The sequence below is a fragment of the Lipophrys pholis genome (genome assembly GCF_963383615.2).
Source record: "Lipophrys pholis genome assembly, chromosome: 12".
NCBI classification, from domain to species: Eukaryota; Metazoa; Chordata; class Actinopteri; order Blenniiformes; family Blenniidae; genus Lipophrys; species Lipophrys pholis.
Window position 1 is genome coordinate 20535946 of NC_137641.1, and position 124990 is coordinate 20660935.

Consider the following 124990-nt stretch of genomic DNA (forward strand, 5'->3'; position numbering starts at 1 on the left):
TTGACCCTGCAGTGAACCATGTGTCGCCCTTTTGAGCAGTTATGGTGCAGGGGCCGCACTCTGGTCATGGTTAACTTGCCAGAGGAGAGGCTTATTCCAAAGTTACATCTATTCTGGTCAGAGCGACCTTCTCAAAGATGACACTGCGCTCCGCCATGTGACAAAGTAGTAAAGAAACGGTGTGCTAACTTAAGTGACTGTCGCTGAATGGCTTGAATCATTTTAATCATATGTCCTTTGCAATCATCAGCTAAAAACTCAATTACAGTTATTTTTAGTTTTATAACTTGTATAAAGCCGGCGTCCATCACTCAACACAGCTATTTATCTTCTGCTTCATTCAATGGTATTACTTTTAGATAAAGTAAATTATCGTAGCTCCAATGCCTAACTAAGATGGTTCAATATACTGAAATATTTCACGTTACTTTCCTGACTGCAATCTCCTGAAGCATCTGTAAAAAGTAAAATACTGAAATATTACCGGGTTGATAAATAAATATATACAACTGAACAGACTCAAATTTATATGATACCTTGATCAAAACAGCAGCTGCTGTCAGTGTAAAGGCTTCATTAATAATTTTAATCTGTTCAAAATTAAGTTTCTCACAAACATATTTAATGTTGCCAGTTATATCACAATGAATGCTGTATTTGTTTGCATTTCTCAAAACCTTTATTCAACACATAAAATGGTAAAATATTAGACTCTTGTACAGACAATAATTTAAATAAATATCAGGATTATTAAGTAATCCAAAAAGCAGTATAATCAAAGAAAGAGACCTAAGGCTCTTTAACATTTTTACGAAGTATTTTTTTTTTTTTCTCTTTTTTTCTCCATACCAGGGAAGGTTATGTTTAAATAAATGTGTGAATGAGTAAATGAGCAAACAGCAAACAGTTGATTATTTTCATTTGGCATCATCACAGTAACTAGTGAAAACTTGAAATTGTACAATCATTTCTGCAAAGTGCTTTGTGACAATATGCCTCACAAAAGAGTTGTATTATTGTCATTTGTGTTTGGACATGTCTTTCTCACGGAGGAGATGTTTAAAAACCCAAAGGCATCCTCACACCATCATCGGAAATAAATCTCTATGGCACTACGTCGGGATGCGTGATATGATTCTGGTAGATATTAAAATTGCTAATTTTACATTGCGCTGTATAACTGTTTAAATACTATGTTGGAAATAATACAAAACTAGCAGAACATAGCACAATGCAAATAAAGAAAATGAAAATAATCCAACTGGTGTGACAAGTAGTGCTGAGTAATCTCTCACCTACAAAATGAAAGTAAATCGACAGAAGAGTTTTGAACTTCTGTAAATCCAAAGGTTTGCTGGGTACAGTGGTAAGGCAGTCAGCGCAGCCAATAACATTTAAAAATTGTCGTGGTGAAAAAAGTTGCTACAAGAATGAGCTTCAATTCATTGTCTTGAAGGTTTGTTGTCGTTTTCACAGTGTGCATTGTTCCCACGTCCAGCATCCTTCCCGGTCTCACAGTCTGCTTCCATGTGAATCCACTGTTTCAGAGTTTTCAAAGCAAGCCGTCTTGCTCAAAGACAGAAGGGAGGAGGGAGAAGTCGAAGGGCACAAACTTAATACCGGTCCCATGGTAAAATTTGTTCTGGAACTCCACCCTGAGAAAAAAAAACAAAAACAAAAAAGAAAACAAGCAAAAATACTTCAATAAAGTTAAGCAGAAAGCTCAGAGTCTGATGCATAGATGAACTTGAAATTTCAAACAAGGCTTCACATTCAACTCAATGTGTTATTTAAAGTTGAAGGCTGACTCACCAGTGAAGTCGGAGTGCATGGAGGAACGCCGACAAGCCCTCCATGACGAGCAGGATGGACACGGTGAGAGCAGCAAACAGACCAAACACCGGCACCAGAAACACCACCCCGACTTTGGTGGTGATCCTGAAACCCAGGCGCATCACCATGCCCCACAACACCTCAGAGAGCTCTAGAGCCAAACGGAAACAAAGTGCAGAAAGAAACAGAGGCGCGTCAGGTGTGAACGAGTGCAAAGTAAACGGTGACAGGGAGGCAGAGGCTCGTCAGGGTGAACTTCTCCTCCTGACTGGACTTACGGGCGTGAGCCAGGCTGAGTGCCCAGAGACGCAGGTAGGACGCAGTGTTGGAAATGCAACCCAAGCAGTACTCTATAGTGTGAATGGCCTGGTACAGGGTGATGTCGGCCAAGTCGAACTGCAAAACAGTCATTTATAAGATATTGCAGTGATTCCATACAAATCAAACTATAAAATAACATAGTATGTACTGTTTTATTATAGCTAGAAGTATTTTGGCAAACACCTGTTTAGGTAAAGCTTCTCTGGTGGGTGTTTCATCTAATCCCTCTTCTTCATCGTCTTCGTAGGATGGTGCTGCAAAGTTGTCGTCCTCACTTACACGCCTCACCCTCTCATAACCCTGGAATGGCGCGTAAATAATAAAAAGTCAACCGCTCCCAGTTAAACCAACGTAAAAACAATAGTGGTGGATTTTGACCGGACTCACTCTGCGTCTGCGCAGGCCTTTTCCTCCACGGTACAGCCAGTACAAGTAGAAAGGTTTCCCCAACAGCAGCACGGGCACCGACAGCAGAGCGATCACAACCAAGAAAATCTGCAGCCCCATCTGTTAAAGCCAACACAACAAACACGAACTGTAAATGCAACCGCCTGGCATTTATATACAAGTCCACTGGCCGTCGTCAATACGGACCTGACCGGGATACAGGGGAGTGAGATCCTTCCCCTGCATGACAAACATGTTGATGAAGTGGATGAGGATGCTGGGAGCCTGACTGGAGTCCCGTGCACCAAATGCCAGCCACTTGTAGATGATCATGAAGACCAAGTAGCCGAAGAGACAAAGCAGGAAGAGCAGTTCAGGAAGAAATAGCAGATAGACATTAAATTTCTGTCGGAAGTGCCTGAAGGGAGAGGAAAAGAAAATATGGGAAGAAAACAAAAAAATGATAAGGGAGGGATAACTCAATAGTTCATGCCAACAGAAACTGGGTAGACACTAGTTGTGTTTATTTGGTGACTTTCTTTTCAATCTAAACTGGTTTATTTGGGACTGAGATACCAGATTTTATAGTTTACATGAACACTGAAGGAAATGATCAGATTGTTGTGTGGATTTTTATTCACCTCGAATATCTGTACAATGGATCAATCCCATATTGATCTGTACAATGACATTGGCTTATCTATGACATGCAAACATTATCCCCCACCCAATTTTGGTAAATTGAGCGGGTGTCCACACAGTTGGACTTATTGTGAACACATTGGGCAAGAAAAATAAAACCGAACTGCACAAGTTGAAACAATTATAGAAAATATTCCTGAAAAAAGCATTAACAAAATAGATTCCATCACATGGTCAAAAACATCAAACCTGAGAGAACTCAAGCAAATCACTGCATTTCAAAATGAAAAGGTTTCATCATCCTCAGTGATGAGGGTTCAGTTGCATGATTGAACTTTTTGCTCTAAATCCTGTTCGTGCTCCTTTTTTCCTCAGTGCAAATGTGAAATCGTCACACAGGCGACCATGTTTTTGTTGAGTTGGATTGATTTGATCTTGTTTGGGCTCAAAACTGTCATGTCTGGCAACCCTGCCCACACTGAGCTTTCAGTCCGCGTATATTGATTTGTCAACTCGGATAATCAAGCTGGCTGTGTTTCTCGAGGAACTGAAACATCAAAAAACATCTTCTTTGTTCCGAGTCCGATCAGGAAGAGACGAGCACACAGCATTTTATATTTATTTTTTTGACATGATGTGGCATCATTGTCTCCTGCATCAGTTGGCGGCTTTGCCACCTCCACTTCTTTTCAAAGCACATTGAGTGAAGTGTCACGTGGTGAATTACTTAATGGACAATTGCACAAAGTTTGCACAAAACTCCCACAGTGGGAAGCAGCCTGATAAGCTGTTTACATGGAATATGAGCATAAACAGGTTCTACCAACTCTTCTGATGTGAACCGAACTCCGATCAAATATGGGCCCTCTAATCCGACAGAATTGTAACCACAGCTAATGTTATTTGACTTAAGCAACATATAGAAAAAGTATAATAAATGTACTACTTGAGAGACAGACACAAAATAATTGGGTTATTGCAAAATATGGCAACATCATTTGTGGGTTATTAATTAAATAATGCAACTCATGAGCATTTCAGAGATGCTCTCTAAACCTTGTGGAAGATTTTGACTGAGATGCAAATCCAGGCCAAGAGGTCTATTCACTGATAAATAAAAGATCGTCCTGTCCTCATGTTTTGAATGCTTCTGCAAAGTCCAGCTGGACATGTCAGAATTCCAAATATGTACAATGTTAAATACTATACATCCAATCGAGAACATAGTCTGGTGAATATTCTATCTGTAAAGTATTTTCTACTTCCTATTGTCTGTTCTGATGATACTTTTCTTCTTTTCTTTCATGCACGTACCATATGTTTGAGTGTTTCATGTGTTTGAAACTTTTCTTGAGCCGCTGCTTCTACTACTGAGAGTTACGTCACCTTCATTACCTCCATTAGCGGTTATGATCGTTTGGTGAAATCTACCAAGCATATACCTATCCTTTAATCTATGATGAAATTGTATTTTTCACTTCATCTGCCAGTGTGATTATCGAAGTAGGATAGCTGTGACGCCCACTGGAAAGCAGATAACGGGCTTCTGCAAAAGCCTGTTCCTAAGTGATGTGACTATATGTGATGTCTGAGGTAACTTACAAGTGGTTGAAAACACTGAGCACAACTCCAAAGCTCATGTGGATGACCCCAATGATGACTGACATCTTCATTTTGTAGGAGTTGAGGAAGGACAGACGGTTCACAGCCATGTTCCATATCTGATGGAATATTTAAAAGCGGAAATGTTAAGAGAGCAAGCCATTCATGGTCCGTCCGTAATGTCTTGAGTGCATTTACTCACAGGATCGATGCCGAATGGGTACGGACCACTGAAAACACCACTGACGTTAGGGTCCAACGTGAGCAAAGCGTTGGCTTGGAGGGTTTTGTTTCTGCAACACGAAAAACACAAAGCCAAAACATTGAAGCTCTGCACGCACTGACGTACGGATAAACAAAAATAATGACCTGAATGTGTGTTTGCACTGATAACTCACGTCCACTGCTGACTTGCAAACATCGCCTTGATGCTCCAGCAAGAGCCAAATATATTTAGAGATTTGGAGAAGCAGTCATTGTAAATGAGTCCAGTGTAGATAGAAAAAAGTCCCATCATCAGGATGATGTAGCGTCCGTGGAAAAACGTCATCCATATCTGGGAGGAACAGAATCCCGGCTATCAGCTGAAGCTAATTAAAAGAAATCCAGCAATGGAAACAGGTGCTAAATCATTCCCACCTCATTACTGGAGCCTTTCTTCTTTTGGTTCTTTTCTGTCAGCACCATCCACAAGGCAAACAGACTCATTACCATCCCGTGGCCAAAGTCCCCAAACATCACAGCAAACAGAAAGGGGAAGGTGATGATGGTGTACGGGGCTGCCAATACAGAAACATAATGAGCATGTACTCCAGAACTTAAACTAAACAACAATGAAAAGAAACCATATGAGTTCTTACCCGGGCTCACTTCACGATAATCCCCCACCCCATACGCCTCCACAATGCTCTGAAAGCCCGATGTGAACTTGTTGGTTCTTAACAGGGTGGGTGGGGTGTCAGAGCTCGGGATGCGGTTCACAAAAGATGGGACAGTGGCATCACCTTTTCTCTGATGAAGGGAACACGTGAAAGAAAAGTTAATGACCAAGCTGACGCGGGGACAGAAGATAAATGGCACATGGTGACAAATCCATGTACTCCAACCCGATCCGAGCCGACTTGGAACTTTTGTTATGAAGCAAGACCACTGTGAGGACTATTCTATTCTATTCTGTTCTATTCTATTCTATTCTATTCTATTAGGGCTTTCATCATCATTGAACTCTATTCATAGACAAAATAATGACTTAGACAGCTTCACCATTTAATTTCAATTGCAACTATACAGCCGCTGAGATCAAGTAATTTCACGACAAAGAACCAAATGCAGTATGACTGTAGTGGTGTTTCTGATCGGAGCTCTTATTGTGAACACTAATTGGAGGTTATTTCGTCTCAGACAGACATACTGAACTTCATACTCACTGAGCCCTCTTCGAGTGCCCCCCTCAGGTTTGCCAGGTCGCTGACGGGACACCACACCTCAGCGATCAGACACTTGTTGGTGACGTCAAAGCTGCAGAGGTTGAGTATGTGATAAATGGCCTTCATCTTCTTCACCTGTAGAACCCAGGTGAAGGCCGACTCTGACGCCTTCTGCAGGACCTGCCTCAGGTAATCCTCCGTGCGATGAAGCACCTGAAGGAAACAAAAGCTCATTTACCCTGCGTGTACGAACATATTCTTGTGTGGGTCAGAAGGAATCACTCGTCACTACGTTATTAAGGTCTTGGATGCGCGTCTTCAAGCTGTCCAACACGTCTGCCCGCTCCTCGTCGTTTTCAGGGTGCGGATAAAGGTGGCAGTGGTAACTGATGACAACAAAGACAGATCAATTATTAGCAAGGGTGAATCTATAAGCTGAGGTGAGACTGAGTTATTATGTTTCTTACCAATCACATATTTTTTGAACTTTCTGTCCAATCTGGTCTCCCCAAAAGGAAATGAGAAACACCACACTTTTGCTTATCTCACCCTGAAAAAAAACAAACACCACATGTCAGATGAGGTTTTAAAAAAAAATTAAATTAAATTAATAAACATTATAATCTGCCTCGATTACAACTTTCATCATTGTTGGGTAATTTGTTGTTTGAGGGTCACATATCAATGCAAGCAATAGCTGTGAGGACAGGATCAGGGTACATCCTGCACAGGCCACTAGCTCATCACAGAACAAACACACACACATTAACAGCTTTCAGCAACCTGAAGTCACAAATTAACCCGACTTGCAAGTCTTTTTTCCATCTTGAAGGATGAACTCACAGTATCAAGATCAGCGAGGTTCTCGTCCACTTCTGCGTAGCTGAGGATGGTGTAACCTTTGCACACTCTCCACAACATGCGCTCAAAAGCTTCCACCTTCACCCGCTGGATCAGACCGGATATGAAACTATCCCCAGGAAAGATCAGACGAAGTATAAGTCGGACGCATTAAAAGGAGAGGAATCGCATCGCTGTGTGTTTGAGAGCTCACCCCAGCTTGGCTCCAAGTCTTTGCATCCCAGTACAGCCCGTGACTGAGTCGGTCTCCATGGTGGGGAACTCTTCATACTGGGGACCAAGAGCCTCATGCTAGTTATGAAAAGGAACATGTTACACTTCTGACAGCTGGCATGAAGCGTTCCTGGCAGGGTTCTCGCGCGCCAAGACGATAGGCTGTTACGATGCTGGGACGGCGACGTCTACTCTGTGTACTGTCTCTATACCATACACATGGCCACTGCAGCAGTCGCACTCTGCGCGAGTCAGGTGCTGTGTATGACAGCTGCGATGTGACCGAGTCATTAATTAAAGTCAGCACTAGCTTCGGCTCCGGCACCCAGGGAAATAAAACGCGTCAGCGGCAAGAAAACAAGACTGCTAGTGGTGAGGTGAGAGAAGGAGGCGTCTCGCCAAAGACTGCAAACAGAGTGGGAGGAGAAGACGCAGCGCATGACAGCTGATGTGAAAGCTGAGTGGAAACACACTCACCCTGGAGCGACTGTGTATGAAGCTCCGCGTGATCTTCAGCATGTGCGTGTACTCGGTGAGCTCCAGAAGGTTCCTCTGGAGCTTCTCTTTGTTTTTTGCCACTTCGCTGAGCTCCATCTCCAGCCGCTGCAGCTGCTCCTGAACACAAAATAGATCGATTTGTCAGTCTGACTTTGGCTCTCTGAAAGGGAAACAAACCGTAACCCTCGACTGCTAATGTTGAGCTTGGCCATGGTGGGGAAGTTTAAATCCATTTTCTCGCTCTAAAATAATTACGGAACAGAAAACAGCGGTTGTGGTGGGATTAAACTGATGTCTATATCTTGTGCTGCAGGTACGACATGTGTAGCTGGCCCCAGCATATGTCCAGTCTGAGAAACCCTGCATCTCGTCTGTCCTCAGTCCAGTCTGAAGAGGGCCTACTGATGGATAAACACAACAGAGGCTGGAGCTCTAAGAAATCTCAAATAAAATACGCATTGGGTAGTAAAGTGACTCGCTACTGCCACCTAAAGATGTAAAACAGCATCATATAATAATAATAATAATAATAATGACATACTGCATCTTTAAACCGAAAGACTTTACAAGTGAAAAAGTCCCATTTTCAGAAATGGTAGGAACACATCTGATGACATTTTGCACAGAAAAAAGTGTAATCAACACTTTTTGTTGGTTTATCTTTACCTTGACAGATACATAACCTTGTAAACGGAAAGATTCTCTACCTAAATTACTTAAATTATCCAGCTGTTGTTTCACAAATAGAATAGAATAGAATAGAATAGAATAGAATAGAATAGAATAGAATAGAAAAGAAAAGAAAAGAAAAGAAAAGACTAGAATAGAATAGAATAGAATAGAATAGAATAGAAAAGAATAGAATAGAAAAGAAAAGAATAGAAAAGAATAGAATAGAATAGAATAGAATAGAATAGAATAGAATAGAAAAGAAAAGAAAAGAAAAGAAAAGAATAGAATAGAATAGAAAAGAATAGAATAGAATAGAAAAGAAAAGAAAAGAAAAGAAAAGAAAAGAAAAGAAAAGAAAAGAAAAGAAAAGAAAAGAAAAGAAAAGAAAAGAATAGAATAGAATAGAATAGAATAGAATTGAATGACAATGAAAAAGCAACATTATTATTTTTTCTAATGAAGAATAAATAACGTGACAAATAATGACAAAACATGTTGCATTTGAAAATGAAGTTTTAATCTATACAGTGGCAATGATGATGTGTTAACAGTCTTAGTATTTAGTAATGGTGCCATGGTTACAAATTAATCAATTCATACATCTTTTGTTCAGTTACATTGTTGATGTATCTGACTATTTGTGCCTAAATTCTGAGCGAACAGGAAAACAAATTGTGTGAGCACACATATGGGATTTGGGGGGGAAATATAAATTAAGCGATCAAAAATCACGTCATGCATGCTCACGTTGGACTCTTGCACAACAACGTGTCACTCCTCTAAGAATAATGATGGCAGTGGTTGATGTGTGACAAGGGGAGAAAAGGCAGTGGAGGCGATATAAACATTACTCTGAACTTGTTGGTCAAAAGGAGGTAAGCCTCGGTGTTGTCCGCTCATTTTACGGTCAAGGTCACAATGAGTGGCTTTCAATAGCTTGGTTTTTTAATCACACAGCATCAATAAATATGTGGTGTTTTTTTCTGCGTCTAAAAAGAATACCTTCAATACCTTCGATAGTTTATCCTAAATTACTGCACAGAAGGACTTTTAATGCAAAGAAATGCATTACCCGTGAACAGTCACAAGGACCGGTCCGAATATTTTACCAACCGTCTATTAGAGCCGTGAGATGAGCAACTTGATGGGAAACATTCATTCATCAATTTGAGGCAAATCCGTTAGAAGCTCAGTAGGTGAGACAAAAAGACTAATCTCTCAATTAGGTGAGGAAGCAGCATAATTACAACTTTCTATTTTTCCGTCCTTTCATCCATCTTCTATCCTGCTTTCGAGGCGGGAGCTGATCCCGGCTCACTATGGCACAGAGGCAGGTGGCACCCTGGTGAAATGAAATGCTGCACCCTGATAACAACATATTATTTCACTCCGTGTAACGGTCGTACAGCTTCTACATGTCGGCAGTGCTCCACGGAAACAACAACAATAGCGCAGTGTTGCGAGGACAGACGTGGACAACAAGGAAGCAAAGACGACAAAACTACAATCACAATGAAACACTTACCATGATTTCAAGAACTTGTCTTGGGGGCGGAGCGAGTGGACTCTCATCCTCCTCTGGAATGGCTATCTTAGCCTTCTGGATCTCTCGCAGAAGGTAACCTGTCCACACAAATACTTTCTTTTAAGGCCATTTCAACGCAGGTGTCTAAAGCGAGCTGTGAACGCTAAAATCTCTACTGGGGCATTTGACAACAACAAAAAAAATTAGAATCAGCCATGTGAGTTCCTTATGACCCTGATGACTAAATGTACTCAGGATGCACCCACATGACCCTCCCCAGGTGCCTGCTTACCCAGAATCCTCTCCATCTCCTCACATCTCTTGATTTCGCTGACAAAGCGCCGTTGGAATGAGCTGACACTTGGGTTGAGCTGAAACAAGAGGAGCACCAGTCAAGGGCTGCAAGTTACTGCATCAGATAGATAGATAGATAGATAGATAGATAGATAGATAGATAGATAGATAGATAGATAGATAGATAGATAGATAGATAAATAGATAGATAGATAGGTGCACATCCTCCCTGCAACATGCATGCATAATCAGACAGATAATGGCTCGTGGAGATCAATCAGTTCATTCTTCTTCATTGCTTTAGAATTGCAACGTATCTAACTGGAAAGACATATTGGTGTTTGCTCACCACCACGAGCCTCCTGATACTTACATCTCGGAATTCGACCAGTCCCAGCTCTCCCAGCTGACTAATGCAGTCATATTCGGAGCCGGACTGCAGAAACAATTGTGCCAAGCACATCTCCTCACTCCGAAACACCATCTTTATCTGCCACACAGAGAGATCCTCCTCCTCCTCCTCCTCCTCCTCCTCCTCCTCCTCCTCCTCCTGCTTGTAATCTGTCTGTAGCCCGGGCTCCCGCACCTGCACAACGACCCTTTTCACTACAAACAAAAATAGGGCATCACAATGTCCAACCAAACTACCGCCCAGCCAATGAACTGCCCCCGGGGAGGATTTAATTATTGTCCCTTAATGTTGACGCTTTCCAGAAGGAGGTGGGGTGGGGGAGTTCGTCCTCATGCTGCTGGATGTGGGAGTCGCACCGGGCCGTTTCCCCCCGCCGGGTCGTCTGCTCAAACTAACGTGAAAACAAAGGCAGACGCCTCCCGATGCGCCCTTTGCACGAAGCGACGTGTGAGCGAGGCGTCATCCTGGAGGCGCGTTTTTACCTTCAGCACCTGTCCGCCGCACAACGACGACGCAGCGCCGGCGACACGCGAATAAACCCCCAAAACAACCGACGAATAAATGATCGACCCGCCGCGCAGACAAGCGTTATAAATAAGCCACGGTCACAGTAATAGGCTACGGCCTTTATTCGCTACGTCGCCCGGCAATTGACACAGTTTGCGTCTCCGGGTTGCCAGATATTGTCGCATCCCCGAGAATCACCGGATCTTGAGCGGAGAGACGCGTCACAGACGCGTCTCTTTTTGTAGAGTTGTTTTTCCCCCCTTCAGGTTTCCACTAGAAGGGAATACAAAACAGGATATTTTTTATACATAAAATGTAAGTTAAATATCCTGTCTAGAGAGAGAGCTCACACTTGGTTGAGCTTGGAGATACTTGAATGATAGAGTTTAATTACTGCTTTATAATTGTAATATATTCAATGTATGCCTCGTTTATTTGCATATACAATTCAGTTCAATAATATTTCACTACAGCCAAAGACACAAATTACTATCATTTTTCATGCCTATAATATTCTCTGTTCATGCAAACAATTGTAAAGTCTGGAATTTAAAAAGTTAAAACATTTTTTTAAATAAGGTCTCTTGTGTATACCAAATCTAAATATAACACAATAAAAAAAATTATTTTAAAGTTCATTAATGGATTCAGGTTTGTAAGGTGAAGACCTCAGACATGCAGTCACTGCAATATCTTACCTTCTGGAGAAATAAGTTGGTAACCTGTATATTCAGAAACCTTTCAAAACTGTGAAAATCTAAAATTCAATAAATCAATTAAACGTCATAATAGAAAGCAGCAGGGCTTGTCACTTCAGAGAAATCCAAATGTCTAGCAACCCACAATGAAGGCTGTCCCAGCAGTTGCATAGAAGACTAGAACTAAACAAAACTAAAAGCAAATACTTTTAAGTTTGGTTTTTAAAGTACTAAAGTAGCGGGATTATTGCAAAGCTTATTACTGGTTGAATGGGCCAGTTACATTTCTGTGTTGATTAGCATATCATATTACTTCAACATTAAGCAATCATGGTAAAAATGAAACCTGCAAAGTAATGCATTGGTTATTACAGTATTCACGAGATTGTTAAATAACTTTGAGAAAGCCATAACTCAAATATTTCCGTCAAGTGTATTAGCTTTTTACTGTTTTGTTGATTATTTCAGTTTAACTTCTCACTTTTGTAGTTTTGCTTGTGCATGGCGGAGGTGCGTGTCTTCTTCTACAGGGGGTTATGTGACGAATCTGGCAACCGCCGCATCTTCTTATATTCTGTTGCACCGCTGAAAGCGGCCCGACCATCTGCCTCCTTTATTCCAAAAGGTTTAGAGTTATTTTTAAATTCTGACGTTTGCAGTAAAACAAGAGGAAATATTTAAGATGAAAAATAAAATGCGTTTGAAAATGTATTACAACACACCCATAAATCCCATGTTGCTACTGAAAATCCAGACACCATGACAGGACATTCTCAAAGTGTGAGGCAGGCGTTCGGGTCTTTTGTGTTAACGTCAGGAATATCGTCCTCAATCCATCTCCAACTTCAATACTCTAAAACTCTGAAATCATCAGTTTTATTTCTACACATAAATCAGACAGCGTGTGATGATTAAAAACAGCTTTTAGAACGGTGGCGCACATCTGAGTGAAGCTGCTCATGCATTGGAAAGAGAGGCTGTGACACATTAGTGGGAACTCTGAAGTTTCTAGAAATGTGACACGTGTAACTCCATCTTCTGGTGTGTAAAGGCTTAGCAGCTCAGTGCAGGTTAGTCAGCTCATTTCTAGACAGTCTGCCGATTTCTTCTTCTCCAAACACGCCTGGTACCAGTGATGTGTAGTGGTACGCATTGGTTAACAGGTAGTGTGCTTCCATTTGTAGAACACCAAAAACAGGGCTTCAACAAATTGTGATCAGCTCTAATACATCAAAACGTAATAGTGTCAGTGTCAAATGCTCTCACTAAATGCAGCCGAAGCTTAAAACAATTAGTTCCCTGAACGTTAAAGCAAGGATCTAGAGAAAGCTGAAGCACAGTCATAATATTCAACTGCGACTAGCTGGTATCCACCTAGTCAGGTCATTTAATGAGCATTTTCTTACTATTTAAGGTCAAGTCATTAACAACAACAACAAAAAACCTGTTTAATGACTATTCAGGTCATGTATGTTTATGGCTTCTATCTTTGTTTTACAGAGGGAAGTTTATGTATATATATTTTGGGACTGATTTACAGTTTATGCTTACTGGCTGTAAAAAAACCAGATTTATACCATGTTCTCTTATTGTATTGCAATTTTCCAGTTTTGTTCGTTAAAGTCAATTTTTGACTTTCACTTAAGATTTGAACTTTTACTGACCATCACATTTAGTCGACTCATGATTTTCATTCATCGTTCCAACCGTACAAAACACTGAGTTCACAACTGAAATCAACTTTGCGTTTAATAATTTTAATGAACACACAGAGTAGCGGTCAGCACGTTGATGCTGGTGTAAAATTCCAACCACTTGAGGGCCAATGTGAGGAAAGTGGGCTTCAAAAGTAGGTTGTTCACGAGACAGAGGTTACGAACATGTTTCAGAGGACGATCTGAGGGATTGTGGTCGGCCAGTGAACATGGCGCCCCCCCCCCTCTAAGTCCTCAGACTTTGTGCCAGTTTGTTGAGCTCCTGTGACAGAGCCGTGACTGTATCCAGAACCCGCTGCTTGTCCTCCTCCTCCAACCGAGCTTCACACCGTTGAGCAAATTTGTCGGGATGCCACAGGGCCTGCTGCTTCCGAAGCACTTTGCGAAACACCGCCACGTCCTTCCGATCGACGCCGTGCAGCATCACGTCGACCATCTCCTTCACCGTGCCTTGCGGAGCTGGCCACGGGATGTCGCTGTAGCTCAGCTTTGTGCCGTCGGCCGAGGAGCCGCCGTGAAAAGTGGCCGCGCACCTCTCGTCGTAACGACGCTTCTTCCCCAGACGGGTCTCTTCCTCTTTCCGCGCCGCCCGAGCCAGGTACGCTTCGTGCTCCCTGCGGAGCTTCTCCTGCAGCTCCTTGTTGCTCCGCTCTTCTTCTTCTCTCTCTTCCTTGGTCTTCCTCTTCTTCCATCCACTCGATGATGCAGCCAGTCTCTGAGCCTCTGCATGTTTTTTATCAAAGTACTCTTTCCTGATGCGATCAGCCCAGTCCCCGAAGTCTTGGTCGTCATCATCGACAGGGAGAAAGTCATCAGCTGTGGAAAAACAAACGCAGCAGTTAGCAGCAAATGAGAAAAGACTAAAGGCGGGAGACTTTAGGTGTCAGATTAAAGATAAGCAATTAATTGATTTTGGCCCAAAAATTCTGGTTTCATGTTGGGAAGTGAAACAGGCTCACAGACCAGCGATGTCATGGCCATGTGACCACTGAAAGCCTGACATTAATTTTCCATAACTTAATCAAAACACAATGGTGAAGAACTGCCAATAGCAGTGATGTAGCAAAATGAAGCAGAGTAAACGCCCCGTAAAAAGAGGGTTCAATCGCTCTTTGTAACAGCGCCACATAAACATTTAAACTTTATGTGACCTTGACTTTAAGAGCACATTGATAAAAGAGAGAGTGATGGTGCAGAGAAGCAGCACGTAGTTCGACAGGCAACATAAAGTGCTCAGGAAACACCAGTCAGAGGCCTCATAAACACGGCGCTCACTATGTCGTCATAGAAACATGATTAAATCGGTGTGAAGGCAGTTTGAAAGCCCCCTGAGTGAGATACAGCATTACAGAGTAGGTTAAATATTTACCATCATACACGCCAAAGGTTTCACAAAATTCATCCTCGCATTCATCGAACAGCTTCCCCAGCCACTCCTTCTCAGGATCCGTCTCACGTGGACGGCTCATTGCTTCTGTAGCCTGTGACGAGAATAAAATGACATGCAAATATCATGCGAAATACCAGCTGGAGGAGAGACTTGAAAGATTCAACAAGGTGGGCTGAACGGTTGACTAGTATGTGAGTCATGTGTGGCTCACAGTGTAGATCAGGTCTGTAGAACTTCGCTTCACATCTGCATAAAGCATCAGTAAAGATGTGGAAGCACATGTTTGAAATGTATAAAATGTAAATATCAAGTAGACATTGTCATCAGGACGATGAGCTTCCTCACAATCGTGTCGCTTCACCAAAAGACAACTACATGGATCAACTTTCTATTCGTAGTTTTGTCTGCACTGTTGTGGTTTGAGCAGGCGAACTTCAGCACTGCCCTGTTTACAGAAGGAGACAGTAATGTTTTTGTTGTTGTCATTATCAGGAGGGCTCCTTACAAAGAAATAATATAAACCTGACTACTTGAGAAGGAATACCTCGCCATCATGGGCACAGATCCCAATCAAACGCGTATTTAAAGCAGCTAAATTAGGAATCTATATGTAATACTAATGATTAACAAACAAGAAATCAACTGCATTATGATCGATTCACTCTACTGAGTGAGAGGCAGATGTGTTGATGGTTTGTTCAGGGTGTGTTTATACTTTTTATGACATGCGAGAGAAGAAGAGGTGTAATATCAGCATTATGATGATTGTTGTTGTTGTTTACCTTGGACTGTTTGATCCAGTTCAGCAGGTCTTGAGGAGTGACACCGGCTCTGTTTTCAGCAGTCAAAGCATCTGGACAGCTCCTCTTCAGAGGAACCACCAGGTCATCAAACGCTGAAACAACAAAAACGCCCCAAAGATTAAACACGACATAAACACCCAGCGGATTTATCAACGGGGCCCTCCTCACCCGTCTTCCCGTGTTTCAGGGCTCTGTTGGCAGCGACGTGCAGCGCCGTGTCTCCTCGGTGGTCCCGCTGCAGAACGTCGGCTCCATGGCGGAGCAGGAGCCGCAGGGCGGCGTCGTCTCCCAGGCCGCAGGCCAGGTGCAGCGGGCTCCTCTGCCTCTTCCCCTGGGAGAAGTTCACGTCCAGGTCCCGGTGCTTCCGCAGGTACGACTTCAGCTTCAACACGCTGCCCTCCTCGACGTATTTCCACACTCGCGTCTGTTTACGCGACAACATTCCCTAAGAAGAGAGGCTAGCCGTTAGCCAGTGCTAACAGGCCTGGGTGCGTGCTGAAATATGTCCGCCAGCAACAGTACACAACTCAAGAGTTCCGGAGACAAATCTGTTCCTATGCCTGCCGCTAGGTGTCATGATTGAATGCTTTTTTTTTGGTAGTTCATTCAGACTGGATTTGCTCTTCTATGCCTGGATTTATACTATACCTGTGGGTCAAAGCATAAACTTCAAAATATTACTTTTTCTCTATAAAGCTTGGAATGTTCTTGGGCCTAAATGCATCACTGAAAATACATACTAAAAATACATCACTGCAAATACATTACTGCAAATACATACTGAAAATACATCACTTGAAAAATATGAAACTTACACAACAATTAGGTCCTCAGGAAGGGGTTTACTTTGATGACATCTTTAACTGTCAGAGCTCTGCTCCTCTGTCTGCAGCATCTCCATGGCAACAGACGTTGATCTGTGACCCCCCCCCACACACACCAACAAAAAAAAAATAAAATTAAAAAAATCGCGGAAGAAGTAAAATAAAATCAAACAAATTAGGATAGTAATCTTTGCGCCTTGCCTCTGAGGCTGGCACAAGAATGACAAGATTCAGAACACAATCTCTGACAACTGATTCTGAGTGAACCAAGAATTGTGATTTTATCTGTAAGGATCAATAAAACAAATCAGTCATAAAGTCTTAAAGAAATCAAGGTGTCATTCAAGGGAGAATATTTTTTTTTCTGAGATGCCTCAACTGGACACAAACCCCATCCACAAATATCGCTTACTGAAACTTAACCCTTAGACTGACCCTGAACTCACTCTGTGCTATTAAAGTTAATGATTTATATTCTAAGGACTGACTTTTTGTTATCTCAAGGAAGTTGAGTTTCCACACTGTGACTGTGTAAACATCAGTGTGTTTGTACAAACAGATTTATGTCAAACACAAATACAAATAATACATGCAACCCCCCCCCCCCCACACACACACACACACACACACACACGCACACAAACACACAAGTCTATAACAACAGATGACAGTGACTCACTCTAAAATCATTGCATAATACACAATTATGGTTAACTGCAATGCGGCTTAAATGCCGATTTTTAGTTTATAGTCAACTTTAGATTACAATTTGACTGTCAGATATGAAAAGTATTTGCGCTTTAAATCTTTGAGAGTGCCGACTTTACATAATATTGAAATTAGTAAATATCCATTTGTTGTTGAATGACAGAAATTTTGCTATTAACTACATATTCTGAGATGTGGTGCTATGTAACTGGATAATCTGCCTATTTCTTGCAGTAAATAGCATATGAGCTTTTGCTACAAAGTTTTTATTAACAACATTTACAATAGCTCCAGTAATTCAACCTTGAGAACATCAGAGTTTCAGAGAACGATTGAGGAAAAACTGCTTGTATTTCTTGATAATTGCAGAGTGTCATTTGGGACCTTTTTACACTCTGGGGGGACCATATTGCAGGGAGTCGGTGTAAAGGAGGCCTGTAGTTTGTCTCCTTTTCTTTATTTGTTCAATGGTAATGGGTTTGTGCCCAGTGTAAAGCTTCTTTTTTTTCACTCTACAAAGTTCACTTATAAAGAAATACAATCAATTGATTTCATTAAAAGATAATTTCGTAATAATGTCCAAACCCTGGCTTTGGAGGAGTCTGTTGCAGGTTCTACTTGCAAATTAAACATCATCATACATCAATAAAAAATGTTTGCACTAAATGTTTTTTTTGTTTTTTTTTACCTGTAGCCCTCAAATTGATGCAGCTGAAGCTCTTAACCGGCTGAGTCCTGCTGTGGCTGACAGGGCCTCCATTTAGAGCCGAGAGAGGGAAAGATGCACAATGGGGAGGATAGAGTCGGGAATGAAGGGACACTTTGTGCCCGGCGAAGAGGATGATCTCCTCGAAGAGTCTCATAACCCAAGATCCGGAATCAACCGAAGCTTGGGCACTTCCGCTCTTTCGGAAACGACGTGTCTTCACTAACGATGGCCGTCTTGTTTGAATGCCTTTGATATGTCTGCCATGTCAGAAGGGACAGAGAGGCAGTGAGGGGACAGTGGGAGAGGGGGGAGACACATCGGAGTTGTTACTTCAGGTGTTTGAATCACATGCCACTATAAATATATTATAACATTTTACAGTATATTCTTATTAATATATTCTAGCATTTTGCTGTCCATTCTTATTTACTGTGTTTTTCTGTTGTCAAACACTTAAAAAAAAAAAAAAAAGATGACTTTTTACATCATTTGGGTGTTTCTTGACGTAATAATTGTAAAAGAAAATTTGAACCACGCACACAATGCCTTCCAAGACCTCAGGTAGACCCAGCGTCTCTGGCAGAGGGCAGAGATGCTGCTGAAAGGCAGGATATCCCCCTTCCTTGGCCACCTTCCATTCACTCTTCCTGCATGGCCTGCTGACTCCTATCCTGTCCGTCAGGTCTGTCACTCTCCTGGGACGAGTTCTGGAGGAGCGGGTGGCAGGAAGCCGAGGGTCCTCCAAGACTCTCGGGGGGTCAGCATCTCATCCTACCATGCATCGGCCAGAACAGGCTCCAGGTCCGGTCTGCAGGCCCCGCCGCTCAGCCCCTATTGTTAGGACGGAGCAAAAAGCGTGTGCACACTTCCTATGTCTATTTTCTGCCTGGCCTGGTTTATTGGGTTCTGATTTATAACAGTTGGACATGTGTTTGTAACATACAGTAGACCTGGCTACAAGCCTGGTCTAAAACAACACAATGACGCAGGCTATTAGTCACCCATTCATATGACAATGGATGAAAGAGGGTGGATAGCTCAACAGAAACTCTTAAAAACCCCATTTACATTTCACTGATAAGGAAATTGGCCCTGGGTTAGAGAAGGGTGGCAGTTAAACCTTTTCACACTGCATCACTGTGTGTTTTAACACATCACCTGAAAAGCCAGAGAAGATTTCCGTTAGTTTCAGTTGGCATGTCACTGGACTCATTGTGCAAATGTGACTGGCTGGTAAAAGCAACTACGAATCAAGCCAAAACCCCTTAACGCTTGACTCAGCAAAAATATATCTTGAAACAAACCCAAATATAATTAAAAGTATACTTAAAAAATGAAGTGGAATTATCAAATGTTGAGTGTTTCAATTGTTTTAATGAGCATATCATTGCCTTTGTTTTTCTGTTCAACCAGTCACCACCCTTAAAATCTTCGCCTTCCTCTGACATGACCAATGAGTTTATTTTTTAATGCTCAGTCTTTTCATTTTGTTTCCTTTTCTGTGGATGAAGTTGGTGGAGCTCCCCTCTCGCTGGACACCAAAAAAAAACCTGCAGTGTCCAGGTAATTTCGAAACATATTTAAAAAAAAAATTGCAACAGATTTTATTGCAAAACCTTTAACACGTATTTCTAACCTCACCCTCACTCAAAATGTCATTCCAAGAGTGCGGAAATCTGCCCATGTGCTGCTACCGTTAAAAGGAGGAGACCCTAACCCTACTCTACTCAACAATTACAGACCTATTTCCAACTTGTCTGCTTTGTCGAAGATCCTTGAAAGATTGGTCAGTAATTTATAGAAAGATTTCATGAATGCTAATAACATTATCTCCCGGTACCAGTCTGGCTCCTGACAACCACATTGTACCCTCACTGCATTCTTAAAGGTTGTCAGTGACATAATTAAGTAAATAAGAACATTTGTGCCATTCTCTTCATCGATCTTTCAAACGACTGCTCAATGTAAGGATGTCCCTGCAGGCAGCTGGTTGGTTTGAAACCTTTCTGAGTGAAGCCAATGTGTTAAATATAATAATATTGTCTCTGCTGTATTAAATGTCATATGAGGGGCCTCCCCAAGGTTCTGTCCTGGGTCCACTTATTTTGACTATTTATGTTAACAACCTGGGTCATAACATTCCACAAGCGCATCTTCATCATTATGCTGATGATTCTGTCATTTACTGCCACGGCGCAACCCTTGCTCAATCCCTTTAGTATCTGCAAGCTGCTTTTGATGCTGTACAACTACACCTGTGTGGCTGTGTTGATTGCCTCAAAAACCAAAATGATAGAAGCTCAATCTAGGTTTTTATTTTAGAAGACAAGTCGTGTTTTTCATAGGAGAAAGTTGGTTGAGGCGATGTTTATCGCGGTGCTTGACTGTGGTGATCTGCTGTTTACCCCCGCCGAATGCTTGCACTGCCTGGACACTGTGTACCATGATGGCTCTCTGAGGTTTGTCACAGTGTGCAAAGCTCTAACTCACCATGGTACCTTGAAAAAGAGATGTTGCAATCTCAACGGTTAAATATAGGTTAAAAAAAACCAACAAGAAAAACGAGATTATAGCTGTTAAAAGTAATGTAACAATGATCTTGAGATGTAAAACTGCATGAAAACCTTCGAAATGATAATTTGATCAATTTGTGTAAAAAATGTGTATATATTTAGACCTGATATTTACAGTCGTCTCGTGTTGTTAGAGCTGGGGAAAAAAAGAGGTGCTGTTGATAAGCAGATGACAGTGGCGTCTACGCAATGAAATTATAGATATGATTAGAAGTCTGAGTCTGGTAACTGCTGTTTTATGTGACTCTGCTGCAGAAATGCCTCATACAAGTACCGGTATTCAGCTTTAGGATCTGTCTGAGAGGGGGGAGAAAAAAAAATCCCAACTATACCGCTGAAAGTTGGTCTATTTGTTTTTGTTATTTGTTAGAAGGGAAAAGAAAGACTGTCTCTACCATCAGGATTCCTTCAGGCGAGTCTGCTTCCAGTGCAGACACGCTTAATTTTCACACTCAGTAATTACAGGAGTGAGGAAACATTTGTGTTTGTCATCTCAGACAAACACCCAGCTCAGCGGATGATCAAACGGAATAAATCACGTTTCTCTTGTGGCACTTTTGGCAAAGTTCACTATGTGAAATGTGTGTAACACGATCACGTAAGCCCCACGGTACTCAGAGACTCGTGAAAAGAATCCGTCCATCTGATCTTTCGCAGCTCGCTCTGGTTTTTGATGCTAACAGGTGGAGGATAATGTGACAAGTCGTCTTGTAAAAGCAAATAGCTCATGTGTGGGATTTCAAAATGTACTGTGTGCTGTTTCACCCAATGGCACATTTTGTTGTGCTGACCCTGGGAAGCATGGGGCCTGTTTCATGCAGTTTCCCTGGAGAAAGTTAGTAAAATCACTTTAGGACGGTCCCTCTTTTATTTAAAAAAAAACAACAACAACAACAAAAAAACAAAACGGGTTGTACAGTAAAATTCAAGCTCAGTTTGACAGAGATTTTGTTTGCATATCTGCGTTTGCGCCCCGACTCAGATTAGATTAAGGAGATCCGAGACAGTGATGAAGGAGGCCAGATGAATGTGGCTGCAGCTGTTGCATTTTCTTTTTTCTTTTTTTTCTTATGCACCGACAAACGCCATGTCACCTGTTTGAACCTGAATTCACAGCTAAAAGTTTCTGTCAACAGAGAGTTCAATCCAGTCACATGTACCCAAAAAGTGGTCCCCTGATTCGGACCTTAACTGTAATTGATTAAGACTAAGCTACATTACAGGCATTACAATTGAGGCAGAAAGTCGACAGCCATTACAAATGAGTAACCGAGGATTAGTCCAATCCCTCTGTGTCCCCGCTGGTTCTCCTGCAAAAAAGCTCATTACGGTCCAAATGGGTTAATCAGTGAATTGTAATTTAAAGCTCAGCAGCCCGTGGTAGTGTTGACATGCTGAAAGCAATTATCACACCGTTGATCACATTAGATAACAATAGATTACATGAAGAAATAAAGAGGCTGGACTGAGGTGAAAAGTAAGAAAACAAATGTTTTGTAATTGTACTTGAGAGGAAAGTTTAAAGACTCATATAGAAGACTCTTATAGAAGACTCAATAGAGGCGTGTGAAAAGAATGGAATGTCATTTTAAAGGGTGACTTCTTTTTTTAGTTATTTTGATTCTCACACCGTGTAAACTATAAACTTTCATAAATTCTAATATAAAGAAGTTTGACTGTTTGATATAAATATGGGGAAGATTAATGTTTCCAGTTAATGCCTCTCCAACGTCAAATCTTATTTCAACCTTATAGAATTTAACAAAAAACACACAGGAAAGATCTTTACTGGGCATAACATTTCATTCATTGTGGGTGAAAAAGTGAAAATGACCCACCAAACGGAGCAGACACGAGATGGATAATTTGCTGATGGGAGAGTTAAATGTGAATCTTTGACAGGGAGAACAAAAAGTCACGTGGCTGAAACTGCACCAGAAGACTGAGCCGATCCAGAGTAGCATCACGCATCCCATTCATGGTTGGATGTAAGAGAAATGTTTTAAGATGTTGAAGTTATTTATATTTGCTGAACCAGAGATGAGCAACTTTAACCATTGGGAGGGCTGCAACACTCCATTCTTTACTACCAAGGGCCAAATTGGGACTTCTCATTCAGGAAAAGTTGATCCCAAGTTTAATTCAGCCCTGCGGTTACAGAGTTTTTACATGTGAAACAGTGTTTGCATGTGGTTACAATGACTTCAATGTTCTCATAAACTATGAACCAACAATGTTTCACTGAGCATGGAGGGTCACGTTGAGCCTGCGGGCTGCTGGTTGTATCTATTCATTGTAGGCCATAAACACTTAAAAAGATGAAGGCTTTTGCAAATAAAAAGGTGACGTGAAATGCAAATTGTAATTTTCTGTTTCATTCCTACCTCCTTTCTTAAACTTACATGAACAAAAACAACTTTGAAAGGGGATTTTACTTGATTAAAAAAGAAATTGTAAGCGGTATTTCTTCTGACGTACCACTGTAATTTCCAATAATTACCACTGAAGGTTTTAGTATCTCTGGAACAGAATCATCCATTGCACATTTTTGTGCGAGAGAATGGAAAGTGAAGAAACAAACACGTTGGGAGAGGGAAACAGAAGTGGACCGTGCATTTCCTGCAGACATATGCTTTGATTTCGGCCCTGTCAAACACAATGGAAAGGAGACGGCCCCCTCGCAGCAACACACCAACAGGAAGAAGCATATTCACCAGACAGGAGAAAATACATTCCAGGGAGCCTTACTTAGCAGAGTGACACTGGACAGAGAAGAGCTTTTTTTGTTGTTTGCTTGTTTGTTTTTCAGAGCACCTTTTTTAATAGCAAATTATAGACATGAGTTCAAAAATAATGTGTATTCACAGAATGCTTGTCAGGAACAAATTCATTGATATTCTGACACACAAACGTAGTCCTTCACATGCAGATGTGCCAGGAGACTGTCAAAACAGTCACCTTTTAATTGGGTCTTTCACCAACCTGAAAACATTTGTCAGCTGCCATTTGTCTATCTGCTCTGTCTACACACACACACACACACACACACACACACACACACACACACACACACACACACACACACACACACACACACACACACACACACACACACACACACACACACACACCCACACACACACACAGTCTTATCTGACTCAAACACGTCTCGTTGACTGACACACCCATCCCGCAGATATAGCTCTTCTGTCTGGGGCACAGATACTACAGACTGATCCACGGAACACAATGATCTATTGGTAGATATCACACTCCACACTCAGGTGTTTACTAATAACAACAAGAGCAGCAGGGGCAAAAGCGTGACTGTTACATGTCACTGTGACTTCAGGACACAGTTTCAGAGTTCAAAGCTCAGTACTTTGCGTAAAAGTCCACTTGCAAACTGAGACAAACTTGTGAAAGTGTCTTTCTCCTTCCATAAGTTTATCCCTTTTTTTTCTTTTCTTTTTTTTTTTTACAAAAGTTTGTTTTAGGCTTGTTCCCTTGTTTTAGTTCAGTTCTGCCTTCCTGTCTCTGAAGGCTGGATTTTCAGCGAGTCCAAAACCACAAGTCTTCCCTAGCCAAGTGCCTACAGTCCACAGCATCAGAGAGGAGCAAAGGTGACACCCTGAATGTGACCGTAGATGATCTGTAAGCAAGCACCCACCGAGTTTTGATTTGCCTTGCATAGTTCTGCATTGTTCACCTCCTCCCCAGCATGCCTCTGGGCATCCTGGGTTGGTGTCACACCTTTGTAGCCGGAGACTGAGCCTCTGTCTTCTGTGTGGACAGGGAGTTGGCCGGGCTTTCCTGCAGGAACTTTTTCAGGTTGAGCAGGCACAGGCACTGGGATCTGAAGCGCAGGTCGAAGAAGGCGTAGAGGAAGGGGTTGAGGCAGCTGTTGATGTAGGCCAGGCAGGTCGCGTAGGGGTGAGCCAGCAGGAGGAAGCGCAGGAAGGCACAGGTAGCAGGGAAGAGGTCCAGGTAGGACAGGGCATCGGCGCTTTTCACCACATGGAACGGCATCCAGCAGGCAGCAAAAACTACCACCAGCGTTGTGATGATCTTCAGCAGCCTCCTCTTGCGCTGGTCCTCTTTGCGCAGAGTGTTGAAGTGGCGGGTAACAGTACAGCCGATGAAGCCGTAGCACACCATCATTGCCAAGAAGGGCAGGAGAAAGCCCAAAGTCGAGGAGGAGATGCTGAGGCCGGCGATCCACAGGTTCTCCTGTTCCTTATTTGTCACCACCAGGCTGAAGTCCATGGCGCAGGACGTGCGGTTGGTTTCTCCATCGTACTTGGTGGTGCGGAGGATGAGAGTTGGGGCAGCCAGCAGCCCAGACAGCAGCCAGATGGCCGTTAGCGAGCCGTGCATGTGGCCCCGGGTTCGCAGCTGGGTGCTGGACAGCGAGTGAACTATGGCCAGGTAGCGGTCGAAGCTCATGCAGGTGAGGCAGAAGACGCTGGCGTACATGTTGAGAAGGATCACGTAGCTGCTGATCTTACAAAGGGCCATTCCAAATGGCCAGTGGTAGCCCATGGCGGTGTAGACGGCCCACAGAGGCAGCGTTACCACGAAGGTGAGGTCAGCCAGGGCCAGATTGCCGATGTAGACATCGGCAGCTCGCCGCTTGCCCTGGGCTCTCCACACGGTGAAGATGACCACCCCATTTCCGGAGAGGCCAAGGATGAATATGAGCATGTAGAGCACCGGGATGACAGAGTATGACGGCGTCCACTCTGAATAGTCACACATGGTGGAGTTTTCTGTCTCTTCGTAGTCGTAGTACTCGTAAGGACCCACCGTTGGCTCCATCTCCAGTCTCGGTTTTCTCTTTCCAAAGATGAATAAAAGTCTTTGTACGGGGCAGATAGATCCACGATAGCTGACAGCAGTCGGAACTCTGTTGCTATGTGTGAAATCTGCCCTCGCTTATATACCCCCACCCGACTTGCACCCTCCCCTGACATCCCCTCCTTCTCAACTCCTCCTCCACTCCGCTCTGCTCTGCGTACACACCCACTCTACTTCCCATCCATTTGATAAGCACTTCTCTGTGACTTTAACCTGCATGATACTATAAGTTTTTCTTTTAATTTGGTTTCTTAAAACATTTCTTTCTTTCTTTCTTTCTTTTTTTTCACATTTTCTACTTGAACAGAAATCTTCGCTTTTTAACTTGCAACACTTACAGTTTGTTCACAGGATAAAAGTTCCTTGGATCTGCTGAAGAGTTACGTCTGGGCAAGATGACTCTAAATTTTAATATCAATGGGGAATCGTTTTGAAACTGGAGCACCCTTCAGGTGAACCTACATTTCTAGGTCTCTCCAGTCCTTCGCCTGGACACGCACCAACAAGTTAAATCCACAAAGTAAATATAAAATAAAAGATGTTTGCGTTTCATCATTTTCAAGGTATTTTTGACCTTTTTATCTGAAAGCCGATACAGCTTATAGAGCTTATACATCTTCATCTACAACCTTCATATGGTGTTTCGATTTTAAAAAAAGAAGCCAGAAGTGAAATAAAGCTCTTATTTTATTTAAACTTTTTAAATTAAGAAAATTTATTCAGACTTAATTTTGTTGTTGTTGTTGTTTTACAGTCACGCATTGGATCTTCTTGTCAATGTTATGTTAGAACAATAGACCTGAAGCAAAATTCACACCTTGTAAACTTTTTTTTTTTAATCAATTCCATTTCCAAAGCAAGTTCCTGGTTAAAAACGACAAACAAACAAACAAACAAACAAACAAACAAACAAACAAGAAGCAGATGATTTACTGAATTGTGTTTAATCAAGGGTAGAATTAAGTGGCCAAGAATTAAGTACAACAAAATACAACATTTGAAATAAAGTTCCTTGAATATCCTGGTGGCTATGAAAGCCTTAAATGTAACAAAAAACAAACAAACATCCAAACATGTTCTGCCAATAAAAGAAGAAAGAAAGATCCTAATTGGATGAAGTGGTGTAGAAGATGAATGTATGGTTCTGATAGGCTTACAATGTGACACCTCTGGTTATTTATATTGTTAAACTTATATTCTACCTCTTTTTGGTTTGTTTTTTTAATTAGTAATCTTCGGATCTACCAGAAGAGAAGAATCTCATGTTGAGTGGAGATTAAATCTAAATATCTCTATATCTCTATATCTCTATATCTCTATATCTCTATATCTCTATATCTCTATATTTATATCTAAATACTGTGAGCTTCCGACTGGCTGAGTGAGAAATGTCTGAGAGCTTGCAGCAGCAAATATCGCAGCATTAACCACAATATTTTTATCTACTAATGCAATCTGTGTTAAACGGGCATATAGAAAAGTGACCCTGCAGAAACGTGCCTGTACAACACGCTTTCCTTCAATTGCTTCTCAGTTTCCTCTGAAAACCTCAAAACTAAGTTCCTTATTTGACCACGAGATTAAGCTGTAATAACATTAAATATAATGACAGGAAACGTTTGATTCTTGACGTTTTATTATTAGCACATCCAATGTTTCTTCATAGTTATGATTTTAAGTTGGGATGTGTTTTTATGGTCCTTCAAAATACTAAATTGTCCCTCCTTTATACGTAACGATTAATCTCACGTCTTGCTGATTTTTAGCACAAATGGGGAGTTTATAAAGTGTCCAGCTTGTGTTAATCAAGTTGATATTCTAAACTTTAAAAGCTCTTAACTGGGGAAAAAAGGGAGGGGAACTCTTTTAAGACGTCTTCTGGTCTGCGTTTCTCATCTTCATTGTATTTTTCTGTCCCAGGTGGGACGTCTCAGTCTGCAGTCTGCTCCGTCTCTCAGCAAAGTGGCAGCCGTGGCGCCAGGGCACCGACCTTTAGACACAACTACTGTATCACTCAGCATTCATCCTCCACCCATCCCTTCCTCCACCGCTCGGACTCTGCCTCCTCCCTCCTTCTCCCAGTTCTCTGCTTTGGCCATCTCACCCATCCTCTGATTATCAAGATGAGGATTTATTCCCGTATCCTCTGCTGTCACCAACGTCATTTACCCTCAGGGAACCACTTGTTGTTGCCAGTTATTGTGATGTGAGCCGGCTGTATTTGTTCATCAAAACCCAAGTGATTGTGTGCCTCCATTCGAACGTCTTCTCGCTGCTGCAGGATGTTGGCCAGAACAGGAAAAAAAAGCAAAGTGGAGTGAACGAATGAATCAAAGCAAGTTTCCTATCTGTACTCTGGTGGCATAGTGATCTGTTTTTAGCCACATTTGTTGATGAGGATGTGAATAAAGCTGTCGTCCACCCACATTCCCAGAATCCACTTATCGTCATTTACGGATCAAGTTTCTCAAAAATGAAATGAGAGGAGTTGTTTTGCAAGGATGACCTCCGAGAGACAAAAGTCCCAAAACCTTTTATTTTTAGCTTTTAGGAGGGACAACTTCCGATTGGACTGAGCTAAGTCTTGTAGCAGAGCATCCATCCTTGCTACCAGCATACCAGAGCTCCTGTTCTCACAACATTCAGCTTGTTTTTCCTCTTGATTGCCCACCTGTGTCTCATATTGATTGTTGTTGGTGTTGTCTTCTCATGTGTGGCCTTCCGCTATAAACCACACACCATGAAGGCACCGTGACGTTCCTTTTATTTAACCACACTGAGGCATATCAGCGTTCATCCTTTCCCTTCGTTCAATTCAATCAACACAAACCACTGAATCACTGGCAGCATGGAGAAGAGTGTGTGGACGTTCCTCCGACGCTACACAAAGACATGGAGACACGTCACACAGTGCTGCAGTGTCAGTCCGTCTGCAGCGCTGCGCAGCATCACTTTGATCTTTTATCGTGACCTCGTGTGTTTGCGTCTTTATGAGTCTGGTTTGGTGACACTTGCACCACCAGTAGAGCATGAGGTGTGTGTTCTTGTTGTTTAGGTGTGTGTGTGTTTGCTGGTCGGGGTCTGACAGTTGTTTGATGTGTGTGTTAAGCTGTCAGACCACATGCACAGAGCAGCCCCGCCCCCCGTAGTGAGACAGCTGACTCCTGGATGCTTCACATGTGATCCGCTCTGACTCAGACCTGCGCACCGCTCAGAGAATTCGTTTCTTGTTATCACACGCCCGACAGAACACCTGAGAGCAGGTGGCAACCCAGAGGCGAATACTGAGCCATCAGCACCGCTGACATTACTCATCAAATCTGCAGTCTCATATTCAGGTTTAATTATCAGGATGTCGTCACAATCAACACTTCCAGGAGGCTGAAACCATCTGTTCACTCCTCCACTCCTCCCTGTCGGCGAGGTGAAGGAGGTGATTGACGCCAAGATGTCAAACACAAAAGCCAATACAAAGACCACTTTACTCACTTGTCTAAAAGTCTTGAACTGCGGATTTAGCACCACATACTCCGTACATACACACTCAAACAATATCACCCAAAACTTTACTTTCCGATATCGGTATTTTTGCAAAAACATTTTGTTTATTTAAAGAGATTGCAACACATTCTTCTGATATAGACTTACATCTACAGGAAAGGTCATAATCATTCCAATTCTATACATTATAATGATTCAGTGCTGAAAAAGGACTGTGTTTTCAATTTTATTTCTGCCCTTGATTCACAGTTGTATGTCATCATTTTGTCCACTTTGCCTTTCCTGCCATAGATAAAGAGTTTTATAAAGAAACGTGTGCAGGTCCTGCATGTTGTCCAGCTGATGGACCTTTTTTGTCGAAGGCCAGGAAGCAGCAGCCGTTCAGTCCCGTGTACATCACAGCAGTGCTCGGCCCTGATTCAGTTTAGCAAGATGTTTTCATGACTTTATGACCCTGATGACCCAGCGACACGACACTCAGTCAGACCTCAAGATCAGCAGCAGCTACTACTCGACATACTGTGAATTCCGAAAGAGTTTATGCATGGATTAAAAGTCTGGAATAAAAGATGTGTCAGCTTTCGTGGCCTGACATGCAGTTACACCAATTAAATCAAGTAGTTTTATCTTCTGAGTAGTAGTAGTACTCTGTCGAGACCATCACGTGTGAGGGGTCTAATTTCATTGACCGTCTGTGGGTCAGCTGACCGGAATTGCCTGTTGACAGAAACCTTCCTGCTTTCAGCGTGTTGTTGTCTCCTGCAGCCAAATGCTGTATTTTTCAAAAAGAAATATGAGTGCAGCAGAGGGAAATCCCTGACAGTTTGCACAAAAAGGTATAAATAACTGTTGCATGAACTCACTCAAGGTCAGTGGAGAAACCTACTTTGGGGTGGGGTGGGGTGGGGGGTGGGGGTCTCATCTTCTCTTATGGAAGGCCAGCCAAGAGTTTTAATTGGAACAAAACTGAGAGGCTCGTGTATCACCCGAGGCAGAAAGGTGACACCGTAATTTGTTTACTCTGGCAGGGAGATGTATCAGTGCTTGTATTTGCCTTCTGTCTGACACAGGATAAAGAGCGGTATGGTTTGTTTATTTGGTGACCTGCGCAAACTCCTGAGGTAGGAGGCAAAATATTTCTAAGATAAGGCAGATGTCTAGAGAGGATGGCAGTTATAAATCGGATCTGTGAGGGTGTTGTCTCTTGTAAATCAGATTTTTATTTACAAATGAAGGCAATGACTAAACTAATTACTGAAATCAACAGTCACATAACATATTCTAACCAAGAGCGGAGTGAAACAAAGCTCAAGAGGTACAATTTCTTTTCAAAATACTCCAAACTACTCACTAACTTCTAAGGTTGTCCATCTATCCATATTTAATAACATCAGAAACCCATCACACACACACACACAGAGGCAGACAATCTCACAATTTAAGGTTGCACATTCTCCAAAAGAGGAAATCTATTCTAAGTACGACGGCAGTAAAAGTGAAATGCACAAGTAATATGAGTCTCAATTTTCAAAAAGCAAAACGTAACCAACACACAAATTAACTGTGGGTGAAAGCTGTATGCATAAATGACAGGCTGCACACTGTTTAACACTGCAACTCTCAGGGAAGAATGGAAACGATAAAGGTTATCAAAAATGACCCATTTACTTTATTAGTCACTCATTTGCTGACATATTCGATTACATCACTTTCTGTTTTTCTTTTCTACATTTCCCAGATCTCTCAGATGTCTCTAAAAACACAAAATCACCCACGCCCTGTTGAAACATGCAGAAATACAAAGCAATGGTGGCTTTAAAGTGGGAAGTTTGGAGGATTTATTAATTGAAGAGTCAGTGGTTTTATGGATCTGAAGATGAGGAAGGAAACTCAACACATTCAGAAAATAACTCCAGATGTCCAGGACATTAAAACATGAAGCATTTGAGAAGATAAATGTCTAAAGTCTGTGTTATCCTGCAGTCTAAACACAAAAACTGCAGAAAAGTCTAAACCTACATGTCCCTCCTCCTGCAGGGAGCAAGGCGGGAAAACACTCTTCCTCTTCCTCTGTACTGCTACTGGATCCAATGGTGATTCCCCCCCCCCCCCCCCCCCCCCCCCCCAAAAAAAAAACTATGTGAAACAGTGATGTGTCAGAGAACAGTAGAACAGTCCAGGAACAGTGCGCTGCTGTGCTGCAGGATTTAGAAAGTGACTGAATATTTTAACTCCCACATGTAATGTGAACTTTTTTATAGAGCTTTATGGCTGTCCGAACTTCACAGAGTTTTTGGAAACACAAGCCCTCTGCTTGGTTTCAAGGTTGCAAAAGGCACACACACACACACACACACACACACACACACATACATGTGCACACACACTCGAAAGTGCACAAAACACACTACCGAGTTTGACATGTTCACACACTATGTAACAGCCATGACTACACTGGACGCAATACAATAAGCTATTGTAACCTCAAACCGAAGGTCCCGATGCACATGTGCTTTTGTCGTTAGTCTCAATTATATCAGGCTATGAGGTCACCTGCCTGTGTGTGTTACCACATAACATCCCTTACTTCTTCTCACTCACACATCCTATATTAATGGAACGTCTCCATTGTACGTTGCCTCATTTAATGTGTCAGTGCCCACAACAGAAAACATATGTTCCTTTATATTGCTTCAAATAAAAAGCTTATCGTTTGTTCCAAGTTTGCACATTGGAACTGTCGGTCGTAAAGAAGCAACACATCTGAGGGTTTCTAGCAGAAGCGACCACCGCATACTAGTTGATCCAGTAAAGAAAAGCAATCAAAGAATCACAGAAGAAAAATCATGAACGTCACATCAAATTCTCTTGACAACAGCAAATAAAAAAAACATTTCCTGATTTGACTAATTCTCTCTTTGAGCCTCAGAATAGTTACAAACCTGATCCTTTGTTCAAGATTGGCGCCGCTGTGGCTCGGTCAACAGAGTGGATTGTCTCTTAATCAGAAGGTTGTAGGTTCAAATCCCCACCTCCCCCTGTTCGTATGTTGAAGTGTCCTTGAGCAAGACACTGAACCCCAACCTGCTACCAATGGATGGATTGAGTGCCTTGCATGACAGCTGCCTCCATTGGTGTGTGTATGTGACCATGATTTGTAGTATTTAAAGTATTTTGAGGTTAAGTGAAATCCATTTATCATTTTATTAAGGTTAATTATTTTTTTTAAAGGGCCAGAAATCATAACTCGGGTTAGTATGGTTACCTAAGTTAAGCTGAGTTTAAACGTTGGTTGGAATAAATGATGGGTCACGCAGTGGTGTAGTGGGTAATACTCTCTCTTCATAGTAACAATAGCTCTGTTTGGGCTTGAAGGCTCTTTTGTACAAAGTTTTCTTCCACATTCCAAAACCATATGTTCAAGGTTAACTGGTGACTCTAAGTTGTGAGTGAGTGTGACTGTTTATCTCTCTGTGTTTGCTGTGCGATGGACTGATGGCCTGGCCTGGGTCAACCTCGTCAGCTGGGATCAGCTAAAGCCGCTGAACAACCCAACAAAATAAAAAAAGAGAACTCATCTCATGCAGTACTGAAAATGATCCACATTTTGTTTACAGCAGTTTTGATACTCGGTGTGTCAAAGGTCCGATGGTGACATGCAACGTGGTTTTAAATGAATAAAAGTCAGCTACACACGGCAGAGTGTCTTAATGTTTCTCTTAAGTGTTATTACAGACCGCCTGCGCTCTCAGCCCAGGCATGCCGCCTCTCTCCTGCACGCCTGCACCACCCACCACACCCCACCTCTGTGCATCCTCTCTGACGCCCCCCACCCCCCCCAGTTTCCTTGCCGGGGGGAAAGAGAGGACTTGATGGACAGGAAGAGAGGAGACAGTGGGGATGTGACACAACAATGGCAGGAAGTGACTTCAGATCAATACAGATTAGTACACAACCGCATCAACACTGCACGGCCGAGTGAACAAACATCCCCGGTGAAGAGATAAACATGCAACACAAACAGCGCCAAATGAACTTTACAAGGCACGTAGGACAACTTAACGCGACACTACAAGACATGGAGTGAGAGAAAACAGGACTGCAGTCACTGAAAACATAAACAACCAACAGATCAGTTAAAATGACTACTATCCTAGTTAAAATAGTGTTTTGGTATATAATTTACAACCAAATGACTCTACATTGAACAATAAAGACAGATTGCACTTCTGGATGACATTTCAGCCGCTACCAATAGTAGGAAACATTACTATTATTTAGGAAAATAACTTTTACCACAAAGAACTGCTGCTGCTGCTGCTGCTGTCAGTATTGTTATGGAGTTATGGAGAATTTCTCTCGGTATGTCAGCTTTATAGACTAATGATACGACATGATTTGACAGCTTTAGCATCAATATCTGGCCACAACAACAACACAGCTTAATAACACACTCAGCAAGTCAATATTTTGCCTGCCACTAGAGTCTTCTGCCTGAATGCAACTGATTCTTTGAAATAATTCCTGTCGGCTGGAATTATTTTCAAAGTTAATCGGCACAAAATAAAAAAAAAGATTGAAATACATGCAGACCGAAACACTAAGGCACATCAAGAGATTGTCAAACCTACAAAAGCGGCAGCACGTTGTGTAGAAGAGATCTTCAGTTAGAGAGAAGTTTGTTGAACAGTTCAAAGGTCACGACAGGGTCCCCCAAAAAAAGAAAACCTGATAGCTTTGGAGTCTGTTTAGTATGTAACCAGTAGCCGTGTTAACCTAACATGAAACACTTTGAAATGAAAAGGAAAAGACACAACATTGTGGGAAAATGGGTTCTATTATAGCTGGTTTCTTAGATAATGACAGTTTGACTCCAAAAGAAGTGAAAAGACTTAATCTCCCATTGAGAATACATGCTTTTCTATATTATTTTAACTGTGAGTTTGTTAAGTGAACTTATCTGCTTGATCTTTTATACTACACTGCTTTAGTCATTCAGCTGGGCCAGAAGTACCTTTTCATATCGCCTGAATTCTAAGCCGCATAAATCAGTCCCACAATGATTCATTTATCATTCAGCTGGTATTCTCCTGTAATGGAGGATTGGGGCATCCCCATCTGGAACCAACAGGTGTGAGTTATCTCTTTCCAGCTACAAATCATAACCCGGCAGTCAGAAGCTGATGCATCTGGGATTATTCGGGCTGGATGTGCAGCTACTGTTATCTTGAGCGCAGCCGTAACAGGGTACACACACGCTTCCTGTCCACTGCCCATTGACTGAGCATCTGTCTGACCCTCGACACCTTCCAGTCGGCTTCCTGCCCCGCACGTGCAGCTCTGCTACTTGAAACGATTCATCAAAGCTGTTTTTCAGAAACACTGGAGGGTCTAATTGTATATCGTGGGCAGGTTGATGTGCATCACGCCAGCTTTTGTTTTTTGTTGTTTACGTTTGACTAAGAAGGAGAATGGTCGTGTTTAACGTGAAGCATTCATCAGTGATTAGTGAATCCCTTTAGACGCATCAAATAAATAAACCATAAAATGTCTTTTCCCTCCATATCAACCCCCAATCCAATATAAATTAGCATTACTCTCCCATTAAAAAAAACCTTTTCCATAAAATCCTCAATAATTACGCAACTCTGGCTTGTCCTTGTAGTGTGTATCTGATCATTGACTCAAACTGTCACAAGCATTCATTTGAATGGAGAATTACATTAGGATTTACTTTTTTTTTTTAAGTGACTTTAGGCACACAAAAGTAGATTTTAGAATGCCTGTCTCATCCAGCTAACTCACAAACTCTAAAGTTATCGCAGGTGGAGTTCCTCAAGGAGCCGTCCTGGGTTTCTTGGATGTACTCTTTTTAGAGGCTATAATAGAGACGGATTATATTTATATGAGGCTCAATGTATTGATGAGTATATTGGGGTTGCAACCCAAGTTTCAAGCATTGGTAGTATTATTTTTGTATTTCAGTCCTGCTCTTGTCCTCCTATGATCTTCCACTGGCATGAACCAATCATCCACTGTTTTATCTCCCTACTTTCAGACTATTGAAAGAACTCTTGTTCTCCGTTTTAGATGCTGAAACATTCCAACACTTCTTTCTGTCACGTCTTTCTTTGACTGACTCGTCGTCTTTCGTCCTCCACGTGTTCCTCCATGTTGCAGTGACCTGCTGGCCCCTAATTAGTCCTCTGGGACTCTCGTGTCATCAGAAAAGGGCTCCTGCTGGTGCCCCAAAGTTCAAGACCTGATAATGACTTTTCTGACCTGGATCTGAGATTATGGAAAAGTATCTCTCTGAGGGGCGGGGCAAAGCTTTTTCCTGATAGACCTTTAATTTTGTCTGGTTTTACATCTTTAAATGGCTCTGAAGCACTTAGAAACATCCTTTCTCACAAGTTCAAAAGAAATAACGCCATATTTTCCAGGGTTGTCTTTATTTTCTCCACACATCTTGACTTCTACCCCTACATCGAATCACCCCATTGGGCAGAGGGTCTGACAAGGGATGGCAGGTGGTTATAAAGCTGCAGACCCTCAGTCCTTGTTACCAAAAAGCTTTAGAGGGGCTTTGCAGCTCATGAAGCCAGACTATAATCTCCCAGACGCTTCACACATATGGCCTTGTGAGATCATCCACCTCACTGTAATCGCCGGCCCCCATAAACAGCCCCCGGAGTAGAAAGAGTCATCACGTGTGGCATATCTGATTACACAAGCATATTACTTGAGTGCGCTGCAGATATGAAAACCAACCAGAAAGAAAGAGGTTAATTTTGTCTGCGAAGAGGAACTGAAATCATGCAGCGTATTTGAATCCATGTTCAGGAAGCAGAAATGTCCCCGATGTTTAATTCAGGGTCCACTTCTCTTTGCCATGTCTTATCTGGTGTGTCCATAGTCTAGAAATGAAATCCCTATTGCTACGGGAACTCTTCAAATAGTTTCTGTTTTGAAAACCTCATTTATGAAAAAGTTAAAACGCAGTCAGGAAAAGCTCTTTCAGTGAAGTCGTTTTATTTTATTTTAGTTTTTTTTTTTAAGGAACCGAGATACAGAATCCTTTTGGGTTGATTTTACATTAAAATGCAATTTAAGAAAGAAAATATACACACAATGGCACAGGTCAATATCAAAACAAACTGGAGGAGCATTTCGTGATTTATTATGTTAACTGGCAGCATGGCAGGGTATTCAAGTATTATAAGAGTAGGAGTATTTGAAAGAAGCAGAGGATTTCAGCTATAAAAAAAAAAAAAACGGCGACGCACTTACTCTGAAAATTGTGAAAGAGTTTTAGACAAGTGTTTCTCAGCGGCTCATCATGTACAACGCGTGATATCAACAAAATGTTCAGTAGCGAGTGGGTTCACTCATTCTGATTGGAGTTTGTGGACAATATGCAGGTGGTGGATCTCCACTGTACTTTAAAACTGGATTTCAGGATCTATGGTTCTGAACTCACGTTTTCATGAGTATGACTCATAAGATTGTTCTTAAAATGTAAGTTTGATTCATTGAGATGCTAAGAGGAACTTTTAGTTTCACGTGGGTAGCTTAAAATACTAGTTTCATTACAAGTTGGAATGAGGTTTTTCCCTGAAATCAAAAGTCTTATTAATAGGTATTACTAGAATAACTCGACCAACCCGAACCCTGAAGTACAAACTGTATCAGTTATGAGTTGTTGTCTCCTTAAACAACATTCAAGAAGAATTTAATGAACTCAGATTTGTGTGGAAACTAAGAAACAGAATCTGTAACTTAACATCTTTCATCTACCGGATTACAAACTAGTTTAGGATCCGCATGTTTTTCCAACAAACTATACATTTAGTTATTTTATTACCTTTATCTTAATAAAACTTTGACTTTATTTATTGGTTTTTTAATGTCTTTCCTAATCACTCTGTTAGAATGTATTTTGAATGTGAATGGCCTTGTGCCTGAATAGCCCTACAGAAATAAACCTTGCTCGCTCTGCTTTTATTCTGCAGGTCATGGATCATTTTGAGGCTGCACAGTTTTAGCACTATCACCTCTTGGTGAGAAAGTCCCTGGCTCATGTCCAGGTTCAGCTTGGGGTCCTTCCTGCGTGGAGATTTCACGTTGTTCTCAGGTTTTCTCCCACAGTCCCAAAAAAACATGCATTCGAGGCTAATTAGTGAATCTAAACTGCCCGTAAGGTGCGACTGTGATCGTGATTGTGACTGTCTTTCTCTGTTTGATGTGTTCGGGGATTAACGGATGGATTCTACAGAAAAGGGATTGGTTCTATTTATTCCTTTATAATACTTTTGATTACTTGCTTCAGTGTGTGTTGAACCATTGGGGGTCTTCAGTCAGTGAATTAACCTGCTGGTAATCGAGATAAAAAAAACGATTGTGACTTTCCACGGTGGTATAATCCCGCTTGATAAAACGACGTGTTGTGTTTCTGTGTCCGACGAGTCTTAAAAGCTCATGCACGGCATTTCTCCAACTGGACTTCCTGGATCAGGTTTCATCTTCTTGCCAGTGCATGTCGCGACACGTCTGCACCAACATAGCCCCATATGTTGTTGGTTGTTGTTTTTTAAAAACACTGTACTATTTTCAGTCTGAACAAGGGTTCAGTGGCAACTTGGCCTCTGTGAAATGGCATTTCTAAGATGGGCGGGAAATAAATGGTGCTTATATTTTCTCAAAATGACTTGCGCTGTTATTTAAAGGTTTTTTTTTGGGCTGCTTGGCATTTATCATTCTACAGCACTGGACGTTATATTATAAATTGGTAAAAACAAAATCTTGATTAATATGAATACAAATACATGTCAACATGTATACAATAGAGTTCATTCCTCACTTGATTTAACTCAGTAAAACTCCCAGATATTTTAGATTTCTTACACAAAAACTGAAATATAATTGTTCAATTCTACATAATTTTAGCTTAGACGTCTTGTAAATAAACAGGCCAGTATTTTAAAATATTACAGTATTTCGTAAGATCAGACATAGCTAATAATGATAATCACAATTAAAACGTCAAAACATTTCCCCTTTTTAAAGTGTGAATGTAGAATTGACTGATTGACCAACTTTCAAATGATTTTCTCTGTTTTCAATGCCCGTACACAAAATATCCTGACTATACCTTGATGTGCTCCCATACCATATCAAATCTCAGTGTTTGGTTTATGATCCAGGGTCAAAGCACAACTCCAGGTTGCTCTTTTCTCTTTTGTTTCCACTATTAACAATCACGATTACAACGTTTTCTCATTGGGCTTCTTAGTTGCAAGCTTCAAATCCCGGAAATGGTTTTATGACTGTGAAACTCTTTCATATGAAACTGAAGTTTGTTTTTTGTTTTTTTTTCTGATTTCGGCTGATTCCCAAGTAGACTTTGAGGTGACAGCATTTTTAATGCTTTGTGACAGTTCGCTTGTCACATTACTGTAATTATTATAATTTTTTATTTTTTTTTAAATAGAAGTAATATTTGCTGTAAGCAAATAAATTCATATATTGATACTTCAGGTCAGGGAAATTAAGCTGAAGTGAGTACTTATTGCTAATTTGGTTTATTTGCACCATTTCCAGTGTGGAGTGTAGATTTTTAAGTTTGGATTTTTTTTCTTCATTTAAATGTGTTCATTAGTTAATATTTTAGCAAAATCTTTCTGCAATGAGATATGAAAAACATAAGAAACGTCTGTGAAAAGGTAATTATGTCTGTTTCTGAAGTCATATACATACAACATCATAAAACTGAGTTCATGTAGAAAAAGAAGAAAAATTCTCTGATGTTTTGTTTTTCATGAATAATATGCTCAAATTATAAACAAACAAACAAACAAATCCTTGAATATTTCAGTTCGTGTAATACATCACAATGCCATTTGAACTTTTACAGATGCGCCGGTGTCCGTGGTATTTTCTATTTTTTTTTTTGAAAGTACCAAGATGTTGACGGACCTCACGCTGCCTCAATAAGCAGCTTTTATACCACAAATACTCGGAATTCAGCTCAGCTCTTTTGCGAGCGCGGTTATATGGGGGCACGTCTGGGTCACGTCTCCTCCTCCTCCCTCGGCAGATTAGCCATAAAGACAAGTTCTTCTATTACACCCTCTCCAGTCTGGACTCCAGTCTCGCCAGTGTCACCGAGCACGGCGCAGGGGGAAAGAGGGGCAGGTGGGGGATGCAGGGCAGGGCAGGGTGGGGCGGGGTGGGGCGGGGCGGGGCGGGGTGGGGTTGGCTCAAGAAGGGGGCGGACAGGCAGCCATTGTTTCGGGATCGCAAGAAGCCCACAAAGGAGATGATGAGTCAGGACAGAAATGCAAAATCCCAGTGATGGAAACCACCACAGTGACGGCTGCGAAGAAGCAGGAATTCTCTTTAATGACTTCCACCAAGTGGATTGTCATCAGTGTTCCCTCATCCAGGCCTCCCCGACTTAAATCCCCACAGTGTCGAGAACGCCGCCGGTCCCAGTGAATTAGAATGTAAAGGACAAGACTCCTGGCCGTCATGTTCTTGGGGCCGCAGCTGAATGTGGTTATAAAGGGGGGGAGGGGGGGGGGGGGTAAAAAAAAAAAGCAGGAAGAATAAGAAGGCCTGTATGTGCGGCGCAAGAAGCCTCCATTCAGGGAGCAAAGAGCGAGTGGCTGCGCGAGGCGCTCTGGACCGCGCTGTGGGAATTCAACCCATTTCAGATGCAAATTCCTCAAAGAGCTGAAAGAGCCGGAGAAACAGGTGTCCGAGGAAGTGTGCTGCTGCTGCTGCTGCTGCTGCTGCTGCTGCTGCGTGGGCGCAGGAGGCGGGTGTGAGGGTGCTGAATGATAACGCAGGGGGTGCGTTCAAACACCGTTTGTTCGGATCTGTCTCTGGGACACTTCTTTTTTTTTTTTTTTTTTTTTTCTCCCTCTTGTCTCGTTTTCTTTGTTTAATGGTAAAAACAGGGACAGTTCAGGGTGGGGAAAAATGATCTGCAAGTTCAAACTGTTTTAAGTTTTATTGATTTGAAAGCAATTTGTTAAAAAAAAAAAAAAAAAAGAAAGAAAGAAAAGAGACACCATTTAGATATGAGATGATTTGAAATGAAAATGAGAAAAACATGAAAATGGAGTACATCCACAAAACGAGTTGCACATTTACAAGCCCCGGACTGAATTCCTTTTAAAATCAACTCTTTGAATGTGTAGAAATATCTAAATGATGTGACAGGGTTACCATCAGACGTTTTCAAGGTGTGGGAGGATGAACCCCTCAGAGCTTCAAGCACATCAAATCTCTCCTTTTCCCTTTTTGGATTTTTCTTTTCTTTTTTTTTTCAGATGTTTAGAAAACAAGTTGGTACATTTGCACCATTAACCTGACTTTTAATAAACTCTCAGCCTTCTTGTGGTCGTTAGAATTTAGTAAGTCTCTCTATCGTCAGTGACTCTTCATCTCTATTACACAAATTCACTTTTTTGTTTTTATTAAAATTATTGAGAGTTTTACCATCTGGTTATATTATTTTTCACTTTTTTTTGAAAACTTAAAAAAAGAAAAGGCCTGACCCCCACAGCTCCACCCTTTGCTTTACATCTTTCTATTATTCAGACGAGTACTGAAACACTTTTTTTTCTTTAAATGCACCAACAAACAAAGAGAACCTGTACAATCCCTCATCCTTCAGACCCAAAGCTTCCCCCAACAGACACCCGGGTGATGATCCGTTTGGTCATGAGGTCAGAATTGTACCCCTAAACATCTAAAGCCTCAGAGGACACATGGCAAGTTAACAGAGCTCCCAACTTATACAGGATTAAACCGGCACCATAAAGAAACACCTCCGGTTTTATACCCACAACCGTTTCAGCGACATGATGAACGGTAACTTGTGCGACTGCTTGTAAAAAGCGTTTATTCCTAAACTGTAACTGTTGATTGGATTCGCTATATATGATTTCTTATTTGCAGCAAAGGTGATTAGATCAGTGTCCACACTCAAAGCTAATTCATACATACATTTGCTTTACTTCATGGTGAAAATGTAGATTTTATTTGTATCGTCACAAACTCCAGCTTTACCTACTTTTTCTTGAATTAAAAATGTTTTACGTCTGACATTAAAAAAACAAAAAACAAACCTTCTTTCACCGTGTCATTTAACATTTTATATCAAAAGATCCACAAACCTTTATATTATAGTACAAAAAAAAATCTATTTCATCATTCTTCAACATTTACCATATTTCAATCACATGTCCATAAATATAAACTCTCTTATACTGAAAACAGTCCAACACTGTAAGACGAGTCGACTGACTTAATTTCCTTGGATTTTACTTTAGGAGCATTATAAATCTTTGGCTTCGTGACACAAAACATCCCTGCACCTTTTTTTTTTTTTTTCCCTTCACGTGAGATCAGTCCATGGTGCTGCTTGATGTCAGGACGCCCCCTAGTGTTCAGGGAGCGCACAGACGAGTCTAAGGAGCGCAGAAGGTCGAGACTGTGAAGTCCAACTATTGAACCGTGTGTCTGCGAATGACAGAGAGCAGCAAAGCGGGACGACTACAAATCTCTGCGTTGGCAATGTACAGACTGATAGAAGCAAAAAGGACGACTATTTAAAAACAAAACAAAACAAAAAAGGCAAAGTGCTCTGAAAGAGATTTCATCGATTAGGACAAAATGTGACTTCATTCCAAACAAAGCAGGTGATAAAAGCACGACTTTCATTTTAAACATCTGTACTGACATGAGAGCCAAGTCGCTGCTAAAAATCTGAGTTTCCTTCTGTTTCTAAAAATATACTGTACAGCCACGATAAAAGCTTTTGGCTGTACTTTTTAGTGAATAAGGTAGAGAATGTAGCAGCACGTATTGTTACTTGACACTAAAAATGTGTTGAGTAAAAGTAAAGTAGGAGCTTCTGAGCAGGCTGCCTGGAGGGAAAGTGTTTAATACCGCACATTTTGATAATTCCTTTTAGATTCCACTTTTTTTGTTTTATTGATAGAATTTATGAAGGTTGCATTGAAGATAAAACTTTGAGAGTCAAAGTGAAATTATCAAGATAATAATAACAATGAGAAAAAAAAAATCTTACAGCTTTAATTCTTATTCCAATTTAATTTATGCTTGAATTATTGTCTTCAGCCCAGACATTCAAACCTTCTCCTCAAAATGTAGGTTCTTATCCTATAGATTGTATTTCATCCCTTAATGTGTCTCTGATGCGGCTTTATACTCCTGCAGTGAATAAAAATCTCAGCGGCTTCAGACACGTGAAGCCATTATAAACCTTTTATCTTGATCTGTGAGGCAAACTGTGACGAGCGTCACCCCAGACCGACGGCTGTATGGAGTGACGTGTTTGTAAACTCTGTGCTGCTACAGGTAGGTGTCAAGTTCTCCACTGTTCAGACTCTCTTTGGACTCCACCTTGTGTTTGAGGAGCGGCGAGCCGTCGACTTGGCCGCCGTGATCAGCTGGAGACTGGAGGCCGGCTTTCTTCAGGTGTGCACCTTTAGCACTGCTGCTCCCCGTGCCGTTCGCAGGATACCCCCCGCCGGCGTTCGGCACAAGAGGGGAGCCTACGATGATGGTGGGGTTCTGCCTCAGGTCTTGTCTGCTTGGCGGGTCGGCGGCCATGATGGCCTTGGCGCCGTGCATCCTGGGAGGAGACTTGCATTGCAGATCTCCGTGAGTCTCCTTCCAGCGGCGCAGCTGAGCGTAGTGTTCCTTCTCGATGTTTTTCTCTTGCACCGGCAACTCGATGACCTAAAGCAGAACAGTCTTTATCAGTCTCAATCCATGCAAGGGAATGTCTGGCTTCTCAATTCATCACAAGTTAAATATTTGCACACTGCGGTCGCTGCAGCCCGAGGAGGGCAAAGTTGAGGAGGAGTCCCGCGTGCAGAAAGTCCGCTGAGTGTGTAGCGGGTTCAGGGGCAAAGCAATAAAGATAACGGTACCTCGTGCACCAGGAAGGTTTCTTGCACAAACTGCGGCGATATCGCTCGGAGCCGCTCCATCGTCTCATAAGGACCGTGGCAGGTCTTCAGCTTCTCTTGAGATCCCAGCATGCATTTCAGGAGCACCAGGCCCACTCTGAAGATGATCTTCACTCCTGAGAAGAGCGGCACATCAGGCAACATGGCAGCAGTATCACAATACATGTTATTTCATGTTATATCACCATGTGGGTTTATTGAAAGTGAAACTCTGATGCTCTTGTGTCGTGTGGCTCCTCAACGGACATATTCTCTGTTAAATGGACTCATCATGGCAGAGCAAAGCCCTCCTGGCGTCTCTCTTTTGAAAGGACACAAAGCGAATTTGGAAATATGGTGGGCAGCGTCTCACCCTCACAGAGGAACATGTCCCAGACACGAAGCACTGACGCCCACGGCAGGGAGCGGGAGAAGGCACACATGAACCACTCCGTCATGTACATGATGGGCTCCACCTTGTGCTTCTTTAAATGTTGGTGGGCCGTGGGGGAGACACGTCGCAGCAGAGCATACAGGATCTCTCCATCGAGCTGGATCGCCTCCTGAGAGAGAGAGAGAGAGAGAGAGAGAGAGAGAGAGAGAGAGAGAGAGAGAGAGAGAGAGAACAGACTCTTTTGTATTTCTATAATCTGATTGTGTGATTATCTTGCAGCCTGGTCAACACCTCATCTTATTAGGCTTTCAGAGTATCAGTGTCAGAGACATGCGGGCCTCAGAGGTCAAGGACAGCCAGTTACCATGGATACCAGAAAGCTGAAAACATCCGAGGTTCAGATTCCATAAACTGACGACAAATGGCTTATAATTGTTCTGTTTGGCTTTTAGAATCATAAAGCACTTTGAATGCAGACGCATTGTCTTCCCTTTAGATAATGTTGTGTGCAGAGGACAGCATGTATACACACATACAGGAACACACACAAAGTCCTAAATGCTGAATGTGTAACGTTGCTCCAGTAAAGATGTTCAACAAGGCTTGACGTACCAGTCCTGCACTGTAGTATCCAGGAAGGTATTTTTCACACATCTGGACAAGAACCCAAAAAGCATCCTAGGACAAAGAAAGACAAAAGTAAATAAGGATGAATTTAAGGAAATATCCATCACAGCTAACAACATTTGGGATGTGTATCCACGCAGAACTCCAACAACTTGAATACATTGAGGGCTCTCTGGAGTCTGCATGTTCTTACTGCCCGCATGTGTGAAGAATGTGTCATGTGGTTGTACCTCAGCGGGCATATGCATCAAGAGAACAGCAGCAATAGGAGCCTGAGCTTGACAATATCCCTCTTCAGGACGATGCAGAGTGTACGCCTTCAGCACGCGAAACAGGTCCTGTTGTCTACATGTAAACAAATACAGAAAATAAGCGGCTTTTACAAACGCGTCAAAATCCTCAAACTCTGCTTTGAGAAGTGCTTACCCATGACCGCCTCTCGCTGCAAACATTTCGTGAAAGGGGAACTGTCGATGAAGGTCCCTCTCAATTATGTCAACCCATTTGGGATCCCCTGGCTGCTCGTCCAGTTCCTAAAACACAGCATTTATTCAATTACCTTAACATTACAGGAAGTGTTTTCAAATGATTTCCTCCATTCATGTAATGTCCGAAATCACAGGCCTTGTTATTCACATCATATCACACACGTAAAATGTACAGTTCACTGGGACCTGATGCACTCCAGTTACTGATGCTGTTTGTGATTCTTGACATGTCAGTTCGCAGAAAGAAAACAAAGTGTCAGTTTGTGGTTTCTAGGTGATGCTGGTCGACTTCAAACACAATACATACACCCACTTAAAGCACTACTGCTCACTACAGCTTACTAACTGAAATCAGATCAGAATCAACATACTTTTGAACAATTTTGTGTTTTTAATTGTTTAATATAATGTCACTATTTCCCTATTTTTTATGGTTTTTTTATTTTTTATTTATCTATGAGGACCACAACGGAAATAAGTTATTTATGACTTTTTTTTATGTCATCCTCTGGTTTTCTTTTTTACGTGTCATCAAGATGATTAATATATTTTTGTATGCACATGTAGAAAATCCAAATACCTATAAATTCATTCATTCAAATCGCTGTCTGCTTTTGCTTTATATTTGCATTTAAATCGTTTTAACTATCAATTGATGCTGCGAACAGAATTTTAATATGCACGTGATTTTTGCTTCTTCTATGTATTTTTGGTAAAGCACCTTGAAATATGTCATAAAGCAAGCCTTGTATTAGAAGTGTGTCAATATGTATGTGTGTGTGAAGCACATACTGTAGGTACGTAAGTAACAGGGACCATGAATCCTCACTGACCTGGAACTTGCCCTGGTTTTGCTCCCGTTTCACTTTGCCTCCCGTGAGGTAGAGCCAGGCCCGGCCGCGCAGGGATGGAGGAATCCCCTTCTGACAGCGATCTTTCACCTGTTACACAATACATAGTCAACAAGTGGCAGAATTCAAAAATTATAAGGGAAACTATTATGACATATTGTAATACTATGAAGATACAAAACATACCCGAGTCATCAAATTAGCATATTTGTCCGAATATCTAACAAGCTGATTTATAGATCTAAAAGTCTAATATTCATTGTTGTTCAGAGTTCTGCATAACTACAGCATCAGGTCCTCAGACACACGAGGAAATATGATGGGTATAACATTGCAGCCATCTGACTGAGCTGGTCAAACGTCTGAGATGAACTGTGACTGACTGAGCATGAAGGAGAGAGGACATGGCAGCTACAAGCTACATTTATATTTCGAGAAGACAAATGCATGTCTTCAATCAAACATTCATTTCATACGACACATGAGCCTTTGTCAAAAGGAGGTTTATGTCTATATGCAGACCATTAAAATGTGCTAGGAAGATTTCCAGCTCATGAACGGACCTTCTTGTGCTTCTTCGCCATCCACTTGTCCCAGTTGTTGAGCATCTCCAGCCATTTTGCCTCCCGCTGCCTCAGCACATCAATATGGACCTCTTCAGCTCTGTGGGAAGAGGAAACAAGGAAGTTGGTAAAAGTTTTGTGATTTTGTCGCTCCAATGTTCCCCGCGACTTCTTCCACTCATAACATGGGGGTTTTGGTCATGGGAGGGGGGCGGGACATTGGCTCATCCCTTCCTTGTACATGCAGGAAACCGACCCTCAGACAAAGCAGTGGAGCACTTTGCCATCCGCAGCAAAACACAAGGAAAACAGGAAGCGGAGGGAGAACTTTCCCCTAGTTCAGTTCTCTTCACCTCTTCCACAAAACACTAACTCACCTCACCACAGGGCTGCTGTCATTTTGACATACACATATATCCGATGCTCTTATAGTAGACATACACCTCGCTTACTTTACTGACACATTCAAACAGCAACATTTCTTCAAGAAAATAATGACCTTAATCTTATCTAATAATCTCACACAGCCTGAGAATGATGCTTTATATTGTGTCTTCAAAACAGAACTAAAACACAAGTGCCACACTTTTTCAAAATATCGATTCAATTCAGTTTCTCTTTAAAATACATTTTAATCCATTTTCATTTCACCAGGACACAGAAAACTAAAATAGAATGAGACAACTAATAGGAGGGCCCGCATTCACGAAGCTGGGAATCAGTAAATAAACAGTAACTAGAAGAGCTTAGTGACACAGAGGAAATTCAGGGATTTAGGAGGAGTCTGAGCGGTGGGTCTATCTATGGATTCCATTCAGAATAATAATAAAAAAAATATATCTGACGATAAATTTTGAGCTTTTTCTGAGTTGATATTTTTGTAGATCAATAAAGGAAATCAAACACAGAAGAATGTGGTTTCACTTTGTTTGGTGCCCGTTGATAAAGCCACAACACTGATAATCATTTTTTTCCTGCAAGACGGCTTTCTTTTATTGAAAGAAGGGAAAATGTACCGACTCTTCACTCAGCACAAAAGTAGACACTTGGATATTAAAAAGTGGAAGTACTGATTGAACATTTTAGACAAGTTAAAAGAAAAACACATGGCAAGACAGCTCTCTCTCTCTTCTTAACATTTCTGGTGAAAAATGAAATATTGAACTCTTGACTAATACACGATTTTCAGTCATGTGGCTCTCAGCTGTCCCTGTTACAAATTAACTCGGCACTGTTCGGCTGTGGTCAAGTCCCAACTCTATTAGTTTAAACAACAAGCACTGCCGGTGACGCAAAGAGCATGCTGTTGTAGTGGTTAGCACTCTCAAATGACAGCGATATTATTCCCAGTTGGAGTCCAGGCCTTGAGGACTTTCTGTGTGGAGTTTTCATGTTGACTCTGTGGATACAGTATATGGTAACTTTGACTCCCTCCCACAAGCCAAAAACATATGGGGATAAATGGCTCTAGAATTGACAGTAAGAGTGATCTATCAGGGGCTCGTTGGTTCAGTGGCAAGTGAGGTGAGCTGGAACTTGCAAGATCATGTGATTAAAAGATTATTCCATTTGTCTTTTTGAGCAAAACACTGTATTACGGTTGCTCCTGGGGAGCCAAAACATGTGTTGCATCAATAGGTTGTTAAAAAAACAAAAACAAAAATAATATTAGACAGATCGAGAATATAATTTTCTTTTCATTTACATTTGTGAAGATCTGATGTGCTTCACATCCTAAATTTATTGAAGCAATACAAGCTTGAAAGCTGCGACATATACCAGGTAAGACATTTGAAGCTACATCAAATCAGAGGCCACAGGTCTCGGTATCAAAGTAGATTTTGCAGGTCTCTCATCGTCTAAATTGTTGCTCCTCTGTTGAACCAAAGAGGAGTGTACTGCTCTTGGTAAACAGACAGTGACCCTGTGAGCTTCTATCCATCCATCCATCCATCCACTCTGTGGGGTACAGGAGGCGATCCCAGCTGAGAGGTAAGGCCATTCACACCCTGGACAAGCTGCCAGTCCATCACAGGGCAAACACAAAGAGACAAACACACCCACACACATACCTAAGAGCGATTTGGAGTCAACACTTCAAAACATGTGTTTGGACTGTGAGAGGAACTCCGGGAACCTGGAGGGGAAACCCACGCACAGGGAGAACATGTAACCTCCACCCAGACAAAAAAAACCCTCATGCCCAGGATTGAACCAGGTAACCTGATGAGGTGAAAGTGCCAACCACTACCACGATGTGGACTCGAAACAAGGTCAAGGGGTGACAAATGAAATCTGGGGGGGGGGGGGAATTCCTGAAGCAGACTGGTGGGGCAGTCTGGGTGAGATAAAGAACATTTTGTCTTCATATCTACACTCCTCAGTGTGAGGACATGCTACCACACACCCTGCTGAGCTGAAGTAAATCAGAGTGGTGATATAGGACACTTACCCGGCTGCGGAGGCCTGCTGGGCTCCTCCTGAGAACCCGTACTTGTCCACATGGTTCTCCTCGTCAATGGCACTGCCGTTCACCCCTGGGTCGGAACCGCCGCGTTCCCCATTATCTGTCAGCTTGTCCGTGCCGTCCCGCACGCCCAGTCCATTTCCCTGCTCGGTTTTGGCCATTTAACTAACATTTATGTTCGCATAAGCTGCCCCGACTAGCCCGCGTTCACATAACTTCCAAGTTAAAGCAGAAACCCGCTGCAGGGAGATTAACCGACTGTCAGCGCCGCGAGCTGCGGTGGCTGGGAGGATCTACACCCGAGCTGCTAACATGCTAATGCTAATAACACCTCACGCACTTTGTTTCCATTTGAAATGTCGTCGCGTGAGCCACATAACCAATGTCGGAGTCACACGATGAAAAAAAAATGCACTGGCTGGATAAAGCGATACAGAACAAAACAAAACGCCGAGACTTTGATAGACGTTGAAGCAGCGCGGCGGCGAACTCCGAAGTTAACCTGCTAGCATCACAGAGCTGTCAGCTGACACACACACTCACACTCTCCTATCAGCCTGAATCTCTGCTGTCAGCAGGAATGTAGGTTAGCTGCCTGCAACAAGGAAGAGAAGCTCCCTGGATCAGATTAGTAAACAAAACAACCTCCATGGCATCCTGCGAGTCTCCGCTGCCCCCTACCGGTGGGAATCACATGCTCACCTCCAGTCGCTACTGATGGGGTAGCTGCTGCTCTCTCATGTGAGTCCATTGAGAATCGTCTGTGTGGGGACAATTATAAATATGTTTTTGTTTAACTCAAATCCATCATCTGAAAGAAATGAATAACAACATACACATGTAAAAGTTTGGAAAATGTGCATATGTAGGCTCTCACTATTCACTGAAGCAAAGGGTGTCAAACGTAAGCAAGCACTAAGCAAATGGTCCACATTTCTAAGCAAACATTGATGTTTCTTTTTAAAGCAAATCTTGTAAGAGTAGCGGACACAACGAAGCACTGAGACCTGAGCTGAGATATCAGTGATGCTGCCATAAAAGGTATTGTAAAAATAATAGCATGCATAATGCAACAGCTATGCCAAGAATTTTTAATTTTTTGGACATTTCACTTTATTTAGCTTGAGAAGGTATAATCACAGGTTCCGTTGTCCGGCCTGTAAGATCCAGAGAAGGAGAGCGACCTTTGCCTCCAATGTTGTTCTCCTCCTGAACTCCAAGGGTTACAGTAACTTTAAAGTTTGTGCAATATTGTCTCATGTGCTATTTTACAATGTTGTTGTTAGATGCATTCTTACTTTTCCTTTACACTGTGCAATATCCTTCTGCAAATTGTGCTGGTTTTTTTAATGGTAATATACTTGCTGTTTTATATGGACAATACTGCCTTTGCAACCTCTGCAGCAACTACTCATACTATTACTTGGTAGCAGACCTACCACTAATATATAATTTGCTTTTGCCCACGCACCTTTTTTTAATTTGTTTTTCTTCCTCTTATTCAATGTGCGGATCTGTACCCACCTAATTGCCCCTTGGGGATACATTTTATTTATTTATTCTGATTAAAATTGACTTTGAGATTGTAGCCATTGTAATTGTTTTCTTTCACAAAAATATCAATGTTTACATCACATATACTCTGCACCACAACAAAGAAAACATTTTGAAGTTTAAATTTAAAGCTTGTGGCTCAATTCTATCGGTTTGAATGAAATTGGTTTGCATATGGCCCTTAAAGTAAAATGTCTTTGACACCACAAAATTTCTATTATTAAATATTCTATCATTATTCCAAAAAACAAAACATCATCCCACCAACAAATTTACATCTTGTTTACACATTTTCCAGACATACATATCAACCCATTCTTTATACAGGTGAGTGGGAACCATATAATCACAAACACATTTTAACTTACAATGAGACAAAAACAAAAGTAGAGTACTCCTGTCACTCCCCTCATTATTTTCATCCCCTTCTTCTTTAAATGGATCTTTTCATAAATGTATTGTACCATGATGGTGCTCAGCCTGCGGCAACTTTGAGGCATTATCGAAGTCCTGGTTGCTTTGGTAGTTGCCCAAGTTGTCAGGGATTTTCTTCAGCCGTTGCTCCTAACCTTGAGGGGTTGAACTGCTCTGCATTTGTCAAAATTACATTTGCACATTTCAAGGAAACCAGCACTTTATACAATCGACAGCAGACCTGGAAGACTGTCCTTTTGCTTTTGAATGCCGGTGAGAGTTGATAGTGTTTGACTTCACATTAGGAAACCTAATTAGTTATAATAACCCTGGAGTCAGAAAACCTGTTCTAAACGAATGACAGCAGGGCAAATACTCACTGGGTGTGGACACTTACCTTGAGGGAAGCTTCACTGCGAGGATGCAGACGACCAGAGGAACAGCCACAGCGGTGCCAAGCTTCTTCTTCCAGTCCACCCACTAACCCTCTCTTCTATTACGACTCAATAAGTTTCTACCTCGCTGCTTTTTTGATTAAAAACGAGTGTGCTTACACTTTCTACCATGCTTGGGACTATAATGAATTTGTCGCGATTTATTAAAAACTGTGCCAAAAGAGAAGAAAGTGTCAAATCGTACAAAGTCCCATGGGAAAACACATCTTTTAGGAATGTTTCAACACAAAACGCAAACAGCCACATGGCACCACAAATACACCCAAAACAAGTTTAGTATAAATACTAGATTCTTTATTTAAATATTGTACATATTTTTAAACATTATTTACATAAATTAGACCTGCATTATTACACTGTAGACAAAAGGTGGGGTCTTTCATTCGCTTGCTTGAAAGAGGACAATCATACCATCCAGACAGCAGAAGCACCTTTTAAGAATGGTTTCACCGGGGCGGACGATCGGGGCACACTTCATTTACATCAAACACCGGGCAACACGACGGAGACGAGACAAGCTTGCAATGACAGGAAAGGCCTCTGGATTACAGGTCTAGCTATTTAAGGCTGAATCTGTGCTCACTCTTCATAAGTTGAAACGTCACACTCCTGTACGGACTCCAGTTAGATCTCTTTAGTCAAATATAGAGCTATCTCTGCAAACATACGCGTTAAGAATCTTCTTCTTTTTTTCTTCTTTTTCTTTTTTTTTTTACAAAAATAAAGACAAGAACAAACTACCGGATTTAGAAATGAACGTTGCAAAATGAAAGTAGTAGCTGAAACAGAAACCATGTGAGAAGAAGAGTACAGAGTAAAATGTGACCACTGCAGAGGACAAGCTTTTACAACGGTTGCACTGCCGCGCGTAATAATTGTTTGATGATCATCATCATGGGAATATTGGTCTCTACCAACCCACGGGTGTCTTTACAGTGGGGCTAACAGAGCAAATCATACTCATGTATCGATATATGGCTTTCCTTCTTTGGTTTTCTTTCTTTCTTTCTTTTTTTTAACACAACCTCTTACACTCGTGCATAACCAGTCATGCATAACCACTTAAACCCTGGAGTTCGAAACAACTTTTGTTCTTAAAGGCATGAAAAATACATTTTAATGTCACTCTGAACATTTTCTACCGACACGTCTGGCCATTGAAACCTACAGTACTGCTGTGTGATGTTTTGTGTCAGCGTTGCATAATGATGCACGCACAGGAAAACATGTCTTTGGTGCAACACACACAAACTATAAGGACTCCTAACAAACTATGAAGGGGGGGGGGGGGCTTATCAATTGAACAGTGTTAGTGTCTGATTACTGTAATTTGGTGAAATCCGGCTCAGAAATCTTCACATACATCTCAGTCACAAAAAGCAAGCGCAAACATATTGGAAGAAGGAAGTAACAAACCGAGACGTTAAACATGAGTTTTGAACGCACAGCCAAAGCAGATTCAATTCATATTAAGATAGCTGGATCTCTCTGTCATCCATCGCACTCATTTGAGGGCAGCCGACGCTTCAGTCGGTAAACCTTTAAAATAAAAAACAATATTTAAAAAAATACATCTTTTCCTTTAGATTTATTCCTCCTGACCTATCATTGCAATAGTAAGCATTTCCAGATGCCGGTTTCAGCTTCGTGACATAAAGAGCATTTAATACACCACACACTCCCAAGGACAACGTCTCACACTTATGCCACATAGACAATCGCACATTTTTAACACTTTCCCGACCACACAACTGCTGAACAATCCCAGCAAACGTCGTTTTGTTCACGCCAGCGAGTGGAAGTGTGGAATTGATGAAACTCCCTCCCGAGATTATCATCTTTACAACAAAAATATATTTAAGAATGCAAGGATATATCCTCCGCGAAAGTAACGAAATGGCTCTTTTCTGTCACGTCCCAATGAGAAACAGAAAAGCCAGAGCGTGGCCCTAAAAACACAAAAATATTTACAACTTATCAGGAAGTGCGGCACTCTGAGCTCAGCGACAAAACCTGATTAACCTTCACATGAAAGTGTCAAATGGCATTATGGTTCCTTTTTCTTTTCTTTTTTTTTTTTAAATGGATTTCTTTGATCAGAACAAAGAACTTATGAGCTCTTCCCTTGTTCACATTCCAAAACCTAACTCTCCCCTTAAGTTTCCCAAAACACTTTACATCGCCAGTATTTCCAGCCTCATCTGTATGTCCACACACATTTACAACAAGGAACCATTTCAACAACAGAGAAGGATAGCCAGGTTTAGTAGTCGCTTCCATCGCTACTTTCTGAAGTATCCACACACATGGCTTACTCCCTATAAGAGGTTGGTTTTTCTTCTTCTTCTTTAACACACAGGCTGCTAGATGTCAAAAAACTGCCCTGGACTGCCTCTTTACCCAAGAAGCCCTGACACCACGCGATGAGACGTACGAGACCCAACGGCATCCGTCGGCCTCGCCATTCGCCCCTCAAAACCGTTCCATCACCGAAATAAAACAGCGGAAGAAAACCAAAATGCCACGCAGGTGGATGTCGGCCGCGACGTGATGAGGGGCGCGTGTGTGTTGCGTTAGTGGGCTTCCCCCGTCAGTCCACGGGACGCAAGTGCATTTAGGGAGGGCAGCAGGTGGAAGACTCAGGTAGAAGGGAGGATCAGCCCGGAGAGAAGTGCTCTCTCACTCACGTGCGCGCAACACACACACACACACACACACACACACACACACACACACACACACACACACACACACACACACACACACACACACACACACACACACACACACACACACACACACACACACACACACACACACACACACACACACACACACACACACACACACACACACACACACACACACACACACACACACACACACACACACACACACACACACACACACACACACACACACACACACACACACACACACACACACACACACACACACACACACACACACACACACACACACACACACACACACACACTCTCTCAGTCTGTATATTCAGCCACAATGGACAGCAGCACTGTGATATCATCTGGTTTCCCTCCTGCGGAGGAGAAAGAAAAAACAAACATCAAGTTGATGAAGCGTTCCAGTTTATAATAAACAGGTTACAACTGACATGACGGTACATCTGTATAATATCAAGTGTTTTTACCACATGCAGCAGAGATGCTGTTAAACTCCACCAACAACAATAAGTTATGTAGAGAGACGCCGTCGTCACAAACAACCTTCGTTTCGACTTTTGGCTCAGTGACTCTTGAACTCCTGGTATTTTTCTCAAAATGAAGAATAAACCAAAGTTGCCCTCCTGTGAGTATCTATAGATTTTGATTTACATATCTGTGTGATAATTTATCATTCACTTGAGTAAAATGAAAAATCCATTTAGGCTTTCATTTATCACATATTGTGGTGCAATGAGGAAAGTCATGGTTCGTCTTAAACTTTGTAACGCCATGGGGAAGCAAAAAATACAACCCAAAAATGTTACTTTGTGGGTTTAAATATTGTTAAACGTTACGCCCGTAGAGAGGAAATTGTTAAACCAACATTTGTTAAAAGAATTCTGAAGCCCCTCCCACTAAGTGAAGGAGAATCTGAACTTGAGCTGACGTTTAGCAAATTCAATAAGGCGTTTTAATTGAATGTCATCTGCGTTGCAAAAGAGCCGAGATACATCAAGGGATACCTGAAACTCTTCCTTACCTCTTACATTCAGGCCGTTGTCACAGGCAAACTGTGCAAAAGGGGACATATAATTGGGGTCATAGGCAAGATCATGAGCTTGCTTTGCAATGCTCTGTGCAGTCTGCAGGACGCTGTCATAGTTGGTGGTCTGGTGACAAAAAAAAAAAAAAAAGTCAAATTAAAACGTTGCCTTTATTAACCACATGTGTGATTAAGAGGACATCCAGTCACGATACCTTGAGTTTCTTCAGCTCCTGAAGAATCATGTAGTCCGGCATATTGTCAAAGAGACCGTCTGTTGCTGTCAAGATTATGTCACCGAGCTGCACGTCGAAAGAAGAGCTGTCAGCTGCTTCGGGACTGCAGCGGACGGGGAAAAGGAAAATGGTCATGTGACGGGTGAAACCAGAACACGGAGCACCTGAGCTGCTGGCAATGAGCCTCCGAACGGAGTTAGGCGGGTCTGAAGTCGGCCTGCCAAATCTTGTAGGTGGACATGACGCATGGTGTGGGTGTTTAATCTGACAGCTGAGTTGAAAACAGTCTGCCCTATTTGCCCTTGCCAGATGAAAGGAGGCCCGGTTGCTTCTGCTCAACGACTCAAGTTTTATTTGTTGGGTACCTTGAGTTTCCGCTGGGGAGTTTTTATTTTAGGACGACATACCAAAGAGCTATAACTGTACTTCAAAAATCACTGTTGACCTGTTAATCTTCTTCAAATGTGATTAACTCCAGACACCAAACAATGAGCCGGTCGGATTTAAACAAAATCCAGAAATAAATCTTGGCGCGTTCATCTGTTGTTAATCAAGTTGACACAAATATGATCTAGATTTCATCTTCTAGGTGATGTCAAGCCGGTATTAAAGTCACAGCTGTTTTTTTTTTATTATAATATTTAGGTTCACAATGTTCACTTTTTCAAAATCATAAATAGTCAATCAAAATAACAAGCCGCACACTTGATAAAGTCAGATTTTCCATGTAGGTGATAAAGTTATAGTAGTTAAGGTAGTTATAGCAGAGACCTGTTCCATGCAAACATACTGATGTTTATTACAACTGCTCTTTTTTCAAAGTGTAACATTCAGCTACTCACCTGTCGCTGAGCACCACGCCCTCGGCTCCGGGGGGAGCTATGGAGAGCTGGAAGGGCGTATTGAAATAGTGCTGCTGCTCGTCTGACCGATGCACCACCTCTCCCCCTCGCACTACAAGGAAGCCCGAGTCGCCAAGGTTACACGTGTGTAACTGGTGACTCCGTCGATCCAGAACCACGATGCAGGCTGTGCTGCTCCCTGAAGTAACACACACAACAAGGCTATGGACGCGCATACGGGACAGAGTATGGTCCAATATGAGGACAGAAGAAGGCATAATAATAATACAAGCTTGAGGATTGTGAAAAACCAAATTATAATAAATAAGCATGGATTGAGAAAAAGCACAGACCAGCTTTTTATGCGCGTCTTTCACGATGAAAAACTTTTGCACACGATTCACAAACGGCAAAACCAACAAGCAGCAGTGTGGTGTCACTTGTTTGCCCCAGATCCCCAGTGACTACAGCGAGCAACAGTCTGTAACCTTGAGTCTGGAAGGTCAAGTAGTGACCTTGTTTAAGCTTCCCAAAATAAAAGCAGGACCAGTCCGTGTCCTGACTAAATCGAGGGACATATGACCGTTGATGCGTGTTTGGCATCACCCGCCCTTTAAAATCTCATCAAAGTCCTGCAGTATCGGTTACAGCTGAATTTCTGACCTTTCGGACTGTGGTACGAGGCAAAACTTTCAGCCTGCATGAGAAAGAATTTACGTATCGCCACTAAGTCATAGAGTTTCAACCCGCAAAGCAGCGCAGAAACAAAACACAGCCTGTTGTGCTACAGCACTCACTGGGTTCCGTGTAAAAGGTAAAACTCACCCCTAAAAAAATTTGTGCTGAAGCTCTGCCTCATAAGGCATTTAAAACTGCTTTTATCTGTGGTATTACTGCTATCAATCTATTACTTCTGTCACTTTCAGTCTTTCGGGCACCTTATTTTTCAAGCTCAAAACACAAATGCGGTTTAAATCGAAGTAAGTTCAGACTTTCTCTCGACACAACGCCACCACTAACAGGCTGACTCATACTGCAGCTATGTTATTTATTTCTCCAAGTATGGTAGTTCAGCACCACTCACTCCACCACTGACTGTTAGTGCATTAAGTGGACTGATCGTTCGGTCTTGAGTGTACTCACCCAGCAGGGGAACTTTGTTCTGTAAGAGCTCGTAGTAGCCAGACGTAAGGATGCCCACGGGATTAGTGGGAGTGAAGCGTCCTTCTTTCACTAGCCGCTCACATGTCCTCATTAACGTGGCCGAGAACTGCGAGGGGTCGACGCCGTAGTCTCGCCAACCACCGACACCGTCTGCAACACCTGGTGGGAGAAAAGTGGTTAAGAATTTTTTTTTGTTCCTATCCACTGACAAAAGCCATCACTTTATGGATCAGTGTGCACTTGGGACTACTTGTGAGCTTTGGAAAAATAAATTAAATGGGGCAATCAAGACACTTTCTAAAAACTAACAGTGCAAATTACTGCTTAGAAACATTACATTCTTTCATTGCTCCAACTGCACCTACACAACAACACTGCACTTGCATTTCAATGGAGCCGGCATTGATTTTTAAAATGACTGTCTCCACTTTCAAATTTCCATCTGCCTCTCCAATGTGAGGGTTTGTGTGGAACAAATCACTTCCATAAAGACTTTGAAATATAGTACGATCATTATACGAGCATTGGTCTCAGGATGTGTACGGGTGATCTACTCATCCACTTTGCTCCTACTGTAGAAATGCTACCGGACAGGCTGTGTGAGTCACAGGCTGATGGCAACAGCTCTTTAGAAAATACCTTGTTGGAATAACCTCACTACATTCTGTAAAAGCACTTAAATGTTTTGTGTCGCCCTCTAATAGCACAATATTTAGCTTTTCTTGATATTCACAATGTAGTTGTGGTATGTAAGAAGAGCTGAGACACATCACAGCAATGTATTTCTTTAATACATAATAAATTGGACCAATAATGCTATAATGAATACTTGTTCAGCCACCTTTCAGGTTGGAACAATATGAAAGCAGAGGTTTCATAATAAGCCAGCCCTTCAATATAGTGGATTATTATTAGTGGCAACAATCTTTTAATAAAAAACTGGGACAAAGAAAACTGATCAGTCCTCAGACTTGGTGCGTTGTAATTCGCCAGAATGACACCAGATCACTTCAATTTGTATCCGCATTGTACAAAATGACAAAATCTACGTAAGGAGCAAAGTATAATAATACTTCTATAATAGTATAATAGTGAATAATCTCACATCTGAAGTTCAGAGGTTTTTGTCAAGACTAATGCAGTTTGATCATCAAAAGTATCCTCAAAAAAGACTTTTAGAAGACTCTGGATCTTTAATCTCAATCGCTTTTCACTCTCATCTAATCAATATTCCCTTTAAACGTCACGTGGAAACGTCAATATGAACGACTTCTTTCTTTCTGTTCCCACCAGAGATGGACATTACCTCAAGAGTAGAAACCGAAAATAAGTAAAACATTTGGGACTCCCCGGGATTTTCCATCCACGCCACAGGGAATGAGAATTATTCGCACAAAAACGAGCATCTGTTACAGCTCTCGGAGGAATTCACAAGACATGACAACCACGCAGTGTCTCCACGTGTGACACGTGAGGGGCCAAGGGGGGCTCGTTCACTGATGTCTGTTATTATTACCTCAAGATTAACACGCACCAACATTTCCGGCGGTGAATGGATTTAAAACTATAAAGCACACAGTGACGGGTGTCGAACCAGCTCCATGGTTAGTGTGTTTTATAAGTGTGCTTACCTCCTGCTGTCGAGACCGAGGACAAAGCAATTACTGCTAAACTAGCTATTGGTGCTAACAGCAATATGGCTGCCTCCATGCTCAACCATTCTGACCTTTGCAAGACATTGTAATGTTTAGTCCTGGATCTTCTTTGAAAGGGCTTTTTTTCTACAATGAACTCCTCCACCGAAGCCCGTTCATTCCCTCTAACTGTGTGTCGGATATGTTGCGTTAGCGACGAGTACGAGACAGTTGAGGCGCATCTAGGTGAAAGGTCATGCGGCGTTTCACCTCAAAAGTACCCGCTGGTGAGAAATAATCCGCCTTCATTCCGACGCGAGACGTTCGCCAGTGCTTCCTACGTGCCATAAAACGCCAGCACTAGTCTGGATTAACGAAATCCAGTTGACCGGACGGGTGCAGAATAGAAAAGTTGTAGTGTCGTGTGTGTGTTCGGGACGTGGGGTGGGGGTGGGGGGGGTGTTGTGTTTTCATGCGAGGGGTCGATGCACGTGTGGCATTAACCCGCTGAAGGTCACCCAGGCACACATCACATCTCACCGCGGGGTCCTTACCCAACACATCGGCGGACCTGTGCCGCGCGATGAAGCAGGCATCATCCCCGTAGCACATCCCTTTCTTGAGGATCCCCTTACGAAAGTCTTTTCCGTAGCCATAGCTGGCAGTGACCAGGCTGTAGTCCCGACCGTCCGTCTGAGAGAGTCCGCCCAGGACAGCCCTGGCTACCAGTCTGCCATAAGACAGTACGGATAACATTCCCTGGCGAGAAGAAACCCCGTTTTGCTTTGAGTCCGGACACGCTGCCCCCGGCCGCCGCCTCTCCAACCGGCTCGGCCACCTGCCTGCGAGGCTAAAGTCTTCGGATCGGGACCAGCGGGCTTTATCCGCCCATCCGCTCCGTACCGGCTCCGCTTCAGTAAAAGCAGGAACGTCGCCACAGCAGCCGCTGTAGAGCGCACGAGACGTCGCGGTGATGTCTTCGCGAGCTGTTCTATGGCTCAAGTGTGCAGATGTTAGACTCAGCTTCTCCGCGCGGCTCTCTCCGTCCCGACATGGTTGCAGGGAGCTGCGCGAGTACATACGGGTCTTCTGCCGTTTACAACCGGGCGTCACTGCCGACTGACGTCATTCAATGACGCAAAGACGTACGTCTCCATGGTCCCGCCCAGCTATCCCAAGGGCATGGAATTAGTTAAAATATTACAACTTAATCAAAACGGAATATTTTGTACGTTAAATGATATAATAATAATAATAATAATAATAATAATAATAATAATAATAATAATAATAATGTTTTTAATAAAATAATAATAATAAATAATCCTTAATATCTTGCTCAAAGTGGGGGTTTATCATTTTTGGTGATAAACTTCAGTGACCAGATCGAACCTGTTTTTCTTTTGTTGATGGAAAAAGCTAAAAAATTGCGTCAAAACTATATGTAATTAATTTAAAAAAGATATTTCTAAATAGCAGCCATAACGTTGTTGTATTGTGGATGTAAACCAAACAAATCGAACAATGTAGTTTTTGTCTGCATGTTAGGGAAATTCTATAGAATACAGTGAATCATATAATAATATAATATAACATGAAATACAATAAGTTATGAAAACATGTAAAGGTGCATGAAGGAAAAAATTCTTTCTTGACCTTCCATTATTTTAGTACAAATAACATTGTACCACCCATTCATCTCCAGTATGCACTGCCTTTCCATTTCATGGGCACACGGAGTAGATGACTATGAAAAGAGGGTGCATCCTCACAAAGAGAGACAGTCACAATCATTCAGGCATATGCACACACAGAGAACCCGCAAAGTCCACCCAGAGTGACCCTGAAGCACAATCCAGACCCATACTGCAACATTCCTGCATTGACAGATCTAACCTCAAGCCCACTATGCCACCCTAATTTAGACATTTATAAATGTGCACTAAAAACAATCAAGCGTCTTAAAAACCGCCGATGAATCACTGCTTCTGTCAATCCTCTTGCCTCATAGGTGAAATATAGAGATTTAAAAACTGAAGTTCTCTGCTGTCATCCATGATTTCTTCCACAATACCTTTTGTTTACTTTCTTTTTGATATTGGTTTCAAGAAATATTGCTTAAAATAATGATATTGTGTTATTTGTTCAGTTTTTTCCATCCACTTATGTTTCAATGATTACCTGAATCAGAAAAATATATGAAGAGAATGTTTTGAACATTTTCCACTGAAACGTTGCTTTAATATCGTCCTTGTCATTTTGGTGATATTACGTATTTGTACATTACAGATCCTCTTTATTAATTCATTTCACATGTGATTTTGTCACAACTTTTTCTTGAAAAATAGACACTCTGCACTTCATTATATGTTGAAATGTCTTTATTAAGTTCTGTTCAACATTGTATGTTTTTACGATCAGATACACTATTGATTAATACAATAATCAGAAATAATTGTTCCTCTTGATACTAAATTAATATCAACAAAAAAGAAAAGGGCCTCTATGCTCTTTAATTATGGTAGGGGGCGCTTGAAGACCGATCAGGGATTTGTCAGCAGCTGCTGGTTGTCTTGATTAAAGAGGGTGACGAATGTCGGGAAGAATTACGCTCACGAGTATTTCCGATAATGGAGCACTTTATTCTTTACTGGAGCGGCTTTATTTTTTACTGAACGCCAAAGCGAGGATCGCCCCGCCCCTTCATTTCCTTTGTGGGTGTTCCTGGAATAGCAAACAAGCGCATCCATTTGGAATAAACCATCTGTAGTTTCCACAGGCTCCGGACGACGGAGAGGCAGGCAGAGACAATCGACAGAATAAACGCTTCGGAGGCGCATTGTACACAAAGCTTACGGAGGACGTGGTAATTCAGGGTAAGGAAATTACCAGTTGGGTTTTATATCAACGACATTGGTGTATTTTAAGTGCTTCTCGGGCAAGGTCAAAGAGAAAAAGTAACGACGCAGACGGTTAGGGTGGCTCCGTTACATTGGCCTGTAACGCTAACGGCAGTGATGCAGTAGCAAGGGGTGCGCTGCGATTATATGTTGATACGCCCGACATCATCCATGTTGTTGTTATTGTTATTTTCCCATAGATTGCGAGATAATGATAATAATATAAACTCAGTGGGCTCAAATCAACGGACATGCCTCTCTCTCTATATATATATATAATATTTACCGCCCTTATGTTGCCTAAGAAGAGAATGAATGAATCATTTCTTTTTCAGTTTGATGCTTTGTGATTATTAACCTGCAGCACTTTTCTCTCCAGAGTCGAGATGAGGAGGTTAAGCGCAGTGGTTCTTGTGTCCCTCCTCATTATGTGTCTCATAAACTCTGGATCCTCCTGGGGTAAAAAAGGTAGCACTGGCAAGAAAACCTCATCAAGCACCAACAAAGGTAGTTCACACAAGCCATCCAGCTCTCCGGGAAACTACCCTCGGCAGCCACAGTCCCCTGCGAGAGACCCGTATCCAGCTGGTGGAAGTTACCCAAATCCGGGAAACACTAATCAAGGAGGATATCCGCGACAAAATCCGCCAAATTATCCAGGAGCAGGTAGTAACCCGCACCAGAATCCTCCTAGAGCCAATCCTGGAGGTTATCCGAACCAAAACCCGGGCGGGTATCCGAACCAAAACCCCGGCGGTTATCCAAACCGAAACCCGGGCGGTTATCCAAACCAAAACCCGGGCGGTTATCCTAACCAAAACCCGGGCGGTTATCCGAACCGAAACCCGGGTGGTTATCCGAACCAAAACCCGGGTGGTTATCCAAACCAAAACCCTGCCTTTCCACCTGGAGGTGGCTACCCCGTCAGAACTGGAAATACAGGACAGGGTTGGGGTGCACCTGCGGGTGGGTATCCAGGGGGATACCCTGGTGGAGGAGTTGGTGGTTACTCTAACTGGAACCCAAATAATAAGATCCTTAGTCCCCGTTTCGGTGGAGGAGGTTATGGACATGGTGGTCATGGAATGGGAGGGTCTCCTTTCTCCCAATCTGTGTCGAAAATGGGATACCAGCCCAAATCCTCAGGATTTGCCAAAAAAGCCATGCTGGCAGCAGGTGTTGGTGCCGTGGCTGGAATGGCTGTTGGATATGGACTGGGGCGCTTCCCTCGACCACATTTTACTTTCCGCAACCCTCAAGAAGAGTACTACTACAACAACTACATGTATCGCCGTTATGGTACCCAGTCCACCGATGAGAAAGACTATGGCCGCGATTATGTCTACAGGCTTCCACCGCGCGCTGAGTCCTATGAGAAATTCATGGATCGCTGTATGAACAGGACAGACCTCCTTAAAGATCAGCGCAGCAGCTCCACAGCCCCGAAGAGTGAAGGCGATAAAGAGGACGACGACACCGTGAGTATTGAGGAGATCGGCTACCCTGCCCTGATTGAGCAGATGAAGGCTCGACGCTGTGTAGAGGAATACATGGCCTACTCTGAGCGCTTTCTGCAGGAAAGGAAAGCCGAACAACAGAATCAGCCAAATCGCAGCAGTCCTGTGGGCTACGGGGTGATTCAGCTTTTCACTTCGCTCCTCATGCTGCTGTCCAGCATGCTCCTGCTTCAGTGAGGAAACATAATGGCAGTGCTTCCACCACACCCAAAAAGCCCTCTCCTGCATTGTTGCTGCACGTCCCACTTCCTGCTAATGTTTTATCTCCATAGCAGAAACCCTTCTTGTATACACAATATATTGTAATTATAGGAAAATATTGGGGTCTGTGTACTAACCAATGGCAGCAGTCTGGTTGAAATGTTGCAGTTTGCTCTCTCTGTTGTTTGCTGCACTTTATTTGAATTCCAATAATTACACATTTCAGATTATTTAGCACTCTCAAAATATATAAAAAAAAAAATTAAAAATTGAAGTAGGAAAAGGACAGTTTCAGTTGTAAGTTTTGTTTTTAAGGCTCCATCAAAGTTGAGTTTCTTAATTTTATTTTAGAAAAAGACATTGTTTGCCAGTGGGTAGTAATCAGTTATATGTAGGATCATAATGAAACAGCTGTAAACAATGATTTAAGGTCATCCTACATTTTGTAAACATTAGTTGAATTGTTGGAACTTAAGAACTAAGTTGTTTTGCATTTAGAGATAAAAACCACAATCAAAAGTTACACATGAGAATGACAGAAGTCAAAATGACATTGTTTTCAGTTAAAGAGAAGTCCTCCATTTGGCTCCGTGTGAAATCCTGGATTAAATGCAACGACCCTTGACACAGATTAAGTAACATGGACCCTTTAAAGATCAGCACATGATGTCGTCAGTGGCGTCGGTATCGCGTCTCCAGCTGTTGAGAACAACCAGTACTGAGGCAATACCATCTTATAATCTGCAATCTTTTGAACAGACGAGCTCGTCCGATCCAAGCCCTGGCTGTAGAGGGACTAACAGTGCAAGTGGAAACAGTGACGCTGGTTTAATGTGTCATTACAGGGTTGTTTTTCTGTCTTCTCATTTCCAGGCAACTTTAAAATTCTAGACTCACTAACTTGTCCAGGATGCTTAGTTTTAAATTAAGTCGGTATATTTCTGCAATTCCTTTTGCAGTGAGGTAGTGGCAGGTACAGCGTTGTACACTATGTAAATAGGTGGTTCTTATTGGTGTGTATTTCTCTGATATTCTGTACAAAAATGTGCTCTTTCTTGTTTTGGAGCTAGTTTCGATTGTAGGTTTACATGCATTTCCTTTATCATTCCTGATTTTATTGTGAGTTGTTTCACCTTATGCTTTGTCTTGGCATATTCTCAAATGCACTGTTCTAATAATAATATGTACATTTGCTTTGCTGACTGACCTATTGAAGTGATACAGTAAAAATACCCTGTTTAGTGATTGTATTTACAATTTTCCACAGTTATAGTCATAATATTCTCTTCAGTTTTTTTTTTGTCAGTCGTTTCTACATGTGTCTCCTTAATTCTCTCAGTAACACATTCTGCATCCGCTTTTGTTGTTTTTTTTTTTTTTTTTTTTTTTTGTTGCAAAACTCTTTTGCAAGTAAATTTTGGGATACAGTTTGTTAATGCCATTCAGGCAGTAGAATATCTGTAAAGTGCACTTATTTCCCCTGTAGGACTGGATATTCTGTATCTGTGTTATTGAGCTCATAATGGGAGTATAAATGTCTCCTGTTTCTGGTACAATGCTAACACTTTATGTTGTTCATAATTTGATATGACTGATATTTGCCATGAATGTTTCTGTGTTGAATAAAATATTGCACAAATATTTCTTTGCAATTAATAGTGTTGGGTTTAGACGTTTCAGGATACAAAATAGCAGTGATATTCAGAAAAAAAGGATTCCATGTTACTTATTGTTGTGGGTATTGTGGTTGTGATCATTATTTTAAATCTCCATGGCCGCAGACATTTATTTATATTTTGTGCCATAAGTTGTATTGATATTCATCAAGTGGTTGTATAATGTTTTGGTCAGTTGCTTTTGTTATCATGAATATTTTGTGGTTTTAGATGAGCTTAGACTCAGTCCAAGTACATCGGATCTAATTCAATATGCTTTTCCTCTCACTGCGGCCTACCGAGATGAATGAGAATTATACATAGATTGCCTTGAAAACAGTTCACACATACATTCACGGGCTTTTTCAGTGTGTTCTGATGTTTATGAGATGATTGACGTAAAAGAATTAATGACATTTACATGGATAGTGAAACAAATTCTTATTAAATCCCTCCTGTGATAAATTGTTATAGTCCGCCAAATGTGAGGATTTATAATTTTTCTTTAAAAACATTTTTGAGAAGAAATCATGATTAAAACACACATTTTTCAAAAAGATGACTACCTAACCCTAAATGTTATGCTTCTTTGCCTTGGAGCCTAAACAGCCATTATCAATTGGAGCGGCGTTGAACGGGTCCTCGCTCACCCACGCAGGTCGGAACCTGTCCCATGTTGAGGTTTTGTGCACGTACGCCTCACTACCTGTTACCAGCAGGTGGCGCTATGCCCAATGGTTGTATCTCTTGACAGTGATCAGATGTGGACTCTCGTGCTACACGTATGATAAGTAGCGCGTATGCTGATGAGCGTGGATGCTAACGTTAGCCCGTATGCTGACGAGCACGGATGCTAATGTTAGCCCGCGTGCGAATTAGCGCATGCACCGGTTGATGAAATCAGTCATCATATCAGATTCATACAAATATATCACTACCATTCACATATTTCATCATTTTGAAAAATAACTATAATGAGGTTTAAAGAAAAAAACAAAACAAACCGCTTCAATCCTGTAGTAAAAGACTCGTGTCAGACGAAGTCGTGTTTTGTACTCGATAATAAAGAGGCAGGGTGACTATCAGTTTAAAAAAGCTTTAATGTGCTTTGATGATTCTTTCAACCTCATTGGATTAAAAATCTTGGATCCAGGCTGCTGTCAGGAAAGGCACCACGTGACCAAGCGTGAGAAAGACGTTGGGCCCCGGTCCAGAGGCCGCCCCTTTAACAAACGCTCGCCACAGAGACTGGTTGTTGTTTCCTTGGCTTCCCCCGCGGTGAAGGTGTTGCTCTTGTTCTGAGGAGACAGTCTTGTGGCCGTAGTGATGATTCCCAGACACGTGCTTCGGCCTCCCGAGGAAGCCCAGGCCGTACCCTGTGCCCGTGCCCCCCAGCATACCAGCCGCTGCAGCTCCTGCCCACTTCAGGCCCTGCTTGGACAAACCTCCACCCCGAGAGGGAGGAGCTTTGTTGTCATCACCTTTACTGCGTCCCTTGAAGATGCCTCCTCGCTTGCTGTATGCGTACTGTGCACCCGGGCATAATGTTGCAATGAGCAACACCCAAACCCAAAAGGAGAGAAGCTTCTGCTGACCAGCCATTACAGTAGAGCTGAAAACACACACCACACAGTGAGATGCCCCCAAAAAGACTTTGAAAGAAGTAAAAGAGATGTTTGTTGGCAGAAATCCCAACTGGCATGAACGCTGTTGAATCAACAGCGCCCTGCATAACAAAAGTCACATGCTCACTGGCACCAACACAACAGACATCGAGAAAGATCCAGGCGCTCTGTCAACACAAGGATTAGCTGGGTATTGTGCGATGACAATTTTTTTCTTTCATGATTATGTTTGTTTTTCTAGGGTAGCAGTGGGTATTTCCAGAAGTGATTACAAAACGTACCGGGTATTATCGAAGTGCGAAGGCAGAAATGACCTTAGAGAACTTTAACTCAAGTGGATATGGTGATTAAAAAATATGCTTTTTTAAATTTTTTGTCTGAAGCACACTCCATCAAGTGTTAAAAACAAAACAAAATTAAAAACAATCTTTTTTTGATCAAATAACAGGACTTATTTACCTTTTCAATCAGGGAGTTTGTGACACTGGAGCGGCAGTCCGTTTTCAAACAGTGCAGCTGGGCAGCATTGTTGGTTTCCATTATTATTTCTATACTATGATCCAGGTAACCTGGTCAGCGTAGCTCCTCCCCCATACGAACCCTGCTCTGCTATTGGTTACTGATCGATAATACAGGAGAGTGGCCATGGTTTTTGCTGATGGTAGTGAGTCCTCTGCTGTTATTCAGCAAATGGAAAAGCCAATGAAACAACACATTTATGACTGTGCACATTCCAAACAGCTCCTATCTATGAGTTTGTTGCAGTTTTTTTTGTTATACATGTTTGGCTGCAGTGAAAATGGCTTCTTAATTTCAACCTGGAATTATTTGTTTTAGCAATGAAAATATGCAAACTTGGTGATTCAGAACAATAATTTTTTTTCTCTCCAATATTTGCTTATTATCCGTGTTCTCTTACGAGCTTACAAAGTAGGACCAAACTGTCTTTAATGCGGCCTCTTCCGTGTGTGGTCCAACGAACTCCACGCTTGTTTGATCTCCTCATCTATCGGCCGCTGCCTAAACAAATTCTTCTCGGCTACCTGATCTGCAGTCTTTTGGTCAGCCTCCGTGTTTCCGGACCAAACCAGATCACTGCCTTGACCCAAAGCTTCTCAATCGTGGGTCTCAAGAGTCGCAGACCAAAACATGTGAGTTAAGCAAACATTAACCCAGATTAGGATAATCCAACTGTAAACTGGTATTTCTCATTTGAGAATAATTCACAATGTTGCTGTGCATAATACGTGGTTACAAGAGCAAAACTTATTCTGAATAAGCATTGCTTTTTTACAACGGCCCCTGAAATGGCTGTGGGGTGAAAAATGGAGGCTGGATTCTAAACTCTTAAACTTTATATGTAAGAAATACCAGACAGTGGAGCGATAACAGGCAGCCTGTAGAAGAAGATACAAAACTGTTCCTAAAATGTGACCTTTCAAAAAGCACAAAATCCGGGAGCAATTATTCAAGCACTATTAAATATGAAGTTCTGCTTTGTGACGGGGGATTTCGAGGGTCCTCTTGAGAGTACATTTAGGACAACTGGGGCTCTGTTCATTTTAACTCATTGGGTGCCAAAAGCCAGGGAAACATCAAGCTCGATGCACGCAACATGTCACTCAAAATCTTTTATTGCTTCTTTTGCTGCTTCACAGTTACACAACACCAAACACAGAGTTACTTGTAAGACAGTTCAACTTGTATGCGGTAAATATCTATGTTTATTTCAGATTTGATTCTGCGCTGTGTGTCACACTGCTTTTTCACTGACCTCAGCCTTGTGTGTGGTCCCGGTGGGCACCGACACAGGAAACAGAGAAGGTTAAGAAATAAAGAAAAATCCATCTGGAAGCTGCAAACCGTCAAAGTGTCTGAGCTAAAGACATAACATTAAAGGATTTGGAATCATTACAGTAGTAGGCAATGGTCGATTTGTTTGAGTCTTTTAGCATGTTTTCCACAAACGCAGCATTGACCAAATATCATGATCATATAAAAATCCCCCAAAAAAAGCATTTAATATGCAGTGAAGAAAAGATTCTCATCTTTCCTAGTTTGTAATTGGTAAAAAAACAAACAAAAACAAACATTGCTTGTGCTCAGAGTGGTATGCATCACATGCTTTTTAATAACAGGCAAACTATCATGCTCATTTGGCAATGGCACTTTGTTTCTTTCTGGTGCTCAAACCCGTCATGCAAACGTTTCATCTTCAAGTGATGCAGTGCATCCTGTACTTAGTAGTTTGGCTCGATGGCAGTCTGCACTCTGCCACGATATACTGAAATGTGTCGAGTGAGCTGTGTGACCCAGTTTGTCTGTTGCGCGATGAGGGAACGTATTCAGGACCGAGCTCGGCGCTGGAAGCACTGCGCAGCATCACTGAGCCACATTTCTCCATTACAAAAAAAAACAAACTATATGACGTTCTCAAAAAGCTGCATGGACGCCATTATGTTCTCATCCTGTGGAGAAAATAACGAGAAGACAGGAGGAAATATGCAGTCAGCGCCCCCTTGTGTGTGTTATATAACCTGCAGGTTTAACGATGAACTCACCTTTTGGCAAGTCTCTATGAATTCATCGATGGTCACGACGCCGTCTCTGTTACGGTCCATTTTCTAACGAGCAAAATAGATGAATCGTTACTGACCACTTAAAGCTTCTATACACAATAGTAGACTTGCTTATTTCACCTCTTTGTTTTGCTGAAAAACACTCATCAAACAGGATCTTTTATCTTACATGTTCCCTCTGATGAAAAGACTTTGGAGGAGGGCTGACTTTTAGATGCTTTTATATCAGATTCAAGATTGATAGTGAAGGTGAAACCATTGGTTTTTTTTTTTAGTTATATTATATATTTAATAGTATTACGGGATTAAGTATAAGGAAGCACCAACAGGCGTCGTGAAGTGAAGGAACTCTCGAAAGCGATTAGATTATCAGATGTCTCATGTAGTTGAGTTTTACTTTTTGAGTCGAAATTGGATGAGATGAGAACTTCACAGGGCCTCAGTGTATTGGGTAAATAAGAAAAGGTGCAGTAACACTACACTATCTTCACTAGCAGTACTCTATACTGTCTATGTGAAAGTGCATCTTAAAAAAATGGTCTCATATATTTAATACAACTATGACAGGCATTTCAGTTGATATGATTAACAGTTGAAAAACATCTCGTCCTCTAGTTTGAGTATTTTATAGTACTGTGCCTTTAACTTTCATAACTCATGAGCAAAAACAGTGTATGTCTAATGAGTCTAACATCCGTGGAAGTATTACAGTTTAAACAAAACCGTGGGGCAAACGACTGATGATTGTGTTGTATTCTAATTTTTGGGGTACATCTGGAGAGGACATAGATCAAAACGTGTAGCTGTGGAAATTGAGCATACCTGGAAGAATTTCTCCACATGCTCATAAGGGGACTCATCTCGTACACTGGGGAAAGTATACCTGCCCATCATGTCATAAATGGACGTCATTATTGCCAACATTTCCTGCAGGTAAAAAAAAACAAAAAACACAGCAGACAGACTTACAGAAAACTTGCAATCAAATGCAACAGATTGAAATGCGTTCATTTTGTACGTGCCTCTTTTGTAATGTAGCCGTCCTTGTTGATATCGTAGAGATTAAATGCCCAGCGGAGTTTCTCTGTGACAGAGCCTCTAAGTAAGACAGATAGTCCTAACACAAAGTCCTGCGAAAGCAGTTCCGAGATTGTAATTTGGTTTTCTTGAAACGGAAATCAATAACAAACCCGCAGTCCTACTATACTCACCTCAAAGCGGATGGAGCCATTTCTGTCCAGATCAAATGCATTGAATAAGAAATGTGCATATGTGGTTGCATCTGAGGGCAAAGAGTTGAAACACAAGTTGGAATTTAGCACAAAACAGCTTTTGTTATTTGCTTTAAACGTGTGAAGCTTAACTGAGTTTCCAAACTAACAAGTGGCAGGATTACAGAGAAACAGCCACTGCACAGATAACAGATGTTTCTTCCACGCGTTTTTGGTTTGAATCATCAAGGATCATGTGGTACTTTACCTCCTTGAGGGAAGAACTGTGAGTAAATGGTCTTGAATGTTTCTTCATCCACGAGCCCGCTGGGACATTCCTGCCCAAATAAAAAACACAGCAAACACAGAAGCAGATGTTTCTGATCACAACAAATACTTGTAATCCACATACACTATACATGCAGATCTATTTAATCAGAGTTGTTTCTGCTACTGGATAAAGTATATTATATAAGTAATAACATTTTGGCTTGTCAATGACTCACCTATACAAAGTGCCAAATGAAGCCATATTTCATCCACATGCAGTATAAACAGGGACTGACGACAGTGCACAAATATGGCCACTAGGGGGTGCAAGTAGTGAAACATTGAGTTCAATAAATCCAGTTTGAGACTTTTTCAACGATGAATGCAATGTCATGTGTATATATAGTATCTGAACCATTTTGGAGAATGAGTTACAACTTATTGTTCTTACAGATAATGATGACTTTCAGTGAGGTTATAATGTAACCACAGGATGAAGTATCACAAACATCGACTTACTCTAACAAAGCGGTAGTTGCTTTTTAACCAGTGATTATTTTTTCCAAATACACAATTTCACTCAGACTTGAATACAATTTAAATAAGGTAATCTACAGGTACTGGCAAATGAAGCCATTACAGAGCACTCCCACAATTTGAGTTAATGTTCTTTTGATTCAAACGAACTTAATTTGTTTCACTGTTATATTTGTGAATATTTTACTTTCTACAGGTGAAATGATACAACATGTTTAGTAGTGATTCCTGCAGGTCTGATTGTCCTCTCCACCCTAATTGTTTCCACCTGTTCTTTTCTTTTTCTTTTTTTTTATCTTGTGTGTTGTTTGTCTTGTGCCAGTTTATCTTACCATGTGCACTACGGAAGTGACACGGTTCATGTAATGCACCTTGTCAGCAATGTAAAGCTTAATGCTTTAACCAAGTGAATAACTTTGATAATTTATGCAGCCTTTGACAACTGAGCATTTTTTTTTTTTAGCACAACTCATTATGTGCGTTGTTTCTGTCGCCGAGCCCTCATAAAACATTTGCGAGCTTTATTTTTAAAGTTTAAAACCTGCTGTGTTTACATCAGCTTGTGGTCGTCTTCTCCTTCGCTTTAATGGAGCTTTGCCTGCTTTAATGGCACATCACTGCCACTACGTGTCGATATGTATTACCCACTGCTGCAGCAGGCAGGAGTCTGTGTAAAGCGCCCATGTTAGTGCATACTTGTGCATGTATCGGTTGAGCGTAAACACTTAAAATAATACAGGCTCATCGGGGCAAAGCTGCACACGATGGCAATAATCAGGGCGTAATAAACTAAAAGTTCTTGTACTTGGATTGAAAAGAGATGAATGAATGTACATGAAGTGTTCCTCAAAACAGTTTGATAAACACTGATGTCACAGCATCTATGAATGGTTTGTACAACCTTCCTTTTACGTTGATGTTATGTTTCATATCCACCCAATCTTTTTCTTTCTGAGTCAACAAAAAGAGAGATGGCCGGCAGTGAGTGCTTGACCACCACCACCACCACATCAAATGTCTTTGGGATGAACTGAACGACCTTACTAATGCTCTTGTGATCGGGAGCAAAACCCTGCAGTAACGCTCGAGAACAGCCGGGGAGATCGAAAGCTGTTCTAACAACACATGGATGTCAATAATCTTGATATAAGATGATTAATAATTGCAATAAAAATATACAGATGCAATATTTGCACTTCTTTATTAATTCTTTTGGGGTGGCCATACAATTTGTTTTAATTTGTGGTGGTTACTATGAGTGACAGAAACGTAAATATTCTTTCTTCACATGTCTTATTTTTACTGCTTTTTAGTTTGATCGTTACAGAATCTGGAATTCCAATGTTCTACAATGTTATTTCTACTATGATTACTTTTGTCTCATTTCTTTCCAAATGTCACTCTGGCTGAAGTAAAAACATTTTCTGACTGATCATCTTAAAGTATTGTAATTTGCCACCAGCATCATCATTGTTTCGTTTGCTGTTTGGTCATGAAATTTGCGATGAGTTGATTTAATATCAGAATTAATAGCGGTTTGTGGCCTGAGCTTTTCTTTCTCAGTCAAGCTGCTCAGGTGTGAAATTATCTCAGTGTTTTTGCCTCGGTTCAATATGTTCACCCAACTTTGTAATATCCGTCTGTGGCAAATAGTCTTATTCTAGTTCACACTCAAACAGTCTGATTGAGTGAAGACGATCAGAACTGACGACTAAATTGAGGATTGAAAGATAAAGTTGAACTGCATCGTTGCAAAAAGCCATATTAGAAGTCATCCTTTCAAACAATATTCATTTGATAAGTTAACGCGATGAGGAGCTCCGCATGACCGATTGTCTTCATACGTTTTTGAAGCCCCTGTAAAGCGACTGCAGCTCCTTCCTGGTGAACTGGGTTTGGGCCTGGAGCTGTTCCAGGCCTTCAGGCTGGTGTCGCACCATGGAGAGTTCCATATCACCATCACAGCTGTCTGTCACAAGAAAGAAAACCAGGGGCCACGCGGGAGGAGGGGAGGAAGAAAGGAGGGAGGAAATAGTAGACAAAAAAGAAAAAGAAAAAAAAGTAAAGAAAGGGAGGAGTTGAAAATACTAGAAAATCATAGATTTAAAACAAAATAAATTCAAAATGCTTACCATCTTTATTAAAAAAAACCCCAATAATAATAATTTAAATGATAGTGGAAAGGTTGACAGAGGAAAGGTTGGACAAGGAAATGGGGGGGGGGGGGGGGGGAGACAAAACAGCGTAAGAAGGATGTACAGTATCAGACCAAAATCAGAGGAAAGGGAATTAAATAGGGTGAGAAAAGTGTCGGGATTGAGTCAAAATGAAATTGGGGAATATCATAGAAGTTATAGCAGGATTAGACGGTGCAAAGAAACGTGGGTAAAACGAAGGGTGCTCCGCCTAAATATAGTGACCAGTGCAGATCTGCAATTTGCTCCATAGTGAAGAAAAACATTCCGACTGTGGACATGTTGAAACGCTGTTTTCCATTCAAGTCTCCATATATTCACGGTAGAAATTAAAATTTGGAGCATTTGACATGAATTAGATGTCATAATGTCAGTTTTAAATCAGAATATATCTGGAGACACGCGAATAAATCCTATGAAACTGGAGAAATTAGCAGATTTGTTTGATTTTGGCTCATTTTAAAGCAGAATTTGACAAAGCCAATAAAAAAAAAGTAATAAATAAGATGGATTTCACACACAACATTCGACTTGAACTGAAAACACAGGCGTTGCTAATAATTACAGGACGATGCCATAAAACTGCTCAAATCCAACTGTATAACTAAAAAAAAGAGTTTTTAGTTGCACAGGTCTCAACATCCACAATGAGAAAATATTTCTCTGAGATTCAAGGACAAAATGTACAAGCTCAGTTTTAAAGTTTGCAGAATTTACGGAATAACTTCCAAAGGCAGGCGGGAAGAAATCAAACTGGAGATACTTACCATCTTTACAAGAATGTCACACAAAGAGGAAAATGGAAAAGAAAAAAAAGAGAGATTAAGAAAAGGTCATGAAAGAATGAGAGGGTGAGAGGGACGTTGTGGTAAAGTCGTTGTCTCAATCAAAGTTTTATGAACATTATGAAAGGTTTGTAAAGTTTCTAAAGTGGTTTAATCAAAGAGTTTGTGCATACCTTCTACGACAAGTGTGCCATTTTGTTACCTGCTCATTAGAGCTTTCCTTTAGATTCACCGAGCCCAATAACAAACATTTCCAACTTCACATCTCAGTGTCACTCGAGATAATTCTGAAAACTATCGACATCTTCGATTGACTTGTGCACCAGCAAATAACAATAGTGCATAACAACTATACTGCTGCAGTGCTACACGGTAAACACCAGAGTTTCATGCAGTAAAAGTTTTCATCTCTTTGATTTGTGTCTTACCTTCCAGTGACAGAGGCTCCCAAATCCCAAACTGTTTGAGCACCACAAAAAATAGTCCAATAAGAACAAGAATAGCCATTATTTCCATGCCATCCACCCCCATTGTCACCTTCGGGAAAAAAAAGTCTTACTTTTAATAAATCTATATTTTCTTAATGCTGAACTGATAACCGCGATGCAGCAGCTTATATCTGCAAACATCACGTGCTGCCTGTCGTCTCCGTCATCCGGCGGGCCCCTTGTCTTTATCAACACTATTGCACGAGCATCAGCAGTTACCTCTTGACCTAAACCACCAACCCGTTAGGAGAAACGCTATTAGGGTGACTGCAGAGCATCCTTCTTTAGGTGAACCAGTTCCAAGTCTGGCGTGCGATCAGGGAAACAACTACAAAACACAGAGACTGTCAAGTCCCCCAAATCATCCAAAGTGTTCTCCCCGTGCATACGATCCATCACTCTTAAAACTCAGCTACTTTCAGGTCCAGCTTCATTTTAGGATTGTCCTCACGGTGCCATCAGCTCGGCGCTCCACCTCCACTTACTCCATCTGCCGTGCGCGTCTCCATGCGTGCTTGAGGTTGGCGGTGGTGTGGTTGTGTGGGAGGGGAGTTGTTACTGAAGGAATTTCCTTACTAATGGCCTCTGACTGACAGTCTAAGCTGTCTTTATTTGCTCAGTCATTTCAAGGATGCAAAACTGTAAAACCAAGCATTGATCGGCATCTGCTGATGGCTGGGATATGAACTGCACTTAGAGTGAAGGAGCCTGCCCTGCCCTGCCCTGCCCTGTGTGGCGCTGCTTGTGTCTACCAGTGTTCGGCGATGCGCACACTTAATAACTCAAAGAGATTCACTCAAAGCTGGAAAACAATAGGAACACTGCAGCCATAAAAAAACAAAACAAAAGTGTTTTGTTTATGGTGTTGTTGTGAAGCTGCAGTAAATTAGATCTGCTGCTGCAGAAGTGCACTGCACACACGAGAAGTAAATACGACGGCCTGTACACATGCTCCACACGCACAAGTCCTGGCGCACACGTTTTTCACGAGTGTCAGTGCTGCTGAGTCTTTGCTTGGTTCTGCTGTTTCGGAGGTAGTGAAAGTAATGAAGAATGTGAGTTTAGTTCACAACTGATGAGTCGGCACAACATAATGGATTCAGTTTAAGCAGGAGGGGAAGGCGGAGAGTGAATCAATTGTTGAGTGGTAAAATATCAATCTATCCACCGGCGTAGTACGTAGACCAAATATGCATTCCCACAATAAGGGAGGGCTTATGAGGGGCGATGAGTCAAAAAAAAAAAAAGCCCAATGTACTCTGATAACATCATAATGAGTGTTTAAAGGCGTCGTTATAGTTCCAGATAAAGAAGGGGAAAAAGGTGCACGTAGGTTTGACTTGATGTCCTTGTGCAAAATGAAAAAAGCTCTATATCACAAAACAATAGTAGATTAACCAGAATGTAAGAGTGAATCTCTTCTTCTTTGTTTACTCTGAACAAAGGTCTAAAAAAACACTGACAATGAGGATGGAAGTTCTGTTTCGGTTGGAGGTTCTTAGTGCGAAGACACTTGCATCTCACATTTATTCACAAAACCACAAGAGCTGCGTTCATTAGATGAGATAAAGAAAAGCATGGTGAGAAAGAAAAGGGCAAATGAGGGACTGATATTACTGTGAAGGTTTTTCTTAAGCTTCCCAAAGATCACGGTTTCTTGCCATGGAACAAAAGTGGACTATCAAGTGTGTGTGTGTGGGTTTGTTTCACTTTCACCTGCAGCCAGCCGCACTGATATTTTGCGGTTTCCTACTCTTGGCGGTTGGGGTCATTTTTATTATGTCATTGTGGCAGAAATCAGGTAAGTGTCTTTGCTCAACAGGATTTTTAGTTTTTGAGAAAATGTCACGACGAAAAGAAACAAGTGGGAGATAAACTATTACAAGCTTGTCAAGACACATTTTTAGAAACCTGCAGTCATTTTAAGTGTAACATACACAGTTCAGCATTTGAATTTTTTGAATATTGTTTTTTAATTTTTTAATACATTTCCAAACATTCCAAAACAACTTTGATCATGCTGTCATTATGGGGTATTGTGTGTAGGAATCTGAGGAAATAAATGAATTGAATCCATTTGGAACGAGGCTGCAACACGACACAATGTGGAAAAAAAATGAACCACGGCGACGATTTTACTTCTAAATGATGTATAAAGGCGTATCTGATTTATACTTCAAGTTAAAGAGCTGGGTTTGACATACCTATGGATCCCGTCAGCTTATATCACCGAATGATGTAAAAAAACATCTTAAAGTCAAACATTCAAACACAAATTACCAGTGGATGGGCAACAACATGTTTTAATGCTGCTCATCTACCTACATGTTGAAAACATCAGATTCATATTGCGTATGATTATTTTTGATGTGACTTTTTAAAATGATGTCTTTGTATAATAAATGAAGATAATAATCAATAAAGAAGACAGGTGAATGGTGCTTTGATGAGAGGATGTTTGCTAAATTGCATCAGCAACAACAACAACTTGTGACCATAAATATAATTCTTTTGTGTATTTGGATTGTCATAATCACACATGCCCAGTTCATCCTGAGGAAGTGCACTTAACCTTTTTTGACTCAGCAGCATTAACATACAGATCAAAGTTGACAGGTTGTCCAAGTCATGAAAAGCTGAATTAGTTATCTCTTACATGCAAACGTGAATTTTTTCTTTTGTTGTTGATCTGCGGGCCAATTTTACTTTACAACACACTCTGCCATTATGCAAACACGCAAGATGTATGAGCTCATTTGGGAGCACGCCTGTCGTAAAAATAATGCAACATTATGTTGTTTAATGCACCTTAAGTGCTGATCTATCCCTGTTCTTCTATTAAATACCGACAAGAGTGAGGTGGCTTAAGCATGCAGAGTTGCAGACGGTGCAGGCATCAGTCTCACCATCAGGCTTTAATGAGTGCACTGAGAGCAGCATTACAGCTCCGAGACTGAGCTCATCCATCACAAACTGTCACTTCTCATCACACCAGTCTCCCTACAATCTCTCAATTGTTTTCACTTTTTTGGAAAGAATTTACATTTCAAGATAAAACGTCAACCAGAACGAGCCACAAAGTTTCTGAAATAGCAGCTGTTGCATTAACTGCCCGCAGTTAAAATAAAGGACTGACAATTATTATAACTACCTCCTCTTTTTTTATTGTTTCTCATCATATGCAGGCTGTTTATTTTTACAGCTGGCATAATGTGTTCGTAGAATCGCCAGCAGCATTCATGAGGAGGCCAACCCAGTGAATAACTCCCAATTATCAAATCTTATTAAATAATCCCAGCTGACTATGGTCAAGGCCTAAGATACATCCTGGACATGTCGCCAGTCCATCACAGGACAAACACAGAGAGACAGACAACCACACACAGTCACATTCACACTTCGGGGCAATTTAGTGTTTTTTGGACGGTGGGACCAAGCTGGAGGAGCCAGAGGAAAGACGGGGAGAACATGCAAACTACTCACAGAAAGGCCATGTATTTGAACCCATGACCTTCTCACTGTGAGATGAGAGCACTAACACTGTGCATCCCACTGCAACCTCCCCAGGTTTTATCCAATCAAACCCTACTATCTTCATCTCTCTCTCTCTCTCTCTCTCTCTCTCTCTCTCTCTCTCTCTCTCTCTCTCTCTCTCTCTCTCTCTCTCTCTCTCTCTCTCTCTCTCTTTCTTTTTGCATATACGTACTGTATTTGAGTGGACATGTCTGCAATGAATTAACTTTTTTCTGCACAAGGTTGTTTTGATATTAATTTCCATTTTTCCCAATTTGGAAACATTTTCTTTTTTCTATCATTTTTCAAAAGCTATTTTATCCAAGCTGTAAGAAAACCACATAAAACAAATGTTCAAATTGTGTATCCATCAGCCCATTTTCTGCACAACAGTCCAAGTGAAAATAATGTTAAATATAAACAGCAGATGACAGAGAGAATCCACAGAGAAAAGGTGCTAATTAAGTGTGACGCCTGTGAAAGAAAGAGCATGTATCCACATGACTAAAAGTGAGCCAGACAGCACTGACGGCAGAGCAGATTTAGCAGCTTCTTCCTCGAGTTTAGCCCGATTTAGAAGGAATGCTTGAAGTTGTAAAGGCAGAGTGAAAATATAAACTTTGAATACCTTCACATTGAATTGAAATTTTCTCATTTTGAAATATGTTTGCTGAGATGTAATTGATGAAAATGGGACGCCGAACTCACACCGTGTGTCAGTGAACGCAGGCCAGCGTCTACTGCAGACTGAAGGTGCTGCAGGACTCACTGTGAGGCTATAGCGTCGCTCCACCACCAGATAGTGCTGAAGGTGTAATGAAGCGAAGAAACCACGCTGCCTTGACAAATAACTCAATTTCAATGGTAAGAATTTGGTGGCTAAAACTATAGATACAGTATATTCATATTTACAATTGAAAAGTCCAGTTCACCCTTTGGTTGTTGAATTATTAATGGGCTCCACTCCTGCTACATGTGGAAAATGCTTTAATTGCTTGATTTTTTATTTTAGGCATAGAGAATTCTGTTTTTGTCCCTGAGGAAAACAGCTAGACAAACAGTAACCTACACAACAAAATAATGTGTGTAAAATAGATTCAAAATGACTTTCTTTGAAGAAAGAATGAAGACGTCATGTAAAACTGATCCGACACAGACATATTTGTCATTCATGTCATGTCATTCAAGGGCTGTGACATTATTTCAGATAGGGCACGGAAATACATAAAGAAGCAGTCAGTGGAAGATGTTTGTCTACTGTAAATAAAAACTACCAGTTCTGTGCATGTACGAGAGTGAAAATACAAGCGGTTGTTTTAGGAGTGAAAGCACCAGCAATTCATTGACTGATTAAATACTGAAGTGAAGTGAGGTCAGGTGAAGAGAGAGGTTTGAGCTGTAATACTGAAAAGTGAAGGCAGAATGGCAAGATAGAATTTTAAAAATAAATCTATAGAGCAGATGGGATTTTAAAATTCATGTATACTGCATGAGAGTGAGGGCATGCACTCCCACTACACATTAATCCTGCTGTCCTGCCACACACAATCATGCAGATATTCAATATAATCAATGGTTTGTTCAGGGAGTTTCCGTTGTGTTTTTCTTTTTCTTTTTCTTTTTCTTTTTGCCTCTACCTGGCCCTTGTTTAGTGGTGCTGGCGATGATCCACTTCACAAGACAGCACTTCATCAGTGATTTCCGCGAGAGCCGAGGTTTCTGCCACTTGGAGCCATCGGACTGGCCACTCGGGTTTGGATCTTTTCCATTGGCGTCGGGCATGAGGCCGCCGTCCACCACCTTCTCATCTGCCTGGGGAAGAAATAAAAGAGACATGGTCTTCAGAGTAATCAAAGAGAGGACGACACGACATGATTGTATGATGCTGTTAGCATTTTTAAAGCCAGACGCTCACAAAAAAGCAGTAATCTGAGTTAGAAACAAAACCAGAGATGCTCATTCTGCTTCCAAACACATTGGATAACATTTGAGTTAAAACATTGATGGTTTGTATTTGGACTCGGGGGGGAATTAACAGGGAAGTATCACTGTCATTCTCTTAAACACCATGCAGTATTTTAATCACAGGTAGAAAAAATACTGAAGAACAACTTCAGCTCCAGAGTTGAAATTCAACTCAACTGAAGCAAAGTTGTTAAAAATACTCAAGTCAAAGTATAAAGCGGTCTTCTGAGAAACTGCTCAAAGAATGTGTTATTATCTGCTCGTAATTCAAATAAATCTCTTGTACAAAACATCCATTTTCAAAAATTAGTTTCTAAATATAGTGACTGACAATAACACAATTATAAACAGTTGTAAAAGTAAGCATCACAATAAAGTCCCAAAAATGCAGATCAGAAATGTTGAATACCAGTTGAAAAGGATTTGGCATTGGCCTGATTATAAAAGTATCATCTTTGACATAGAAGGTGTAAAAATGTTTTTAATGTACGTGTAAAAGCGCTCAGTTGACTCTCCTTACTCACAGTATTGTGGACATTTGTGTTTCATCCCATCCAAATCATTGTAATAATAAAGTAAGTGAAACACAAAATAGCCGCACGTAATTCAACAGACAAACATGAAGATAATAAAATTTGCTCTGAAAAACAAACTTCAGCTTGTTCTCACATCAAGAATGAGGATTTCTCAATGCTGGTAAAATACACAGTGATACCGGAGAGGTGGATCTACATTCAGGACTTTAACACGTTTAAGAGAAAGCCAAGAGAGAGAATATATCGATTTCTCTGATATTCAATCACTTGTGATACAGTATGAAAACTAATATGGATTCTGTCTATGACAGCAGGTCTCAAGCAACCTCTTCTGCACATTTGACATTTTAACTTCGCAGTCGGGGAGCAGTTTAAACTGTACAGATCCTATTTAAATATCCCAAACATGCTGGTTTCTAAAAAGATGGAGAACAAATGAATCTTTCCAGAAACAAGAGCGCTGTAGGGAGAAGGGACAGACATCTTCTCTTCTTTACGGTTATTTCCACCGCCACATAATAGCTTCTCAGCTTACACCGAGACCCACAGACACACACAGTGTTTCTATATTTGGGTTCATACTAGAGTGATAAAATTGTTTCACTTTGTGTTTCTCTATCATAGATTTGACAGTGTTTTAAGAATACCTGTTTTGTTCTTCATTCAGATAACTCTTGTGTCTTTGTACGCAATTCTTTTGTTTGTACGGTCTCGGTTTTTCTATACATTCTTTTACACGTTCTAAAAAAAACCCTCCACATGTCAAAAAGGGTGAGCTGTTTGAGGGTAGTGAGAAATTGATGTCAGGAGTCCATAAAGAACCAAACCGTTCACTTCCCTCTGTGTCCGATTTGAATATGAAGAGATACCAAAGCACACGCAGCATCCAGAATGTCGCTCAATAATTCACACACCTTAAAACTGCATCAATAAATGATCCGAGTTGGCGACCACAGAGGTGAAAGATGACAAGCAAAACACTAAGAGTGATACTTGATGGAACATCCAAAACACAGAGCAACAATGAAACAAATAGACACACAAACATGTACAGCCATGATGCTCACATAGTCCCGGACAAAAACGCACAAATACAGTATTTTACTGCCAGAATTCTCATTCCATCAAGAAAACATTGAGATGCCCTCTGGAACAAAGCCCCAAGCATTGTGAGACAAACTGTGTGTTATCCTAGAAGGTTTTCTGCAACCACATGTTGAGAAACCGTCTTGTAAAGGATGAGGATGGAAGGGGGTTTGGGAATTTAACATCCAGAGTGTTGCATTATTAAAAGGAAAAGAATCCGCGTGTGCTTCTGGAGTGAGCAGCTTCCTGTCATCTTTTCAGTCGCCCTGAAACACTGTGGGCAACCGGCCTCCACTGTCCTCACATATGTCACCTTTGTCACGAACGCCAGCCCGCACGCACGCACGCACGCACGCACGCACGCACGCACGCACGCACGCACGCACGCATATTTTGTTTGTTTGATGAATGTGAAGAAGCCCAATATTAATATTTACTTATACCAGGTAGCGGTTTCATTTCATTTATGTCAAGTACTTGAAGTCAAAGTGGAAGCACAGACTGGACAGAACATTTTTAATTGCTGCCCCCAAAATGTGGAACAATCTGCCTTTACATGTATAGGTCTCTTCTTTGTCCACTTTGAAAAACAATCTTTAAACATTCTTTTATTCAATGGCTTTTGAACCAGCATGAGGTATTGATCTTATTTTTATCTGGTTTTAATTCATTGAATTGATTTTACTGTTTATATGTTGTTTGGGTTCATGTTTTTGTCTTTTTATTGCTGTTTTAGCTGCATTATATAGCTTTATCTCTGATGGTCTCATATGGTATGGTATGGTATGGTATGGTATGGTATGGTATGGTATGGTATGGTATGGTAAGTTGTAAGAAGGAGGATTTTTGCTTCACATTCAGCCAGGACACTGGATTACTTCACAGATGGAGACTTCAGATAGAAAGCATTGCATTGATATTTTTGACTCATCTATGCATCATCTATTCCATATTATCCAACGTGGGTCAGCAGCGGAGCTGGAATCCATCCCAGCCGACACAGTATAAGTGAAATTGGGGTCCACCGTGTAGAGGTCACCATCCCAGTGCTAATGCAGACACCTACACCCACTCACTTTATCACCTATAATCAATTTCGAGCCTCGAGTTCACGTCAAATGCATTTTTTCAAATTACACAGAAACAAAACAATCCTTGACTAAAATCAGGGATTTATCACTGGATGTTCAGACATGAATATTTTCTTGGAATAAGCCAAAACGAATAATAATAGTCATCATGATAACAATAATAATGAAGGATGGGACAATAAAATAAGTAAAAGACGTCTTGATATTCCACGTACAGCTTACTTTTTTAACATCTCTCTTAAATATTTATAAAATAACTACAATAATGTCTTAGTGTGGCAATATATTTGAACTATAAAACATATTTAAAAAAAAAATTTTTTTTTAAAAACAATAAAATTGTTGGGTTTTCTCTGTAAAAGTGCCTTGAAATGACTGTGTTGTATTTAGTGCTGCATAAATAAAGTTGAATTGAAATGAATTGAAAGCATGAAATGACTCTTGAAATTAGAAAAGAACCACGATGATAATGATAATAACAGCATTTTACAATTTGCACGGTGTCTAAAAGACTCTTTGATGGTATTAAGACTGTAAACTTTTTGAATTCAGGACCGACTGTGTGTTTTGTATTATTCAGTACAATCTCTTGAAGATAACCCTACCTCCACCCTACATATCCCTATATGCCTGTCGATAACAGGAATGCTCCACACAGTATTTACATAGTTTTTTTTTTTTCTTAGTTGTGAGACTTTGAGCTGTAAATAAATGATAAAGTAAGGTCAAAGTGAGTAAATCTGTACATCACAAGACATGTAGGAATATTGAAGTGATGATTCAGCTTGAATAATGTTAAAAAAAAATCTAATTAGCCAGACCTATATTTAAAGTCTAAAGTAATAAATGCATACTGTACCTGCATTGCGTCCGGATTTCAGTGGCTGGTTCGGAGAGAAACCGCTCTGCTCTGTGCGCTCCGACCACCAGACGACCCTCGGTGAGCTGCAGCGGCGCGCGCAAGGACGCACAAGACGCACTGAACCCACAGCGGCTATTTAAAGGAGGAGCAGAGCTTCTCACAGTCCCGCACTGTGCTGAGCGAAGGGCGAACAACACCAAACTAGAATCACTGCAGCTGGGATTCTCTGATGGACATGAAAGCAGCCGGCGATCTGCAGGAGCGAGTCGTGATGTGCAGTAGACAGGAAAGCGCTCGAGCGGCTCTCAACAAGTCGAGCAGGTGGATGAGAGGGAGTAACATGTGGATGCTTTGGTGGAGAAGCGTTATTAGAAATCATCAGACACTTTATAACCTGCAGAAACAACCCGAGCCCAAACGCAGACAGACACTAACAGTGAGACTCTCTGAGGAAATTAAAAAGGATTACAGTGATGTCTGAAGCTGCATCCGCCACTGATATAATAATAATACAAATAACAAGAGTATTATGTTTACAGTGCCTCATCACCAGACAATATATTCTGGCTTAAAAGTCTGCAAGGATTCTTCACTTTTACTTTAGTCACTTTGCTTTCAGGGAAGATTTATATGTTTTTTGGAGGCTGAATAAACAACTGTTAAAGGTTAGCACAACTATTATAAGTAATAAATGTGCTTACACAACTGATTGTAATTGTTTTTTTTTAAAGACTTTTATAAGCTATTGGAATCGAAATACATATTAAATATGAAAGTCCTAAATGGTTAATGCCTTAAACACGTTTTAAGTTGGGTTTTTTTACAAACTATTTGCACATACAATGATGGATGTCATTATGATTGTGCTCCAATGCCAGTGTGAATAATTTGGGAGTCGTCTTTCATCACATCCTCTCCTGATCCAACATTAAGCAAGTCTTTCACCTGTTTAACATCTTTGAAGTCAGTAGCACTTTGCCTCAGAATGAGGCTATGACATGACTCCATGCATTTGTTAATTTAATACTGCACCAAAATACCTCTTTGAGAAATCTCATAATCAAAACGATGCAACAAAACAACGAACAAGAACTAGTGGGACAAATCATGTTTCTCCACATATTGACTGATTTTAATATTCAAAGTCTTAACAACCAGGCCCTAATGACTCAGATTATCCCGGTAGAACAGTTTGTTCTGAGCTTGCTGCTTATTGGAAGTTCCTGGAGTTTGTAACAGGAAAATGGAAATGTAAAACAGCCTCTACTTGTCACATCAATCTCAAGACTGTAATATTTGCTAAAGTTTATAGTTACGTCCAGCTCAGGAAACATTGAACATTTTCTAAATGGGCTGCCATAGGTTGAGATGATCGGAAGTTTACTGTCTATTTCTGTCCTTTCCTTTTCTCCTTTACTGTCTCCTAACTACAAACCTCCCATGTCTGATTCTGGACTTGCTGGAGGGAAAAAATGAGTTAATCCTTTCCACTGTCACCTGCGCTCGCTCATATGGGGTTTTTCTTCATATTAAAAATTAATTGTCATGATATGAGCTAGCTGTATTGCATTTGGCACACATATAAATACAATTGAATTATTTTGAACCGACCTCTCTATGCCACGAAGGAGAATGTTGGTGCTTTAGTGGTCCACTAAAAGCCACAAGATTTTGCTGAATCACATTATTCATATTCTTTGTGACTGGTATGTCAAATTACAGTCTCTGCTCTCGGCACGCTTTGTACTCTGCCTCCTTTTCTACCCCCAGTTTCACATTAACTTGAAAGGTGAACGAATATGAGCAGAGGACGCTCCCAAAATATGCTTTGACATTGCGTCTGTGTCTGTTAAAGTGCCTCATTTCAGATTCAAGGAAACTCACGAGGAGGCAGCAGACTTTACTCTTGAGGGAGAGTTGAACTGAAAACAGGAAGCACAGATGAAGACAAACATTGAGAGAAAAATTTTGTTGATGGTTGGAAGGTCCATTCTTTTCAGTCATTTCATTTCATGGTGCAGTGTATTCATGGTAATTCTCTTACTTTAGTCGTCAGGAGTGAACGTAGAAATGAGGCCAAACTGAATACCACAGTATATGTTTTGCAGGTGTATAGCATTAAAGTAATTGATAAATTGAAGTGTGTTTTTTTTTATAGAACAAGTACACGATGTGGATACAAAGGCAAACTCTTCAAAACATGTTTGATATCTATTGAAAAGAATCTCCTCAACACGACAGTCCATCATCAGAGGACTGGAGAAATTCAGCATTTTCATAGCCTCTGTCCTTGTGGCTCTTATCTTCCCACAGGTTTGTCTCACTCCTGCAGACGTCCAAGTTATTTTTAGCCTCACAAGTTCCAGAGAGCCTCCAGTTTCCCTGGTGCCTTACACATGAGCTCCGGGTTTAATTGAGTGTGTGTGTGTGTGTGTGTGTGTGTGTGTGTGTGTGTGTGTGTGTGTGTGTGTGTGTGTGTGTGTGTGTGTGTGTGTGTGTGTGTGTGTGTGTGTGTGTGTGTGTGTGTGTGTGCGCGCGCGCGCAGGCACATATGAGTCTCCTTTATTTTCTCTTTTCTCATAAATGTTGCATTTGCCCCTTCGAATGCCACAAACACTCAAACGCATGGCTGAACACATTTATGCACGTATTCACACGTTGTCTCCAGCTGCACCACAGACATCCACTCTGACTTTCATCCTCTTCTTTAACGAGAAATGCATAGTTACCAACGTCTTGATGTGATATGGTCGGCGTTCAGGGAAAATCTGAGATGAGGCGGCTCAGTCTCTTGTTACTTGCAATTTCTTTGCAAGAAAGATGAAAATAATACATGCTGAGAATATTGCATACGGATAAGTCTATCTGGGACCTCAAGCATCGTTTGCACACAACAGTGCTGCTCATAAACCAGCAGTATTACAATATGATAAATATTTTATAAAAAAAACAAAAAAAAAAAAACAAGGTGTGATTTCTCTTTGGCACAAGCTTGGTTTTACTTTTTTGTCCATGCGGAAAGTCTAACTGTCTTTTCATGTGTCCAGAGAGGTATTTCCTGAAATACATATGGTCTTTAACCATCTGCCTCCTCTTTCCCTCGGCCTCCTACTTCCTTGGCTTCTCCTCAGTACAACCATCAACGTATTTCCATTGCTTTTACGCACAAAGCTGAAAGCACAGCTTTCATTTTTGACATTTACATTTCACATGCTGACGGCTCCTACTTTGGTAATCCCGCTCATATTAATTTAACTTCCTTTTTACAAAGAGAGTCACAGAATAAAAAACCCTCATTTACCCAAGGTGTACCCCTCCCTATAAAATATTGACCCACGAGACGTGCAGGATTCATAACGTAAAGGCATTTAAACATTTTAATTAACTCAACAATGATAATCCTTTCCCTGTGTTAATTAAGTACGTGCAGCCTTGAGCACCCCTGAAGATGCTGCCATGCTCATTTTTCTTCTGGACCAGCGAAGGTTACAGGTTAATTACACTGTGGTGCCATCGTTTGACTTGTTTTCCACACAGGCCGCGCTGAATGTGGAATAGAGGAAGATAAAAGTTTCATATTGTGCCATCTTCCTTCTCTTTCCAGTCATTGCACATCATAACTAATGCAACGCATACATCATATGTGACCTGATTTTTGTGAAGTACTGCATGGTACGTATATCATTGTGGTGCGCAGTATTTCATGTTGACGTACATACATGTGGATGTTTGTTGCTGTACAACAAAATGAAGAAGTCTGAGAACCATGGCGATAGCTTTAACTTTCGACAGAATTCATCATAAATTCATACGGTCCAATTCCAGCAGTTGGCTTCAGTAAAACAAACATTTTCAGTAACACATGTGAGTCGATAAATGAGATGAAAACATTCTCCTATATAAAAACAAAAAACACCTCTTCTTCTGTGATGTTTTTGGGAGTGTTTTGTTATTTGGGAAATGCAATGTTTTCAATCTTCCCAGCATCATAGAGAGACTGAGTTGCTAGTTCATGTGAATGTAAAGCCTTTTTAAAAATTCACAAGAAGTAGTATTAAGTGCACATTGACAATCTTTTTTTTTTTCCCGTTGAGGTGACATTTCAGCAACCATTGACCAATGAATTTATCAGTATCTTTGGGGCTTTTTTTGTGGAGTTTGCATGTTCTCTCAATATGTGGATCTTGGAAAGGGGCTCTGGCTTCTTCACACAGTCCAAACACCAGTATACTGACTGACGTAGTGGCTGTAGGTGTGAACGTGTGATAGGTGATTGACTCCATGTTTGCATCTTGATGGGCTGGTGAGTCATCAACTGTTACTCCCCACCTTTCATACAGCTTATTAATGATGGAACTCCCCGTGAAGCCGACAGAGGCATTGTTCAACATTCATCTGAGTTCTGTGCCGTGTTATAAAGCACAGGAGAGCTGATCTCATCTTACTATGGGCAAAGTGGGCAAAGACAAGGCCAATCCTGGTCAGGTCAATGGTTCAACACAGGTTAAACACCAAGAGAAAACACACTGATGTTCACACTGACGGGACATTTAAAGTCTCCAAATTGACTCTCAATGCATGTTTTTATAATGCTGGAGAAAAGCAGAGAACCCAGATCAACCCACGTATGCAAAGGGGGAACATGCAAACGCGACACAGAAAGGCCTTTAAGCCCGAGCCGGATCATCTCTTAGGAGAGCGCAAACCATGTTTGATTTTTAGTTTCAACACCAGATGGCACTACTGGATCTACTAAAGAAAGACCAGGCTTCCTGTTTACACATCCACAAGGCAAATAGGAAAAATAAAAAATAGTGAAATCTAAGTGTTTAGAGAACAGATCCCAAACAGAAGTGCACTTACATCAAGCAACTAATTTCTTTATTTTTTCATAAAGACTGTATGTGACCAACTGTTACTTAAGAACTTAATGACACAGTTTTCTTTGTCAAAATCAAAAATTAACCCAACACAAAGACGTTATCACAATATTGGCGCGTTCACTCATAACATCAAAACTGTAATCTAACATAGCTGGCAGCCTGTAGACTGTCTGCATTTCCAAAAATACATTTCCCCCTCTATCAGCAATGTCTTCTTCACAAGATCAAACCTTCTGAATTTACTCCTCCCACACCAGACGATGAGAAAAGTTCTCTCTTACTGACTGTCATCCAGCTGTGACTTTACTCCCCCGACGAGTGATTATAGTCTGGTCTGTGTTTAGTTTGCTGTGTTATCAGTCTGATGTAAGATCCTGTAATATCTTGCTATAGTTTAGAGCTCCTCTCAATTGCAGAATCTGTTTGCTGAACTGAAACCAGCAGAACAACATCGATAACAAGCTTGCTTGTGGAAATCAGCTCTATTCAACAGATGTTTCTGAGGCCCCGAGGGGCGAACGTCATGCTCACAGGATGCCTGTTGTATTTGTGTTGGTCGACAGCAGCACTCTCTTCCTGCAGGATGCCTTCTTTCTTTGTATAAGTCTCCTAATGGTCTTGTTTACATTTGAACTATTATAATTACTTATAGGACAGAGAGCCATAAAAAGGAGGAACAGTTGTGCCGGTCTCTCTGTCTCAAACACACTCATTCTAAGAAACGTGCACTTATACACCCACACAGTCACATCAAATGGATTTACATCTTTTTGCCGTTACCCTGCAGAAGATTAGGAGTTTAGTGAAGTAGGACTTTCTGTGCACGCTTCACTTAGCAAACATCCAAGAAAAGAATATCCATAGTCTGCCTTAGTTTCCTGAGTATGTGACGTCAGTCTGAGGGGAAAAGGGGGGCCACTGAGATCTCCTCACTATCTGATGTGGATGTGGGAGGCTGAGGCTGCTTCTGCACCACCCCTTTCATTTCTCCACAGTCAACAGGAAGACTGGAGGCCGAACAGAGCCGCAGCACTCTGCAGGAGAGGAAGGACACAGAGGTCCACCAGCACAGTCAGGACAAAGGAGAATAACAAAGGCAAAGGAATGAGTAAGAATCAGAAGGAAGTCAAGAAAATCCAAACGGCCTATCTGCAGAACCTGGAAAAGCTAAACCAGGGGATAAAGCCAGAGAAGAAAAGTTGGAAGCCAAAAGAAGGAGACTTTGCTGTGCAAACAGCAATGGACAAGCAACGGCAGCCTCCCATAGCTGGAGCAGCAGTGAAAAGCTCAGCTCACAGAATCAGTAGAGATCTGACCTGCTCCATCTGCTTGGATCTTTTCAAGCAGCCGGTGTCTCTGCCCTGCGATCACACCTTTTGTTACGTTTGCATTGAGGGTTACTGGGCTGGACCCCGGAACCCAGGACAGGGGGGCACTGGCTCCTGTCCTCAGTGCCGGAAGGTGTACCCTGGACAGAGCTACAGGCCCAACCGCATTGTTGCCAACATTGTGGAGAGCTACTGTCAGGGTCTGGAGGAGAGTGGGCCAGGAGCCTGCCTGGCAGATGTCGGGGTGGTGGAGAGGGCTCCAGCGCCCATCCCACGCTGCAGCAGACACCGAGAGGAGCTGAAGCTGTACTGTGAGGAGGACCAGGAGCTGGTGTGTCTGGTGTGCGGCGTGTCACAGGAGCACAGAAATCACACCATGGTGTGCGTTCAGGAGGCTGAACCTCAGTACAGGGTGAGTGAAGCTTTTAGCTTTGAAAACAATGATCAACCGGAAAAAATGAACCTGTTTTTCTGTTGTAAAGTGTGAACGGCAGTGTATGCAGTGATGTTATGTTTTGTCCTGACAGGCGTCACTTAACAGCTCGATGGATTCTTTAAAAGCGGAGCTGAATATTGCACTGCAGTACGACAGGGAAGCTGAAGATGAAGTTAAAAAACTCAAGGTGAGTGGAAACCAAATGTCACCGTGTAGATTCGATATTCAACCACAAATAAATGTCAGGGTTGAGGGATTAAAGACCCACAATGAGCCACAAAGTGACATTTCTCAACAGTCAAGAGTTGCGATTGAGCCTATCAATGCATACAAAATATAATCATTAGAAAAAGAAAATGAGTTCATATGACAGTGACATGATCTTATAGGTGGGGTTCAAATCCCAAATCAAACAAACTCTACAGTCTCAGTTGCAATCATGCTGTGCCTCTAAAACGGAACAGACAAATACTTTAGGGGTGATACAACGATACAAATAACAGAAAATAATATAATTAAAAACAGATTAACAGATTCAATACATCACGGCAAACTAAAACCTTACATATGAATGTAGTATAGAAATGCTGAAAAAGACGATGGCTGACATGACGCTGTTGCATCTTTCTTACCTACATGCCTCTCTCTCTCCCACCAAACTGTTCAACATGACCTGCTCCCGCATTTGTATAATAATAGAAGCTACTCCAGTAAAGTACCAGAGTCTATGTCATTATGTCTCCTTGAAATGTGTTGCATGTTGCTGCCAGTCACTGTGTCCTCTCCCGTCCACTCAGGAGCACACTGCTGATCTGAAGCAGCGGATTGAGGCGCAGTTCAGCGACCTGCACCAGTTCCTCTACCAGGAGGAGAAGCTCCTTCAGGTGAAGCTGAAGACGGAGGAGCGAAGAGAGCTCATTCGCCTCGATGAGCACAAGGCGCTGCTGTGCGTGGAGATCTCCCGTCTGCAGAGGGCCGTCCACGAGATAGAGGACAAACTGAAAGAGATCGACCCGTTCACTCTGCTCCGGGTAAATTCAGCCTACAGGAAATTCATAAAGTATACTTCATCTGGAAGTTATTACCGACGTGATGATTCAGCAGCGGGGATTAGGAGGAGAAATGCTGAGTTTGTGATTCATGTTGAAACTAGGAGAAAAAACAACGAGAAAAATTGTCTTGTACATCACTTTTGTAGCAGACACGAGTGTCTCTGCCAATATTTTGAGCAAGCTCCAATAACAACATCCAAGATTTCTCTGAGCAGGGTGTGACCATTCAGACTTTCCTGTTACATTTGCGCTCTGCTCGCAGTGGCTGTCACGCACTGATCATGTCACTATACATAAATCTCAAGAGCAAAGTCTCTCATATTGCTAAAAATACCAAAACTGCTGCTTATTTCTTTAACAAAGCACTTTTCCTCTCAATGGGCTCAGACAGGATGTAGGCCAGTGATCTCACTCGTTGATCTGAAGAATAAGGAGTTTAGTGCAGATACGGAGCAATGCTCTGGCCACGGCTTTGGGACTTTCCCCCAGCCACAGAGAGATCCCACAGGGTGGGATAGCATGAGCTCAGACGTTGATGTAATGTGGAAAATGCTTTCCCGTCTTTTAGACCCAACCAAACTAATCACCAATCTCTGTGTCTATGTGTGTGTGTGTGTGTGTGTGTGTGTGTGTGTGTGTGTGTGTGTCTCTTCCTGTGTTTATTCCTTACGGTCGTTACAGAGCATCAAAGTGCTGCTCCAGAGGTGAGTGACGGCAAAAGTCTTAGCCAATTTCATCTCAGAGGGTGTTTAGTTTTTGTTCTCTCCTTTTACCCTTCGTCTCTGCTTTGGTTGGCAGGCCCTCGCTGAAGTTCGAGAAACCCGTGTTTTCACCACCCAGTCTGTGCGAGGGTCGCTTTGCGGGGCCTCTGCAGTACAGAGTGTGGAAATCCATGAAAGGGAGCATTTATCCAGGTACTTGAAGTTACACTATGGCTTCTCAAATCATTGAACATTGAAACATTACAGCCCATCCTTAAACTCTTTCCCCTCTTTTCAGTTCCGGCGGCCATTACGTTTAACTCCAGCACGGCCAACCCGTGGCTCAGCCTGACCTCCTCCCTCACCTGCGTCCGCTACCAGACCTTCAACCACACCGTGGAGGACAACCCCCACAGGTTCAACGCTGCTCTGTCACTGCTCGGGAGCCAGGGCTTCACCCATGGCCGCCACTACTGGGAGATTGAAGTCTACAGCAGCACGGTGTGGACGGTGGGGGTGGCCCGGGAGTCAGTGCCCAGAAAGGGAGTCATCAAAGCCCTGCCCACAAACGGTTTCTGGACTCTCTCTCTATCCTATGGGATCCAGTACATGGCGGGCACATCCCCTCCCACCGTACTGTCGCTGGAAGATCAGCTGGCCAGAATCGGTGTGTATCTGGACTACAAGAGAGGACTGGTGTCCTTTTACAATGCAGAGAGCATGACGCACCTCTACACCTTCAGGGAGAACTTCACTGAAACGCTGTACCCCTACTTTAACTTGGGCTTCCTGGATAAAGTCCATGAAAATGAGCCACTCAAGGTTTTCCTACCAAAAATTTAACAGCTGTGAAAAAAAGGGTGAAATAACACAGTCAAAAGTTCTGAAAAATTGCAAAATCAATGTCAGAATATGAGAAGAAACATTTGTGCTTTAGCTTATACAGAAATATATACAACAGTAGAAATGTAAATGTGTAACATTCACCAATTATTTGTTTTTGTAGCTTGTAGAATGCATCTTAGATAACATGTTTAGAATGTCAGAATTCTGACTAACTCTGTAGACTGGATCTACAGCTTTTAACTCAGAGAAAAGGTGCAACAGTGAAAAACATGATTGTATGAGCTTCATATAATAAATGTCATTGTTATTTCTTACAGTTCATAGATCTTTCTTCTACATGAGTTTCTAATACTTTTGATAATTAGTTATTCTATACTCAGGTTATTATACCCTCAAACAAATGGGCATTTTGTGTTGTGATTGTTGACGTTAAAGGGCCACGTGAAGGTGGTTTTTGTTTATTTTTAAACCATATTAACTTACATATCAGGACTATTGTTTTTCATATAACTGGTCATAACATCTTCTGCTTGCTGTGTTTTAATGTAGAATCATTCAGGGTCATACAAAATGAGATCTATGCCAAATGCTATCCAGTGCCTCCAAATAAAAGTCACGTTTTAGTTAAAGGGTTTGTTAATTTCTTTCTCCACTGTGGACTCTTTACATAATGGTAGGTAAATTATGAAAGTGGCCCCCCTGTCCCTTATATGATGTTAGTATGTCATATCTGATTTGAAAGACGACTTAATGTACTCCAGCTGTTTCACTGAAATCTCTTGAAACTTTTATTGGCCGAGAGACAATATTTGGCAGCTTGTGCATTGCATCTCTTTAAATGTTCTTCTGCGCTAAAAGTTGTAAATTGAGGGAAACACTACTACTCAATAATGTATAGGACATGGAGGTCTGAAGACATTCAGAGAATTGTTTCTCTTGAAACTAGAAATGGTAAAATACAGTTTTTGTGATGAGTGTGACAGGGTGATCCAACATAGCAGCTGTTAAGAACGGTCCAGATGAAGAACTGTGGTGCTGATGTTAGTGGTTGGGAGAAAAAATGTGGAGAATTGTGATGCAAAAACAGTCCAGTTATGAATTCAGGAACAACTCATTGAACGGTATTCTGTTTGTTGTTTTTCATTATTATTAAGTGCATTTGACAGGTGATAAACTACATCAAACTGCGTTACATTCATTAAGCTTTCAGCTTCAGACACCAAAAAGTGACACAATGAATATTGTGACTGAAAAATATGGTCAGACTATATCACAATATATACATTTTATAGCTTGAAACATCACTAGAATGAGATTTGGTCACTACAGACTGTGTTTATACTTGAAGTATTTCAAACTAGTCCTTCAACAGCTACGTAATTTGAAAGAGTAAAGATGTAATTTCTGTGCATGGCTAACAGATGTCAACACAGAGAATGCAGGTTGGTATTTGTGGCGTCGGCCCATGCATTCACCCTACCGCCTGGAAATGGGTGTGACTGACCAAATGCTCGGGGTGAAGCATCCATTCGGGTTTTGGAAAAAATGTAGAGAGTCACTTGCTTGCGTGTAACGTGTCCTGGAACTTGGTGCTTGTGTAGCGGACATGAAAGCCTTTTTTGTTTATGCTGTCGTCTGAGTGAAACTTTAACACAACGGCATCTCCCGCTGAATAAACCTCCTCCGGAGCCTGAGGAAACAGACACAAACGTTGTTTTGAAACGTGATTTCATTTAAAGAAGCATTTTGGGGATGAAATCGGTGCTATGAAACCTACCCCAGATCCACAGTACCGTCCCAGCCTGGGAGACTTTGTGTCAGCCCCGTCGTACAGCTCTACGTAATCATATCCACAGTCTGCTTCCTCCTCGATCTCAAACACTTGGAAGATGATCTCTACGCCGTAACCCTTCTCAGCAGTGACCACCCACAGACAGTCGGAGCCTCCAGGGTAGTTGTTGTCTCCAAACTGGGCATGAGAGTACAGATCTTTGGTCTTGACCTCGGCTTTCAGGCTTCCTCCGCATTCTGGAAACCCACAACCACAAAATTAGAGGGTTAAAAAGAGAAACTCATAAAAGAGATGAAAGAATGTAGCTTAAGAGGCAAAATTGAAAACAAAGCTATTGTTTGAACGTTACATTTTTGGTATTCTATTCATTGCCATCCCATACTTGTGCTGTACTTGTCTACACTGTGCCATGCCCACCTGCTCTGTATGAAGCCTCGAACCCTCTCTTCTGCACGGAGTTGTCAGAGAAGAAACGTAGGAACATTTGGTTCCCACTGGAGATAGCGGGTGAAGGCTTTTTGGTACCACAAAACCGCCCGAGACTCTGTGCACGCACATCTTTACCGTCAAAGATCTCCAGATGGTCGTAAGCACACTCGAGGTGAGCCTCCATGTCGACTTCGTTAAAAATCTGCATTTTATATAAAAAAGAATCTTAAAAAATGTACCAGAGTGGACTGCTTTTCTCCTTCGTAACTGTGTCGTTACGTACCAGTTTGATTCGATGTCCAGGGGTTGTGAACAGAGTCCAGGTGCAGGCCTTCTTGCTGGGGTATTTATCGGGCCAGTTCGGGCTGCTGATGGTGCCCGACACACTATTCACCACATGTTCACAGCCCGCTGAAGGAAAAGAAAACAACACATGAATGTTGCGTCACTACACACTCACACAATTTCCCTTCTTTGCAGGTCTAATTGCCATCCATCTTCTAAACCACTTTATCCAACTTAGGGTTGTGAGTGCTGGAGTCAATCCCATATGACTATATGGGCGTAGACAGCGAAAAACCTAGACAGGTCGCCAGTCCATCATACACTCATATTCACATGTATGGGCTATTTAGAGAGGCACCAATTTACCTCAAACATAGGAGCAACCCAGAATACTTGTGCAAGTGGGTTGCTGTTTTAACATTTATTTCCTTGTGACCCACTGAAACCAGGCAGGTGACCCACTTTTGGGCCTCTGAGAATCACCAGTCCCGATCATTCTCAAATTGTGGTAGGGGTACGCAAGCGCCCTTGAGCCGTACATAGGGGAAACAATTTATTTCTTAAAGGAATCTGAAAATATCTAAATATATTTAAGTACAACAAAACTGAAAAATATTATCTTCTTTTTATTTTTCAAATGAAAACCAGCTGTTACTTTTCATGTCTTAGTTTGCTGTATTTATCCAAGGTGGGTGTTGGACCCTGTGTTAGGATGAGTTTAAATGCCTGTTATCATGTTATCATACTGCTTTGTACAGTGTAGATGTGGTATGCAAAAAAAAAAAAATCAATACGTAATTCTCATATGAGGAGTAAGGCAAGGCAAGGCAAATTTATTTGTAGAGCACCATTCAGACACAATGCAATTCACAGTGTGTATTCACTTTGGCTGGTCCAGAATTGGGGCATTCAAAACCAAACTTCTCTTCAGCACCAACAGGTATGTTTATCAAGGGTCACAGTATAGGCCCGAGGACTGCTGGACTGACCCTTGAACTCTCACAGATGAGTGGACATCAGTGGGTATACTGTACCTTCCTTGCAGTCGTGTTTATTGTCATGCAGCATGAAGCCGCTGCGACACTGACAGCTGTAGCTTCCAAAGGTGTTCACACACTCATGCTGGCAGCCTCCGTTCGCTTTGGAGCACTCGTCGATATCTGTTGAGACATTATGAGGATTTTCATGCAGATCATTAATATGCACGCTGCAAGATGTCAAAACAGGCTGAAATTAGTATCTTATATAGTTCTCATCTTGACTTTATGAGTGTAGAGCCAATACAATTATCAAATACAGTCGAGCAAATAGAGCAGACTATATCTGATATATTTCAGTCTGTGCAGCCCTTGTTCTTGCAGCAGGAACTGAACTGTTCTCATTGTTGTTCTGGTCTGATGGTTTCACTCTTCTCACTGCGTGGTGTCAGTAGACTTACTGTATGTAATGTTTCCTAAATGCATCAGTCACTCACCAGAAAAGAAGTGGGCCTTGAAGCCTTTTTTGGAGACAGTGTTATCCGATTTGAACTCAATCCTCATGTTGTTCTGCTGAGAGGTGATGACCTCCGGTTTCTCGGCCCCGCAGAACTTCCCATGAAGCTTTGAGTCGGAACTCAAACCACTGCGTACTTCCACATAATCATATTTGCACACCTGAGGGGGAAGCACACACACACACACCGACACACTGCAGCAATAAGAACGAGAAAGAAGGAGATTGGGAGTAGAAGTGGAATTGTTGTTACAAACAGAGCCTACATCGTTTCCTTCAGTTTCGAACACGTCGAACACCAGAGTGATGCGATACTGGATGGGAGCCACAAGCTGCCACACACAGTTCTTGTTGGGGGGGTATTCTTTGGGCCATCCGGGGGTGGTGAGGGAGCCGTTCAGCTTGGTGATAAATCCACCACAGGCAGCTGCTAGTGGGGGGGCAAAAGAAAACACCTATTTTAGTGGCAGAAATAAGACAGAAAGAAACCAGGATAAAATAACTTATATGAGGATTTTATGATTTACTGTTTGGCTTGATTGAGTTGTTGATTATTGCTTTAGATTTTGGGGGCTAAAGTCAGTTGATGGTGGAAAACAAAATGTTTCTCTTTTAGACCTTTTTAATGTTATTGGGAAAAAACTGTTTTGCATTGTGGTTATGAAAGTCAAAATAAAGATAAGTCTTTACCATATCTTAAACACTTTACAGATTGACTTTAATACTTTACAAACAGCCTGAAAATCAGTAAACCAGTTCATTTTCATGCACACAGTCTTTGTCATTGCTTGGATGAATCAATTTCCCTTTTGTCTGCTCAGAGTATTTGCAGCAGACGAGTGCTGCTCTCTTGTGGTGAAACACAGAATAGCCCATTGAACTGCACTATGAGAGTGATCCTTTTCTTAATATAGTCTACTTTAATGCAACAAAGGTCATGCAAGATTTTAATTGTTTCTCTATTTTTCTATGTGATGATTAAAATAAAAAAAACCTTTTAAAATGACTTCTGAGCTGATCCTGATTCTCCTGACTTGAATTGAATTAAACAAAGCAGAACTGTGACCTTGTGATCACTGTCCTATATGGGAAGGCGCATTGAAGAACTGATAAATCGTCAGTGTCAGCCTCCAGTTTACTGGATGAACTGCTGATTTATTCTTCGTGCTTTAACAACATTAGCAATGTGATGTTGGTGGTGAGTTCTTGTGAGTCCGTCTCTACGCTCACTCTCGCAGCTCCGTCTGTCCGCTGCCAGCTCATATCCAGGGTCACAGGCACATCTATAGCTTCCCAGTGTGTTCAGGCAGCGCTGCTCGCACTGGCCGTTGTCGGGTCTGGAGCACTCGTCCATCTCTAAAGAATGAACAAAGAAATACTGAAGTCTCCTGTGTCATTTTTCATGTCGTCGCATGAAAAAAAGCTGGTTTGTGTTTGGCAGCTTATCACTCAAGCAACTTTACGACCTTTAAAAAAGTTGGCCGCAAATCCAGCTTTGTTGACTGATCCATCAGATACGAACTTAAGCCACAGTTGGTTGGAGCTGCTTTTGATGTCACTCGGTTTCTCGTAGCCACAGAAACGACCGAGCAGAGGGCTGCTCTCCGAGCCTCCATCCCTTACTTCCACGTAGTCGTAGGCACAGCTGTCATGTCTCTCAATCTGCGGCCAAAGAATGGGACAGAAACAGAGACAAGTTGGAGTTTATTTCGAGCCACAGATAAATCACAGGTAAGTAAACAGTCAGAACAGCAGCTCCGGAAGTTTGCATGTAAAGTAAAAGTAAAGGGTAACGAGTGGTTCTACAGAGATGTAGAGATGTTTATAATGCATAATTCCCACATACACATGCATGTACACACAGTGCTGAGGTAAAATATGACTAATAACAAAATAGGTCATTTTACCTCAAATGACTGAAAGGAGAGGCCAACCTCCAACCCGTCTGCCACTGTGATTTTCCACACACACATTTTGTTGGACTGGTAGTCATCGGGATAATTAGGAGACTGAATCTGGCCGCTGTCCCGCTTTACCTCCCCACCACAGATGGCTGCACAGAAGGTGAGAAATGGGATTAATGGCAGTTTGTTGCATTCATTTTGCTTTTAGTATTTCTCTTCTGAGATGTTTGCATTGTGGATGTATCGTGAACCTCAAATGTGTTTTCATAGCCTCGATGTTGTCGGTGCTGTACCTTCATAAACAGCTGAAAAGCCTTTTCCCACCCAGCTGCTGCTGCTTCTAAATTCAACCCACAGTCGGCTGTCAGTGGAAATAATTGCATCTGGAAGGCTGTCGCCACAATAACGACCTGCCAAAGCATGTTAGACAGCAACGTTAGTACCTGCCAGTGAATGCCTCACGGTGCACGTTGCTGAGTGTAAACCAATCAGACCTTTCAGAGGGGCTTTTCTCCAGAAGCCATCTCGAACCTCGACGTGGTCGTACCAGCACAAGTGACTCCTGAAGAGGTCCATGGAGGTAAAATTGAGAACAATCTAGGAGATGGCAGACACAGAGGCAGTGTATCTTAATGGCGTCAAGAGGACTCAAAATCCATCCTTCCATTCTCTATATGAGACACCGTCAACAGACTCTTGGTTTGAACAGTGCTTAAAGTTAAGCTTGGTCCTGGTGGATTTGGTGTTACCCTCGGCAAAGCTCTCATATATTTCATGTCACTCACCTTTTCTCCTGGAGTGACAGAAATCCTCCACACACAATGAGCGTACGCTGAGTATCCGTTGGGAAATCCCGGAGACGAGAAGTTTCCAGTACTCTCCTGCAGGCTGTCCCCACATTCTGACACAACCACACACCACACAACATCAACAGCGATACACCGGATACCAACAGAGCAAGAGAAGTCACAATGATGTCCAAGAGTCAAGGACTGGAGGGTTTGGAAAGATCACATTGAAACAATTTGAAAGAGTAAATTGGTCTTTCCCAGAGAGATCAGAGATTCAAGAGAGAGATCAGTGGTTGAAGCTTTTTCACATACTTGCACATTTGTAGAGTTTGCGTGCTTGTGCAATGTCTCCTTTGCTAAGCTTGGTCCTCTGTCCAATAGATGGTCTGACTCCATTGACATCATAACGGGGCAAGATGGTGTCTAAAAAGACGCCTCTGTTTCAGAAAATAGGCATTTTCAGAAAGAATTCAAGTATAAAATACGTTCTTTAAAATATTTAACAGCACAAAATTGCTAAGAAAAAATAAACTTGTTGCGGTACTGACTAGGATTTCAAAAATTTCAAGTAAAAAGGCCGATTTGAGTCCAGGTTTCAGATTAATCTCTCACTCAGCAGTTTGATACTTTATTGATTTTGGTAATCTCTCTCGGGGTTTGGAGCTCCCACTTTTGCACAGTTCCCATGGTGATGCGCCCATGAATGACAGGCATGTGCAAACAGAGCGCCCTGAATGGGGCCTTTCGCTGGTGCCAGCCGGCTCAGTGGAGCCCGCTCCTGAATGCCAGAGAAAAAGGCCACTCCAGCTCAAATTGTTTAACAAAGCCTGAACTGCCAGGCCTTTATTTAGCTTGGCTTGCCTCCATGACCCAGACCTGCATCATGGTTATTGAGGTAAAAAAAAAAAAAAAAAAAAAAAAAAGAAACCACAAAGGACAGAGAAAAGCAGTGGGGCAACAACATCCACGGGAGAGAAATAAAAAAGAGGACTTCTGTGAAACCATTTCTGGGACAATAAAGGACCGAATCCCAACAGGTCCCCTACAAAGCCGCTTCAGCCGGGCTGAGTAAAAGGACAACCAGCAGGTCAGTGGTGTCAGCTAACTTTAGCGATCAGAAAACTTGACTCATCACCTGGAAAATGTATTCCTTGCATAATGCATGATGCTCCCAAAGTCGTACACCTCTCCCAGCGAGTCAACCTCGCCTGGTTCCATCTTCAGGAAGTTATACTCCTGCCCTTTTGACATACAGACAGTCAGTGGACTGAATACAAGGGGAAATATCTGGAGCATTAATAAATGTCCCATTTCTCACTCATTCAGGCCCCACAGACACACAACAGGCAGTAACAATACCTGGTTGGATGTTGTCTCTGATGATGCTCACATGCTCATCGCGGTCTGGACGTGTGTGTTCATGCCAGAAGCCAATTACATGGCCAAGCTCATGGACCACGATGCCAAACTTATCACAGTTTTTCCCTATGGAGATAGCCTGAGGGCCACTGCCTCTCCGCCCCACGTAGGAGCAACACCTGAAGAGAAACAGCGCGAGGCTGGAGGTTTTTCTTATGATGGCATGTTAATTTACGTACAATCCTCCTGCCTGAGTCTGCTGCCAGAGACGCCCAGCTCCACCTAAAACGTCACTGGCCTTCCTGATCAGTTTGTTTGTACTTTGCATCACTAATCTCATGGCTCAGGTCTCACTTATGTTTGATGCCTGTTTCTCTCGATAAAACGGTGCAATACCCAGTACATTCAGTGAAAACAGCAGTGGAAAGTTAATGTTTGTAGTCACTGTGTAAGCCATGTGTTAAACCCCTGCTCTAGAGGCTGAATGGTTGAACTTACAGCAACTGACTGAAACAGCATTTTCCTCCTTTCACTTCTGTGTTTTCATGTTGAAGACTACTCGGGCCCGTTACATTTTTATGACCTCAAAGCTGCCCTGCCTGCTTCTGCTAACAAGCTTGATGACTTCATAAACCTCTCCAGAAATGGCGACCGTGCTCCAAACTCACCCACAAGGTCTGTAGGTGAAAACAATGTAGCTCTCTTCGGTCGTCCGCTCGGTGAATGTTACACAAGTGTGTTTCTCCCAGTGACGCATTGCCTGACGGAAAATGGCTCGCTGACTGCCTGGAAGGAAAGTCTGAATTAGTTTAACACTTTCTGGACTCTCAAGCTGCACAAGGCAAAACAATTAAAAATAGCACATGTTAACAGACTGTTGTTAAACATACAGTTTTTCTGCAGAACTCACCAGTGAAGTTCCCGCTTATCGCGTAGGGGATGATGCCGTCCGGCCACACTCGCTCAGGCCGGGATGTGGCCGCTCTCCTCGGACGGTGGAGAGTATCTCTGTCTGCGTCTCTCTTCCTCCTGACACTTTGAATGGATGCAGAACTATTACCTTTGAAGTAAAGAGGTAGATTTTGTATTGAATATCATTTCCATGCTTAGTCAGGCTTATATTTGGGTTTTGTGTGTGTGTGTGTGTGTGTGTGTGTGTGTGTGTGTGTGTGTGTGTGTGTGTGTGTGTGTGTGTGTGTGTGTGTGTGTGTGTGTGTGTGTGTGTGTGTTGCTGTTTTGACACCAGAGTCTGTGTGGTTGCTCTGGTCAGCACGGTCACTGCTGTGACCCCGTCTGAATATTTGGAGGTCTTCTTCATCCAGAGCAATGTCCCCCATGAAGGCCACTGTGAAGAGAGTTAAACAGAATGATGTTATTCACTAACTCACTGTTGCTTTACTAATCACTTTATTTATTCACACCATATTTATTCATTTCAGTTTTGAATGTCATCTTTTGGTTCTTTATTGTTATAACTCCCTTGCCATTTCTCCCGTTTTTCTTCATGGCCATCGGAGGCGAGCCATAACAGGCTGCAGGTCTGCAGTCTCCCAAAGATGCTCTGCTGGATTCAGATCAGAATTTCTAACCCGACCATCCAAAAGTTACAGTGGAAAACAGGATTCCCGAGACAACAGAACATTTTCCAGTCTTCTCTTGTCAGATTTATTTGACCTTGAGTGAATTCAGGCTGCAGTTTCAGGTCTTGAGCTGACAGGAGGTGCGACCGGTGTGGTCTCCTGCTGCTTTGGCTCGTCCGCTTCAATATTCCACATGTTGTGTGGTCACAGATAGTCGCCTGCATCCCTTGTTTGTACCGAGCGATTATTTGAGTTACTGTTGCCTTTCGCTCATCTTGGACCAGTTATGAACCGGCTATTCTTCTTCAACTTTCCCAAGACGCCATCTCACTGCTCACCGGGTATTCTACCTTTTCCAGACATTTCTTTGTAAACCCTGACATGTTCCAACCATTTATTGTGCTTTGAAATGCATTTCTTGTAAATAAGCACATCACATTTCACGATTTAACGATCTTTGTTCATATTTGACATTGTAGTAGTGATGTGGCTGTATGCCAGAGAAACTGATTTATTTCCACTTGTGCAGCTGACTGACTTTGGTTTATTGTCCATAAACTTTAGTAAAATCTGATAAATCAAAACACTTTGATATTTGTCACAGAATATCAGGCTGACCTTTAGTCGCAGACTCCAATAAACTAAGCTGAGATGAGGTGAGGTGTGTCGGGAAAACTGTAACCCCCTGTATTGAACCCCAAAGCCAATGTTCAACGATATTAGAAGCTATTTCACAAAACATCCAGTGACAAAGGAGACACTGTAAAGAGAAACACAAATCCAGGCTTCAAAACACAATTTCCGGAGCTTTTAGTGGACATCACACACACATTACATAGGCTATTTCGTATTGTATAAGCAGAGCTGCTCTCTGCAGTCTTTCCCTCTAAACACCACATTCAGCCGTGTGATGTAAGAACCTTTCAAAGTACAAATGAAAAGACGTAGCAGGCCTGTGCTGGCCTTTGAAGTAAATTCACTCATGCAAAGGGTGACTGTAAATGACTGTCACCCCTGCAGTGTGCACCCCATGCCCTGAAGCCAGAGGGATTTCACCAGTGTCCAGCCGAGGACTGCGCTGGCACGGCCTCAATGACCTCTGGTCTCCAGGCAACTGCCTCAGAGTAGCAGAGTGGTGTGTTTTCAGATTCAGAAGTCAAAAAAAAAAAAGGACCCCAACCTGCTGGAGGCCCCCTAATGAGCAAAGTGAACTGTTTGTCATGTCTGATGATAAAGAGAAATGTGTGATATTTTCTTTACCTCCCGAAGAAATACTTTAGATTTTGCAGTTAACTGATAAAATTATGACTTTATATATCATCAGAGCCTCCGTCTCCACGACTGTTATCAACACAACTGAGTGTTAATTTTTTCAAGCGCATGATTAAGCACATACTCTGAGGTGCTTATACACACACATCATATATGTGTGCATATGCGCTTTCACTCAAAATATTAGTATTCTGCATTTAAAGCGCATACACACACACACACACACACACACACACACACGAGGCTGAGCTATAAAAAACACAGCCAAGTTGTAACATGATGTTAACGCATCTGAAACTTGGGGGAAATAAACCCAAGCTGGACATGCATGATGATACATTACAAAAGATAAATTTGTTCAAACTAATTTAGTACTTGAACTTTTGCATCTCTGCTTGAGCAATGGAGATTTCCATTGCCCATTTCTATAACTTGAGCTATACTTTGACTTGGAGAAAACAACTTTAGTGAGATGTTGAAGCACTACAGTGAGTAAAAACAAATATATCATTCAGATATAAACTGTGGAGGAGGTAGACTTTTGACTTTGAAAGTTTTATGGTAGTGCACTGATCTCTTCTGCAGGTGCTTTCTGCGATGCATCATATCAACAACCAGTCATTATTTATTAGACATGATGTTGTGCATCAACAGTGAAAAAGGAAACCACTGCCAATTTCTTCAGCTTTGTGACGCTTGAGTTTTTGCACTCCATTCCAATATTTCTAACTGTACTGTACTTTACACTTCAGCACTTTGATAGTTGAAAATCAAATACTTTTAGAATGGCATTACTAGGTTGAGTTCACATTCACATTTCACATTATAGCATTTATCATAGTGTTGTTTTGTTCATGTGACATTAACATAATTGTTGTTAGCCATGATTACCCCACCAAATACTTATCTAAATGATTCATTTTTGTTCTCAAATAGGTTACTCATTCACACCATAGATAACTACTAACTTTTAAGCATTTCCCTGCTTCTATCAGTCCAGCTCAATTAGATTAGAGCCTGAAATGACCTAAAATAGAGATCAAAAGAAATCATCCATCTCCTAAAGGAAATATAAATGATATTTTTAAAAAAAAAAAAGCACAGTACCAGCTTTACATGGATCCTTGTAGTCGATTGCATCTCCGAGGTGAGTAAAAGCCGTTTCCCTGGACTCCCAGTCAGCGGCCGGAGAGACGCGCACGGCGCACAGCAGCAGCAGCAGCAGCAGCAGAAATGCAGCAGAGACTGCCATTAGTCCTGATCACAAACCTGCAGGAGGTCAGCCTGACGAGCTTTGGCAAGTAAAAAGGACGCAGGAGAAGTCTTTCCACATTGACGCTTGGATGTTGGTTTGTTTGGGTTTTCCCTCTCAGGTCTACATGCTGTTGCAGTGACTCCCTGACATTCAGGACCGGGAGCAGAGCGCACGCAGCGCACAGCAAAGCGCACATCCATACGTATGAAGCCCGAGAGGTACTTTACCTGCTGCAGTCACATGGCACGGCTTTACAGGACAGCAGCTGGACACTGTGGAGGTTCACTGCATTGAAATGAGGAATAATTAGGTTTTTCTTTTCTTCAGATTGCAATGGATTAGGTTTTAAAGTGCAGTTTGTTAGATTTTACGCTTCAGTTGGAGGCCTGATAAACGATACCAATCATTCTAACGGATCTCATAAAATTACGATTTTCTTTCTTCTTCTGTCCATCATGAACTCGGTAGAGCAGGAAAAAGCAAACAACTAAAGAGATGGCTGTTGTATAGAACGTTGGTTGTAACAATGCATTAAGATAGAAAATCCGGTTAACTGCCATTTGAAAAGTTGCCATGTTTGTAAAAATCATGGATTTATAGAATGACCAGCAAGGTTTCCCAGCAATGTAATGGTTATTGCACACATTGTTAAATCAATCCATTCATCCATCTATCATCCATCTATCATCCATCCATCCATCCATCCATCCATCCATTCATCCATCCAACACACATACAAGCACACAATTCAAAGTCAACAAATAACCTGAAATGAAGGCGTTTGGATATGGGAGGAAACCAGAGAAAAACAGACACACAGCTTCTAAGTCTGGAAAAAGACCAGGTTTGTTGTTTGCTGTGAGAACATGGTGCTAACCAATACACTACCTACCATTTGACCCCTAAAGCAACATGATAATCTGAAAAAGCAACTATTTGTTTACTTTGTGTAGAATGTTTATTTGACTCTTTAATGCGTAATATGGAAAGCCCATGTTTCTACCTGAAGTTGTGGCCCTTGTGGATTTTTGCCACAGTTTTGAAGCTGCTGCCATCGTAAGGCGGCGAGGATCATTTGTTTTCCAACCGAAAGCTCACTGCTATATATTATAATGCACCCCTCACTCCATTTACCCTTTGTACATGTGGATAAGTCATGAGATGTTCAGTCTTTTATTATTGCAATCTGTTGAAATAAAGTTACAGATTTTGCACAGATTGCTGGAGCAAAACTTTTGAGGATTAAAAACGTTGTGCTGTCACGTGTAGATTATGTCCGGTAAAGTCAATATCCATACTAAAGCAATGCATTTGTAATTGTCTTTAAAAAAAAAAAAAAATCCATGAACATGCAGTAGAAACTGTCACTTTTGCCAAAAGGTCAAAAAAGTCATTCAAGGCCACAAGGTTTTTAATTCAATAACCCTTTTTTAATGTCTTCAGACACCAGAAAATGCTGATTCCTGGGCTGGTACACCATCTGCAGGCTGGAGGGCTCAACACACATGCACTTGTGCCCACGCACACACACATCTGTTGTAGCATGTGGAAACACTGACTAACACATTAGTGCAGGACCTGGCACATAAAGTAAGAGAGGAAAGTTCTCACATGCCGACTGCAAGAAGTGACAAATTCTCTGCAGCTAAATCCATCCGTCTGGAAAAGAGCCCACATTTAAAGGACGATTGAAATCGCAATTTGCAGTTTCCCCACTGCAATTAGGCGACGCATTTGGCATCTAAATCATGTTTTCTAGTTGTTAGCTGCAACAGTGTGCTTGCCACACAATGTCATGCTGTGCAGACTCTGCTTGTTATTGGCAAAGAGGGGATTCGGTCTCCTCTGTGGTGTGGACCAGAAGAGCTGCTGCCAGATGAAAGGCCCAACGTCTGTCTGCTCAGTTTATCATTGCTTGGTGAGTTGGTTTGACTAATTGTTCAAAGAGTCGTCAAGTTTAATGCAAAGTTCAGAAGCAATTGTTTGACATTTTGTGAAAAGTCTTTTTGTTACTAATAGAAGATCAGCACTGCACTCTTGTATTTAATATGAATGTACAGTCAGAAGATGTATGGGACCAGAAGGCACATTGCCTTTATTATCTCTAACTATTAGTAAACTATTTTTCATGATTTTTTTTTCAAGCATTTTAACTTATATGTTTAATATGCACAAAAAGCAATACTTTTTTTGCTAAATGTAGTGACTTTTATTTTTCTGTGGAAAGGACCTGATGGCTGGTTTCCCCTGCTAACGTTGCCTGACAGCCCTCTATTGCTGGTAACAGGTAAACTTCATACTTACAAACTGAATGTTACATATTTTTTTTACTTGATGTTTTCACTGAAGACAAGAGCAGCAGTCTAATGATGGTGTTTAACTCATCCAACCACTTCGACCTTCTTCCTAAGTGAAGACGGTCAATTATGACACTCAGATTCATTTTATTGCTTCATCATAAGTGACCACAAGAGGTCAGGAGTTGTTATTACAGGTTTCAGCAATGCTTGTCATAGTTTTTATGTACATCTGACACATTGTCACAATAATTTTGAGAATAGAGGGTGTGACTAAATAAACACCATCATTCTTTTTTTTTTTTTTTTATAATTTTTTTTGTTAATTACATAAGTTATCCAAATGAATCACGCATTTAAAACAAAGTCAGTAAATGTGTGTAAATAGTATTTCATGTGTTTCATTGCAAAGTAATTGAAGACTTTGCCATTCTTTACTATCAGAAAGTATCAGCTATTCCAGGCAGTTGCAGTTCCACACAGACATGTATTCACAGGAATAACTCAATTCCCAGTTAATGTCTCTGATTTCATTACAAATCCAATGATGGAGAGTTACATTGATTACCACTGTGCATGTGTTAACCACTAAGGGGCACTGATGGGCAGAGTGTAGAAACAAAAGTAAGCCTCGAACAGAAGTGAAAGAAAGAACAAAGAAAAGCTTGAACATGGAAAAAGAAAACTGTTAAACGCTGCAAGATCATGCAGACAAGCACATGAAAGAAGCAATAAATCTCCAAACCAACGCACGTGTGCTTTGTTTCCCCGTGTAAAAGCCATCGCACCCGCTGCTAGAATGATCGAGTGTGCAGAGAGAGGGAGCAGAAGACTCAGTCCCAACAGCTTCACTCCTCCTCTGCCAGCACACATCTGCTGCTGAGGAGATGGGACACTGATCCAGAGAGGAACACTTTGGAGTTTGATCCTCACAGCATGGCTGACTGCAGCGGTGTGTTGTGAGGGAGAAGTACAAAGGGAAGAGAAACTCCTGCCGGTGATTATTTATGTGTACCTTCTCCCAGGCTGAACGATCTCCTACATCTGAGGTGATGTCCCAGTGCTGGTGCAGGCAGGTCCTGCTTGGAGTGGAAGTTTGGATGCTGGTGGCGGTTCTGGTGGCCGGCGGTGCAGCACAGTTCTATGAGATGAGGGAAGCAGGGTCGTCCTGCTACGGAGGATTTGACCTCTACTTTGTTTTGGACAAGTGAGTGATTTTTACTTAATGTTCTTCAGTGTCTTGTGCATGAGTTTGCTTTGAAGTCTCAGGTTCAAACAACAACCGAGCCGGTCCTGCAGTGGAATTACTGTAGAAACAGTTTAAAATAAGTTTAACAAACAGATTTTTACCACTTGATGTTTAGATTCTATCGCCTATTTTAAGAAATAGTGCAGGTTTCAGCTTAGCAATTAAAAGCATGTGAGGCAAAACACTGCCAGAACTGACCAACTGACTTTAAAATGTCACATGATCTTTTTTTCTTCCTAAACTTTCCTTCCAGAGGGATTTTCTAAAGGTTTGGATCAACAGATGTATTTATTCTAAATCGTTTTGTGTTTTTGTGACACTTATTTTAGAGCTGCATCCCCCTTTTACCTGTTTTAAATACAAACCAGTGAATAATAATGCATGATGAAGCAACAACCTATCAGTGATTGTGAGCGGCAACAAAATATTCATGAAAATAAGAATTATTTCCAATTCATTTGAAGTTCGATATTGCCCAAAATGTCACAGAAGAATGAAAACATACCGTCTTCAAATATGTTTTTCTTTAGTTCACTGCATGAATATGAAAGATATTCCAGTTAACGTAGAGCTGCAGTTTTGGGCATCATGTTATGAAATTGAATCGCTTCTCAGTCACACTACAAACTCTTTATGTATCATGTAGTTTGATAAAACAAAATCATTTTCATAAAGTCTATCATCGGGAATAAATTACTCTGTCCATTAAACTGTCATGAGGCCGACATGAAGCTCCCGAACTGGTCACGCGTGTTGTTGCTCACCCTGAGCCACTTGAGAGAAACCGAGTTTACGCAATAACGCTTTCCTCTTGCAAAGTTGTTTTGCGCGTTCTCTCGGATGATAAAGTGCCCTGCAGGGATTCCTGTTGTCAAACTGTGGCCACACTCCACTGACAGCTCTAAGCCCACTTCTAATCCCAACTTCAGCTCTCGCCGCCTCGCTCTGCAGAACCATTTCTCCGTTAGAGCCAGATGTTCCAACGACCCAGACTTTTTGGCCGTCTCTGCTCCGGGACTCAGATCACAGCATAAAGGAAAACATCAGAGGAGGAGAGTGGAGAGGCAGTGACAGGAGGCTGTGGAGGTTATGCACACCTTCTCCCCAAGCCTCTTTAATTAGCGACCAGGTTGGGTTACAGTTAATTTCATCATGAGGGCAAGATTAGAAAGAGTCCGTAGAAAATAATGCATACTGCTTTCTATATGGACATATATACGTGGATACAGTTTGTAAAGTCAAAATGTGAACTGGATCAAGAAAATATCAGATGCCACCTCAATTTTTGTTTCGCTTATAAAAACAGAATATGAACTCAAAAAAAATACCAAATTTTAAGTATTTAAGAGAGAAGGTAACACAAAGACTAAAGGTTTCACCCTCAATGGATATAGAGAAAATACACAAGAGACAGCTTCATATATCCAGAATGAGCAACAAAGAAACAGGGAATATCACATTTATGATAGTAAATAAAAGATGACATTTTTTAAGTGATTGATTCAATTAAAAAGTTTTATTAAATCAAATGCATATTTTGAGCGTCTGTGATTAAGGTTCAATCCGTTTCTGATGTTTTATATTTAAAGTTTTGAAGTTTTTTTTATATGGGTTTTATAAGTGTAGCTAATAGAACACGATCCCAGTTAGTTGGAGAATAAATCAAAACCGACCCCATTAAAAACAGTTCATTATAGTGTGGGATTATGATCCCTCTTCTCATCTCAGAGTTTACATCACATTGTGCCTCACCAACAGGGTATTCTTTCTTCATATCCGGCATGAATCTTATTTATAGTGCAGTAATCAACCCACCATGCCGCAGCATGATGAAGACTGTTGAATCCTCTCCGCAGGTCGGGCAGCGTGCAGCATTACTGGAACGAGATATATTACTTTGTCGATCACCTGGCTCACAAGTTCATCAGGTATGTCCGCATAAACACCGCTTGATTTGTGTTGGATGGATAGAAAAGAGAAAATATGAGTTTTTATAACATAACAGTCATCTCCTGTATGTTGTTGTTTTTTTTGTTCTTCTCCAGTCCTCAGCTGCGGATGTCTTTCATTGTATTTTCAACAGAGGGCCGGACTCTCATGGCTCTAACAGAAGACAGGTTAACACTAACACTCACTGGCCTCTTTATCACTTTATTTACATGTCCTAATGTGTCATTACATTGCAATCTATTGGTTCTTTCCTTGAATATGCATCGGCGATCAGAGATCAAATTCGAGCTGGACTGGAGGAGCTGAGCATGGTGCAGCCTGGAGGAGACACTTTCATGCACAGAGGCTTTCAGAGAGTAAGTCATCTGTTAAGTCAATGGAAAACTGACCCTACCCACCAGTATGGCATCTAACTGTCCAAATGAGCCCTATTTAAGTTTATAGCAGTTGACGCCTCAAAATTTCTCTCTCAGGCCAGCGAGCAAATCTACTATGGGACTGGCGATGGTGAGTTTCTTTTTTACCACCTAATCACTGTGGAGTCTTTGCCCAATCATTAAAATATCATATTTTCTTCAGAATTCGGACACATGGGAAAATCATCACAGAAAGAAATAAAACACAACAGCTTTTCTCACCGTAGTTCAAACTATATCATTCCCCACAAATCTGTAAAATCAACTCCACTCGGTCGACAATATTTTTCTCAGTCTGAGTCGAGATGTTGCCTCTTGTTCTGCAGGTTATCGCACGGCCAGCGTCATCATCGCTCTGACAGATGGAGAACTGAGAGAGAATCAGTTTGATCTTGCACAAAGAGAGGTAAGAGATGTCTACACCCTAAACTTTGTGGTTGAAAGCACAAATTTTAAAAAGTCCTCTTGCTCAACGATGACATAATATGATACAACACAACTCGATATATGAGAAGACATGATTTGTAACATGATTTGACGTGATACAATACTTTATGACACAAAAGTGTTTGATACAATAAGATACGACTCGATTTGATACGATACAGTGACACAATTTGATATGATATTATACCATGAGATAAGACAGATTACGACACAATACTATGTGACGCCATACAACTCAAATTGATGGTTTATACAATGTGATACGATTTGACGTGACATGTGATACGACACAGTATGACACACTGTGATGATACAGTAAGATGTGACACGTTACGATGTAATGAAGTAAGGCATCATTTTAAATAACATAATTTTGTAAAGCACCTATTACTAGTCACTGTTTTTTTTATTGTGTTGCTTTCAAACAATGTGCCACAGCTGTAAAAGGGGCTACAGAGCTTTACAGAATGTCACCCGTGCATCTAAATTTTGCGAAGTCAAGTTAAAGGAGATAAAGGAAGAGACCGTTCAAGGGTGAATTTTCTCTCTCAAAAACTTTGTCGCGGCCACATGTCGCTCTCGGCGACGTTGCTGCAGATGTTTTCCAGCAGCCTTCACGCACAAACGTAAACCAATCTATGATTTATTGAGTGGTCTGATTGAGCTGGAGCTTACTTGTTTTTCTGATTTGGTGCGTTGAATCAGGCCAGCAGGGCCCGGCAGCTGGGTGCCACTGTGTACTGTGTGGGAGTGAAAGACTTCAATGAAACGCAGGTAAATCCGGCTGCTGTTATCAAATCGACCAGTTGAGGCGCTATTCAACAGCAATGAACAGACATTTGATCATTGGCTCCAATCTCTGACAGCTTTCAACAATAGCTGACAGTCAGGACCATGTTTTCCCTGTGAATGACGGTTTTGAAGCACTGCAAGGAATCATTGACTCGGTACGGAGGATGCAAGTATAACATTAATGGAATTATGAAAAATATCACATCAACTCCTCCACGTCACTTCGAATTTATACCATTCCGATGTTCTCCAGATCCTGCAGAGATCGTGCATTGAGATCCTGGCTGTAGAGCCGTCCAGCATCTGCGAAGGAGGTAAAGAAAGGTTAACACTTTAGAAAATAAATAAATTGAAGACAAACAGATGCTCTCATAAAAACACCACTATAAGAAATGTTTTTAGAAATTAGTGACTTAGAAATATGTTACTTTGATTTGTCTACCAATGACTGTACTATTTTTTTATATATATATAAATATAAGGTACGTGCTATTACGTTCAATTCTAGTAAGTCACCAATTAGGAAGATAGAGTGGGTTGCTTAAAAAAGGGTTACTTTTCTAGACTTTCTGATTTTTTTATGCTCTTTCCTATATTTACTCAGGATAGCTAGTATATTTTATCGGGGTAATTCGTATTGCAAAGTGTTTATCTGAAAATCTACCAATACAAAAGAAAACAGTTTGCAAAGTGAGAAGAAACAAGCAAAGGTCTGAAAGGTCTGATCACAAGTGTGCCGCATAACAAGGCAAAGATGTTGTTATATGATGTATCATACAATAATTAGTGGTGTATTGGATCATTCACTGCATGCAAAAATAAATAAATGGCCATTTCCATTCGTCTCCAGAGTCGTTTCAGGTGGTAGTGAAGGGAAACGGTTTTCTTCATGCCCGGGATGTGCAGAAAGTCCTCTGCAGCTTCCGCATCAACGACACAGTTACTTTAAGTGAGTAATTCTCTTCTGCATGTTCCCTTCATCCTAACATGACAATGACACAAATTAGTCGATGAATAACTGAGCATTTTGATGTTGTTTATGCATAAAAATACACCTTCTGCTTCTCTGTCCACACTTCTACAAAGCTTCACATGTGCAGTGGTGCATGCGCCGCACCACACGGCCGACAAACTGGCATCGAGCTGGTCAATATGCTGAAGCACTTAGCAGCTGAAGTGCCAAGCTGAGAGAATATTGATTTCACATTCATGTGGTCCAAAGACACACGCATTCAAGTGAATGTTTCTTTTTTCTTTGTTTTGGCGGGACGTTCAGCAACGTTTCCCCAACATAATTGAAGTATCACTTTACCAGGACTGTAATGTGCCACACGTGAGGACTTGTGCAGTCCTGCCGTCAAGACGCAAAGCAACAGTGGGAGGAGACGGCATTTAATTCTTGTATAGTTGATAAATGCTTTTTTACTTTGCCCACTGTAACTCTAGTTCTCATCACTGGTGAAAACTTGGACAAAGGAAAACAAGTGAAGTGTTGAAGGGATTCATTAAGTCGAAGGGTCCAAATGTACTAAAGGGTGGAAAAACACTTTTTCTTGGATATTGCAGGACGTTGTAAAAGCAGAAATGCTATTAGTTCACTGGGGAACCCCGTGCAGGCACGGGGCGGGTGAGCCTAACCCTGACCCCTTCACCCAGCACGTTTTTACTTAAAGGCTTCTCGCTGTTGCACCGTGTGCGACCTTCTGTTTTTATGATTGAGATAAAGGCATTCCATTTTAGAGGAGCTTGCTGGTATTCTGGTGGTAAATAAAAGACAAAGGCTCGGAGAAGGAGGCCATAAAAGTCCTCTTAAAGTCTATAAATTATGTCACTCCTTCAGCAGAAGCAGCGAAGGGTCGAACTATGTGTTCGCCCAAAGAATAATACCAGTAATGAGCCAGCAATCAACCGCTCTCCTTATTATAAACTCTGCGAAATGATGGACAGAAGAGGACATTTTTCACTCAGCGAGCCGTTTGCGTCACTGCTCCGAGTTTATTGTGGCCACACGGGTGGGGGGACGGCAGCACTTTGTGCACCACAGCGACTCAAGCCCTCGCCCTCCTCAAAACCATCAGTGTCGTCTTTCTCTGCCTCGAATCAGCTGGTATAGCGCTCAGCGCTGCTCAGATGTCTAAAGGAGGAATGCGGCTCTCATCTGGAGAAGAGCGCCGTCTATGCACACACTAGACACTGACCGAGCCAGGGTAAATAAACCACAACCCTCCCTCATTTGCTTCTTTTTCCATGAGGAGAGGAAGTCCAGGAATTCAATGAAAAAATGTATTTTGAGACTTGAATCTTCTGAAGTTTCACAACCGGTAAAGAAAAGTGAAGCAAACCTTTTTTTTTTTTTTTTTCTTTCCTTTGCATCACTTTCACCACTTCACCTTTCATCGGGGTGGTTTTCCTTTACTGTGTCCAGTCTATAACATGTTCCTTCTTCCTCCGCAGTGAAGAGACCTTTAGTGGTGAGAGATACCTACCTTCTGTGTCCAGCTCCTGTTCTGGAAAAAGAGGGAACGTGAGTGGGAACTGAGTCCGTTCACACACCAGATGTCTGGGTTTCATTAGACCGGAGACGCTCAAACATAAATGTTTTTAATGAAATGAGAACTAAAATAGTAACTTGACAGCAGCAGCTTTGTGATTCATGCGATTACATTATGATGTGTAGTTTAAGCACTTAGTGGAGGAAAATGCTTTTTAATCAAGGATGGTTGCACTTTGCAATGAAACAATTCCTCATTATTTTCCAATTTGCAAACCAATCATAAAGTCGCAGGGGTTTTAAAGTCATTGACACAGTATAGAGCCCACACACTTTCACAGAAAATGTCCCGACTCTTCCTCAGGCTCTCTTTGAATTTTGCACGTCATGATGTTGCTCGATAACAAACCAGCATCAACAGCTCGTTATCGATTCTGTGACCTTGTGTCTTTTCCAGATAAACTGAATTTAGGCATTCTTTGGCACCTTAAAAAAATCTTTTAGTCTTTGAGTCAGTTGTTTGATGCAGTGAAATTACGTTTCTAACTTTGTTTGGTGAAGATGGAGAGTTAGAGGAGCACAAAGTTAATCTGCTGAACCCCACACAGTCATGGGATTTGTTGATTTGTAGCACATAGAGAATATCTGGGCTGGAAATACATACAAAAAAACAAATCTAACAAAGTACATCAACAATGAAATTAAAAGCTGAGTAATTCTGAAATTAATCGGTGTTATGAAATGTTTGGGTGAAACTTCCGAATCTCTCTCTTTCTCTCTGCAGCTCTGCCACGCTCCACGTCAGCATGAATAACGGCCTCAGCTTCATTTCCAGTTCTGTCACAATTACTGCAGTCACCTGTGTGAGTACAATCAAATCTTCTGTGTTTGTATTGTTGGACTAATATATGTATTTATGAAGCTTCATGCTGGTCTTATACTTATTTATAGGGTTAAGAAATTGTGACGACGAGCTTTTTGTTATTTGTGAATCAGCTGTTTCTGAACTGAGAATAACTCTCGTCAGATATTTTACAGCTGCAGCAGTTTGACTGTCTGCCAGCCTGCTGTGTTTCATTAGTGACCTTATGCAACAAAGTCCTTTTGGTTAGAAATGAATCCATTGTCTTGTGCATGGAGACAATAGACTCGAGAAAAAAAAAAAAAAAAAGTAAATAATTTACTTGTAATCAATGTTTTTGATTTAATTGAGGTATATTTAGTCTCAAGTAGTGAACAGAAAAACCAGCAAAGGTATTTGTGACTAAATTAATTTCACTTATATAGCACTTTTCCACTGCTCTAGCTTTAATCACACTCACAGTCTTGCTCAAGGGCACTTTGACACATGGACAGGGGGAGGTGGGGAATTGAACCTGCTACCAACCGAGCCACAGCCGCCCCGGCTGTTGTTACAGTTCTGACATAAATCATGAATATAACAGAAAAAAAGAAGAGTTGCTTAACTTAAGATGAAGAATAGTACATACATTATAATGTCTATTTAGAGGTTTTCTGTGGATATATAGAAATATGTGTTTTGGGATCATTTTAAATCATGTAATGAGTCCCACCACCTGAGACAATAGGAAGCTTCTCTACATTACCAATTCCTTTGTGAATAATGTTTTTAGTATATCACTATGTGGATCTATGATGCATAAACAAGCCTTCATTAAGGTTTTTATACTTCAGCATGCAATGATTAGTCAAATAATTAATTATCATACAATATATCTATTAATTGTTAGATCTTTACAGACATATATATTAATCAGCCATAATTCATCTTTTAATGACTGTAAGAAATGTATGTGTTAAATTTGAATTCATTCTAGTCTGACGGGACCTTTGTGGCCATCGCACTGCTCATCCTGGCCCTCCTGCTGACCATGGCTCTGCTGTGGTGGTTCTGGCCGCTCTGCTGCACTGTGGTATCGTTATCATTCTTATTCTTATTTTTTAATTCTTACTAATATTATATCTTCACAAAAGAAACTTACATTTTGTTAATTTCTGCAGGTCATTCATGAACCACCTCCTCCAGTCATTGACGACAGCTCTGTAAGTGTTTTTTCTTATTTGAATGTTTCGTCACACCACAATGTGAGCGCAGTGGAACGGTGGTCTGTCACTCAGTCATAGTGTTCCCTGGTTCAAACCTGCTGAATGAGGCAATGTTGTCTGTGTTGACTAAAAGGTTATTTGGTGTAGGTGCGAATATGTGTTTGTAAGAGCGTGCATGCTGTTGTTATTATTCCTGTTTCTGCCTTTCACTGTGGTCATTTGTGATCAGGTCATGCACATCATGGAATGATAAATTCATACAGAGAAGATGGGAATTTATTGTTTTAAAATAGAATACGAGAGTAGTATCTGTTTTGATGAATGAAGAATTACTTGCTTTCTTCAGGATGATGAGGATGGTTATCCGAAGAGGAGGTGGCCCACTGTAGATGCATCATATTATGGAGGTCGAGGAATCGGGGGCATCAAGAGAATGGAGGTAAACCTGATCACAAAGTCTATTTACTATATAATATAAGTATCAAGTATCAGAAAAAAAAAAAAAAAAAGGGACACCAAAAATAAAACAGCCTAAAAGCTCAATCAAACAATTATTACTTAAGACATCACGCAGAGTAAAAGAGCTCAACAATGTTAACAAACCGAATTCCACCAAAGGTTTTTCAGCGAGCAATAAAACATTTACATTTAATGGATGTGGGAATGTTGACAGATCATTGTAGACTCACAGTTTTAATACACATAAATCCATTAAAACCCAATGAGATATTAGGCTACCTCTGCTATGAGAGGTGATGTGATGACCGATGAAGTGCATCATGGTTTTTCAAAGAATCTGAAATGGAGCAGAAAAAACAACCTAAATGTGGCGTCACAAAGAGTTGTTATGAACGTTACCGTGGATCGCAACATATGAATGAGGATTGTTTACCATTTAGTGGAATGCAGACCAGTTAAGCTGGAATTAATTTGAAAACATCCCCCCCTTCTCCTCGGACCATGAAGATAGCCCAGAGTACCGCATCAACACGTACGCGTTTAGGGAATTTGAGAAAATCCCAGAGTGTGTTGATCTCAGAAACACATTAATATCATTTCGCTCAACTTCCTGGAGGCAGATGTAGTTTTGAGTCTGGAGGAAAGTGTCAACAGCGACCTGATGGTTTTTACCAGCTGGGATCTGAAAGACGGCCAATGTCTCGTCCATTGTTGGAGCCATGAAAGTAGTGAACCTGTCAAAAATGATCTCTCAGGCCAGTGTTTGATTTCTTTGGAGTTTATTACAATAGAAATATGACAATGCAACATTGCAGGGCTTTGATAATGAACTTGCCGAGATGTGCATATCCACAAATAATCTTACTAAAATATTCTTGGCAACAAACGGTTCCATATCAGAAAAGGCTGTTGCGTCTAACTTTCGGAACAAAGTACAACCTCAATCCGAGTCGACGTGCGGAAACTGTGCAGACCACTGTGCTTTTCCCTGTGGAGGTTGATCCAGTGTGATTTTACGTTTTCTCATGCGTCTTTCAGGAAATCCTTGTGCATTTCATTGGTCACAGTTCTCATAAAAGCTCCTATTTCTCACATTACATCTGGCTCTACACCCGTACATCTGAGAAGATCTCTTCTGGTCTTCATAGGTCTTATAGGAAAATCCCTCAGAGGTTCAAATGAAATCTATCTCTCAAACGAAAGGGTTTGATGTTCACAGAACAAAAACATGTGTTTTCCTTGACGCCGGCACCGCGAGAGTTAAACGTCAGAAATAGCCGTCGAAAAGTCGGGAGCGAGATCAGTCGCCGGTACCGGCCGACCCGCAAAGGAGAGCAGGAAGCAACTCATTCTTTAAAAGAGATGAGTGTGCACGGCCGGGCTGGAAGAGACTGAGTCACGGTGTTGTTGTGACTAGTTGTGCGAGCCAGAGCGTTAAAATAGGACCATCTGGACGGTAAACTGCAACGATGGCAAAAAAAAAAAAAAAAAAAGTGTGGTGGAGCCAAAGAGAAGAGGGCTTTAAAGGGTCTGAGCCTTCATGATTTGTTTGTGGTCGTTAAACCTCAGTTGAGTGGTTTTGTTTTTTGCAGGTTGAGTTAGAAAAACAAAAGAAAGAAAAAAACAAAACAAAAAAAACGCTCAGACTTGTGGAGGAGCACAGTCAATAAATTTACTGTAAAATGACATGAGGCAGTGTGACACTTGATCCCCGCGCTACAGAATACCTGAAAGCAGCCGGGGTTCCGGGGGGACCAGATGTTTTGCGCTGTCTGGACGGCAGAAGGCATCAGTCGGTCCAGGGGAGCTGAGCGTCCCGTAATCTCGTCTTAAAGCTGCTTCCAAACACAGCCGTGGAAAATATGCACAGCTTCATTTATGTGCTTTTTTTTTTTTTTTTTTTTTCTGCCAAGTTGAAGCCTTTCGCTGCTTCTCCGTGGCAGCTGCAAAGGAGTGAAAATGAGTAATGAACTTCTAAGGTTGCTTTGACAGCTTTGGTTTCACTGACTTTAAAAGCCTCATGATTGTTTCGTCAGCGAAAATAAACCTATAATGAGACATCTTTTAACTTTAGACCGAGCAAATGACCTCAGGCAGAGGATCTTTTACTGAAAATTCACGTCAAACAAAGTTTTATGTGATTCAGGAAACACTTGTGGTGTGGATTGACACAATTAGTGATGCTCAGCAGCCAATATTACTTTATTTCTCTCTTTCTCAGATTTCTGTGGACTGGGCTTAAATAGATTTATGTAAATGAGTACACAGTGTCAAAGGAGAGAATAATAGTATTTTGCTCATTGATGCTTGGTTTTGTCTTGGTGCTCCTGTCATAGTCCAAAAACATGACTGTGAGGAAATCCCTGCTTCCTGTCAATGTGGTTGGATCTGTTGGAGGAGCTGCTCATCCCCTCACACTTAACTCTTCTTCGTTTCCGGCTGCAGCTACGTGCTAAACGCTTTTTGTTTCCGGTCAGGTCCGTTGGGGAGACAAAGGCTCGACTGAAGAAGGAGCCAAACTGGAAAAAGCTAAGAATGCCAGAGTTTTGGTGCCCGAGCAGGAATTCGACTCGCCGCCGCCTCAGCCTTACTATCACATGCACAAACCCTCCGGCTCTCACAAGTGGTACTCTCCCATCAAGGTATCTTCTGCTTGTTTCTGGTTACTTCAGTGTATTTTCCCGATAATGAATTCATTGAAATTAAGAAGAAGCTGTCGCTCAGAATCCACCTGCAGGCTATTTCCAGAAAATCTTCTCTTTTCTCAGCTGTTCCACAGATGGAAAACCTCCATACATCTATTTTAAAACTTTGGATAAGAAGCTCATCTCAACATCTATTGCAAATGTTCTTCAACAGTTTTTTTTTTGTCAGTTTTTATTGTCTGCTCATGATGATTTAAAAAAAAAAATGTATTGCAGAATGGTGTTTTGCCAGGAAATAGTTAATCAAACTCGTTCCCTCACATATTCATCAGCTGGATGAAGGATAATAGGAACCAGACATGAACTGAGCGAACCCTGAATATGAAATCTGCTGAGCGGCTGCTTTTCCAAACAAAATACTCTCTTTTGTCATCGTTTATAAACGGTATAGTTTTCAATGGAAAGAAAGACACCAGGAGTCGGACCGTCACCTCCGACGCTTGAAAGCCACATAAAATGATCTCGGTTTCAAAAAGATCCTCGTCTGACACATTTTCTATGTTTTCCCTTTGTCGTCTTTCAGGGAAAACTGGACGCCCTGTGGGTTTTTCTGAGGAAAGGCTACGACAGAGTATCTGTGATGCGACCCTATCCTGGCGACAAGGTGAGACGTGGGACAACAAACCCAGTTACATTACTTTAACATCGAAACCTCGCTTCTGTATTTATTGTCCTTTACTGTGACTGTATAATCTTCCAAACCAATCCTGGCACTTTTCACTCATCATGGTCAAAAAAAAGGGAATCTTTTTGTGGAGCTCAGAGTGCATTTTGTCACGCGACACATAAAAATACAACAACATGAAAGCGGGAGGTAGAAAGATACACTAGATGAGGAGCTTGACGACATGGACACAAAAAGCCTCTTTAATGTGAGGTGTGTTGATAAGGAGGACTACTATCCTCCGAGGTGAACGTTAACGAGATATCACGGACGATGGAGCAGACCGAACGCGACACCACGCTCTCTGTTTGACCTCACTTTGGAAAATAATTTGAGGCTGTCTCCTCAAAGAACAGACATCTGGAAGAAATACTTTTAGAAAACAGTTCAGAGTTTACATAAGTAAGGAAGTTTAATCAGTGCATCTCTTTTTTTTTTTTTACTTTTTTGTATGATTCATTAATTTTTTCATCTGGTAACCAACGTCATCATTCATCAACGATCATCTTTTGATATTCTGATATTCAAACAAGAGCTATGAAACATTATTTTTCCATCTTTTGGAAAGGGAGTCATTTAGGGAGTCTGGACTCTTAACCTGTAAAAATGAGGAATGAAGGGAGTTTGACGTAGAGACCTCCAGGAAAGAACGGAGAAGAAATCTTATCTGCGTCACATTAACTCCAGTTATTCCTTGAGCTGAGCTGGAGAAGCCAAATCTGCTTCAGATTAAGAGAAATGGTGACTTCAAGGAAAAGAGAGATTAAAAAAAAAAAGCCAAACTGCAGTATTGTCTGGAGGAATGTGCTCGTCTGCAGAAGTCATTAGGAATAGATGCTGCTTGCCTCTTTCAGCTTCCAGCCTGAGCGACGCTCGACTGGCAGCTTGTTTTCTTCCATGACACAAAGGAGGCGTTTCCTCTTTCCACTTGTCCAGAGCTTTACCCCTCCAAACCTGCCAATAGCTGTACCATATATTAGATTTAGGTATTTTTCACTGAACAGTTGAACTGATGAACAACTAGTTTCTGTGCGTTCGTTACAGGGCAGGTGCATCAACTTCACTCGCAGCAAATCCTACCCGGCTCCCCGATACCCCATCTACAACCATCCCTCCACTCCGGTTTACACCGTGCCGCACACTTTTCAGCGCCGTCTCTCGGAGGGCAGCCACCTCTTCCACATGCCGCCCTCGCCCACTTCGACCCTGCCTCCCTTGCCGTCCACCCCTCCCCCGTCCTCCACCAGCTCTCCCACGTATACGCCGCCTCCAAACAGAGCCCTGCCCCAAGCCACCGTGTGCTCCGTGTCTGCGCCGCCGTCCCCCACCTGCTCCCTGCCGCCCCCGCCCCAGGGCCCGCCTCCCTGCAGGGCGCCCCCGCCATCACGGCCCCCTCCTCGCCCCAACCACGACAATCTCTGATGGGTGGAAAAACCAAACTGTTGAGCAAAATGACCGCATCTGTTGGACCAACACTTGCTAATGTTTGGGGGCTCAGTGGAGCGTGACGAGTTTCTATTTGTTCGTCTAAAATTGATATTTTAGCGTCGAGGAGCACAACTTTGGCTATTCAATGAGAAGTAGAACCTTCGTGTACATTTCATCTTACCAAACCTCAAACCGTGAAATCGGCTCAAACAAATGCAGAATGAGAACGTATACTTCGACAAATTGTGTTTGACAGGGTCTTCACAAACTAACTCAAACATTTTGAGTGATAGGTGTTTTCGTGTGTTTTATACGTGCAGCTTTGCTCACCGAATGCCTTGAAAAATGTATATTTTGTAAAATACCTTGTATGTACATGTATATTGATTGACAGTTTTGATGTTACGATTTGTTTCAGCCGCTGAACAGATGTTTTGTATTTTGTTTTGTGGCCTGTTCGCCCTCGCTTTACGCCTCTACGCTCAAGCTTCACATTCACTGTGTTGATACAAGAGTTTTATCGATCCGACTCTAAAGGTACGGCATGCGGCGTTACTTTAATCTCACATGACGCATCTTTAAGAACAAAGCAAAGAGACACATTCACCATTCATTGAGATCCACGTCACACTAAAGAGGCTACAATTAGCATTTTAAATCACTTTTATTATTTAGGAGCATCTTGTCAAAACAAAACCCCCACATTGTCAGATGAATGAATCCTAAATTAGGGAAGATGAATGTTGATGCAGACGTGTGAGCTGGTAAAAATAAATGTGACTTCTGGAAAGTTACACTTAACGTCTGAATCTGCAGCCAGAAAATCCGGCTGATGAGTTGTGATCTCACGTGTATCATATCAAAACGATGTGCAATAAATGAGTTAACAGATGTCTTTGTGATTGAGTTCATCAGAAGAGAAATCTTTTCCTTTCTCAGATCAACGTTTGTTGAATGATGACAGTTTTAGCCTTCAAATCCATTAAACACTGTCAGTTCGCCTCAGTTTATTTCTTAATCTTAATTGAATAAATATATATATATTTTTTTTTTTTGCAAAGCTTCTGCAATGTTGTTCTGTACTAAATTCTCAGTGCTTTTCACCACAAATCAGTGGCATTGTCTTCTATTCAATGTGTCACAGCTGGAAAAAACTCTGGTTACAGGTATTACTAATAATCAACATCGGATTAGAAACATCATAACCAATGATGCTCAGCACAGTCCAGACTTTTAATACGAAATAAAAACAAAATATGTCAGTGGTGAAAAACAATAAAGTGCACTTAGCAACATATCGTGGGGATTGTTGTGGCTTTTAATAAGACACAAAGACGTGTTTGCTGTTGACGACAAGGACGTTAAAGACAATAGTTAAAAACAACTAAAAGAGAATTTCCTTTACGGGCCGCTTTGTTGGGTTTTTCACTCAAATCCGATGAAATGATTGTAAAATGTGGTGAAGATGCTTGTGATTTCTTCACATGTGGATACAAGGGAATCATAAGATACTCAGAGAAAATCAAGAAATCGCTGCTCGGTTTTCCAAACTGACGAAGTAGAAAATACGGCTGCACTGTGGGTGGACCAGACAATGACAAACTGAAAATTATTCATAATATTTGTTAGTTATGTCCATTTCTTTTCACTTTGGGGGACGATGTGGTTCTGTCTCTCTGTCTTAAAAAAAAAAAAAAAGCCCAACAAAAACCTGGTGTTTGGCATTATGTAACAAGCCACAGAGCACCTGTGCCTTTGTCCCCTCAGATATCCTAAGATAAATCCCGATATACATTTTCCGTGTGTGTTCTTTTCTCGTCACTTGGTAATGTTATCGCAGACGGACTTGCAGGCCTGCGGGAAGTGAGCTCATGGCGGTGGGACTGAGAAAAGGTCCAGAGACAGACGCAGGCAGGCACATTGAAGGCAGAAAAAAAAAATAAAAATGCAGAAATTAACACAAAACCCAGCTATGTTGCCATGGAGATCTGGACGGCTGGTTTACAAAGTCTAACAATTTAACAGACCATCAGAATGCAGTGAAAGACTTTTTCTCTGGGAGTTTCCATCTTTATGGGGCGGAGTTTTTTTTTTTTTTAATGTCTGGGCCTATATTTTTTATTTCAACATGACAGCATGGGGCTTGTCCCAGATAAACTGTCACATATGTTCACGCTCATGTGTGTGACAACCCTTTTTATTGCTTCATGAGTCTTGGAATGACTTTGATGCAAAAAATAAATAAATAAAAAACAAATCCCACATCTGCCCCTCCCTGTCTGACATTACCGAACAAGTAACGCTGTAATGTTAAATCTCACTTCACTGCCCCCTGAAACACAACAAATTAAGCCCTCAGCTTGCAAATGTGGTTCCGTTTAAAATACTTGAAGAGGAAAAAAAAAAAGATTAACATAATGGTAAAATCATGCTTTTGCAGTGGCCTCAGCTTTGGCTGCCCGTTGGCGATCGCCGGCCTGAAGAGGCTGGTCGGCTCCACCGATGAACCTCCGGGCAGCTCGCAGCCTCCAACCAATTCACAATAAAGCCTCAGACTGATCGATTTCCACACACATGCTGATGTGTTTACGTGGCCGAATCAGCTCTTGATTTGCTGACGTTCTGGCTCCAGTCTTCGTACTTTCCCTGCACTGTTTTTGTCCGGCGTTCAGGAAAAGGAATGTCACCAAATCCACCTGGCTCACGAGACGCTTTGTGTACTGCTGAATAACAAGTGACTTCTCTTTCAGGCAGATATTTGTGCAGGGATTCACGTTTCACTCAAACACAGGGACACTTTTCATAGTCTTGGTGGATCAACTTGCTTTTTTTTTTTTCCATTTTAGTTTAATCTTCATAAGTTGGTACTGAAAACAAAGATGAACCAAAAGTGTTTGGAAAAGGTCAAATTCCTCCAGGTAGACCCTGTTTAGATAATTTAGCACACATTTATCGAGAATTATATATAAAAAAAAAAGTCAGTTGAGGGCAAAACTGATTACTTTATCACAACTGACATCTTTAGAGTTAAGTGCATGATAGACTGACGTCATAAAATACATTCAGTGAAAACGCGTGAGTAACTGAGATGACATTGTCGGACTACATATAAAGATTTAACATCCATCAAAAGCAAGTTACTTCATTAAGTTGAATAAATCAAATCAAATATGATAATGAAGTTCAGAAATGTGCACGTGAATCAGGTGAGTGAGAGCAGAGAG

General features: G+C 41.5%; 10 protein-coding genes across 12 annotated transcripts; 3 read left to right on the forward strand and 7 right to left on the reverse strand.

Moving 5' to 3' along the window:
- Window positions 1–663: 663 nt before the first annotated feature.
- On the reverse strand, window positions 664–11357 carry atp6v0a2a (ATPase H+ transporting V0 subunit a2a). Of its 2 annotated transcripts, none has more exons than XM_080476498.1 (20): window positions 10649–11357; window positions 10274–10352; window positions 9982–10079; window positions 7764–7901; window positions 7267–7364; window positions 7056–7182; window positions 6680–6762; window positions 6505–6598; window positions 6213–6425; window positions 5646–5796; window positions 5425–5564; window positions 5184–5341; window positions 4988–5078; window positions 4786–4904; window positions 2749–2959; window positions 2542–2661; window positions 2338–2454; window positions 2112–2229; window positions 1813–1984; window positions 664–1655 (listed from the first exon to the last, which is right to left on the reverse strand). In XM_080476498.1, the coding sequence occupies exons 1-20, from the start codon at window positions 10757–10759 to the stop codon at window positions 1553–1555; spliced, it is 2541 nt and encodes an 846-aa protein (XP_080332624.1). In that variant the 5' UTR covers window positions 10760–11357; the 3' UTR covers window positions 664–1552. The 2 variants fall into 2 exon arrangements, with proteins under 2 accessions (XP_080332624.1, XP_080332625.1); XM_080476499.1 differs by having other exon boundaries at window positions 7267–7343; window positions 10649–11356.
- Window positions 11358–13326: 1969 nt separating this feature from the next.
- nfkbil1 (nuclear factor of kappa light polypeptide gene enhancer in B-cells inhibitor-like 1) lies at window positions 13327–16308 on the reverse strand. The gene is made up of 4 exons (XM_080476505.1): window positions 15969–16308; window positions 15780–15892; window positions 14977–15088; window positions 13327–14423 (listed from the first exon to the last, which is right to left on the reverse strand). Exons 1-4 carry the CDS (start codon window positions 16240–16242, stop codon window positions 13834–13836), a joined length of 1089 nt encoding a protein of 362 aa, XP_080332631.1. The 5' UTR covers window positions 16243–16308; the 3' UTR covers window positions 13327–13833.
- A 7118-nt stretch (window positions 16309–23426) lies between these two features.
- aplnrb (apelin receptor b) lies at window positions 23427–25477 on the reverse strand. Its single transcript, XM_080476506.1, has one exon. It carries the CDS (start codon window positions 25430–25432, stop codon window positions 24362–24364), a length of 1071 nt encoding a protein of 356 aa, XP_080332632.1. The 5' UTR covers window positions 25433–25477; the 3' UTR covers window positions 23427–24361.
- Window positions 25478–39971: 14494 nt separating this feature from the next.
- On the reverse strand, window positions 39972–49028 carry LOC308117556 (TBC1 domain family member 10A-like). Its single transcript, XM_080476502.1, has 9 exons — window positions 48336–49028; window positions 45884–45983; window positions 45303–45410; window positions 44408–44514; window positions 44212–44326; window positions 43967–44032; window positions 43334–43523; window positions 42943–43097; window positions 39972–42748 (listed from the first exon to the last, which is right to left on the reverse strand). The coding sequence occupies exons 1-9, from the start codon at window positions 48509–48511 to the stop codon at window positions 42359–42361; spliced, it is 1407 nt and encodes a 468-aa protein (XP_080332628.1). The 5' UTR covers window positions 48512–49028; the 3' UTR covers window positions 39972–42358.
- A 2762-nt stretch (window positions 49029–51790) lies between these two features.
- On the reverse strand, window positions 51791–59486 carry LOC308117980 (protein phosphatase PTC7 homolog). Its single transcript, XM_080477121.1, has 6 exons — window positions 58933–59486; window positions 56724–56903; window positions 55581–55779; window positions 54718–54841; window positions 54500–54629; window positions 51791–53834 (listed from the first exon to the last, which is right to left on the reverse strand). The coding sequence occupies exons 1-6, from the start codon at window positions 59456–59458 to the stop codon at window positions 53776–53778; spliced, it is 1218 nt and encodes a 405-aa protein (XP_080333247.1). The 5' UTR covers window positions 59459–59486; the 3' UTR covers window positions 51791–53775.
- On the forward strand, window positions 58187–64626 carry LOC308117979 (uncharacterized protein). The gene is made up of 3 exons (XM_080477120.1): window positions 58187–58348; window positions 61158–61254; window positions 61658–64626. Exon 3 carries the CDS (start codon window positions 61665–61667, stop codon window positions 62970–62972), a length of 1308 nt encoding a protein of 435 aa, XP_080333246.1. The 5' UTR covers window positions 58187–58348; window positions 61158–61254; window positions 61658–61664; the 3' UTR covers window positions 62973–64626.
- Window positions 64627–67893: 3267 nt separating this feature from the next.
- On the reverse strand, window positions 67894–83513 carry LOC308117805 (calsenilin-like). The gene is made up of 9 exons (XM_080476935.1): window positions 83392–83513; window positions 79492–79666; window positions 72718–72842; window positions 70335–70404; window positions 70067–70137; window positions 69878–69985; window positions 69678–69782; window positions 68838–68900; window positions 67894–68744 (listed from the first exon to the last, which is right to left on the reverse strand). Exons 1-9 carry the CDS (start codon window positions 83395–83397, stop codon window positions 68697–68699), a joined length of 771 nt encoding a protein of 256 aa, XP_080333061.1. The 5' UTR covers window positions 83398–83513; the 3' UTR covers window positions 67894–68696.
- A 5701-nt stretch (window positions 83514–89214) lies between these two features.
- Window positions 89215–92956, forward strand: trim69 (tripartite motif containing 69). The gene is made up of 6 exons (XM_080477165.1): window positions 89215–90017; window positions 90133–90228; window positions 90839–91072; window positions 91775–91797; window positions 91892–92007; window positions 92093–92956. Exons 1-6 carry the CDS (start codon window positions 89217–89219, stop codon window positions 92635–92637), a joined length of 1815 nt encoding a protein of 604 aa, XP_080333291.1. The 5' UTR covers window positions 89215–89216; the 3' UTR covers window positions 92638–92956.
- Window positions 92957–93407: 451 nt separating this feature from the next.
- On the reverse strand, window positions 93408–105007 carry LOC308117997 (bone morphogenetic protein 1-like). Of its 2 annotated transcripts, none has more exons than XM_080477162.1 (20): window positions 104654–104799; window positions 101938–102039; window positions 101605–101754; window positions 101363–101480; window positions 100695–100873; window positions 100471–100576; window positions 99648–99772; window positions 99330–99445; window positions 99039–99141; window positions 98838–98954; window positions 98548–98693; window positions 98107–98302; window positions 97871–97996; window positions 96907–97067; window positions 96621–96801; window positions 96181–96306; window positions 95145–95272; window positions 94850–95063; window positions 94418–94668; window positions 93408–94330 (listed from the first exon to the last, which is right to left on the reverse strand). In XM_080477162.1, the coding sequence occupies exons 1-20, from the start codon at window positions 104796–104798 to the stop codon at window positions 94196–94198; spliced, it is 2925 nt and encodes a 974-aa protein (XP_080333288.1). In that variant the 5' UTR covers window position 104799; the 3' UTR covers window positions 93408–94195. The 2 variants fall into 2 exon arrangements, with proteins under 2 accessions (XP_080333288.1, XP_080333287.1); XM_080477161.1 differs by having other exon boundaries at window positions 93760–94330; window positions 96907–97070; window positions 104654–105007.
- Window positions 105008–107771: 2764 nt separating this feature from the next.
- Window positions 107772–122772, forward strand: antxr1b (ANTXR cell adhesion molecule 1b). Its single transcript, XM_080477163.1, has 18 exons — window positions 107772–108305; window positions 110204–110275; window positions 110393–110464; window positions 110572–110653; window positions 110771–110804; window positions 111040–111119; window positions 111866–111934; window positions 112027–112107; window positions 112206–112266; window positions 112803–112901; window positions 114407–114476; window positions 115228–115306; window positions 116282–116377; window positions 116466–116507; window positions 116857–116949; window positions 119447–119611; window positions 120198–120278; window positions 121383–122772. The coding sequence occupies exons 1-18, from the start codon at window positions 108106–108108 to the stop codon at window positions 121758–121760; spliced, it is 1854 nt and encodes a 617-aa protein (XP_080333289.1). The 5' UTR covers window positions 107772–108105; the 3' UTR covers window positions 121761–122772.
- The last annotated feature ends 2218 nt before the right edge of the window (window positions 122773–124990 follow it).

Bases quoted from the DNA above. Each gene is read 5' to 3' on its own strand.
- atp6v0a2a (XM_080476498.1), bottom strand. From the start codon at position 10,759: ATGGTGTTTCGGAGTGAGGAGATGTGCTTGGCACAATTGTTTCTGCAG. The intron at 10,080-10,273 runs GTAAGCAGGCAC...TTGTGTGGACAG, and splicing joins GGAGATGGAGAGGATTCTGG to GTTACCTTCTGCGAGAGATC. The intron at 5,342-5,424 runs GTGGGAATGATT...TGTTCCTCCCAG, and splicing joins AGAAAGGCTCCAGTAATGAG to ATATGGATGACGTTTTTCCA.
- nfkbil1 (XM_080476505.1), bottom strand. From the start codon at position 16,242: ATGTTGTCGCGTAAACAGACGCGAGTGTGGAAATACGTCGAGGAGGGC. The intron at 15,089-15,779 runs GTAAACAACAAC...TTCTCGTCACAG, and splicing joins ACTGGATCAAACAGTCCAAG to GCTACAGAAGCAATGAGCCG. The intron at 14,424-14,976 runs GTAAATATTTAA...GTTTTTCCACAG, and splicing joins AACCTTTGGCGTGTATGATG to CTGATGACTTTCTCCCTGTC.
- aplnrb (XM_080476506.1), bottom strand. From the start codon at position 25,432: ATGGAGCCAACGGTGGGTCCTTACGAGTACTACGACTACGAAGAGACA.
- LOC308117556 (XM_080476502.1), bottom strand. From the start codon at position 48,511: ATGGCCAAAACCGAGCAGGGAAATGGACTGGGCGTGCGGGACGGCACG. The intron at 45,411-45,883 runs GTCCGTTCATGA...ATTGTGTAACAG, and splicing joins TGGCGAAGAAGCACAAGAAG to GTGAAAGATCGCTGTCAGAA. The intron at 43,098-43,333 runs GTGAGACGCTGC...CGCTCTTCTCAG, and splicing joins GGACATGTTCCTCTGTGAGG to GAGTGAAGATCATCTTCAGA.
- LOC308117980 (XM_080477121.1), bottom strand. From the start codon at position 59,458: ATGTACTCGCGCAGCTCCCTGCAACCATGTCGGGACGGAGAGAGCCGC. The intron at 54,842-55,580 runs GTGAGTAGCTGA...CGTCCGCTGCAG, and splicing joins GGCGTGGTGCTCAGCGACAG to TCCCGAAGCAGCTGACAGCT. The intron at 54,630-54,717 runs GTATCGTGACTG...TTTTGTCACCAG, and splicing joins AGGAGCTGAAGAAACTCAAG to ACCACCAACTATGACAGCGT.
- LOC308117979 (XM_080477120.1), top strand. From the start codon at position 61,665: ATGAGGAGGTTAAGCGCAGTGGTTCTTGTGTCCCTCCTCATTATGTGT.
- LOC308117805 (XM_080476935.1), bottom strand. The intron at 72,843-79,491 runs GTAGAGGCAAAA...TTCTTGTGACAG, and splicing joins CACCACTAAACAAGGGCCAG to ACAGCTGTGATGGTGATATG. The intron at 70,138-70,334 runs GTAAAGTACCAC...CTTTGCCCTCAG, and splicing joins ACAGTTCTTCCCTCAAGGAG to ATGCAACCACATATGCACAT.
- trim69 (XM_080477165.1), top strand. From the start codon at position 89,217: ATGTGGATGTGGGAGGCTGAGGCTGCTTCTGCACCACCCCTTTCATTT. The intron at 90,018-90,132 runs GTGAGTGAAGCT...TTGTCCTGACAG, and splicing joins AGGCTGAACCTCAGTACAGG to GCGTCACTTAACAGCTCGAT. The intron at 91,798-91,891 runs GTGAGTGACGGC...TTTGGTTGGCAG, and splicing joins ATCAAAGTGCTGCTCCAGAG to GCCCTCGCTGAAGTTCGAGA.
- LOC308117997 (XM_080477161.1), bottom strand. From the start codon at position 104,798: ATGGCAGTCTCTGCTGCATTTCTGCTGCTGCTGCTGCTGCTGCTGTGC. The intron at 97,071-97,870 runs GTGAGCGTAGAG...CCCCCCCACTAG, and splicing joins GGACAGACGGAGCTGCGAGA to CAGCTGCCTGTGGTGGATTT. The intron at 94,331-94,417 runs GTAGGTTTCATA...CTGTTTCCTCAG, and splicing joins GACGGTACTGTGGATCTGGG to GCTCCGGAGGAGGTTTATTC.
- antxr1b (XM_080477163.1), top strand. From the start codon at position 108,106: ATGTGTACCTTCTCCCAGGCTGAACGATCTCCTACATCTGAGGTGATG. The intron at 114,477-115,227 runs GTGAGTGGGAAC...TTCTCTCTGCAG, and splicing joins GTTCTGGAAAAAGAGGGAAC to CTCTGCCACGCTCCACGTCA. The intron at 115,307-116,281 runs GTGAGTACAATC...AATTCATTCTAG, and splicing joins CAATTACTGCAGTCACCTGT to TCTGACGGGACCTTTGTGGC.